The sequence below is a fragment of the Xiphias gladius genome, chromosome 8 (assembly GCF_016859285.1).
Source record: "Xiphias gladius isolate SHS-SW01 ecotype Sanya breed wild chromosome 8, ASM1685928v1, whole genome shotgun sequence".
NCBI classification, from domain to species: Eukaryota; Metazoa; Chordata; class Actinopteri; order Istiophoriformes; family Xiphiidae; genus Xiphias; species Xiphias gladius.
Window position 1 is genome coordinate 1,503,388 of NC_053407.1, and position 113,411 is coordinate 1,616,798.

General features: G+C 39.2%; 1 protein-coding gene across 3 annotated transcripts; it reads right to left on the reverse strand.

The window, feature by feature from the left end:
- Positions 1 to 1,543: 1,543 nt before the first annotated feature.
- Positions 1,544 to 64,349, reverse strand: ripor1 (RHO family interacting cell polarization regulator 1). Of its 3 annotated transcripts, XM_040133979.1 has the most exons (24): positions 40,398 to 40,706; positions 26,923 to 27,046; positions 25,187 to 25,339; positions 24,087 to 24,165; positions 23,659 to 23,682; positions 23,076 to 23,129; positions 20,179 to 20,328; positions 19,858 to 19,921; positions 19,157 to 19,200; positions 17,026 to 17,151; positions 16,442 to 16,590; positions 16,135 to 16,267; positions 12,565 to 12,690; positions 10,147 to 10,319; positions 9,227 to 9,929; positions 8,471 to 8,607; positions 7,068 to 7,188; positions 6,034 to 6,169; positions 3,944 to 4,105; positions 3,716 to 3,871; positions 3,423 to 3,619; positions 2,774 to 2,857; positions 2,470 to 2,560; positions 1,544 to 1,671 (listed from the first exon to the last, which is right to left on the reverse strand). In XM_040133979.1, the coding sequence occupies exons 1-24, from the start codon at positions 40,414 to 40,416 to the stop codon at positions 1,574 to 1,576; spliced, it is 3,303 nt and encodes a 1,100-aa protein (XP_039989913.1). In that variant the 5' UTR covers positions 40,417 to 40,706; the 3' UTR covers positions 1,544 to 1,573. The 3 variants fall into 3 exon arrangements, with proteins under 3 accessions (XP_039989913.1, XP_039989914.1, XP_039989911.1); XM_040133980.1 differs by lacking the exons at positions 1,544 to 1,671; positions 40,398 to 40,706 and adding an exon at positions 64,152 to 64,349 and having other exon boundaries at positions 1,910 to 2,560; XM_040133977.1 differs by lacking the exon at positions 1,544 to 1,671 and having other exon boundaries at positions 1,910 to 2,560.
- Between the last annotated feature and the right edge of the window lie 49,062 nt (positions 64,350 to 113,411).

Sequence of the window (113,411 nt, forward strand, 5' to 3'; positions counted from 1 at the left end):
GACCGCAACATACATCCCTACTTCCTGCAAAACAGTATTGCCCTAATAATGCATCAGAGGGTGTAGTAACAGTTTGTTCCAACACCGTCTTTGTACAGACAGAGGGTCTGTAAGTCATCAACTAAAGTTGGGCACCTGTAGGAATTGTTTGCATTAACTTTCAAGGTTTCATTTACTTCCATTGCCGCAGGAAAAAGCTGTAAGGGAAGCAGTTTCTTCATCCCTGAAAAAGGCCTGTTTTCTATGAAATTTACTGGATTTTTCACCTTTTGGTGACCTAGACTTTTTATTTCCTTTGACAGTTTACCACTTACCTTTACCATTTGAAGTTATGTACTGGACGTGTACCACTTAAATTCCTGGAAAATGGGGGTCTTCTAAAACTTTTGATCGGTAGTGTGTGCATAGACAGACATCATACTTTCATAGTTGACTTATAACATTGTGCAAGAATATTTTGCTTTGAATACTATTTGATTTTTTTCTTGGTCTCGGTCTTAATTGGATTTCATTTGGTCTCGTTCACTTGACTCGGTCTCAAAACCAGTCAGATGTGGACTTGTCCAAAGTGTTCTTGACTACAGCCTTGGTGCAACTACTGCAGACAGGTAACCACAGCCTGGCAAAAATGAAATCAACAAGCATAATTAGAGCCAGTGGCTAGAGTGAAGGCAGAACTGTACAAGAAAAGCCATTTAGTGTCATTAATGTTGAGTTTACAGGCATGTCACTGAACACACTGTCCATCTGGAGCAGGATTGTTCACACAGCCTTTAGGCTTTAACTAGAGAAGGCAGTCTCCATTAAGAAAAGTAGTTTTATGTAGAGCTGGGGTAGTATTATTCTGTAGAATGGAATATTTACTCTGTGTATGCCTACTGGTTCACCATGTCACCAGTCAAAACACAGTTTTGTAGAAACTAGACATTTTGCACATTTTTTGGAATTTAGTAGGCGGTGAAAACGGGAATCATCTGACAGTGTAACTTTTAATAGCTTTCTAGACTTTTTCTAACATATTTCTAAATAATATATTTGTGTATGGGCCATAAAAGGACATGACTGTGACGGCAAGGAGTTTCATCCCTCCACTCCTCCCTTTATCATCCTTCCATTCAAGTTTGTTCACATTATACAATCTTCCCAGCATCTTTACAGTCCAACTGATTTTTCAGAGTCGTTATCACAGGTTGATAAAAATAAACTGCTGTATTTGTAGCTTACTGATTTTAAATGCTTGCCCAGTGTTAAGCAGAGGTGCTGTCCTTTTATTGCCTCCTCTCTAACAGTGTACATACTGTATATCATATATTATATTGGTCTTTGTATGTTTCAATATTAATAATGGGGCAGAAGAACAGCATACTGTATATTCTCATGACACTGTGTCAAAGCAATGCGAAAACACAATATTCATATTGTGTTGCTGACCCTCTGGTTTTGTTCTGACTCAATGTGTGTATGTGTGCGTGTGTGCGTGCATGCGTGCGTGTGTGTGTGTGTGTGTGTGTGTGTGTGTGTGTGTGTGTGTGTGTGTGTGTGTGTGTGTGCGTGTGCGTGAGTGTGTGTGGCGTTAGAAAGCTGTGCTGGCCATGCTTCCTGGAGCGAAGAGTCTTGGTATACTGTCCTGAGACGTCTCCACATGCCTGTGGGCCATCTTCCCCTCCTCCCCTGCTCCACACAATGAATGGAAGGACAACAAAAAATAAAAAAGTGAATAAAAGAATGGACAAATGGATGAATGAATGAATGCACAAATGTTTACATTAATCCCCTCCAGAGTCAGAAAGGCAGAAAACAAGAAAGATGTATATTTCTTATTTCTGCCTTAAATATTGTCTTATGTCACAAACATATGAATGAATGGAATAAAAAAAATGAATGGATGAAAAAATACCAAAAAGCACGTTTTAGTCACCATAGTTACAGGATATATAAACGTAAGAAGCAGCAGGTGCATTATGTTTGGGAACATTATTAGATAACAAGTTATTTAATGATAATTATTTCTCAACATGGGTCTTATTGCATAGTTGTGGTCATCATTACTACCAGTTATGAGAACATTATACTCACTGACATTAATACTGATATTTGGGTCAGACAGCTTTATAAATCAAGCATACCTAGTTACTTCAGTCTTTATTTAGAATCCAGCTTGTTTACAGCCTTTATTATTTAAAATTAAGCTTCATTACATTGGCTCCCAGTTTGTTTTAGAACTGACTTGAAAATTCTTTCCATTACCTAACAGGTATGAAACGGCAAAGCCCCAAAGTTTACTGATGAACTTTTGAAACCATAACGTTCACACTACAATTCAGAAAGTCTGCAGTCATCAAAACAGCAGCTTCTATTCATCCAACTAACATTCGCATTTGTTGTTTATTATTACAGTGCCTACATTCCTTTTACTCTGTTTGTTAAGCACTTTGTAAAGCCCGATGGTCTTATGATGGTCATTATTACCGAGCACTAGCAGCGCTTGTTTGGCAGCATCTCGGACTTCCTCCCTGTCTGTCCGACAAAGATACACTAACTGGTCGATACTTTCTTTAGCCTGGAATGACAAAAGATAGAACAAAGTGGTCAGTATTATAAAGACATAATGTATTATACAGTACATACAAGCTGCAGACAGACAAGATTTTATGACAGTTAGTTACATTTTACCACTTTTGTGACAAAAACTAGATCATCATTGCCCTAAAATAGTATTGTGACAGAGTGGAACAGGTTTGGATAAGAGCACAGACTCTGCATGTCTTTCTACCTTGAGACAAGCTAAGGCCTTGCATCCACAGACTCTGGTGTCCACATTCCCATCTTCCAGCAGCTCCAGACAGCTGACCAAAGCCTGAGGAGGAGAATGTACGCAGTGTTTACAGTCTCTGATACATCAGGTATTGCTGCTGCTGCAGAACACTTGTTACATTGCTGCTCACATAATGTGTTTGCTCGATTGAAGCCTTATGATTAGAACCCAATCAATATTATCAGCCTATTTTTAAAAAAAAATCTTATTACAGAATAAAAGTATTGCTGTATATGTAGGATGTTAATAAGTAATGCTAGTGTGTCTTCACAGTAAAATATTCAAATACAGTATCATACATGACACTGAAGGGAGATTCATCATTTTATAACAGATTAAAGGATCAGCATTAAAAGCAAAGTTATATGAATGACGTAGATAAATCCAGAGTTTTAACATTTAACAGTAAACTGTAGAGACATTCACAGTATCCAGAATAGACTGAGGTCAGACAGAATGTAAAAAAAAGACAATTTAGTAATTAAAAATATATTTAAAAAATTGTAAAAATATGGTATATTCATAACAAGGTCTTGGTGAAAGTGTCTGAAACTTGCTGTGCACAGATACATTCAGTACATGCAAAATCTGTGCAGTGTCCTCTCACTTGCTCTCTCTGTCTGGGCTGGGCAGCAAGGCTTCTCAGTACAGAGCTGGCAGAGGCTGACACTTTGCCTCGTGGGTCTTTCAGTAATTTTGCCACAGCGTGAAGTCCTTCTCTCTTCAGGCTGCACTCTGCAGGACGCCGCAGAGTGTGGACGATCACATCCTGGTCACATGACGCCAGCCTTTGTACCAACAACACTGGTGGAGGGAGGTTATCACTGATTATTGCCACCGATCAGAAGTGTGTTTTGCAATCATTTAGCTTTGTGTGTGTGTGTTGTGTGTCTGTGATACCCTCTTCTGCCAGCTCAGTGATGTGTATTTCCATGTCAGTGATGCCATTGGCCTCTAAGTAACTCCACAGCTGGAACAGTGTCACCATCACTCTGTCTTTGCTGCCCCGCCGCGGTAACCTCTGATCCAGCACTCGCTCAACCAGACACAGGAATACTACACAAACACACACGTGTTAACAGGGCACCCTCTCAAACATGTGCTGCACACACACAGATGTTGTTGTACCTGTGTCGGCCATGCCGCTGGCCCTCTCGGGCAGTATGCTGGAGTAGGCTGTGGACAGCGTAAGCAAGAAGCTCTCCGCAGAGACGCTGTATACGCTGCCCTTCCCCACACACTGTTGCCATAGTGACACAGCACCCAGGCACAGGCCCAGTTGAGGTATCACTGTGATGGAGAGAAGGTAGGATAGAGTCAAGAGAGAGGAACAGAAGAAAGAGTATTATTTTTTATTATGCTTCCTGACGTTTAAGTCATTTCTTCAGTGTTGAGCATAGTTCATTCCTGAACTTGTGGTCCGCTTACTAGCTTTTTCTGACCTAATGATGCATTTGGAAGTTTAGAAAAAGCTACTTTCTTATTAGTTATTAATCATACTTATTGGTGCTTTTTCCACATAGGCACATAAGCAATCTTTTGCAGTCTGAAACTGAGATGGCAACAGAAACACTGTCATCTAGGCTACAGTACACTTACACACCAGGAACCAACACCTTCGCACCATATTTAAACTTTCTAGCAAACTTTGTCTCTTAAAATGAGACAGAACCTTTGGAATATTTGTGAAGATTTAGTTAATCACTTTCAACATGGCTAAGCAGGGTTGGCTCACAAGCACCAAAGGAAACGATACAGTCTAAACTTTTGAATGTCTCTCGTTTGTAGCCTCATTTAATTTAAAACTGTGTGGATGACACTGGCTGGAAAACAACAGTGTTTACAGCTGTCCCCAACAGCCACACTGGAAGATGCGGTCGAAAGGCGGCCATCATAGAGAGGTGGGAGAAGTATCATTATGACATTTTCAGACTCTCATGGAAGACTCTCATGTTACACTGGGTTGTTAGAGTGGGGAGAGAAGTTTTCAGAAGCCATTTGACCACCTGACATGGGCTTCAGTTGAAACACGCTGAAACCTTTCGGCATAGAAGCATTTACTGTATGTATCCACATAGTCCACACCCATTTCTCCCATTTGAATATCGTGTAATACCATTTTCCCCCTTCTACATACGCAATCCAATCTTATCCAGATTTGGTAATAATGCATTTTCATTAACCCTAATCTTTTTTTAAATATTCCATATTGTTAAAGTTGTCGGTTATTCCATACCGTTCCTATGACTCTTGTAGACAGTGTATTGATATTTCTGTATAAATTGCCATGGTGCTTGAACACATCACGCAGTTGTGACCAAATTTAGATGACATACACACACATCAACTCTTGAGTGATCCTGTATGTGGTGATACAGCAACCTGATGCATTTAAATAGCTGCAGCCCAGTGGTGATGAGTCTGGGTCACTTAAAATTATGCAGAATTCATCACTTCACAAAGCCCGCCTATTCCCAGGATATAGGCATTCTTGAAAATCAGCATGATTGTCAATCACTATGTGTATTTTAAAGACAATCCAGATGAAGCTGCACAGTAAACCAATAAAAACATTTTCCGTTACTGGGTAACAAATTTAGAAGATTATGCAGGTTTGGTGGAGGTATGTTCTGAGTTTTCTCTGGGTTTCTTTTTTGTCTTCTAGCAGCTGTGTGCAATGCATTGTAGTTTAACGTGTTTGGATCAGTCTGAAGCCTACAGTGCTGGATCTTACAGCCTCTGCGGTTTTGACAAAAGGGCTAATATTATAGATAACAGTGCAGTCAATTTAATGGTAAAGTATTTTACATGTATCAGTAGCTGAGTTTCTACTAGGTTCACCTTATTAAATAGCAAGCAACATACACTGTGTACTTTAGGCAGTGATTCACTCTGCCTTTTTGATCAAGCAACTTGTTGCACATACTGATTTGAATTTGATCTCTAGGTGGTTCATCTCAGCTCATTGAACACAGGGCAACACGTCATCAATTTTATCAATTTCTGGTCAACACTCCTTGAGCACACATCAAGTCATCAGTGGCAAAGAGGTACTGATGTTTCAGTTTGTCACATGCTCTCAGTGGAAAGTGTCCATATGTGGTACCATTGTGACTGATGATCTACCGGCTCTTCTGCATATGAAAGTAATGGTTGCATGTAACGTTCAGACAAACGCACAGTAGAGCTAAGACAGAAGTATAAATTCAAGAACTTACCTTCAGCAGGCTGTGTGTGGCGTCTTGGATTGTCCTTTGTGATGCGTCGTATGATTTCGAAGACCCGGGCTTCTCTCAGCAGTCTGTCTAAGGCATACATCTCTCCACACCGCAGCGGTCCAAACATACCCAGATGCTACAGACACAATGGCATATATCATTTTACACAAAACAGGTATAATCATCTTTAGCCATATTCAGAACAACATCATTAGAACAACAGTAAATCTTTCTAACCAAAACGCTAATTTGGTCCTCTGTGGTCCACCTCTAATAACATGGATATTGTACAATTTTATTGATTATACAGCCTGTTAATAATCTGATGTTGGTTTTCCACAGAAAATCTACCTTTACTACCACAACATGTAGTGTTCAAACTATGAGGACAATTATGACTGTTAAGACCTGTATTGTTGTTGTTTCTTGTATTTTAATAGACACTACTTTTCAGTGACTGCAGTAGTGAAACTAGCACTAATATAACCATCACAAACACTTCAACTCCTAGAACTGCTAACGCTGCTTTCTAAAGAATTTATTACATTGATTTATTGATTTTTACAGGTTACAAAATAAACTGACCAAATAACAAACTTTTGAAGACATTTCAATTTTCTTCTGGAAAAAAAGTAACACCAACCATTATTAATACTAGAAATGATCATGCCAGATAATCAGAGTTACTATGTAGTGCTACAATTGAAAAGAATACTTTTACTTCAGTACTTGAACTTTTGTAAACACAGTTGTAACAAGTGCTAAATCAACTACGATAGCTCCTTCAACCTGCTACTTCAGAACAGAACTTCAGAACTTGAATTGTGTTCGATGATAAATATAATAGCTTTTGTCCCCAGTCCATCTTTATGGTGCTGCTTCTGTCCAAGATAAATTAGCACAGCAAGCATCACTGCTAAGCTGGAGCCTTGACAGAGTGAATTCAAGGTAACAATGTCACATAAGCATGTGCAGCTACAGACCTCTATCCGAGTGTGGGAAATGACTTGAAGACAGTGTTGTGGGTCTCTTACCAACAACAGCGCACTGCAGTTCTTCAGGTGGACCACCAGGGAGCAGTCTAGAGTGGTGCAGCCTGTGGTGAGGGGGGAGGTGGGAGAGGAGGGGCTGTCCCAGCCTCTGTCCTGCAGAGGCCTACACACATACGAGAGGGATTTTCAGCGTGTAATGTGTGTAATGGGAAGCTTCTATTGACACTTTTACTGTCAAAGGTCAGCGGGATTGGCTCCTGAATATAAGTAATTTCAGTTCAGTTCATCAGTTCCTACCTCAATGGGACATTATGCTCTCAGCATAGCAAATACAGACACACAGGCTAACAGACAACACACCATCAATAAAAAAAAATAAAAGCCATTAAACAGGAGATGTACCACATTGTTATAGTTGTAGTACAAATTATTTGATAAAATACATAAAAAGTGAATATTATTGTACAAACTAAGAAGGAATATTTGTATGTATTCCAACTGGACCCGAGCAGTAGCTCCAACTCTGTCTGAGAGCTGGTAAATATCACTGGCAATTATCCTTTGCTCAGGACTTTTCTTAACTAACACTCTTTTCAAATATGTTTGAAATTGTGAAGTGCTATGTGCCAGTATCGGTCTGTCTGTTGGTCGGCTGGTCAGTTGGTCAGTTGGTCAGCCCACCATTTGATTTTTTCAAGAAATATGTAACATTCCCATCAGCCTCTGCTCTAGTTCATGTTTGGTACCAATCAGCAAAGGTTAGCCCATTAAACTAGGATGTGTTAGCTTTTAGCACCCCCCCCAACATTGTGCATGAGTACAGCCGCAACAGAGCGGCTAGCATGGCTGTAGATTCTTTGTCTTCTTTAGTTTTCATTACGTGTATTGAATATTGATAATATTCATTCTAAGAAGGTGTTTCCATTGCAACACTGTTTTTAATTGCTGCAACTAGTTTGCTTTAATGTTTGAAACAGGTTAACAAACCATTAAAATAGTCAAATTAAATAATATCAATGCAAGGGGAACAAGTGATGACAGAGAGTTTGTGATATTGAGCAGAAAATCAATCCTTGTCAAGTCATATTTCGAAGTGGTTGTGTTACTTTGAGGAAGTTATGAAAGCATATGAGGTTTTCCCATCTTGCTCAAATGCTCCCACAGCTGCAAAAACCAGTCTATCAACAGAAGTGCTTGTTTGCACTACAGGGATGGTACAACACAGCTCCACTAGATGGCAGCAAGATCCTGCAATAACTGAAATTCTTCAACATGTCTGCTGACAATGAACAAAGAAGGTTGTGCACTAATAGGAAGGTTATTTGCTTGATGTTTGTCTTAAGCTTATCTTATGTATTTAATATATGTTTTTGTCAAAATTTGTTCACTTGAGAATTGGCTTGGGTTCCAGTGTTTTCACTAACAGTTCATTTATCAGTACTGACCTGCCATTTCTATTCCTCCTGTCGCCCTTTTCCTCCTCATCCTCCTCCCAGTCAGACGTGTTGAGGAAATCAAAGCTGCCAAGAGCTGTTTCCACAGTGAGGCTGACCACGCTGGGCGAACGGCTGTGCCTACCGCCCTGCACACACACACACGCACAGATCCAGAGTCAGACCGTAGGTCAACAGTCAGGTATGTCTTTAGATTCACACAGTACAGAGTATGGATACATGTGCATATCTTTGTACAAATAATGTGCATGCACAGACTCACAAACCAGGAAAACATGCAGTCAGAGTCAGTCTACACAAACCTTTTTCCACCTTAATATCAAACACTGATAACACAGTGTGACTGTGTGTGTGTTTGTGTGTATATATACATATATATACACATATATATATACATATATATATACACACACTCATACATATACTGTATGTATGGGAATTTTGTGAGATACAGACTGGGAGTATTATCCAGGTCTACAAGTAGCAGATTATGTAGCAAATGATGTCTGAAAAATTAAAAGAAAAAAAAAAACTTAAAATAAAAGAAGACAGTAGTGTGTTTGTTTTTTTGTTTTTCTTTTACTTATTAAATTAATCACCAACCAAATCTTTCTGATGACAAATTTTCCGTCTACTTGAGTACCTGTTTTTACAAAGTAACAGTACTTTTACTTGAGTGTAGTTTTTGGCTACTCTATCCACCTCTGAAGTAACTTTTCTTGTTTCTCACACATGCTCCATCCTCACCTTCAGTGTAACCTGTAGCAGCTTCAGCTCTTGTTCCAGTAGTTGTAACTCCGGAAACTGTCCTCTGTAATCATCAAGAGAGGAAACTACAACTCCCAGGGCATCCTCCAGCCCGCAGTCCACTGGACCATCACCCTCTCTGGAAAGAAAATTTGCACCCGCACCTGGCATCTCCTCCTCCACCGGCACCCGCCGGGCTACATATGTCACATCCCCGCTCTCAGGTAGTGTGTTCATTTGTGATGGAGTGTTAGAGTTCATCCCCTCAGTCCTAGGCCAGGAGGACGTGAGGACAGAGCTGGATGCATCCTGTTGCATCCTGATTAGATGTTGATCTGTGACATCATCAGCTGTTGTGTTTTCTTCGCCGACACCGAGCCTCCTTGGTGACACGTCACTGTCTGTGGCAGCAGATTTGTGGGAACGCTCAGGCGTTCTGCCGGGCATGTCCATTTCAATGTCATTCATTGAGATCCCGGAGGCCAAAGACATCACCTCCCCTGATTCGCCGGCTGACTTGTCCGTCAACACAATACCATCAGCGCTGCTTTCACTAATGTGGCTGAGAGAGCGCGAGTAGCTGCGTGAGGTGTTGCTGTCAGCTACCGCCGCATCCACCGTTGCTATGGGAGACTGTTTCCCTTTGTCCTCCACCACAGTGTCAGGTTTTGTCATCGCAGTGACTGTCCCCTTCTCCTCTTTCCTGTAAATGAGTTCAGTTAATCTAATTATTGATTGAGCATGTTATATAACAAGCATATAAACTCATCCCTGTGCTTAGGGGCAAATGTAACGAGTAATCAGTCAACCAATATGATTTGGAAACATGTGAAACTATGAGAATGTAGTACAAAATTAAAATGAAATCTCGCTCCGAAAAAGCCCAAAAACATTAAATGTTTATTTAAATTAAACACTACCTGTTGCTCTCTACTTGATGTTTGGGTATGCTGGTAACCTCAGTGACGGAGCTGGCTTTGTGGGTGGAGTTTGGAGTTGGGGAGGAGGAATCACTGAGGCAAAATGAGATGTCAGGCTGCGGGGAGGAACTTCCTGTTACAGCTTGCTGAATCTCCGGTGTCACCACCACTGCCTAGGAAGCAAAATAAACATTGTACCCAACACACTTACAATGCAGTAAATAAAAAACACTATTTTCTACAATCAAAAAATTCAGCTGGTCAAAGTTAGTTAAAGTGATCATTAGTGTGACACCGGGTACTATTATCTGTAGAGTGTAGGTAATTTACTCCAAGGGTAATATTTATAACTGCCCCTAAACATCAATCATTCAAATCACCATTAGAAGATCTTTTGATCTCATGTTATCACTACACAGTGCTACTTTTAAAAACTTACTTTTATAGATGTGCATTAATGTGAAAGCACACAAGGTTTTAATCTTCCCTATTGATCTTTATTTTCCTTTACCTTGTTCCTGTGAGCATCAGTGTGTTTTGTTCTAATGCTTTAATTTAAATATAAAAATGGATTGATTATTTATATGTGCTTTTGTTTTATTTGCTTTTTACTCTTGTTTTTTACAATGTTTTAAAAAAGTGCTATGCAAAGTATTGATGATGATGATTATGATTATGATTATGATTACATTTATTACTGCCATACAATATCTATAGTGTCCTCTAATGCAAGCTTTAGAATAATCTGAAATCTGAAGAGTGATCATGCACATAATAAGGTACGGACAAAATGCTGAATTTGTAAGTGATGGAAAACCTGACATTGTTGTGGTGAATATCTATTCTTCCATCCCAAAAAAGCCCTCAGTACTTCTCCATGTGTTTGTAACGTGATTCACCCACATACACATGTACACATACTGTACTTGTACTGTCCAGTAGCATGACCCTATGTTTGAGCCTCCGAGACCACCTTGTCGCTTCAGTCTCTGCAGTTGATCTATTTTCATTCTTACATCTGCCCTGCTGGATAAAAATGAATTTTTAGAATTAATAGAAGTGAATTTGGCTACATCTGTTTTAGGGACGGCAAATTAGGAAGTATCTTGAATATGCTGATTCCTCCTGACCGGGGAACAGACAGTCCCCCACCAGTTACAATCAACGTAAGGTTGATTTTTGACAGTTTTTACATAAAAGGGCAGATTCTTATCCCCTTGTAGGTTATTTCCTTTGGGGACCAGTGAGAGGAAAAACCTCTAGGTGGAGCGGATGTGACTGATAAATATAAAAGGCATTAATTTTTGACATAAAAATTGCTGCTGCTTAAATTTCGCTTACTCACATAATATACATTCACAACATGTATAACAAAATGGCATAATAACCAAACAAAGGTTTATGTTTCTTAAAACCTACAGTGGCCAGCTGTTTTAGGAAATTACTGAGCCTTCTCTAAATATCTTTAAAACTACATATTTGTGAGCCATTTTTAAAGATGTAAGTCTTCAGTAGGAACCAATGGGCTTGGGGCTGGGTGCTACACACAGAGTAGAGAAGTCACAAGGTAATGACAGATGGACTGACGTTGTTGGTTTTGGTCTTTTCAAGGAATTCAAAAGCCTATCAGAGGGCAGGCACCAGAGGGAGGCTATAGTAGAGAAAGAGACGCCTGAGAATGGCATGCTGCACATGAATGCACAGAGCAACTTTTTGCTGAACTTGAGATGGACAGTGTATGATAACCCTCGTGCCTGAAGGATTTTAGTTTAGTTTCTGTCTCTGTCTGTTTGTTGACCTAACTAAACTGAAGCCAATGTTGAGCTCTGTGCATGGCTGTTGACATGAGAAAAAGGCTGGAGGGGCCCTGAATGAGCTAGCCCAGCCATGCAGCCGATGGGCAACACTACGGGGAACAGGTGGAGCAAAGGCTTAGTGATAATTAAATCCCCAAGACCTAACAATAAATCATTCTACCAGTACTAACTGTGCCGTGACAATGAAGTGCAGTCCCTGTGGAACATGTCAACAACCTCCATCATTTCAATAACTTATCTGGTTTAGGACAGACATGGGTAAGGTTAGGTAAGGTGTCACAATCTACAAACAGCAACAAAGGATGCAGGACTTGTATGCCGCCTAAGAGGAAGCACTCTGGAGAGGCCTACCACACACCCTGATTGTGTCAACAACCTCCATCATTTCACTTATTAACATGTAGTGGTCAAAGTTTGATGAAATCTCATTTCTTTTAGAAAAATTAAAGAACAATACTACAGACACACAAATTACACGGTATAGTTTATTCAGGCGAGCAATCACGGATGACTGCATGGATCACCATGATTCAGCAGCATTCAGCGGAGATATTCAAAGGCCTCCACAGGTTTACGCAGAAAAGTATCTGTTCCGTGTTACCTTATGATGTGTAGAGTTGCGTAGCCCTCCTACAGATAGCTGAGGACTAGAGGAGTCATCAGAAGATTCAGATGAATTAGACCAAGCTGTTCCATTCTCTAGCTCTTCATGACGACGGAGCATGTTCTAAAAGAGAAGAGCACTGTTTAGAAAGTTGAACTGATGAGAAAGGAGTTGGATATGGACAAATACATAGAAGTTTGATTGAGTAGAGGTGGACACATTCTGATGCTTCATGCACCTATCGCAAAAGTGTCTTCCAGACTGGAAACAGAAGCTTGTTTGAGATGTTTGAGGAGGTAAGTGACTGGAGAGGGATTTATATGCTGCAACTATTTCTGTTTTTCCATCTGCTCAGTAATTCTATCCAGCGTCTCAACCTGGGTTACCACATGTGGTCGGTTAGCACAGGTTTTGGGCCCTGTACAGGCATGATAACACCCAACCTGGTAACTTCCCTGTAAGACTTTGGGAAGCAGTGCACAGTCGATGCACCTGGTTGTTCACCAAGAAATAGGTCTTGCACAGAACTGCCCCTAAAACTGCAAATTCTGTTTGTGTAGGAATTAAACATATGAGATACAATCTGTTTTATGTGTTAAACTTTAGAGGTGTAAATAAGCTTATTTCCCAAAGTTTTGAACTATTCCGTTTATATATTTATCCATTTTTCCTATAGGTCACAATTTTTCAACTCTGTCTTCGAACAACAGTCAGGTTCCCATATGAACATTGCAACAGATTTTGGTGGTTGGGAGAAATGGTTTAACCTGTAATTCCTTTATGTTTTCCATTATTAAAAATCTTAGAGACTACCTGACAAAAAGAGAAAACTGACAGCGTCACCTCCATTCTCCATCCAGGCCATGAGCTTCAACAGACTTACAGCTAGCAGGCCAATACCAACACCACACTGCAGATTCAGTGACATGGTTCACACACTTTGTCCCTCTTGATTATTTTCACTGTATACAACACTGTTGATGGATTCTTCCACTTTTCTGATCAGTTACACATCACTAGCTGTAAATACCAATCATTTATGGAAATCTGTTGATTAGGTTCAAATGGAGGACAGTAAAGGCTTTTGAAGATTTGGGATACTTCTGATTAAAGAATGTGGCAAACTCAGACACACACTCCTTAATTATCTTAATTATTTTCAGTTAACAGAACAAGCAGTGTTCAACTCTGCTCTCTTCTATTCTGCTTCAGTTACCAAATCTGTAGAATACTGAGCACACTGCACAAGAACAACTGACTGGAAATTGATACATCAACAGTGATCACTGAGGCAAAGAAGGTTCAGTGGGAATAATCTGAAATGTACAGTATATTGCTGTAAAATTCAGAGAATGTCCCAAACTGTTCATGAACCTGATACCCAGACAAACAACTGAAAATAAGCTCTAAGTTGATCAATATGCCAAAATTACTGGAAGGCGATATACTTTATATATATTTAGTGTAAAATAATATGTAGCAGTCTACATTGTTTTAAACGATGACAAAGTTACATCAAAATGCTAAGGAAATTAGGAAACAGTGATTCAGGCTTCAACAAAGTGCCACTAAATCTCGAAGGTTTGGAAGAGCTCGTGTGACCTGAACCACTCCAGAAATCATTACACTATTAGCATAGTTTTGCACTAATCATTTTTCATCGGACTTATCATTAATATTATTACATAAGAAGAGTGCTTCAAAAAAGTGCTTGTCAGATTGTCTAACAGCATCTGACAATTGCTTTACAATTCAAGAATCGAAAGGGACTGTTTCCAAAATAGATAATCTGACAATCACGTTCACTTAGAGCAGTGCTTGGCCAGGTGGACATATAACTACTTCCATTTCTTTTCTTGTTTGTGGTGAGTGCAACAACATAAATGCCTTCAAGAGAGATGCAAAGAAACTGAATTCTTGGACAGAGCTTTGGAAAGCAGTCGGATCCAGCCAAGGGGGCCTACAAAAGCAGGTTTTCTGATTTCCCGACGTGGCCTTAACCTTGACAACTATTCTTTACCTTAACAACTAATGTTGTCAAGCTAAAGAATGAGCATTGGGCTCAATGGCGATAAAGATTTTAGGGACTGAAAAATTCTAAAATCAATATATACACACCCACATATACATACATATATACATGTACATATATACATATGTTGATAAAACTGTATGTATATATATATATATATACATATGCATATATATGTATATATATATATGTGTCCTGTGGGACTTCCAGATCCAGACTAACAAACTGGTGATGGCTAAACAACCGGACATCATTTTGTTCGACAAACAACAGAAGAAGACAGTAGTGATAGACGTAGCGATCCCAAGCGACAGCCACATCAAGAAGAAGGAACACGAGAAGATCGAAAAATACCAAGGGCTGAAAGAGGAGCTAGAAAAGGTGTGGGGCGTAAAGGCAACAGTGGTGCCAGTGGTAATTGAAGCACTGGGGGCTGTGACCCACAAACTGGGAGAATGGCTCCGGCATAGAGAGAGAGAGAGAGAGAGAGAGAGAGAGAGAGCACGCTTTACTAGACTAACCATGAGATGACACCCTTTCTAAAGTACCCCAAGCCTCTTTCTGTATTATGGTAAGTAAAGAAAAATTTTCATATTGGACGACATATACGCTGATATTGATATATCTGTAATAGGCCGATATTGCCCAATAAAATCGGCCAGCCAATATGTCAGTCGCGCTCTAGCTAAAAGTACTGTCTAGGTTCCTTCAAGAAGTTCTAACTGCCCTATAGGCCAGTGCAAAGTCATATATGTGCACATCTTCAGTTTGACCAAACACTACAGCATCAGATTTCTGGTTCCTGCTCTCAAATGGGAGCCAACAATCAGTGAAATCAGCTGGATAGCTGTTTGGAAACCTTGCATACATACCTCATGGCTCCATGAAGGTATGAGCAAACAAATGGAGACTACTGTTCTAGGTTTCTAATGTTCTACACCATCATTACTGCCACTAGTCAATATACCAGTGGGCACTGCATTTCTACGATCTCCGGGGGTTCAACTCCATCTTGACTTACTGCAGTGGGCTGTCTTGTTGGTGAGTTGTCACTACAGGAACAGCTTTGGCTAAGCGTTTCTCGGAAGATGTCCAGCAGTGGCCAGTGCTGCCGCCTGGTAAGACTCCGAGGCAGAGACTGCATGTCAGAGTAGCAGCAGGTGGAACAAAGGGCAATGGAGTGGTTAGGGACCAGTGTTTGTTGACTAAACCCCCTCCGCAGTGGCTCTAAACCATGAGATCTCAACTCTGTCCAGTTGTCCATGAGTATACAACAGCCAGTTGCAGATATGTGATGGATCTGACAAATTCTTTAATTACAAACATAATTTTTTGCCTTGTCTGCACCTCTTTCATTTGGATGTTTTTATACATTATAATAGTCAAATATAAGGGCAGTAGTGAATATCAGTACAAAATACCAGCAGTCAGCAACTTTAAGCCAAATATTGCAGTATCACTCCTTTGAAAAGTCATACATTTCTATGGAGAGAACAGGGTTAAAAGAGAAAGAACTAGAATATGTAAGAACTCACATAGAAGGCTTGTTCACGTAAAGACGGCGTGTCAGGTGGACTCTGGTTGAAGATTGTTGAGAATCTCTTACTGACAGTTGGGGCTTTGTTGACAGTGCTTGCCACTGACCCCTGGTCATCTTTATCAAATGGACTGAGGGAGGAAAAAGGAATGGAAGAAGGGAAAGACAGAGACAAATAAACACTCCATATAATATTGAAGGGATGTTCTGTTACACTTTACTGATTAAATTAGCAAACAGTACAGTGCTCATGAAGGTCAGTAAAACCTTACAATACACTGACAGCATGGTTGGCAAAAACTTACTTCCAGGTGACTTCGAGGCTTAGCTTAATAGTCCCAAGGTCATTAATATCCACTGCAACCGTCTGGGGCAGTGCAGCAAACAGGTCCTTAGTCTCACAGGAAACACTTCCTACAATTACGTGATTGGCTAAGCTCTTCAGCTCTGTCACCTAGGAGACCACAGAAATATAGTTTGATGATACTACCACTGTCTTCTGTCTTCTCCTTCTGCCAGTGTATGGATCTTATTCAGGTTGAGACCTATACACTGTCAAACTAAAAAGGAAGAAGTAATAACATTATTGTCCCCACTGGAAAATTTGCATTTAAGTGTACCTTATTTAATGATTTAATTTCAGATAAATAAAAAGAACACAAAAAGTGAAAGATAAGACCAAGTAGCAAGGACAGAATCTTGAACCATGGGCATATACATCAGTTCAAGACACAAAAGGACAACACGAAGTATGCACGGGCTACTTAATTTCATTAGGAGCATAATTTCAGATCAGAATGCTTTCACAGACCAATCAGAACAAAGCATAAATGATAATAAATCCAAAATAATTCAAAAAGGCTGGCAAAAGACATTGGGAGGGACTGACCTTCACAGAGAGGAACTCGTTTATGAGTGGAAGAAACACCATCTCTTCACTGTCCCACACCTGTTTGGCATTGATCTCTATTCTGCCTCGGAGCTTCCACCGCTGCCGACCGTACTTCATGAAGATCTAAACACATGTACACGCTGTGTCATTCTCTGTGTCTATACACTTAGGACCATACGAACATACATGCGAACACTCAGGATCAAAAAGGCACATTGCACACTAAAACAAATGACAATGGCGTCCATAAACACAAGCAGATTCTCAAAAAATCTCAACAAAACTAACGCTGATGATTCAGCTATACAAAATGGAGACATTTGGATCAGTCACTCCAAAACACTATATGAAAACATCCCCATCAATCTAGATTCTGTACAAATGCATACAACTGAACATTTAAATAAATCAACTGGCCATCAAAGAATCCTAGAACCCTTTGGACCTTCCTATTACTGAGCAAAATCTTGAAAGAAAATTTGCAACCTAAAGCCAAAAAAAGTGTGTGGGCTTGACAGCATCCTAAATGAGATGCTTAAAACATACCAGTAAAAAAATTCAGATGAACTCATTTAAAATTAGGTATGAAAAATTTACAAGTGGTCTAGATTTGCCTTTTCTACTCTTTTTTATTAAAACCCAACAGCCTTCGAGGCCAATTTCCTGTCTGTCTAGTGAAAGAAAAGGTCACATGATAAAAAACTTTTTTTTTTTTTTTAGATAATTCCCAACCGTGAGATTGAGCTCAGAATTCTTGTGCACCTTTATGTGTCAGTAACACTGTGTGGGCCCACTGTTCTACCCACTGACATTTTACTGCTGAATTTGCTGCTAAAAAACAAGAAATGTGACTTTCACTTAATTCTAAGTCTCCATTAAGCCTATGGAGCGACTACTGTAATGTTTTGTTTTCTGGCCTGCTTGGGGCTCGTACTAAAAGTCTTTAAATGGCTTCCTGTCCATGTCAGAACAGACTTAAAGGTGCTTTTGATGACTTACAAAATCATAAATGGGCAAGTCCCTTCATAGCTGTGTGATCTCCTTGCACCTTACATTCCATCCGGTGCTCTCCTCTCTCAGAATACAGGGCTCCTGTCTGTCCCTAGAGTTAAAAAGAAGTCAGCAGGCTGCAGGACCTTTTCCTATCGTGCTCCCTTTCCTCTGGAACAACCTCCCTCCTGACATGAGACTTTCTGACCCCCTTGAGGCCTTTAAATCCAAACTTAAAACTAACTTTCAGTTAATGGCTCATTGCTTCATTATTTCAGGCCTGGTACCTGTTATCACTCTCGTGCCAGCAGGTCGGTCTCAGTCTCAATTAATCTATCAAACCTAATTCATACAGTAGAGTCCATGTTGTCCTGCCAACAAGATTACTGAAAACTTTCTGAAAACCACTGCATCTCTCTAACTCTCTGTTTGTTTATTATCTCAAGCTACGCTCCTTTCTCTTTCTCTTTCTCTCCCTCTCCTTTGCTCAAGCTCTCTGTGTTGGACCATCGGCCATCCTGGGACCTCTCTCCCTTCCCTGGCTGTCAGTGCCTCATTCCAGATTTTTTGGATCTTGATCTTCATTGTCCAGGAGTCCCAACCTGCTCCTGGTCTCTCTCTTCCTCTGTGTGTTTGTTTCCTTCCCCTAGATGTGTGAATGATCTGCTTGGTTTGTATCTTCTACATTTGTATGGTCTGTCCTCATTTCAGGTCATCATGGTGATCATGTGGTTCAGGTCCTATCTGTGCACACAGCATGCACACTAGCACAGCACCCAAAACACTAGCGAGAGTTAGTTGTTTAGACAGTAGAGAGGACCGTAGGTTTGTAGCTAAGCTAACAAGGAAGGTAACGTTAGTTGGAACAGCATTTTGAATTATGCATCCAACCAAATAAATCCACTGTGCTAGCAAACTTCTGTTTGCACACACACAAAACTAAATTCTGTTTTGGATTTTTTTTTCTGTCCATTGCAAAAATTTGCTAATATTTTAAATTTAACTAAAATGAAAAAAAAGTAAAATCTGCCGTTGCAGTTAAGTTTTAAAAGCACTATGCAATAAATTGTTCATTGTTTCTTTGTCCTGTAACAATGATCTGATTGTTCTCTGAGAGAGAGAGAACTAATGGACTAACCTCATACTGGTCACCAGCACACAATCTAGCAAATCCAGCCAGACCTGAAAGACAAATAGAAACGCATGTAACCTATCAGCTTCTCATAGACTCCAACATACTGCATTGTTATAGTATCGTATTAGAACCAAACAATGATTAACTGTGATATTACAATAGATAATAAAATGAAAACATAACTTGACTTGCAAACATGTAGACCGACACAGGGTGATCTGCACCAATTATTTTATGAAAATACTGGAGGATATAAAGGACGTGCATACCTAATTTTGTGAGACTACTAACAAAACCTGTTAATATGCACCTATTATGAGACTTGCACCAAATTTGTCTGCCGTATAGCAGGCATGTTTGTTCAGTGATCGAAGAATAACTGTTAAAGACAGCATCCATTAAAAATGTATCAAACAAATACTGACTTTTTTGGCATATTTCAGCTTTAGCCTCAACTAGATGCCATTTTTTTACTATTCATCCAGAGCAGACGTAATAAACCGTTGATGAACTAGGAAAGTTTAATAATATTTTGAATTGATGTGTTTTCATGTTATTGTCAGTTTTATCCAGTAGCTGCCAAATACCAAAACTACCTTGCCAATACCAGCCATGAGATTTTGAGTAGCATTAATCTTCCAAGAACAAATGGAGGATAAAAGGAAGGAAGAAAGAGTGAAGACACGTGGGTGTTACATTCTTACCTTTCATCTTAATGTGAAACTCCCCCAGCTGGTTCTCCAACTCACTCTCCAACATACACATGTTCTACAGAGATAATCAGGGGAGACTTTCATTTATTCATTTCTACCTAACACATCTGATGTACAGTGCTGCCATTTATACTGTATATGAGCCTCATTACCTGTGCCATGTTATATCCTATTACTCTTTAATATATTCCCCTACAACTTGCTTATACAATAGCCCTATTCTCTGACAAGGAATACTTTGCATTTACCATTTCTCTCCATCCTAGCCAATTTTCACTCTATCCGTCCAATCCTCTGTTCTCTTCATCTTACCTCTGTGTACTCTTTGTATCCTTTATTGGCTTCTGTTAAACTCTCCCTAGCTTCCTTACTGCCTGGAGAGGCAGTGTACGCCTTCACCATCTTGTTGGCTCCATCCCTGAGTCTCCTTTGCAGGCAGTAGGCTTCATATAGCTCCTCAATCTGGGAAAAGGCAAAACATTACACAATTCATCTTTCTCTAATAGGCAAAGAGGAAAGCAGCCTCATAGCAATTGGAGAGTTGAAAATGGAGGTCAGGACGTATGACACTGTCTGCTTTATAGATCTAGGCTACTTGTGTCGTAACCAGAGCACATTCTTAAACACGTGGTTGTGGACACGTTTTTATGTGAAGGTGATAATAGAGGTTGCTTAAATTGCAGCCTCTGGCAACAACTATCACCCTGCAGATAAATGTACTCTGCTCTACATCCAACTTTTTAAATAGCATATTTAAAACTATGTATGAGGTACACTATTAGAACCATTTCCTCATCACTTGGTCTTGTCTCTGTAATGTTGCCTGTCTCCATTTCTCTACTTTTTGTCAACATACTACCACTTTATAAAGTCCCCATTTACATATCCAGTGGACACAGAGCAACAGTAGCTTTCATCTGGAGCGGTGTTTCTGTTACTGAATGCAAGCCCAACACTCACTCTCCTTTTAGCTCTACCAACTCATGAGAAAAATACCTGGCCCTTTAGCTGCTAAATGCTCCTCTATGCTCACCAGCTAGTTGCTAACTTTGTCTGCTGTTTGCTGCTGGACAGAAAGTGCACAATGGGTTTATCAGAGCTTTTTCACTGAAAACAGCTGCTGCTGCTGCTGCTGCTGCTGCTGGAAATGAGATTCATGAGACCAGGGCTTGCAGGCCACAGAACCAAAACAATGAGCTGAAAGAGTCTGAAAAGCTCTGTAAAGCTTTGGGGCACTGCGGAGTTGGTCACAGTTCTTTACATCGAATGGTGCTTCTAAATCAAATGTAATTATATACAATATAATATACAATATAAGGGAAACCTTCAGTTGTCTCCACCCCATTTAGGTAATTCTGTTAAAAAATGTCTATACAGAGAGAGATCATAATGTTGTGATCATGTGCAGCATAATCATGTATCATCATATACAGACCTGTAAAGAGTGGCCACTGCCTCATCTCCTTTATCCACTAAGATAGTGTTTGTATGTTAGCTAGTCAAATCTTACCTCAGAACAACACTGAAAGCTGGCTGATACAGAGGCCACCATGAACAAGCATGACTGCCACCTGAAAGCCTTCTACATACACACTCACTGACACACCTACAGTACAGAGATAGTTTCTTGTTGGATCTCTTCATACAGTCCTTGTTTGTGTCACTGGCCTGACTTTACCAATCAGGCTGTGACCTTTGTCAAGTCACAGCTATTGAGTCGTTGCTATATCGGCAGGTGAGTACGCCGATGTGGCTGGTAACTTATTGTTGCAAGAAAATTATAATATTACACATATAGAGTGTATGGGTGTACACAATCACATAATCTGAGGCTGTTCAGTCAAATAGATATGTATTAGGCAGCACAGAAAATGGAAGCTTATCAACCTTGCAGCTCAGTACAGCCAGTCTTTTCCTGACTGGAATAGGTAATTGTCTTGTTAACAGATATTTTGACAGGAGGGCAATTTTTTTGCAAAAGCAAGAAACTGCCACCATGGTTAGACGTTTGCATACTGTGGTCATAATAACATAGTGGTCAGGGGCCGTGATCTATCTGAAGTCATTTCGACATATAAAACGAAAAAGGAGATTCTGTTTCCACCATGTGGAATTTTACTGCCGTGAAACTAGATTGCTGCATTTAAGAATCACTCAGTAGTTTAATAAAGCTCAACAACACATTTTGACAGCTGACAAGCCCAGAGCACAATGGGTTACAATAAACAAAGTATCAGTCCTGTCCTGAGATGTCACGCTTCACGAAACATAGGACCGACGGATGGACAAACCGATGCCTCTGGCCACGGCTGTCGCCAGCGCGGAGGCTCAAAAACACCCAAAGAGTGGATTCAAGATTCACTGAGCAACAGAAAGTGAAATTCTTTGTTCCCCGGTGATAGACACATTGGCCTGACCAATTTCCAAATAAACAAGTCAGACAGGTTAGCTGCTGTTTCCAAGGCTTTACAAATTTTATCTAATCTTCAACAACTATTTATGGTGCATAAAATATGGTTTTCAGTTTTTCCTATAACTGTTTGCCGAAATCTTCTCTGTGTTTTATTTGACTTAAACCACCATTACACACGCCGTAATGGTGGTTTAAGTCATCTGAATTCTTCAGGACCTGTTCTGATAGAATCATCAGTATGGACTTCTTTGGATTTAAAGTAAGATATTCAGTTTTGACATCTGTAAGATGCATTACGTAGACTTGAAAAGTAACTGATAAAAATGGAAATTGTCAGATCTCTACTATAGCTGAAACATACAGTATCGTTATCGTGCTTGGTTTCAGATGCATAATGAAAATTTAATTCAAGTAGACCTTCACCAACACTGGCTATTGAAAAATAACCACCAAGTTGCATCAACAGTTAGGCAAGTCATCTAGTAGCTACAGCAAAATGGTCTCATTCCACAACTAATGTGTTGTACTATAACGTTTTTCTGTTTGGTCCACCCTGTATGAAAAGCAATCCAAAGGCAGATATACAAAAAGTAATCCCACAAAACGAAATATCAAGGGGCACTGAAAGGATATGTGATTAAAAAAAAATTGATTTAAACGTAAAGCAACCAGTCCAGTAGAGTTAAATCATCAACACATTTCTGTGATATTTCAAAATGTTTCAGACATGTTTTATTTTCTGTAACATTCACTGATGTCAAAAGGTGTTGTCTGACAGGGATCCTGCTGGTCTTACCTTGCTGAGGTGAAACTCCAGTCGTCTTATATACCTCTCAGTCACCTTCACTTGCTGTTAGAGTGAAGCACAGAGTCACATTTATTCCTACTATAAAACACCAACTGAGCTATTTTAACAATATATCAACCCTCAAACCAAGTCCAGCTTAAGGCTCAGGCCAGTACAACAGATAAAGGCTGGTGCCTAATAAAAACACAGAGGTGGGTCAAATTACCTCTATTTTAATAACTCTTATAAATTCAGGATATACACACACACACACACACACACACACACACACACACACACACACACACACACACACACACACACACACACACACACACATTTATAGCTCATATAAATAATTAGTGTTAGAGAAGAGAAAGTGAGAGGAGCACAGTGGTGACTATGACATGACTATGTTTTGTTGTAGTAATGCAATTATTGCTATGGAATTTTAACATTATAATGAATTTATTAAGACTGTGGTTGCATACTTAAAAAACAGGCAGGATTAGAGGTAAAGGCCTATCTCTACTATAAAGCTATCTCCAATCCTCTCTGCAGTTGACGTAACTATTGAAGAAGTTAAGCTCACCTTGTCTAGTTCATACAGGAAACCCTGAGGAGAAAGAAAGCATCAAGTCATCAGTATTCCTGAAATTTAATTAAGCGGCAGTATAATGTGTTTATCTTTATGTTAAGTGATATTTTGCTTTGTCCGGACATTTTCACATTTCAAACAGTTATCAAGATGTCATGAATGCTCGCTGCCACAGACTGAAACGGTTCGACAAAACAGGACACATTACTGGTCAGCCAATCCCTTGGCTGGTTGGTAAGACCTTTTGGAAAACTCTGGGACACACTGACACGTAAGAAAAATAATAAAGTCAAGAAATAAAAGTGCTCGTTTCCACATTCGTCATAAGAAAACTGTAATTGGGTTAGGGTTTAAAGGTTGAAGGAACAGTTTTTGCTAGTCACTCGGAATAGCGTGCCAAATAGTAACATGTCAGGGCGTACCAGTCTGGAGTTCCTCTTTGATTCTTTCATCTGTCTGCTGAGGCTGTCCAAGTCCATCTGATGAACCTGCAGGTAAGACCTGAGAGAAGATATACAGTGACAGAAGTGGTTAAAGGGTAAGTTGTTAAATGTGACACTTACAGAATCTAAGGGACATTTTTTGTTTTATGTGCAGAAGCCTTGAGAAAATGATTTTAACTTTGGTCTCTGCACTACCTGACGGTTTCTCACTGCTGATTAACCCATTGTGCTGGACTCACCACTTCCAACAGAAAATGAATTGGAGCTCAGTTGGTGGCACTGCAAAGCTCATTGTGTGTTTCTATTATTGATAGTTGATTTTTAAAGTAATAGCCAGACATTTTGGAAAATAAATTAAACAAATGAGATCTGTTCGAATTACTGAGTTTTAGACAGGGGCTAGTCTTTCTAAGCTTAGCAGTCTAGCTAGTCTGCTAAGCTAAGATAACTGACAATTGGCTATTGCGTCATATTTAATGGACAAATAGAAGACCGATATCGATCTTCTCATCTAAATCTTGGCAAGAATGTGAATATGACTTTTTTCCGAAATGTTGAACTACTCCTTTAAGTGTAGACCAATGGCTCTTTGGTTATGGAGAAACAGACTGCTTGGTAATTATATGGTGGACAGAAAGGCTGAAGCATTCGTGATGACTTTATTGATTCTACTCAACTGCCCATTTCATGGGATCTTCAAGCCTCAAGTTGACATTAATGCAACAACTGTTACCCACTTGTTAAATTTGTATTTGATTTCTGAGTGTGGGCGTGGATGAGTTTATTTGTTTCTTTGAAAATTTAAGCAAATGATATAAAAATGCCTTTTAAAGCTTTTTTACGTAGACAGGGACGATGTTATAAGTATTATTTTCACTAAATCAAATCAGGTAGATTTATTGTCAGCCCATGACATTTCCTTTCTCCTGAACCACACTGCAATAGTCATACGATGTAGTACTTGGGATTTAGTGAGTAGAAGTCCCTAGTGCAGCATCAAGCAAATGATCCCTAAAACTTAAAGCTGAGAGTTGCTATCTGGATGCACGAATGCCTGTGTGTGTTATAAGCTGACTCACTGAAGGCCTTTCTTCAAGGCCTCATAGACCTGATCCAGTCGCTCTGGTTGAGGAACTTTAGGTGGCGGGTTGGACTTAGTAGACATAGTGAACATCCTGCTGGCTCTGCTGGGCTTCCTGCTGAGACCTGGAGTGCTGAACACCGAGAGGTTCCTGCAACATCAGCAAAATCAGGTCAACAACATCCTCTAATAGCTTCACCTGACATCCTCAGATCAGCTTCATCACTCTTGCTGGTCAAAATTAAAATCAATCACATTTTCACACTATAACTGGATCTTATTTACATTCCAACAAGATATTTTTCATGTTATAAAGGGTATATTTTTCTCTGAATCAGGTTTAATTCAAAAATGAGTTACATAAATAGTTACACACATCTTGCACAATCGAATGATTTCATTGAGTCTGTAGCCAACCAACAGCGTAGCGGAGACTGTGAAAACCTTGATTATGTAACTTATTTTAGTTGGATGTTGTTATAAAGAGAAGAGTTCCATGTTTTATGAGAGAAGAGGCAAGGCGTAATGAGGAGAACGTTTCATTATATAATAACGTAAAGTAATACATTGTAATGTGAAGCATTTCATATTACAACTGAATAATTTTGGTATGTAATCGTAACAAAAAAAAAGTCATTATAATATGAAAAATATCTTGTTAACGCGAAAAGGATCCCAGCAAAAAATTTTTGACAGCAATGCGCTGCTGTAGTTTATGACCAGAAACACTTTCAGAATCATCTTAATTCTTTAAAGGGCTTACAAAGAAAATGAGTACATGTGGTAGCAGTGCAGAAAGTCAGTTGGAGGTTAAATATATCCATCCATCTATCAAACCGCTTATCATGTCCAAGCCTCTCTTGGACCGAAGACTATTTCAGCACACACTGGACGAGCGCAGAGCAGTGTAAATTCATTAGAAATTCATGTTTGGTAGTCTAGCCAGGCAATAATTTTAGTAAAATTAGTAAAAGTGACAAATTTGTGCTAGAGCAGTATACAGAGAAATCATATAATAACAGCAGATATAAGTGAAGGGCTAAGGGGTTGCTAAATGTTACAGAATGCCCACGCCTGTCAGACTTCAATCAAATTTCACAGTTAGCTGGGAATGTTTGTGAGGTCATAGTCATGACTGAAACAACAAACATCAAGAAATCCTCACGCTTATCAGGCCTGAGTGTCAGCGGTTTCACAGCCAGTAAAAACTTGGCTTAGCGTGCAAGTTAACAATGAAGAGCTAAATAATGAAAACAAGTACCACCGCTCCCTTCAGTTGTGATCATCTGAATTAAAGCTGCTCTGTAGCATTCAATCCATCCAGCCAAAAATCTCATAAACCCAAAGTCCCAATATCCAAAAATTCGTTTTTTTTAACATAAACATATAAGTGAACAATTCATCTGTAAAAGTAAAATCTACAGGATTTGTAGGAGAAAAGGGGTTAGAATTTACTGTATTTTAGCAGCTGTATTGATTATCTGAATGTTAAACTACAATAATCCATATCTGACCTAAAAATCCCATATCCGTCCATTTCCACCCTGTATAAACACACACACACACACACACACACACACACACACACACACACACACACACACACACACACACACACACACACACACACACACACAGTCAGACTGTCTGTCTTTTGAGCTCCACCTGACGGGATGTCTTGTCAAGTGTGTACTTCCCCAAAGCATGCGTGTTTGTGTATGTGTGAGTGTGTACCTGTAGGGCTTATCGTAGGTGTTGACTCCGGTAAAACTCTGGCTCCTAGTGATGGATCTGGAGGTGAGGCGTCTGACTGGGCGAACGGACAGCGACATGGTGGAGAGAGTTCGGGTCGGACTCCCTGCACAGAGCAGAGGAAAAGTTCCATCAACAGACTGCTGGCACCAGTAAGAGTTTACAACAAATTAATATATTAATAGTGATGAAATAATAGGAAATTGACTGGAATGGAAACAAACAAAAACAAAGAAGCAGTAAAACTTTTGGTGCTGGTAGCAGAGTACATCAGAGACACCATGGGCGTACCATACTGACAAGTACAGACAGTGAAGATGCATGGAAAGTGGGAAAAAAAAGACATACTGCTGTATCACCCAATCAAATGTAAATAGTCAGTTAAAATTAGCAAATTCTACATTATTGCTTCAGCTAACATTTTTTTTCTTCATCATGACTAATGATATTTTGTACAATCATTCCAAAACATGTGTGTGTGTGTGTGTGTCAGAAGGTGTGTCTGTCTCTGTACTGCAGCCTTCTAAGTTTTACTCTCAACTTAAGAGACTCCTGGAGCATTTTAAGTGGTGAGAAATTTGATAAAAAGCTTTTATTCTTAGGTTTGTGAGTAGGAGTATAATTGATAAATATGGACTAGGACCTCAGCAATGCAATCTGTACAGTGTGATAACATTCATATGAAAAAAAATTGCCAATAACACCATTGTTAGCCTAAATTTGATTTTTCCATCTGTGTTTCAAGGTCTCCTTATTTAGCAGATAAATTGATATGACTTAAAACTCTTCGAATGCAAAACAAAAACTGAATAATTATATATTAAACCAGAAATGACCAACAGAAACCTGGGACTGCGTTGTGTTCTGACAGTCAGCATCTAGCTCCCTGACTAACTCATTTTCTGCTAGAAAAACTTATTAATACCATCATGTGTCATGTAAGTGATCTGACATAATGGTATGATGTCACAATAAACACCACAGAAAATTATCCTCCCTATTTCACTAGACTGCCAGCTATTAGGCTCCACACACATATCACACGTATAGAGGGCAATTGAACCAGGGTTAAAGATTCTGAGACCTTGTGCCTCTTGTGCTCTCTCTCAGATGACAGTTTGGTCAGAATGACTAAACCACTTTATTTGGAGGAAAAACTGAAAGAAACACACAACTGTGGTAATTACAGTAGGTCAAAGTTTAACCGGGAAGTGGGTCTGTAAATATTAAAATACATTTACCCTAATTTTATATCATTACTCTTACTATGATCAGTTTTGAATCCAAGGATTTTTACATTTTATACTATATTATAGAGCCTAGAAAAGCATTTTTTATGTGCGTGATGTCATCCCAATACAAAATGTACGGGCTTAGTAGGCAAAGCCAAGGAGAGTAACACTAATGAGCATGTGCAGTCTGCCCCACAATGTGCAAGCAAATCGAGAAAACTTTTGGCTTTTGAGTTGGGCAATATAAAAAAAAAAAAAAGGACATCATCTTGGAATCCAGTATCTTGGTCTTATATCAGAGTAAATTGTGATGGTTGCTTATAAATGACAGTTTGGGTAATAATTTCACTTAATACCTTTGTTTTCTTTTCCTAGTTTGTTTACAGTTTCTGCATCATTGGACTTACTTCTAGCGAGGTTGCCACGTTCAGAGATCTCAGCAATTACTTATGTGAGTACAGTTTAACTGATATTTATATCAACGAGGGTAGACTAAATCTCAGAAACACCTCTCTGTATAATGCAGTACAGTTCAACAGCACCACAAACCACATCCCCTGAAATGATCCCACAGTTGAATCTACACCTCTCTAAACCAATTTCAATAAAAACTTAAAACTGACACCTTCATGAAGGAAGATTTATTGCCAGACTGTTGTATTAGACTGCACTAGTTTTAGCTAGGTGTGCCTAATACACCTCCAGCTGTGTGTATGGTCATAGTATGTGACAAATTGCCTTCAGAACAAGTTTAAACTCAAACATGCAGTCCCGCAGTTTGCTGGGGTGTCAGAGTATAATGTCAGTGTATCTATCCAAAACCATTATGTACAGGATGTCCGGTTTGGTACATAACATTCTTAATACACTTTAATGCTGTCTACAACTTAGAACAGAACATAGATTCTAAAAGTTTCACCTAAAAAGCTTTGGTAGTTTTGATGGGACAGTTGTTGTGTGTTAGATTCCACGCTAGTTGTGTAAGCCCATGAATGTTGAGCTGATATAGCGAGTGTCATCGGTAAGCCTCTGATGTCACTTTGTTATTCAGACACGTTTTTGCATCCCGTTCTATCTGTTATAATGGCTACCACCGAAAACCACAATGACTAATATCTGGATGCATTATGTCAGACGTTTTTATGTCGCCTAAGGCAAACATTTTGCTTCAGTTAAATCAATTCAGTACTTCAACCTAAACTGTGTCTGTGGCCTTTAGCCAACATCTGAAGTCTATGGTCTATGGTCTTTTTTCTATTGTGGCTGAAGTCAGTGCTTAATTTCTATCAGCTAAAGCAGTGTTTTCCTACTGTGGCCTATCCAGTGTCCTGTATCCTGTTTCTTCAAACAGCTGAAAAGCCTTTGCAAGAAGACTGCCAAACACCCCCCTCCCACAGCACAGGAAATGTCACAATCCTACAGGAAGTCAGATGCAACTGCCTCTCCTGACAGGAAATTTAACAAAGGGAGATAGTCCTGAGGGCTGCAGTCATCTGGCTGGAGAGAAAAGGTCAGTTCTGGTGGAGTTTAACTAAATCATGAGCAATGGAAAGAGTACTTATCAATATTTATTCTAGTGGAAGTAAATTGATTGTACAACTTTCACATCATCTTTTTTAAATAAAACAAGTTGCTTATGAAGAATGCACTCTGAATAAAAAGACAATTTAATTTTACTTTTATCTGAAAACAAAAACAAAAACAGTAGCAGGAGCTAAAGCAATTAGTTCTCTCATCCACCCTTGAAAATTGTTACGAATGTGGGTGTGTGCGCGTGTGGGTGTGCGTGCGTGTGTGCCCGTGTGTGTGTGTGTGTGCGTGTGTGTGTGTGTGTGTGTGTGTGTGTGTGTGTGCGCGTGTACACTGTGGGACTCTGTGGTCAACCATTTGTTGACTTAACCTAGTTTAAGAACTCACACAGACAGAGGAGCTGAAGGGGAGCGAGAAATTAAGGAAGAAAATACTTTTCAGAGAGAGAAACTGAGCCTGCCAGACGTGTCGAGTGGACAAACAGAGCAAGTGGAAAAGGTGGGTCATACTGGGTCCATCACATTCAGGCACTTTCCTCTTTCATTTCCTGATGAATCATCATGGGTTGGTGTCACAGCAGTTCAACGTCTCTATGAGAAAGTCCAAATCATAAGCGATAACTCAGATGTCTGATTACAGACTCTATGTCCCTATGAAACATTTTTTTCTTATAAAAATGAGCTATACAATTAGAGCCAGTGGCCGATAAGGGAAAAATATCTTGAGACAATTTCATAACAATGGTATCAAATCTTCTGAGGTATCTGAGTCATACAAAGAAGCACTAAATTCTCAAACCACAGCAGGTCTGGGATGCTGATGTATTTGCTAATCCTGTTCTTACATTTTAAGTTTTGTTTTGGCAGTGCTATTGTGCACATGGACCAGAGGCACATGCAAATTAAATCAGGGAAACAATGAAAAACAACAATTATCAACCCTTTGAACCTGATTGACTCAATTTGTATCAAATTCTTCTCCCATTCTTCTCCCCTTCTTCTCAGAGTCAAAACTCTAGATGTCATACATATACTGATAGAATCACAGCAAGGGACCCTCTGCAGAAGGGTAGCAGAATCTATGGTGTCCAGAGCAGATAAACCTCCATCAAATCAGCGCTAAACTAAATTCGGTTTTGAATTGAAGACTGAAATGTCAAAGTGTATCTAACACTAATATGGGCCTGCTGTATTGTTGTCGCACAAAAAGCATCTGCACACGGCTCTTTGATGACTGGCTCGTTTGTCTGTGGTACCCCCAACCCAATCACTTCCTTTTACTCCTCCATCAAAAACAAATCAATGATCAGATAACTAGCAGATTCATAAGGACCAGAAGAACAAAAAAAGCAAATAGAAAACAGTACATGTGCTGTACAATGGCAGCAGTAAAGGCTTTAACAAAGAACCATCACATTCAGCTTTTACTGCTTTCTTCTTCTACAGCAGCCTTCTTGTGTGCTTGCTGTGCATATGTCCACAGCACCCACTACAGTAACAATGTATTGGGTGCTGAAGGAGTTACAACTTCTTAATGGACGAGGAATCAGCTTGCACGACTATGTGCAATTGTTATGGACAGTGCGAGCATACCCCCAGAAAAGAAGATGCTACCTGGGTCTCAACACAGAGTATGCTGAGTGTTATCTACCATATGCCATTTTTTGAGCAACATAATACATAATTTTACAACAAGAACTACGGCCAATGAGCCACTATTTAATGTTTTTCAAAATAAATGACAAAAATGTCATCTTCTGTGTCTCTCATTTCTCTGCTATATCAAAAATGTACTGAACCATAAACCCAAAATTAAGGTATGTACCTTACTGTGGGTTTTTAGTATCTTTACACCCCTACAACCTAATAACACCAAACACCAACCTTGACAGGGCTCCATTTCTTTGTCAGAGTCCCAGTTCAGACAGGGCAGTGGTAGTCGGCACATTTCTCCCTGTCACATCCCACTGTCCTTTCTCCTGTGTTATCTCCAGCCTTACTAATAGACTTTAATTAGTTAATCAGTCAACATCCTGTTGAGTTTAATGATCCATCACCTCCATTCAAAGTTCAACTTCTGTTCATCCAGGAGTCGATCAGTTAAACTCAGCAAACTGAAATGGACCTGTCAGACTGTGCTGTGTTTTGTGTTCCCTACCTGAGCCAAACAGTGGTGCAGTCCTGCCCAGTGATAACAACAGATTCCAGTCACACCATCTCCACTGCTATTGATGTTCTCATATAAACACTGGGAGTGTGGCTCTGTGCCACACACTCAACCTTCCATACGCCTGTGGTAAGCGAGTGTGTGACACCACACCTATTGTTTGATGCTCTCTGGCCTCTCTTTCCCAGACCATTCTGGAAAAATGCTGCTTGCACTCAAACATACACCGACACACACACACACACACACACACACACACACACACACACACACACACACACACACACACACACACACACACACACACACACACACACACACAGCACTACACTTAGTCCATGTCTACCTTACATTTTTTTTGCCCCACTAGCACGATGACCTAGGGATGGTGATGTTGGTTGGGTAGAGAAAGATGTCTCAACAAATAGTAGCCAGTTGGTTATGGAAATTAATGTGTATTTTCATGGTCCCCAGAGGATTATTCAGAATGTTTTAAAACTATACTTGTATACTAAGGCTGCATGATAGAAATGATAAAAACACTTAATAAGATGGAAACATTTCCTGAATAAGAAAATCAGAAATACTGATATACTGTTAACACATTATATTTTTGACAATGTACTAATAGCCAAACACATCAATGAAAGGAGGCTATATCTATATCATTCGTAGGGCAAGCTTTTATGAATGAACAGCCCATGTCTTAAAATAGGCACAGCAGGGCCAGTCAAGTCAGTTGAACAAATGCTATTGTTTTAGTAGCAAAAGTTGGATAGAAAGGGCGGACAGGAGCTCCCTCTGAGGAAACTTTGAGTGTCAGCTCAAAATGACAACATTCACAAAAAACTTCCACATAAAAAGCAATTTGTCTACTTAAACTGTAGCTGGATTTGGATATGCAGTAGCTGAAAGAGTTGCAAAAAGGAGTAGGCTGCTTAAAGAAACATACTGAAGATGTATATCATTGAGTTTGCTGAACAACTGTGCCAACTGTGCCGCAGCATTACTGTCCGCATTATTCAACAGTGTAACCTTCATCAAAAAAGTGCTGCTGGCATTTTTGAGATTTGAAATTTTGAGATTTGAATTGGGAATTAAACCATAATGACTGACTTTTTGTTTGTTTCTGTGTAATTTATTTATTTAAATAGATTTTCTGTTGGCAGCTCAGGCAATTCTTGGTCATTTTTCAATTTTGATTCTACTACTCAAGATTTTTAAGCTTAAGTGATTCTTAAGCTTAACAGAAATATTGACTTAACATATATTGTTGCATATACCAATACTGACTGACAGAAAAAAAGCACCATGATAAAATTCTTCATCTCTATTGTACACAAAACACTCAGTCCATCAGCTTTCTTCTAGTGGCATCCTCTGGCCAAAAATCATCTCATTTCCTCACACAAAATATCCAATTATCTATAGGGCAGATTGCCAGGAAATATGCAGGGCATATTCATCTCCTTTTGAATTTTGTGGGCCTTGACCATTTTTTCCAGCACCACCCACTGGACAACATTTCATGACTCACTACTGTTACGGATCTAAGAATGGTAATTCCACCAGAAGTCGTCTCTTCATCAGTCGCATTTTATGGGTGTGCATGTATATATTCGCCCTGGGAAAATTGGGTGTGTGTATACTGTCATGTAAGGAATGTCAAATCCAGACAGGCTGGCAGTTCCAAGAACACACACACACACAGTGAGGAAGAGGGAAAACACACTTGTGTCTAGAATAATCATGAAACTGCTGAGCCCAATGGCGCACCTGTGCTACCTCCCCCTGGCTCAGCAGTCCTGTGTTTTCAAGCTGAACACACTGCTGAGGGGAAGCGCTGCAAGGAATGGTTTAGCCAAAAACTTTCACTTTATTAATTAGTCAAACAAGAATGAAGAAATCCTTATTTTAAATCCTTAATTTAAATCTAAATTCTTCATAAGCAACCTGCAAATGTTGTGAAAGGCCATGCATTACTGTGACAAAGCAGTACTTCAGGTGGGTTTGAACATTTTCATTTCACAGCAGTTTTAATGGTGTTTTCACAGATCTAAGACCTTGTCTTGTTACAAAATATTAATCCCATCCATATTTCATATCTGTTACAGACCACAACCACTACTGGAATTTTAACACTAATACCAATAGAAATATTTCAGTATTAAAAACAACAACCCGATAATGATAAAGTGACTAACTGATTTGAGTTTTTTAGATATACACAACTGCTTTTTTATAGCTATATGCTTAGGCAGGATATTGTTCACTTCAACAGTAAACTTTGTGAGCAAAATGTCAGTACAAGTAAATTTCAGAGTAACCTTTACAGGAAAATAAATTATCATAAATAATCGCTACAAATAAATAACAAAAATATCTGTAGAGTGGAATCAAGAAAAAGAAGGGAAAATACATTTACTACTGCAGCCTGTAGAATATTCATATTCTGCAATTTGTTTGCATATCTGCCATCACACACGTCAGTACAATACAGTATATCTGTGACAAATAAGGATCTGCCAATGACACTGCCTGGTTGATATTATTGGTCAGGTTTTAAGTTTTTGTTACAACAACAAAATCCTACATGCAACACTCAAATTTTCACGGTGAATGAAGCATGTCCAGTGAGACTAAAAAACACATAAACTCAGGAAACACTGGTTAATGTTGTTGACAACAGTGCGGTCGACTAATGGGGCAAGGCCTAGCAGTATATAATAATTAAGCACAGTCTGTTTTACAGTTGAACTACTCCTGCCTGGTCTATGAGATGCACTGTTTTGGACAGATTGTTACAGATTATTTGGGCAGAATGATATGAAAACATAATTTTTCGACGCAGTCAAAGAAATAAAAAGTGTGTGTCCTGGTCATAGTTCAGTAATAAAATCCTAGCACACCCTGGATCATCTTTGCTGTTGGGTTTCTGAAAATTCTGTCAGCCAAGGAGTCAATCGCACTGGACGGCAGTAGACAAGTTTGTACCAGCATCTGGTTCTAAAGTATTTGAACTGCTTTTGCCAACATTCAGCATCGGAGCTGAGACTGTCTCAGCAGCGAAAAGAAACAAGTCGGGCTGCCCTCCCTTTCTGCTGCTGTTATCCTCTGTTACTCTGCATACAAAATGCAGTACAAAAAAAACAAAAAAATAAAATGAGAGTCGAGTCGGGGGCTTCTCGATTGAAGATTTGACTCATGGATGTTTTGGGGGCAGCCCTAGAATTTTTCCTTAGAGTCAACTCTGAAAGATTTTCCACTGCTTGAAATTACATGTATGGGGTGAAACACAAGGATCTACTACCTGTTTGGTATTGTGCAGATATCTTGTACCAAATTTCAGACTTGGTGCAAAAATACATTAAGCCCTGAGATGCTTAAGGTATAAAAATGAGGATAGGTTCAGGGCTTGTATGTTTAAGTTTAGGATAAAAATCTGTAAATAAAAATTTGTAAAAAATCTCCTAAATATGTTCGGTGACACACTACGTGACATGAACTGAATGTATTAGCCTCCTGTGCGTAAAAGTTCTGAATGTACCAATAACATGACAAAAATGGCTTCAAAGATGAAACATGGCCACTGAAAATACAGCATATTAAGCTTGGTGAAAGATGGGGCATTCCTTAGTATTCCTCTTGGGATCATAAATGCCTAATTTGATATTAATAGTTTCCTCCCCTCACAACACCACCATTTCATATACTGTTCTCTAACACCCCCACATACTGTACATACAGTTTAGTATCATAACCCCAGGCCACCCCCTCCCACATACTACTGTCTTTAGGAGAAGGAAACCCTGGAGGGAGTGACATCCTGCAAGGAGGGCAGGGTCAGGAAAACACCAGCATAGTTTATGGCGATACTGAGTCATAGGAATAACACAACAGCTTTACTGTACAGCCATGCTTGCTCATTTCCAGAATAAGGATGTTAGTGTCTGAAAAATTATTATAAGGCTGAAAAGGCCATAGCAGTGAGCATAAAGCCTAGTTTTGTAGTTAAAGATATGTTATTGTTGTGTGGTAACACAGTATAGACTTAAACTACTTCATCTGCAGTTTACAACGGCATTACCATGGAAAAATAATGTTACTTTGACATCATTAAGAGCAGTTATTGTGTCTACTTTGATGGACTACCTGTCTCTAGCAAGTATGTGTAAGTTTAATTTAATAGAATACTGAATTGATGTCAAGCCGATGGCAGCCTGGACAGTAGGAAAATATTCCAAAATCCTAACAGAATAGTGTGAAAGGTGAGCTGTGCAGATTTTACAAAAGTATGTTTACAGGTGTTGGGGAGTACTACTACATATATGAAAAATTATGTATTTTTGACTCTAGAAGGGGCTGCAGACTGATAATTTGCCTCAAGTGACCTTTAGTTGGGGCTAAAGACTATTAGTTAAAAAGTGAAAAAATCCGGTATGTAGAGTAGCACCTCAAGGCTATATTAGCTGCTATTAGCATAACACACCAGAAGCTCTGACCCAACAGCTGGCATGCTGTGTTCCAGTCAGAGTCGAATTTGAAAGTTCCAAGCTGAAATTTCCGATTTCCGACCTCTAAGTGTTGCACGTACACAACGCCAAATGTAAACAAAGAAAAAGGCTAAATGTGACAATTATATGTTGTGTATTTTTTTATATTATATACAAATTTGTAAAATTAATACAAACATACAACTTGTATATTGTCTATAGTACTTGTTTACTGTAACCAGCTACCTAATAACACTGACATCATATTTTGACATCAATTTACATGCAGAACGTGTTTTTTACTTTATTTTAGTATGCATTATTTTTATCAAATACAGACAAATTTACTTTATGTCACCACCTAGTTGATGGTTTACCATTTAAAGTGTACGCCTCCATGGGGGCCATCATTGTTGTTTGACATCAGAAAACTGCTAGATGGATTTGCCAAGACTTTGAGTTGCATTCCATTGTACTTTTTCCTAGTAGGAGGTCGGAAAATCCCGACTTCCAAGTTGTCTGGAATGCAGTCTAGTTTTATTGCGGTTAATGTAGGTGTCAGGTTTTGACAAGGGAAAAGAATATGTAGATAAAAAATGATATGGTATCTCTGATGGTACAGATCTGGAGTAACGATGTAGCCTAGCTTAGCATAAAGGCTAGGAGCTGGGGAATCCAGCTAGCCTAGCTCTGTCCAAAGTTAAAAACTGCATCTAACGAGAGCTCTAAAGCTCACTAACCAAATCTCTGTATCTTGTTTATTTTATCTTTACAGAAACAGAAATGTAAAAACAAGAGTTTTTGGTTTCAGGCAGAGTTATGTGTTAGAATTATTATTTGATGAAGAGCTAAAACATGCAAAACCTCGTGAATCCTGCTGTAAGATTTGCCAAACAACATACAGCTAGATAAAACCATATATCAGGGAAATAGCTTTTTTGTATATCAAATTGTTGAATATGAGTGTTTCAATATAAAATGTATGTGGCTCTTCTCTGTAAATACATATACAGTATTTACTTGCTGCTATGAAACTGAAAAATCACAGGGAGTAGGACTGAATATTTAGTCCAAAGTCTTAAAACCACCGTGTGACAAAGGTATTACACTGTATGTTGAGAAGTAAAGCTGCTAAATCTGTGCTCAGACAAACACAAGAGGATACAGCCAATATGGAAAGTTGATTGAAAAGCTGATGTTGATGTTAATATTTTTGTACTGAAACTGCCAACAGGTCACGGTGTGCACTGATTCTACTGACCTATTGTACTGATACTAAAAGCTAGCATTTTCATGCCAAATATACAACTATAAGTCAGTAATTCCCCCAAATTTGTTTATCTATGTTTGTCTTGTTAAGGTGGAGATGGAATATGTAAATCTTTTTCATTTTGAGAGCTCTTTAAAGAACCATGCCAGTGATCTTGCGTGTTATTACTATTTATAACAAATGACAAATAAATTATATTACTGCTAACCATTTTGGAAGGCATGATGTACTGTTTTAGATATTTCCCTCCTGCAAGTAAACAATAGTTTCCATTAATTTTACTTTAGAGTTTTTTAATTTTAAGATTTAAGTATAAAAGTGTAAGTATAGAAGAACAATCATCAAAAATTAGAGGGAATATTTATTCTATTTTTTTTTTTAATATTTATTTAGTTTTATTTTTATTTAAATATTAGTTTTACTGTTAATACTTTTATCACTGATTACATAACTCAAGCAAGGATCAAGTCTTTATAATGTAATTAAATTTTCATACCATAGTAAAATAAATGGGAAATAACAAATCCCAGAAGGTGTGAAAATATATATGGATACATCATAAAAGTAGATTTTGCATAGAGATTGGTTGTTATTAAATATTTACAGAGTGCATAAGAGGAAATATGGAATATGGTTGACAAGTCTTACTTGACACTTGATGGAAATGCTGTTTAATCATGATGTAAGCTTTTATATCACAAGAGTTTCAGTAGAACATGCAGGCTCCACTCCCTCTATTTCAACTTCAACAATAACCTTAATTAACCATCATCATTGCAGATTTTATCCAGATACTGCATGCCTAGAATGTTAAAGAAACTGGGAAGTTTTTGTTAAATGCAATTAAATTTCACAAAACAACACAACATACGTTACAATTACAAAATCACAAATCCTTATTCCAATAACATTAGACTAAATCAAAAATAACCAATAGGTTTCATGATCAGATATAGTCAAGGTAAAGCACACGAATACTCTGAAACACAAATATTTCTGCATGTATGCAGCTATAAATAAAACAAAGTCATATCTGCAATTACAAAAGATTGGCAGCCAAGTTTAATATATCACTTGACCACTTAAAACTGTTATTTTTAAGTGGTCAAGTTCAGCTTGCGATGCTGCAGTGACTTCCTGTTTACATACACATACAGATGTCTCCTCACAAATGATATACAAATGACTAAGTTCTTAATTTTAAACTAGCTGATGGTTACTGAAAGTAGGAAGGACTTCACACACCAACTTAGTGATGCACTTACAAACGGCCGGGGCAACATAATCCAAATCTTAAGAGCCAAGCTATTGGTAGGCACAGGCCTTTATTAGTAATTTCCTCTTTTTCAAGTCTCTTAGAGCATACCAGTTTATTTGGTATTGGTGCTGTTTTGGACACTCAACACCTCCTCCATGAGTACTTGTTATCATGGTAACTTAACAATGTACAGTATTTCCACAGCATTAATTCCATTAGGATAACAATCATGCCCCACACACACACACACACACACACACACACACACACACACACACACACACACACACACACACACACACACACACACACACACACACACACACAAACACACACAAAATAACACACACAGACACACACCTTTTTTTTCCTGGCCTTCACTATTAGCTGCCCTGTCTTTTTCTGTCTTGACCATGGGGTTTGGGTTCTAAATTAGACTTAATTTAGTTATCGAAAACTGTGAAAACTGTGTGACAAAACATACTCGTCATCAACCTTTTTTTCCACGACAAAGACCAGATGTTTATGAGAGAAAACATTAAACAAAAACTGTGACTAAATTGCTATATAAAATTGTTGACTAAGAAAGAGTTGACTAAAATGGGCTTTGAAACTAAAACCTCTAATTTATACAGTTTCAACTTATATAACTTCTTTTCATTTGTCAACAAAAATATATTGAAATTTTTTTAAAGAATAGGTTTAGATGGAGTTCACATTATTTGAAGTCTGTCTTAAAACAATAGTTACATACAATGAAAGTTTTTTCACCGCTGTAATTGTTCCTCCTGTCCATACTGCCTGTTAAGTAATCTGTTCTTAAAGTGATTCCAATGTAAGTGTTGGGGACAAAATCCACAGTCCTCATTATAGGCCCAAAAAAACAAAAAAAAACTTCTCATTTTAGTTTCAACTGAACTTCACAATGGATTTTAACACAGAACGAGGACAAACAATCACAGCGACCAAAAAACCGTTTCAGTATACTGTAAAAATAGGTATGTGAGTGTTGTTGCGAGACAGACATGAAAAAAACATGAACCTAAACTCAGTTCAACAACTCTGGATATTCTACGACCAGATCCCAAATTAAAGTAGATATCGAAAAAAACAACCCTGGTTATACTTGCACAACTATGTAGTGGCCGTGGCATGGTCCTTTAAGGTGGAGTGACCCTGCTAATCTCTTCATTAGCAGAACAAGCACTTATTTTGACATCCCTGACCAGTTTAATTAAGTAATGAAAAGTGCTAGGAAAATACATTTGATACAGTTTTTTTGTTGTTGCGTTCAGGGAGAAACATCCACTTATTCATATGAACTTGTCAAACAAATGTTGCTCCTACCACACTGTGGGTTTTGTTGGTTTGTTGGTATTTGGAGTGATCTCTCTCATAATAAATTACAAACCTGTTAACCAGCAACACTAAGTTCATACTGAGCAACACACAGAATTAATGATTAGAGATGAGCTAGTCTCACTGAGCTGCATTACAGTGGTTCATACCTCCATATCCACTGTACATGGTAGCTGTGGTGGTTGATGTCGAGTCTTCCAAGTAATGGGTCCACTCAATTCCAGAAACAAGCGCTCAGTCCTCACTCCGAGAGGACTGACTCTTAGTTGGTATACTTTCTGATCTTTTGCTTTCCTTTCTTTTACTCTCTCACTCTTAGTGGCATCTATTTCTATTAATTTGTTAGACAGTGGGAATAACTATATCTGTCTTTTCTTTTAGTTTACTTCTCTTCTCTCTATCCCGGTCTGTTTCCCTCTTTCTCTTACCCCATTTCCACTGTCACAGTTGTTAAAGCTTTGTCCACTCTCCTACTGATCCCCTCTCGCTCTCTCTACCAAACTGATAAGCGGGGGGGGGGGCAAGGCGGTCCTCCCTTCTCTTCTTCCCTGCTGACATCACCAGTTTTTCCTGCCCCTCCTTCTCCCCATTGAACATATTGTTTCTGACCACACACATACACTACATAATTCTTTACCCAACATCCTGCCACCACAGTATCAATATGCATTTTTTCAAAAATAACTCATCGTAAAGCGTCATTGCAGGTTTTTTAGCATCATTTGAGTGCCAAAAGATGGTAAATTGTCAGCTAAATCCATATATACAGTACTTAAATGTGCACACAATGCTCTAAATTGTTCTGAGGATTTAAAGATTTAATGACAACCCATACTTTACAAACAAGTAGTTCAAACTCCCTCCACCTTGAGCAGCTACAACAGTAAAATGCTGCTTATATACTGATGCATCTAATAATGTTGTATATACTATAATAATACATAAGTCACAACAGACATTTTACTGCCCCTCCTCTTCTTTTACTTTCAAGACTTCAAGTACATTTGGCTGGTAATGCTTCTTTACTGGTAAGATTTTGAATACAGGACTTTTACTCGTAATAGCAGTTTGTTTTGGGTATAGTTTTACATTGTTATGTTGGCACATTTACTTAAGTAAAGAATCCAAGTTCTTCTTCCATCACTGTTGTTTTGAGCCACCAACCTTGTGTCGGTCGACACAGCACTGGTCCCAGCAGTACCCCCAATTCTCCGTCGCCATAAAAACTTTAATCTCATGTTCTCATGAATGTGAAAATAAAAAATTCAAAAATTCTACAAAAATATCATCTCCACTTCACACACAGTTGATGTCCCACAACTGCTTCCTTCAGTCACCTAGCAAATAAAAATGGCATGGTCCGTCGCACTTTTGCCTGTTTAATTACGTGTATAAGAATTGTTTGTAAAATATCCTAGAAACACAAGGAAGAACCTACTACTTGAGCCTCACAAAGTTCCTAAAAGTTCAAGCTATGGGAAGCCACAGGTTACAGCTGTTAGTTAGTTAGTTACTGCAGTGGAAAAGGGCTGCCTATATCATGAATAGGATGATTCTACTTCTTGCCCTCTAATGAAAGCCATGCTATCCATCACCACTGGTTCTCATGAGTCCATGATCAGTGCAAATGGCATTGTTGTTTCTGATCAATGAAATGGAGGATTAAATAACTACCACATTGATAACTTTCCAGAGCTGTAAAATCCTGTCGCACAGTATTATAAACCACTGTGCCGTGTTTTGGCATCTGATAAGCCTCATAGATCTATCACTCAAGCTTAATATCCAGGAAAGAGGATGCCCACACCAACACAGACCATCTTGACACCTGCTAACAGTCTCCAGCCTGACTATGGTAAATGGACTGCACTTATATAGCACTTTTCTAGTCTTATCGACCATTCAAATCACTTTACACTACTGCCACATTCCCCCATTCACACACACACACACACACACACACACACACAATTTGGGGTTCAGTATCTTGGCCAAGGACACTTCGACATGCGGCATCGAACCACTGACCTTCCAGTTAGTGGACGACCCGCTGTACCTCCTCTTCATGGTGATGAAGTTCAAACAAAGGGTTATTAGCCTGCACATTACAGTACTGCACTAAATTAGACTGAACACAAATGACTCATTACATCTCCTTGGCAGTGGTCTGAGCTCTTCTGAGCGCATTTCCTAGTTTTCTATATAGTCAAATTAGATTTAAAAATATACAATGAGAACAAGCTCGTGGTATCATTTCAGTATTGGTATCGAGATATTTAGGCAAGTATCGTATCAAAGTCTTCATTTTGGAATTGTGACGACACTATTTTCTAGTAAGTTTTCCTATTCTGAAATTTTTGCTATTTGTAGGATTTTCTTCTACAATACTTGAACCTTTGTCTTATTCCAGGGGTCCAGCATTACCCTTTTTCCATGGACAAAAAGACATCAGTGTTTATCTGTGAAGAGAAGGAGACCAACCAGTATTTAACTTAGACTCAAACAATAGAACCATCTGACACCCACACAAATAACATGTTCAAGGGTTATCTCTCCATCTCACACTAAGAAACACACACTCACACACAAGGATATAATGAGGATATATTTTTTTGATACTGATAAAGAATACACACTCAGAGATTATGGCATTGAGAAGAGAGATACTGTGTATACAGCAGCTGTTGCCTGGTATATTCAACATTCATGACTTTAAGGCTGCTGAAAACTGAAGCTTTTGGGAAAATAATGTTAAATTATGTTGATTCAAACATCACATGATCAGAAAACACACAATTCCCACCATGAGGCCTGGTATCATGCTTTGAGGATGGTGCTCTCTAGCAGGCCCTTGTAATGCTGGCAGAGGACAAAGCTTCATGTGCACCACCAAATGAAGGGCCAAATGACTTCCTACAATGCACAAGTAAAAAGAGCCACGTATTTTTCTGTTTTAATACAGACTAATAAACCCAGTCCAAATGCTCTTTTTAATACTATTGATCATCTTGTATAACCTGTCAGTTTTTATCAGTGTATCCTCCCTTTACAAATGTTTGAACTTTTAACCTTTTTTAATAGGTCAAGGTCAGTGGGATAAGATCAAAGATCATGGTTCCCACTTCTTTTAGTGATTTACCTCTTACCTCCTATCTTATTTTACACCAATCTCCCCTAACAAACTTATAGACATTGTATCTCACCTCAAACTTTCTCCTTTGTAGCAAAACTCCTTGAAAAGACAGTGTCTCTTAAGGACTGTTGATCAGGTGAATGCTCAGTTCTCATATTGCTAGACCTGTCCATAGTCTTTATACACTTGATTACAATACTCTTATTATTACACTCCAGCACTGGGTGGGTTCATCTGGGATCGCCGTGAAGTGGTTTACCTCCTACTTGTCAAACAATAATGTAACCATGTTTCACTCCCCTCCTTACAACACTTTGCAGTGCCACAGGGCATGGCGTCGCCCTCCAGCTTTATGCTGATGATACCCAGCTATATAAATCCTTGGAAAACCTGAAAAATTTCTTCACGTTTAGATTACTGCAATGGTCTCCTAACGGACATTAATCAGAAAACATTACCTAGACTTGTACAGAATGTAGCAGACAAGACTACTAATAAAAATCACACCATCATGTTACCCCCCCTCCTACTACCTTTACACTGGCTACCAGTTTATTACATAATCAGTTTTGAGATTTTACTCATTACCTTTAATGAGCCCCTGACTATATCTCTGAATTACTGGGTCTGTATCATCCTGTACACAATGTGAGGTCTTCAGGCAGGAACCTGTTGGTGGTTTCCATGTCAAGGTGTAAGACTAAAGGGGATCTCAGCTCTAGAATGACCTGCCTAACAAACTAAGACTTGCAAAACCAGTATCTTTCTTTTTAATTCACACCTAAAAACGAGCAATCAAAAAGATTTTTGATTAACCTCTTTTAAACTGCTTTTTCTATATGATATTGCTTCTGAGAGTGTGTTTTTATTGTAAGTCTTTTTATAACCTCCATGTGTATATTTATGTGTGCATATAGGTTGGTTTACGTGTGAAACCCATATGCAACCCATATGTTTTATGTTTTTCTGTTTGTTTGTTTTTTGTCTTTCTCTGCATTTGGTCCTTGTGAAGGACAAAATGTAGTTTGTAGTTTTTATAAGTGCTATAAAACCCTAGAGGAGAACTGCAGTCTGTAAGAGAATTTCCATTCTGAGATGATGTACTATCCAGGTAGTCACTGAGCACAAACATAAAGCCAAAGTTGCAAAGGAAGGACTTAAAAACAATGTATAGGAATGGCCAAGTCAGAGTCAAGTAATCAATCCAATCTAGAATTTGTAATAGATCTTGAAAAATCTCTTCACTCACAGTTCCCAAGAAACTTCACAGTGCTACTTTCTGGAAACGCTTCACCTTCAGTGGTGACCTCATTCTGCATAGTGGGTGTAACTAAGAAGTCGAACCAAGGATCACCAAACTGTTGATTGCAATCAATCTGTCGATCTTTGTGGGGTTCCAAGTCACACACAGAGCATTTAAGTTGTAATGTTATTTGTTACTTACTTTCAACCAATCTGAACTGAATGTCCTCCTACAGCTGCATCAGGGCTGCCAAGTTACAGCTGAGTCAAAGAGAACATTTCCTGCTACTATTGTTTAACCTGAAAGGTTTTTCATTAGTGAATGACATGTAGGCTGTTATTGTAAAGCACATACAATAGCAATAACAATAATGAATGTAGTGCTTTTTCTTGGCTTATATTTGTACATGAGAAGTGATTTTGATTGGAAAAGGTTGATGCAAAAAAGCACAAATGTTTGAACATGCCTTTCTGCCGATCAAGCTGCCCATCTCTCCATAAATGATTTACACTTACGATTGACCCCTGACTATCTAAAATTCCACTCCAACATTCTTTTCAAAAGGGAAATACATCAAATTAAAGAACAATTAAACCATTACATGGGACCTTCAATGACTGGAGTTACTTAAATGTTTTAGTGGGCATTGTGCATGGCTATTGGCTATTGGGAGTCTACTGATTTCAAATGCAACAGTGAATTTGTTGTTCTTTGGGTTCAGAGCATGGGTGGCCCATCGCATAATACATAAACACACCCACACATACACACACCTAATGCTTTAAATGACTAAATTACTCCAATCACTCAAACAACTTAATTTTTCTGCTTAGTCATCTGAACAAACACACACACACACACACACCCACACACACACACACACACACACACACACACACACACACACACACACACACACACTGGGCTGAAATGAAGCTACATTCTTTCCATTCCCATCATATTTCTAATATCCTGACTGACCAGGTACGCTTGTCAACTTTTTCTACATCTTCCTCTACCATTTTATCATTGTTTTTCTGTTTTGTGGATCTTAAAGCTTTGCTGTATTTTGTTGATGTGTAAAATTCTTCAAACTTTAATGGTGCCCTGTGGAGTTTTCTTGTAAACAAGCAAAAGTTGTATTTACATTCAATTTTCTTTCTAAAACTCATTGTGTTTATTCTTGAGGTCTAACAAAAGCTTTGAATTAATTTTCTTTCGCATAAAACACTTGCAAAACTGAGTTTTTTAGCACTTTACATCCTGCTTTTTTTACATCCATGTTTACTAGATTGCAGAGCCAAAGACAATCTTCCAATCTGATGGGCAATAAAGTTGTATTCTATTCAATTCTATAGCTGCCTTTCTTGGCGCATTACAACCACCTGTTAATCATTGGAATAGTGTATCCAACAGCACAGTCCAACCAGACTGCGTATTGGGTAACTCACTTGCACAAGCATGTAAATGCCTCTTCATGCACAAGACAAACAGTCGCAAGTTCACAGACTTGGGAGACAAGCAAGAGATTCCGTCCTCCAAATCACATCCATAGCACCTTCTGCTCCTTCATTCCTGAATTCCAGTGAAGGTTAATTACTAATCACTACATCTTTACTGTCAAAGGTCTATATCATGGTGTGGTTTGCTTTTTCTCAGCAATACTGCCTGTCTTCCTTCCATCCTCCTCTTTCCTCCTCTGATGAGGCACATACTGTATGTGCATACATTTAAACTGTATAGCAGGGCAGGGACTATAGCAGTGGTTTTATGTTTTCCCTATTTCACCACAACTTTTTCACGCTTTACATAATTGCTGACCAATTTTCAAAGCATACGTCTTAAGATTAATTTTCTTACCTTTGTAACAGCCACTAGTTTTAGTTTATTTCTGTACAGTATGAAAATCAACTTGCAGAGCCTTGAAACTTCCTACAGATAGTAAGTCCATCGCACTGACATGTTATTTGCAATTACAATACATTCTTGTCCAAGTAGACAGTGTCATCCTGTGGTAACACAGTGGTGAGCAGGGACTGTTTTGAGACCTCCCTCTGCCGGTGCATTCAAGGTCAATCCAACTCCTAAGAACTACAGAAGTACTATGAAACCAAGAAACAACCAACTTCACATTATCTTCTTTCCAACTGCCATATCTTCTTGGTGTTTATTACTGGGCCTGGGTTTGATATTCTGACAACATACTGTAGTCGCTCTATGCTTTTCTACCGTTTTTAACTTTTAAAATCTCCATCATTAAATGCACCACTGGGGGGTGGATTTCCTAACCATAATTAAGTAAATAAAAAAGTTTATTCAATGATTATAATGATGAATTATCTTTGTTAAGAACCTTTCAAGTTTCTGAAAGGTAATAATTATACTGACCTAAACACAATGAGATTTTGAGTCTAAAATAAATGTCGGTTAAGTCACTCATCTCTCACCGAATGAGGTAACACAATGGTGATTGAGCCTATGGCCACTGATGAAAGTCTTATAATATTTTTATCTTTGCAGTTTGACGAACTGGGTGTCTGTGGCGACATCCCTGGAAAAATTTTGTATTAAGTTACTCCTAATGCAAACCGAACAATTCTTACTGCTGCAGCTTCACAATAAAAGCATTTCACTGGCAAAACATGAGTTGATTTTTATTATAAAGTAGTCACAGAAAATGCATGTGTTTGTCAGTGAGCTTAGCACTCACCGCTATCGTTCATCAATAATGCGTCTACAAAACATGACAACGCTCATTTTGGGCCTAATTGGAGAGTGAATCAGTTTGAAATGTTGCAGGGGACAGGTTGCACACCACCAACATTTCAGGCGACAGGTTGCACACCTCCAACGTCTCAGCCAGGTAACCAGCTCCTGTCACTTTGTCCTGCTGCTCGCAGGTTCATGCCTTGTGTAGCATAAAATCAGATCATGGTTGTTCACAGAATGATGGACAAAGGCCAATTATTGCCTGATTTCTTTATTAAAACCACAACAGTTTCTTTTGATGCCCCCAGAATTATGTGACCTCTAGTATTAAACCCCATTTGCTACAGGAGTCGCCAAATAAACCAGGACTGAAATCTTCCAGATTGCAACTTTAAGATTCTGGTCTGGTTTAATACAGTTCACAATTACTTCAGACACAACCTTTGTATTTACATCTAACCAATACCAGCATCTTTCCTACTATGTAACCTTAACCAAAATGCTTTTGTTGCTTAAACCTAACCACTGACGGCCCTCCAGATGTGTAGCCTTGTCTCTAGTGTGATAGTCACTTTGTACCCCCGCCATCCACCCTAAGCAACTCCTGGTGACTCTGCTGCTGTTAATTAATGTAGCGCTTCATTCATTCAAAAAAAACATTTCCTACAAAAAATATTTGCTGTTGCAAATTTCATAAGACAAAAGCAGCATTTTATTTACCTTGCCTTTGACAGTTCTTAATTGTTATCAGATGTCAAAATAGACTTTCTTTTTATTTGACTATTTGAGACTAAAGAAGTTTGATACCGGTATCTACATTATATGCTGGCAACAGTCAGAAATAAAGCGAGGCAGAGAGAGAGGAAGAGACACAGAGAGACCAAAAGGTGGTAGGGGAGGGTTTCATAAACAGAAGAATCCAGAAAATGTCATAGTGGAGAGTCATGGAGGCTGGCACAGCATGAGACTGAGATAAAACAGACACACTGTCCATACAAAGGCAACACACACACTGCTATAGTCCTCCTGATGTAAAAATATACTGTATATAGTAACCAGAACATATTCTCTGAGTTGTCTACCACACCACTTTTACAGTATTACAAGTCACAATGGTCAATACATTTTCCTTTCATCCGTCCACTGTAACTTGTTTATTCCTATTTAGATTCACGTGTAAAACCTGCCCTCTCATCTACAACCTCTTCGAAAAATAGTCTATTTAGAGAGACAAATTAATATTGGTTGATGCAGCAGAGGCTAAGATATCCTGACTTCTTGTCCACAGTATAGGTCAAGCTCCATAAAAAACAGCAACAATAGCATCTCTTCTGTTAACCAATTCTGATACCTCAAGTAAGGGTATCTGCTGATACAGAGGACCTATCTGATACCATTTTTCTCTTTCTCCCAAATTTAAAATCCCTACACCTCACTGTGAGAACTAATTGGGATCACTCTTGTGTAAGGTAACTTGAGGCCAGGGATTGCTGCGGGACAAAAAAATTGAGTATACGTTTCGCAGTGATTGACTCAGTGAACTGTACTTAATGTGGATCGGTTGCTTATCCACTTAATGACGTCAGTATTGCCGCCAATTTCAATCTGACGTATAAGATACGTGCATCCCTACTGAGTACTTTTCACCATGACAAGTAAACTTGTTCATGTGTAAAATCAGTGGAGTGCCATTTTCAAGTAGTTCAACTTTTTGAGAAATACATTTATTAACTTTCTTACTGAAAGTTACCACTTTCACATCTGCAAGATAAGTCTCAAGTAAGAGTGAGCAGCTGGTTATCTTAGCTTAGCATAAACAGGGTGAACAGCTAGCCTGGCTTTGTTTGAATGTAACCTAAACCATCTACCAGCACTTCAAAAGCTCACTAATTTACATTGTGAACTGTTTATCTAACCGGTGCAAAACCAAAATGTAAAAAGGACAATTCTTTTTCCAGGAGGTTCTGTGCCAAACTATTTTTTGGCTGGGACCAGCAGAGACTCCAGTAAGTTACAAGAAAAAAAAAAGGCCCCAGCTCCTGATTTTAGTAAAAAAGGTCAAAATAAATCGCCAACAGTGCCAAAGCCTTTCTATCTGGGTGTCTGTGGGACCTTTTTCCCATTATAAGATTAAAAATAACCCCTATCCAGGGAATGTTAACAGAGCTCCACAATGCCCTGTTTCATATTTTTAGAATTTCACTGGTGCCCAGTACAAACACAGTCATCCAATGGAGGAGAGAGAGAGAGCCTCCATATCAGAGCAATTAAGGTGCTTTCTGATCGCGAGCGGCTACCGCTGGCACTGCTGCCTCCATTGTTTTCAGTATAAACATGACGGCAGCAAAGAGAGGGAGGGCCGCTGCCTCTCTTGTGAACACACAAAGCAATTCGCCGCTGTATTCTGTGTTTATGAGTTTTTCAACTTGCTGAGAACAGACTGATCGATCAACAGAAACGTAATCGGAGCAACGTCTGCTTCAAAGTTTGACTGTCCTGTCTGGGACAATAAACAACGTTTATGACAGTAGATAGCAAACACAGCTAGCTATAGCCCAACGATTGTGTCATTATGCTGACCATTTCCTCTAGTTAACTTTGATACATAAGAAGACTTAAAAAGGGTGACGATTCTTAGGCAAATATTACAATTATATGGAGCATCTTTTTTTGTTGTTCGCGATGGAGATAACTGAAAGTATCTGGAAATGTATGTATATCATGTCGTAGTGTTAAGATTTCCTTTTTATGACTCCAAGCAGGAGTATGAATTTGGACGCAAATTGCAGCAATCTGGCACTAGTACTTTAACTGCCTCTATGAGCTGTGTGTCTCACTCTCTGCTGCATCTCAGACAAGCTGGTCATACTTGTAAGCGAGAAAATCAATGGGTCAAATACAATAACTTCCAGTTGTTCTTAGAACACCAGCATGCACCTGTTACTTTCACCCCACGCAATGTCTTTGCCTCGTGTCTCTCCCTCCACAGCTGAAAGTTTGAAAACTGTGTGGAAAAAAATCTGTGTAGCTGATCTCTTGCAGCCGTGCTAAACTACAAATTAGCATACTAATGCAGAAAGTCTGACACAATCAAACATGACCAGGAGTCATCAAATATACCCCTAGCATTTTATTCACTATGAACTGACCGTTTGCAAAACCCCTCCTCTGAACAGCAATTGTCCAATCCTAGCTCAGCAACCGCAACAAGGAGGGCTTTCTTTGGATTTCTCCAAATACTGTAACCTTGCATAGGGTTCTACTAAGAGTAATACTCAGTATACAAAGATAGCCTTTCCATACCCACAAATACAAGCTCAAGTATAAGGAATGCATTAAACCATGTATTTACCTTCTCTAACAGAAACTGTTAACATGCCAGGTTAACTGCCTAACCTACTATTACTTGCAGGCCAAGCACCTGCTGTGTTGGAGCCAGTGCAGGGTGGTATATCAGAGTTAAGGCCAACGTTAGGGGCCCTGTCTGGCTCTTTATTGGATTTGGAGAAGTTTACATTCCACCAAACTCATTACCTGAGATAGCAACACATTTCCCAAGTCTTTTCTCTTGTTTAGGTGAAGTGCAAAGTGAAAAGCAAACTGTCCAAACAAATAAAATCAATAAAGCTAAAATCCCAATTCTCTGCTGCTTGTCCAAGTGTAATGTTCCATAGCAACGTGCCACACTGGCTTTTTATACCTCCAATAGATAGGGATAGTGGAGTCAGATAATAAGAAATGACAGAGAGAGATGGGCAACGAAGGTCCCACGGCCAGAACCTCAAGTTCAATTTAGTATAAACATCTTCTTTGTCCAGCTGGCTACTTATTTCATATATTTCAAAAATTCAAACAAAGTTACCTAACCACTTAGTTAAGTTCGCCCAAGTAGCTGTATTTTTTTTCACAACAAAAAAGCTGTATCAAAGTTTTGTTTGCTGGAAGGCTTTTATTGTGAAGCAGCAACAGGAAGTTTTGATTTTGAATTAACAGGCATACTAAAAATTGTGAAAGGCCAGTTCCTTTTTGCTCATGTTGTCCAGTAACACTCTGTCCCCATCTTGTACAACCTGACTTCTTAGGGGGCTAGAGTGGCCCACCTGAAATTTAGTCAAGCAGGGACAAAATCTGTACTGTACTGTTCTAGTTGATGATACAAATCATTTTAATCATCTTTCATTCTGGTGAAGTAGAATGAGGTTGGTAATGAGCTGACAGACTGTTCCTACTTCACTAAGCACCGCATGACTGCCTCTTTAAGTGTGTGTGTGTGTGTGTGTGTGTGTGTGTGTGTGTGTGTGTGTGTGTGTGTGTGTGTGTGTGTGTGTGTGTGTGTGTGTGGACCCCTGTGATGTGGGGACTTTCTGGTTAATCTCCAGCTGGCCAATAAGCAGCTTAACTGTCACTTGAGTGCAGCAGGCTAATTACTAGTTTGTAGCCAGTCTAATATGGTTCAGAGCTACACATAACCATACTGAAAAAAAACATCTACATTAATACTAATGCTAAAATAGATTGTAGGATTGAAGTTATGTCTTCTAGTTAGGTCCCCCTGTTTTATTTCATATCCAATATTAAACATGGTATTGACTTGAGCGCTTCAAAAAGTGCAAGTTTCAAGATTGTATTCAACGTTATTTTGCGTACCTAAATTTAACTATGGAAGTAAAAATGTTATGTTGACATTAAAGAATCGCGGCTATTGGAGAGTGCTGAATGTATCTGGGTGTGTGACTCTACACTGCTGGGCTAGTGAGCAGGCTGTGCACTCAGGGAAACTGTGTCATTAGGTTAACCCTTCATGGAAAACCTTGAAGGTTAAGCTGTTGGATGGGCAGGTAAAGAGACACACAGGGCAAATGCTGAACTGATGGTTTAATCTGTGACCACAACCTGCTGATAATGTTACACGCGCCTCAGAGCAAGACTGAGATAACCACTGAGAACTGATTTCAAATTGTCAACAAGACTAATAGTCTACCTGCTCTGTTAGGCTGTACTCAGGCGCATTGGTGATTTGAGCTACATGCAAAAGGGTCGATGACAAATAAAGCTTCGAAAAAGGTATTTTTAGAAAGTCTTATCAAAATGGATGTTATGCATATTTTTGAGTCTGGAACAAGTGTTTCTACAGTGTCTAACACATTATTATTTTGTGGTCATGTTCTGTATTTACAATAATTTAAGATTATTGCATTCTAGTGGATGGGTATTTAGTATCTTTAGCATTCGATTTTACATTTAAAGACAAAAGTAATTATACAAATATACAAATGAATGCATTCAATACAATAGCTATTCACATCATAGTTATCGACCATTTGTTCACTTTAACCTATTATTTATTGGGTTTAACGAACATTTTACCTGGTTGCACCACCTGACAATTACAAGTTGTGCCACCTGACAACATTAGTAATGACAGGAAATATGCTGAATAATCATATTTTTATTTCAAATTAAAAAAAAAGCGTTTCAGTCAACAGTCTCTATTGAAGTAAAAGTAGTAAATTGGATAACAAACAGGATAAACAGGATACATCACATGAGATCACATTCGGTAGATAATAACTGGAATAGTCTAGAGTGTAATAGATTGATTAGATACCATGTAATGGATTGTGATTGAACAACATGTTTAGTTTGATACACTTAAAAAGAAACATCAAAATTGAATTTCAAATATCCAAATGCATTAATCAAAAGTACTCCAGGATTTTAAAACTTTAAATGCATAGCAACAGGAACGAAAAACTATATAAATACGTACTAAATTAAAATGGATTGTGATTTAACAAGAATTCATGTTTGACAAAATATTTCAAAACATTTTGAAATGTTAGTTGAACACTGGTAGAGGGTTAATATCACATTCATAAAGATAATCTTGGAGCTTTAATAATATTATTTATTTCATATAGTGACAATCATTGCAGTTGCATAACCTAATTTTTTGCAACTAATTTCAAATTAAACAGGCTTCTACTTGGACCCCTATATGAGCTTTTGCCCTCGCTATCAGGTTCATACATGTCATTTTTAAATAGAATAAAGAGGTTTTTTTTGATAAAATAACATTTCCCTAGTTTTACATTGGTTGTACCACCTGACATGGAAGGTTTACCAGCCTACCTATGAGTTGAAAGTAGCTATTTTTATCAATATTATTTACCGTTATTGCATCTTCACTTCATAATTAAAATTTGCATGTTTATGGTTGCACCACCCTGACATTTGAGAAAATACAGTACAAATTGTTGGTACTGTATTTTTCAACTATCTCAACAGCTTTAAAACTATTGGTATTTGTAAAATTTGGTTTATTTGAAAGGTTTCAAACATAAAATCATGCCACAATATTTGATTTTGAATCAATTATCATTAAAATATCATTTTTAAAAGTTTCCTTAGTGTGTTCATTTGCGTGGACTGTTGTGCCACCTGACATTTTAGGGGTTTGAGATGCCAAAACATAAAAGAATATATATTACTTGAATGTACTGAAAATGTATTCAAATAACATATGTTTTATAGAATAAGGTGATGCATTTCATGAATTGATTAAGTTATTTTAAAAAGAAATAATGCACTCAGGCACAAAAATATGCATGTCAAGTCTATGGATGGGTATTTAAAGCAAAAAGACTATTCGATATTCACTGGGAACCATTCGACCATTCTCCCCTCCCACCTCCACAATATGCTAGTTTTTACCTGGCCCCTCATTTTTGATTTGGTTTTTTTTTTTTTTTTTTTTTTTGAAGGAATTCCACACATGACTCCCATTTGTGCAGTAATAATCTCACAGCGCCATGCACGTTTTACCGGTGCCTGGTGGTAACTTCAACTTCTTCTTCGTTGTTAAATGGCAGTTGGCAGACAGCTTTTAGGTACATTACTGCCACATTGTGGTGGTAGTAACATTTTACTTACTACCAGGCATCATTAAAAACAAGGGAAAATATATTTTTTAAGATAAGATGATAGTTGCAAGACTATTTGATTTTTTTGTACAATTTAATGACAATTACAAACATGTGAAAATCACGACCCATTCCTTGTCATGCCATTAAGCCAAAATCATTAGGATTCCCATTGTATTTTCCCCCTGTAAACAGGCAAAGAAAGTTTTTGTCGAGAACCTATTCTTTTGTTAACCTCTTTGATTAAGGTTGTTCACATATCTTTATCTTGGGATTCAGTTGACTGCTACCCTTGAATCCAGAGTTTCAAAGCAGTGTTTGCAACTGTTAGATAGGGATTCACCAAAATTAGACTTGGAAACTCATTGCAAGTGATTCATCACCAGGGTACACGCTTAACTGACCAACTGTGATCTTCTGTGATTGGTTAGAAAAGCTTGCTTAGAAACTTTAGAAGGGAATATCTCTGCACTGCTGCCAGGCTGCTCAATGAGTCAGAGTCACAGAAGCCTTTGACAGCACCTCTCCACAATACCAAATGTTTTGAAGCCTATTCATCTCAAAAAATTTAGAAAAAAACTGCATACTTAGCTATAAATTCAGACAGCTGTAATGGATTACTTAAGCATGTAGAGCAAGTAAAGAATGTAATGGGTCACACTCTGATAAATGTGCACAAAAGTAATGATTTTAATCCAATTGTGCAAGTATCTTTAACATGTTTATAATCTGAGCAACAGTGATGCCTCTCAAATACATCAGTGGAGTGCTGCCTTCTGTTCACTTTCACTGCGCTCTACCACTTCAGTCACAGCGATGATTGTGACTGCACTTTTTCCCCCAAAGAAAACACCATATTCACCCGTTTGATGATCAGCTCCAGACTTCCAGACACCTCGAGTATTTATGATCCTTTAAGACACATGTGCACAGAGGCAAAAAACACAGGCATCCTCATTAATTTCTATCAGATGTCTGTGTTGGTGCAGCAGAGGTACCGCCTCGCAGAACCATAGCAAAAAAACAGTAAAAAAATTATGGAGTGTCCTGACACAAAACTAGGTTATGGCTATGCTTCAGCATGACCAGTGTCAAACATGCAAGAACATACATCAGGCAGAATACATTGTAGCGTTTACTGTGTAGTTCACCGTTCAAGCATCGACAAAAGGAGAAAATTATTGCTGCTGTGGTAACATTCCACAGTTGTATAGTCCACCATCAGAGAGTACAAACAACCATTTGATATCTTAATAAGCCTTTTAACTTCCAAAAACCTTTTAACTCCATAAACCATTATACACAAACACACACACACATACAAGCAAACACTCACATTGGTTGAAAAAAGTTCCTCATCCTCTTACGTATTTGTTGCATAAGGATGCATGGATGCATATACATACCATACACTCACTATCTCTCTCTCCCTATCCGTTTCCATGGCTTTGGTCTTACGGGCAAAAGGCCTAGTGGGTAATCCTCTTATAATCTCTCTTACCTGAACCATCTGCATGTGCAGACACCACCAGAGGTGGAGAGGAGGACAAAGAGAGAGAGCGAGAGAGACAATCACTGTGGCATACACTCAGTTGTCAGTTTATTAGGTACATCTATCTAAAACTAATGCAGTCTAATAGAACAGACCCGCAATAAATCCTCCTTCATGAAGGTTATAATGTTCAGATTGGGTTGAAACTGTTTGAAGGAGATGCTGATTCAACTTAACGATCATTTTGGAAGCTGCAGTTTGTGTTGCTGTTGAAACACCTCTCTGCATAGTGCAATACAGTTCAACAGCACCACAAATTATATCCTCAAAAGTGGTCATACAAATGAATCAAAAATGCTCATTATGACCTTCACAAAGGCTGGATTAATTGGAGGATTGCTTTATTAGACTGTATTAGTTTTAGCAAGGTATACCTAATAAACTGACAACTGAGTGTGTTACCAGCTCAAACAAGTTTCTAAACCATTACTGGGCAATGGGAATGAGGAGGCTTGAGGTCGTTGTGGGGCGTTGAGAGGAAGAGAATGGGCAGGGCAAATGAGATGAACGGGAAAAGATGATCAGAGGAGATGAGCGGGGAATTTCCTAATTATTTTGCCTTAGATCTAAGGTGACTTGCTGTGAATAAAGAAATCACTGATAACACTATTAAAAAGCTTCACAAAAGAATGAGATTGAGCTTGGGAGAGATAAGGAGCAGAGCTTGTAAGATGTAAATTTACCGTCAATGCAAACTCCACATTTCCTGTAAATACTTTTCAAAGCAAAAGCCTATGAGACTATCCTCCAGTAAAAGCCTATGAGACTATCCTCCAGTAAAAAACGGCCAACATAGGTCAACTGTGCAAGCAGCTTATTAAAACCCATAGTTATGTTTTACTGTTAGGCGATCTCTAGTAGCCATAGTATTTATGACAGGAGCAAAGGAGGAAGTCAGGTGACATAGTATAAAGAGCAACAAAGTCTGCGTCAGGAGGAGGTTGGGGTGGATAGATGGGTCCGGGAAAACACAGAACTTTCAAACAGGAGACTGCTTTTTGTTTCCTGTGTGAAACCAGTGTTCAATGTTGTCTTTTATCCATGACCGTTCGACAACCTTAACCGCGTGTTTATTAGTTGGAGGACTTGTTGTTATGTTCATCTCCAGCTAAGATAAGTCTAGAGGTTCCTCCATCATTTTACCTCAGAGCTTAAGCTGCCAGTATTTACATCAGAACTGCTTCTCAGATGGTAGAACAGCTTTAGAAACCCCCTTTCCCCACACCTTTCTGACGTCGGAACTGGGGGGGCACAGCGTCAAAAAATTTCACACCCACTTCACGCAGTGAGTGTTCAGCTTTTCTCCATAGCTCTCTTTTTTTGTTCTTTATACAACTATTTCTGTCACTTTTCACGTGAAGAACCAAGAGCAACACTAGGCATGTCTTCCAGGAGAGAATGCCTGACAATGTGCGTTATCCCCTTATTAAAACGATATCACGTCTTTCCCCTCTCTATGATGGCCGGCTCTTTACCCTGCATTTGACTGTGACTGTTCAGAACAACTATAGAATATACACTTTCCATTGAGGTTGGACCACCTGTTGTTCAAACTAGTTCTTTTCTAGCATAAACCAGCCCTTAGAAGCCACCTTACTATTTTGGAGAAATGTTTTCAGTGTGGCATGACACTGGCCAAGAGTTAATCCAGAATTAAAACATTAACTACGGAGGCTAAAAATGTTCCAGACCACAAAATACAACTTTTATTTCTGAAAAACCAAACCTTCAGTACAAACCATGGGAGAATATTCTTGCTTCATAACACCGTCTATCTGAAGAGTCAAAGTCATTAACTCTCATTATATCTTTAATGGTGCAGAGCATGTTTGTGTGTATGTGTCTATATAAGTGTGTATATGTCCATGTTTGAGAGTTTGTGTGTCTTAATTGGCTGTTTGTCCAGTTTTTCAAGGAAATTTACTCCACCAGAGGAAGTCATTAACTTCAAAGGACCATGTGTGTGTGTGTGTGTGTGTGTGTGTGAGAGAGAGAGAGAGAGAGAGAGAGAGGGAGAGAGAGATGGACAGAGGCTTTCCAAAAAACAGAATGCACACTGGGTAAACAATGTAAGGTTGCTTTTTTGGGCTAAAACATAAAAAGATTTAAAAAAACAGACATAAAAAAGCCCCACTGGAAGGCAAAGGGTAAAGCTTACTGTCATAGAGAGGAGCAAGACATGAGAATTGGTCAAATGGCAAACAGCACACACAAAGGTACTCTTAGGTAGGTACGCTTGGTGTACCTTCAAAGTTATTCTTAGTGTTGAAATCAGTTGTACACACACATGAGAAGTGACCACAACGAACCGCACTAGAATTTGGTTGGAACTAGACCTTCTAAAATGGTCTCAAGGCATTTGTTTGGTCAACCCCACAGTTTTCAAATCAGCCTCAACGAACCAAACAAACTGGGCAAACTCACCAACGTGGCCGAAATTAACCTAGTCGGCCCCATGGCAAAAATTTGTTATCGGGCTCCTATTAACCTACATTTTTCATGGCAGTTTCATTATTTCCCCAAGCACCCGGGAACTTAGAGCTGAAATGAGTAGTTTATTAATTGATTAGTCGATTGACAGAAAAATAATTGGCAATAATTTGATAATTAGTTGATTTTTTTGTATTTTGAAGTAATTTATTTAGCAAAAATACCAAAAATCACTGGTAGAACTGGTAGATTTTAGAAAAATGTGAATATTTGTTTTTCTCCATTTTCCATGACATCTTTGGGTTGTTGACTGTTTCTCAGACAACAACAGCAATTTGACTGTGTTTACTTCAGGGAATAATGATGGCATTTTTTACTATTTTTTGAAATTGTCAACACTAAACAATAAATTGATTATTAAAGAAAATAACTGTCAGACTTATCGATGATGAAAATAATTTTTGTTTGCAGCCTTACAGAACTCCTTTAATAAATACTACCTTTGCCTGAGGTCTTCTGTGTCTATCAAACTAAGGTTAACATTTAGTAACGTTAAGGTTAACATTTGTATACAAGGCTGAGGGCCACAAAATGGAGGATAGAGGACACGTTATAGTTGATATTGTGCTTCAGTGGTGCATATTTCTAATAAATTTGTGATAAATCAAATTATGTAGGACCAGCTGATATGGAGCAAAGCTGGGGCTTTTAGGGCCTTTGGGTGTTTTGGGCCTCTGGGCAGTTGTAATCCTGCGTTGCTCACCAGAGTTTGTTTGAATCGTACCCGACAGCTCCAAAGCAGCCTTGATCACCTACTGATAGCCTGCTATGTATGGGGTGGCACTAATGCAATGGACTAATGCACACTTTTAGGGTGGTGACTATCCAAATTGACTTAAGGCAACAATTTACCAAATCAGACACATCCAAGTACCATGACAATGCAATGCAAATGTGCCAGCATAAAGCCAAGTGTAGTTACACTCATCAGAAATCCGTCTCACTTGAGTGGCTACCTGGAATATGTCATGAGACATGGGATGACAGCACCTTACTGCAGCTATAATGTGGATTTTCACATTATAATTCCCTTCCTTGTCACCACATACAGATTAGTGACAAACTCAAGTAAAATCACAACATAATGTCAGTAAGGTGTTGTTCCACCACAAACCTCCAGAACATCTTCAGTGCTCCTTGACATAGATCCCCCCAGGGCGAGGAACTCTACTGAACAGCATTCTTTTAAAAGATATTCCCTCCTTTGGTGTTTAGATGATAGTAGTGAGGAGCGCTGTCTAACATGTCACTCCAAAATCTCCCATAGGTGTTCAATTGAGTTGAGATCTGGAGATTGTGAAGGCCATAGCAAGTGATTCAAATCATTTTCAACAAACCATTTAGTGAGCCCCATGACTCGCAAAGAGGCATCTGTATTCACTATATTTCTAGACTCTACACATTTACATCATCTACAGATTTCATTTGTCATCCAAACCGTGTGCGTCTATCTTGGTTAGTTATTGTATATTTTATTACTTATTACTTTATTACTACAATTTAATGAATGCAGTACATTACCTAACTATTATTTTTTTCACTCCCCTCTAAGTCACTTTCCTTTGTTCAGTGGCTCTGAATGTGTTCCACATGCACAGTATGTATCTGTATTAGTACCTCTGTTATCACACTACAGCAACTGAACACAACATTAACTAGCCTTAATTGAGTCATTAGACCAATTGTGATACTGACTTTTCATTTTCACTTTCAATCATTCTTCCAAATAATGAAACTGTGAGTTTGAAAAGTGAATCTGTTACAAAATGAAGTAAGAAAAACTGCACTCTGAGCTACTGCTTTTCCTTTGACTGCACTTTGGGGTTGAGTCAGTATGAAAGAAATGTGCCTTTAAGCAGAATACAAAGATGACAAGCATGCCTGATTATGTCCTTGTTGACCTTGCAAGTTGTTTTCCAGATTTTTTTTACAACATTATAGCCGAAATCATCTGAAAGTGTCATATGTACAAGTACATAAGATTGAAATGAGTTGTTCCATCTTGCTTTATGAATGAATCCAATAAATGTTGAATGAAATGAGAATCAGATGACTGAGTACAGTGTCTGCCCTCTGCTCTGTATCTGTTTCATGCAGCTTGTTAGCTCAGGCCTGATCATTAGCTGAATTAGGTCTTCTAACAGTGAGCCCTGCAATGGCACAATGGACTTACTGTTCACTTGGCTCTGAGAGAGCAACACAAAGAGAGTTTGCTTGTGGTTTCATAGGAGCATTCCCACAGTCAGCCTGACCCAGTCTGTTTTTGTCACCTATTACGGCAACATTTGGATTCCCTGACCCTACCCCATGGAGCACAATCAAACGGTACTGTGTGTTTGTTTCTGCAGGCAGAGTACTACTATACAGTAGGTGCTGTATTTTGATCTATGCCAAGATTGCTGTTACTCCATCTGGAGACAGAAAGCTTGTCAGATGTGATAACATTGGGGGTGGGAGGATTCAGAAGGGCTGCAAATGATTTATTTTCATTATCAGTTAATCAATAAATGATTCATTTACTCTACAAATGTCAACATTTATAACAAAGCACATCACAAGATACCACAGCCCAAAGTGATGTATTCTAAATGCTTATTTTATCCGACCAACAGTCCAAAACCCAAAGATATTCAATTTAAAGTTATATAAAATGAAAAGAGCAGCAAATTCTCATATTTGAGAAGTTGGAACCAGATGATGTTTGACAGTTTTTACTGATAGTTCAATTAAATGTTTAAAAATAGTCACCTAGTGTAATTCACCATCAGTGTTTGCCATGGCGATATGCTGAGTAAGAGTTAGTCTTCTTAATGAAATTGTGCTCTTCTTAAAAGGTGCTATTTGTAAGTTTTCGCTTACCAGGAGCTTCAGCCAGTGTTGCGTTTACAAGTCAAGAGGTTATAATATGTCCTCTGAGCAGCGCTACCTCTTCAGCTCAGTCTGGACGCTACACTGACTAACTATTGGAAAGTGAGTATTGAGATGGGCTGGGCAGGCTGGGGCTAGCTGGTTAGCATGCTCAATTCAGTAGGAGAAAAGAAGTGATAGTTTTAGAAGCAAAACAAGAGTTGACATCGGCGTTGCTTTCCGCTGTTGGAGACAGCTCTTGGCGAGTAATGGAATGAAGGTTGATGCTGAACCTGCAATGTTTCTTCTAGACTGATAAGCAAACAGCTGTTGATGCTAACGCTGGCTGTGTAGCAATAGCAAAACTTACAAATAGCTCTTTTAGGATACTACTTCATTGGCCTTCTGTATGTAAAGTGCAAATACACGGTACACACTTAAATTGTAAGGCAAATCTAAGCGGCAAGGGAAAACTAGCCCCAACCAGTCTGGCAAGGTCAGACCAGTCACATTTCAGATTCTACAGAAGCAACAGGACGTTGAAAAAACTATAACAATGCTGGTGTTCATTTGATGTTTTGTAATTATAAAGGTCTAAAAATATTTATTTTTTTCATGTAGTATGTATTTTTTTAATTTTAATGTGTATCTTAATGTGTATGTATTTTGGACTACGTTAAGTCGGTGGTAGAGGACAAACATTAAAAAATAGTTATTAGAGTCTGCCTGATATTTAGGGTTGCCCCAAACCAAAAATCTTCCTAGTTGATTAGTAGTCGTTAGTTCGAGACATTAGTCCACTAATTGCACGTTTATGATACCGGCAACCGCAAATATGTAATAATATGTAATAATATAATAATATACGTAATATGTATGAATATGTAACTTTTCCGCACCAAAATGTCTAAAAACAACTAAACCTATGTTATATAGTTTGTTGATAATGGATAATTCAGCTCCTGGTAAAAACTTCCTGAACAATTAACTCTGGAGGAATCCTAACCCAGGAGAAGCTGACTGCAATGACAGCAATTTTTGGTGAGGACAACAACTCCCATGATCCCCCACTACTTCACGACATCACCAAACTCCATACTTTGTTATTGTTTTGATTGGGAGACCCCCAGCAGCAGAAAATTGCATATTGTGCATATAACTCCTAAACATAAAACATGTTTTATATTAATAGGGGCAGCCCCGATGGGTCTGCAAGCAGTTCGGTAGGTTTAAGACTGGATCTGTAAACCCATCACATTAGCAGATAATCTGGGCTGAACATCAGTTCTGACCAAGGTCCCAGACCAGATTTCTCCTCCGATTGTTGGGAGGAGTGAATTGGGGTTAAATCGGCCCAAAACTCCTGTAGTCTGAGCCCGATTTAACTTGAACATGCAGGTAATTTAGCCTCCCCTGTCCCCATGTACACCTGGATCAGCCTAATAGGGCATATTTATCAAGGCTATCTAATATTACGCCTGTGGCATTTGCATTTCACTTTCTTTACCCTCTCGAAAGGATCCCACACTTTGGATTTCCTGCCCGACATATGTAATTACTATCTAATAACCACAGGGTTGAGTGAATGACTGAATGTCACCAATTCCCGTGGAGTTTTTTTTTTTTTTCCTGCAACCAACCAACCAATCAAAACTTGGGTCGACTAAGACTCTTCACATCCACTAATGTTTGGTCGACCATTGGTGGTCAGCCCTTCCAGTGCTAGTTTGTTGAAGACAGTTGCACGCTGATGAGAAGTTAAATGTTGTTATGTCAAATATGGTTTTTTTAGACAAATATGACCCAACTGAATTTATTTTCATTTTGACCTGGTAAGAAAATGTCTGGTTGATTGTTGTTAATACTAAGAATAGGCAGTAAAATGCAGGGTTTTTGTCAGTGAAGTCTTATTAAGCTATGCCTTAATCAGGTAGACAAGTTCTAAATATGCAGCAAATCTACTATTTTATATTTTAATGGAAGGAAATAGAATCGATATACGGTAACATACAATTTACATGGTTAAAAGTTTAAATGTATTAAATCAGTAATAAAACTGTTTACCCCAACTCTACTAAATGGTACACACACAGACACACACACACACACACACACACACACACACACAAAGCAAAGCAAAGCAATGGTAATATTCTTATCATGTCTCAGTCTGTCATTTCAATATTCAGTCTCAACTATGCGGCTCCTTTTTAATAGTCGGTCACACAAGCACACAGTTTGTAACGCAAAGCCTCGCTCATGAAAACATGGAGTCTGTCCTCTACCTTCACGCACTGCCTCATGCACGCGCGCGTCAACAAAAAGGGCACAAACACTCTTTCCATTACCGGTCCGGTGACAAACGTTCACCCCAATCCAAGTGACTTTGACATACTGTGGCAACGCTGACACTGGTGAACGACGTGACACGTTTCAGTCAAACCCTTCCAAAACTTGGCAATGACGGTACGCACTTGGTAGAGCATGACAAGGACTCAGACTGGGTTTTTGGTACCATCAATATACCAAACAGCACTTATTTGATTGGAAATTCATCTCTTACGGATGTTTCACATTGCTCGCTACCACTCAGTGTTAGCCAATTGTTTTCTTGTAAGAACACTGCGGAATGTTCTGCAACAAGCAAACCAAAGAGGTGGTATTTTACTGAAACCGCTTTGGCTGAAGCTGGAGCTCAAGCAAGAAGTCCCGCAGAATTAAAAGATTTGTAAACAGGGTTTGGCAGGCTGGTTTCTCCACGCAGGAGAGAACTGGACGTTACATTTAGGGGTGACAAGGCAAGATTGCAGCAGGAAGAGGCACTTAGAGAAAAGGGTCTAAATAAGACAGAGAAGATGTCCAGGGCTAATGTAAGAGCTAAACCCCCAACCAGAAACAGGTTAACTGTGTCTAACCTAGAGAAGATAGTGAGATGAACAATACGGTGAAATAGGTAGTCAGATATAAGGATAGGTAAAAGAACAAAAAACATTTGAATCAACGTACATTTTTGCTGCGGTGTTCAGGCTCCTCTCCTCACCCAACGGACTCAAATATTTTCTTCACACAAATAAGAGAACCGGAGGCTCCTGAGTGGAACAAGCACAGGTTTCTCTCAGCCCATCAGCGTTGTTGTTAACAGCGTCCTGTCTAGCAAAAAAATAAAACAAAACAAAAAAAAGTCCCACTACGCTGCTTCAGAGGACAGCTTTCGTCCATGCAGTCAGCAGTGCAGCGCTCGCTGAAAAAGCGTCAAGCCCGCCGTGATCAATGTCCAAACTTCCGGTCGGCACTTTCAAATTCCGAGCAACAGGCTAAGCCGCGATCCCGTAGTAGTCACCTTACATCCGGACATCGCTGGCTGCTCGTAGCCAGGCTGGATTACCAGCCAGCGATGGCTGGAGCTTGACTATTTAGCAAGTGGTTGGTGGTAATGTGATTTATGAAGCCTAACATCCACTGATATGATAAGGGCCTCAAGGTGCCTCCTACTATATTATCTGATATATTCAGATTCCTAAATTTCTGTGTTTCACATTTCCACACCAATTTACCACACAACACAAAAAAAATTATCGCATAACAAACCAAAGGCTGTGTAATATTTAGAAATACTCTACAAAATGTACAGAATGGTGGAGGAACTGTGGGTTAATAGGAACCTAGCAGCTAATTTTTACCCTGAGACCTCTTAGCAGGTAAACATACATTTAAATATAACACTAAAAAATGTAAAACAGTACAAATGCACAACACATTTCTTCATAGTTTTGTTAAATGAAGTAGTTATGAGAATAGACTTGTAATTTTAAAACTAGTTTGTTTATGCTTGGTCTGCCTATGGGGCCATTAAGCAGTAAGTGCAATTTTTTGGCTCTCCTATTCGGATCAGTTTTTCAGTTCAGTTCGCGCATGCTGCTTTTTTGTTGCATGTACTTCTTTGAGGAAAGTAGAAAGTATTTTACAGAGGAAATCTGTCTAAAATATCAGAAATCAATCACATATTTCTTCACTGCAAGAGTACTGTGCACTGTGAAGAGCTGTCAGTTTTCAGTTTTATCGCCAGCCATGGCTGGATTACCCTGTTAGCTGGCTCTGGGGAAAAAATGCTATTGGGCCCCAGTTTACATTCCGCCTTCAAGTTCCCATTTAGTGCAATGCACACAGCAGATTATACATGCCAGCTTCAAAAATAGACATAAAGGCTCAAAATCCAACCAGTACTGTTATAGGGAGTTCACACTCAAAACAGCATTAAATTAAAAACATGCCGAGGTGTGTGTGTGGGGGAGGGGGCATGCTACGCTATGAGTGTTCAGGGGTGCCACCATACATATATACATGCACCACCACACGGGCTTCACTGCTTCACAGCAAACTGGCAAACTGGTGTATCAGTCATGTGTCGCAGTGCTATTTAAAAAACCATGCATACCTTGTCCAGGTTGACCAGCCATGACAGGCTAGCCAGCTCTCAGCTCCACTAGCAAAGAACACGCGAAAACAAGCGTGCCAACAATATGGTACCATACACTGAGTTACAAAACCCTGGGGATTTATTTTATTTTCTTGGAGGTCACCAGGACATTTTAAAGGCGTGAACCACCTGGTTATGTAGTAAATATTTTTTCTGTATTGCATTCAATCTTTGTGGTTTGATATTTATCCATGTCTGATCCCAATGTGATTCATGTGGTAAAAAATAAGGGCTGTAGTTGGCTAAGTATGATGTATGGGACTTTTAAGCTCACAGTAACAGTACAGCTGTATAATAACCTGACTAGGCCTCTCTGCACCCTAGTCAGAGTCATATGTCCAAATTTATTAGTTACTGTAGACATATCCAAATTTTACATAGTTGTATACCCTCACCTCCCATGCGAAAGGAATTAAAAAAGTGGTAAGAGGTATGCCATGATACTCCTGAAAAAAAAAATTGAATCGAGTTGGTGGACTTATTAGAATTTGACCTAATGGTCTATGAGTAAGGTGATTGTGATTATGAAAGCTAATGTAGTTGCTAATATATCGTGATAACCTGAATTATCAACCTTCACTAGCTGAATGCGAAATATTCTAGGCAAATAACTTAACCATTGTATTTATACATACACATATGTTGACATACATTTTTTCATGTAAATATTTGATCACACGTTTAAAGTTATTTGACAGTTTCTCCCTTTATTTCATAAATAATCAAACAACAATATGAGGTTGTCTGGGTAACTGAAATAGCCTCCTCATTTCAATGGGCTGTAGACAAGCCTGGATTAACAACTGTGCAAATCAGGCAACTGTCAAGGAACTACAGGAGCCCCAGAGACACCAGACCTTCTGTGTGCCTACAGGTTTGTACTTATTTAAATAAAGATTTGTTTGGGTGTATGTAGCACTAAAGAGCAATATCAACTAATTGATAAAGGCCTTTAAGTGAGTCCTGTTTTATTACCTGATCTTAAAGGCCCTGTGTCAAAATCTACTTTTAACACCTCAGTTTTGTACCTATATAAAGCCAGACAGCAACCCTAGGAGGATATGTCTATTGGGGCCCAGGAGTTAATTTTTGTTCCAGGGCCTGTACCAGGCTTATCTGACCATGTGTCTCTCAATAGACCTGGCCTCACTTCTGGCCTTTTTGCAAAGCAATCAATTTGATCATGTAATACATTATAGTACTATCTGATAGCAGAAAGGTATAATACACTGAAAGGTGTGTGTACATATAAACACACACACACACACATATATATGTATGTATATATAGGGCGGTTTTGAATACTTTGGAAGGTGTTTATTTGTCTGTTGGTCTGTCTGTCTGTCTGTCTGTCTGAGGACAGATGTTATCCCCATGATAGCGTCAGGCCGAGTTCAAAGGTTTGTGTGTGGTCTGAGCAATAGCACCAGAAATATGGGGGTTGGAAGTAGGACAGGAAGTAAGTATGCCCTTGGCCCACATTCGTTTCAAGTCACGGATTGCTGTATCCCAGTTTCAATCATTCCTGTCCAATCTACGACGTTAGGTAAAACTACAGACCATCTTGTGATGGGATCACACAAGCCCCGATGTGTGTCAATAATGTAGTAATGTCCACTGAATGCTCAGGTAATAATGTAGTATAGGCCACTGAGTACTCCGGTAATAATGTAGTAAAGACCACTGAGTACTCAGGTAATAATGTAGTAATGAGTACTGAATACTCAGGTAATAATGTAGTAATGAGTACTGAATACTCAAGTAATATTGTTGTAACGAGTACTGAATACTCATGTAATAATGTAGTAAAGACCACTGAATACTCATGTAATAATGTAGTAACGACCACTGAGTACTCCGGTAATAATGTAGTAATGACCACTGAGTACTCAGGTAATAATGTAGTAACGGCCACTGAGTACTCATGTAATAATGTACTAATGAGTACTGAATACTCAGGTAGTGATGAAGTAACGACCACTGAATACTCAGGTAATAATGTAGTAACGACCACTGAATACTCATGTAATAATGTAGTAACGACCACTGAGTACTCAGGTAATAATGTAGTAACGACCACTGAATATTCAGGTACTAATGTAGTAAAGACCACTGAGTACTCATGTACTAATGTAGTAACGAAAACTGAGTACTCATGTAATAATGAAGTAACGACCAATGAATACTCATGTAATAATGTAGTAACGACCACTGAGTACTCATGTAATAATGTAGTAAAGACCACTGAGTACTCAGATAATAATGTAGTAATGAGTACTGAGTACTCAGGTAATAATGTAGTAATGACCACTGAGTACTCAGGTAATAATGTAGTAAAGACCACTGAGTACTCATGTAATAGTGTAGTAATGAGTACTGAATACTCAGAGAATAATGTAGTGACGTACACTGAATACTCATGTAATAATGTAGTAAAGTCCACTGAGTACTCATGTAATAATGTAGTAACGAGTACTGAATACTCAGGTAATAATGTAGTAAAGACCACTGAATACTCATGTAATAATGTAGTAACGACCACTGAATACTCATGTAATAATGTAGTAATGAGTACTGAGTACTCAGGTAATAATGTAGTAAAGACCACTGAGTACTCAGGTAATAATATACTAATGAGTACCGAATACTCAGGTAATAATGAAGTAACGACCACTGAATACTCAGGTAATAATGTAGTAACGACCACTGAATACTCATGTAATAAAGTAGTAACGACCACTGAGTACTCATGTAATAATGTAGGAAAGACCACTGAGTACTCAGGTAATAAAGTAGTAACGACCGCTCAATATTCAGGTAATAATGTAGTAACGAGTACTGAATACTCAGGTAATAATGTAGTAACGACCACTGAATTCTCATGTAATAATGTAGTAATGACCACTGAGTACTCAGGTAATAATCAAGTAACGACCAATGCATACTCATGTAATAATGTAGTAACGACCACTGAGTACTCAGGTAATAATGTAGGAAAGACCACTGAGTACTCATGTAATAATGTAGTAACGACCACTGAATACTCATGTAATAATGAAGTAACGACCACTGAGTACTCAGGTAATAATGTAGGAAAGACCACTGAGTACTCATGTAATAATGTAGTAACGACCACTGAATACTCATGTAATAATGAAGTAACGACCACTGAGTACTCAGGTAATAATGTAGTAACGACCACTGAGTACTCAGGTAATAATGTAGTAAAGACCACTGAGTACTCATGTAATAATGTAGTAAGGAGTACTGAATACTCAGGTAATAATGTAGTAAAGACCACTGAATACTCGGTAATAATGTAGTAATGACCACTGAGTACTCCGGTAATAATGTAGTAATGACGACTGAGTACTCAGGTAATATTGTTGTAACGAGTACTGAATACTCATGTAATAATGTAGTAAAGACCACTGAACACTCATGTAATAATGAAGTAACGACCAATGAATACTCGTAATTATGTAGTAACGACCACTGAACACTCATGTAATAATGTAGTAACGACCACTGAGTACTCATGTAATAATGTATAAACGACCACTGAGTACTCAGGTAATAAGGAAGTAACGACCAATGAGTATTCATGTAATAATGTAGTAACGACCACTGAGTACTCAGGTAACAATGTAATAGAGACCACTGAGTACTCAGGTAATAATGTAGTAATGAGTACCGAATACTCAGGTAATAATGTAGTAATGACCACTGAATACTCAGGTAATAATGTAGTAATGCCCACTGAATACTCAGGTAATAATGTAGTAACGACCACTGAGTACTCAGGTAATAATGTAGTGACATACACTGAATACACAGGTAATAATGTAGCAAAGACCACTTCCGGTATAATGTAGTAAATGACCTGAGAGTACAGTAATAATATTGTTGTAGTACTAACGACCAATGAATACTGTGTAATTATGTAGTATGCACTACTCAGGTAATAATGTAGTAACGACCACTGAGTACTCAGGTAATAATGTAGTGACATACACTGAATACACAGGTAATAATGTAGCAAAGACCACTGAATACTCAGGTAATAATGTAGTAACGGCCACTGAGTACTCATGTAATAATGTAGTAATGACCACTGAATACTCATGTAATAATGTAGTAAAGACCACGGAATACTCGGTAATAATGTAGTGACGTACACTGAATACTCAGGTAACAATGTAGTAAAGACAACTGAGTACTCATGTATTAATGTAGTAAAGACCACTGAGTACTCAGGTAATAATGTAGTAACGGCCAATGAGTAATCATGTAATAATGTAGTAAAGACCACTGAGTACTCATGTAATAATGTAGTAAAGACCACGGAATACTCGGTAATAATGTAGTGACGTGCACTGAATACTCAGGTAACAATGTAGTAAAGACCACTGAGTACTCATGTATTAATGTAGTAAAGACCACTGAGTACTCAGTTAATAATGTAGTAACGGCCAATGAGTACTCATGTAATAATGTAGTAACGACCACTGAATACTCAGGTAATAATGTAGTGACATACACTGAATACACAGGTAATAATGTATTAACGGCCACTGACTACTCATGTAATAATGTAGTAATGACGACTGAATACTCAGGTAATAATGAAGTAATGACCACTGAATACTCATGTAATAATGTAGTAAAGACCACTGAGTATACATGTAATAATGTAGTAATGAGTACTGAATAGTCAGGTAATAAAGTAGTCACGACCACTGAGTACTATGGGTTGGGACGTCATGTTGACGGGCATTGCAGCTGGTGTGATTCCATCGCAAGATGGTCTCCAGTAACATATGTGCTTAGTTTGACTGTATATCACAGCAGCAGAGCTTTATATCCCAATGCAGACTATTCTTTAAGCCTCCCCATCAGCCAACCATTTCCAGAGTACCTAAAGAAAACAGAGTCAAGTGTGGTTCCTGGGTATTCTTCCATTATACCTGCCTGATTTTGTTTTTTGGCTGTGTGACTAATTAAAGTTTAACTTTCGAGCCTTCCATAGACTATTGTCTTCATATGTAACGTTTTAGTTGCATTTCAGTGGTTATTTTTTTAATGGTATCGGCAAGTGTTTTATATCCTCAAAATAAGCACAACCTCTAGTGGTTTCACGTAATAAGTTGAAATATACTGTTAAATGTACGAGGAATTTGAATATGAAGAAAATTTTCACATTGAGGCTCAGAATAATGAATGATCATTAATTAAGAATAAAAAAGCATCTCCCAGAAAGCGTTTCTACATTGGAACAGTAAGAATGAATTTTTAGTCAGAATTTGAAATTACAATTATTTCCAGAAGCCCACATACTAAAGTTATGCATAATTGTGGTGGAGCTGGGATGCCAGAGGTAAAAGATTTATTTGACAGAATGCAGTAATCATCATCAAGAGAAAGTAATTATGAGAGGTGATAGTTGTGTCTCTGTGTAATGTCTGATTACATTTAATGTCACACTAGCAGTCGCATTTCTAGCACATGAAACCACTTTCACAGAAGTGACCATGTTGACTCCTTTTAATCTTTTTAAGGATTAAAGTGGCTCTCTTTCTTTTCTAAAAACCTAAATCCAGTCAATTAGGAAAGTATTCCTACCACCTCAACTGCTTCTTAATAAGAATAACACTGAAAAATATATAAAAAATATATATTGATTTATGTAGTTTATTTTCCTACAAATTTACCAAATTCTATTCTAACACTTATAACAACATATGAAAACATTTAAAACAAGAACCAAATAAAAAATATCATGGTGACAAAAGAAATTCTATAAATAACTAAATTAAGACTAAGAAAATCTGCTGGGTGACCCTGATATACAATATATATATATATATATATATATATATATATATATATATATGTTATTTTTTTTTTTTTTTGTTTGAGTCTCCATTTCCCCACATCTCTATAGCTGAGTTGGGGAGTACAAAGTTAGAATGACCCAGAAAGCCACAGAGAAACAATGGCATGCTTTATGGAAAGCATGTCAGGCAGAAATATGCCAGAATTTTCCTTTAACCTTCATACATTCTGCTTTACTACCAGCAAACTGTACATATGCTTGTCTACTATTTAAAAAACTCATGACTTGTTCTAAACCTGTACGGATTCTCACTCAATAAAACAGCAAAGGACGTATAAAGATTAGACTTAAATCTAAAAGAAGGTGTAAGGATTGTTTTCATTCTTCCATAAACCTTTGCATATGTGATAATAGTTTTGTATCCCTCTGTAATTCAGTTTGGAACAGTTCTTCGCTTTGTCACAACATTGTCAAGACAGTCGTCAGTATATTTACCACTTGACCTTATGTAGAGCTGCCAGAAGATGGCGGCCAAGGGTCACAATGATCAGAACTCCCCCTGTGCGCTGTTTCCCGTCTACACGGTTGACTGGAGAAGGTTTTGCAGGGAAAAAGGAAACAGCTTTATTATCTATCCACTGGCACAAGAAATGTATCCTTTATTGCACTTGTTGACTTATTGCACTTTAATCATCAATGACTAGAAAATTCTATTTGCACTTTAACTATCTTTGTACTTATTTTGTTTGTTTTTATTGTATCTGTTATATTGTGTAATTCATTACACTGAATGAATGCAATTTTGTTCCCATATATATTGAGTACTGCATATGGAGAGAATGAAGATAAATCCTACAGTCAACCTTGAACTTTGAAACACTCCCCCACCACTCTGCTGCTGAGTGCATGGAATGGGGCCTGACAACTAACTGAAGGAGGATTTTATAATCATAATAATAATTATTATTATTATGTGTGCATGCATGCATATATGCATATATATGTATATTTACATATCTTCCTATTTTTTTCTTTCCCATCGCCATACTCACACCCATGTAAACAGCACAGAGTTAAACATGCACACATAATCATTCCAAATGCCACAAGTATTTCAACATTTAGCATGTGTAACTCTACATCTCTACTGATTCAGTAGGTCTGTTTTGTACCACTGTGTTTCCTTTATCTTGTCGTCGTCTTGCTCCTCACAGGGAATTTGCTGCTTCTCACTGAAAATTATCGGGATATCATAGCTCTACCCAGCTCGCTGCTGAGGGTAGAAACACAGAGAAAGTAGCCAGGCTGCAAGACACCACCAGCATCTCCCCAACTTGGCCATCACTAGGCAGATCCAACAAGCTGTCTATCCAAATGCACTTTACTTTATTGCCATTTCATAACAATACATATGAGTGCAAGAGCTGTGTCTGATCGATTGTTCCAAAGTAATAATGCTGTTTATTTACACTGAATATCTGAGGATCTCAGGTGTGATTGGTTACTTCACCGAGTTTTCCCGCCCCTGTACCGTGGGGCTTTTACCGTGAAGTGAGATATGTGGGTTATCCAGCTGTCTGTGGGTTTAACTCAGGTTTTCCAGCTGGCTCACTTTTAACTGGGGTAGATCACCATGGTTATGAATGGCTAACCTGCTCTCTAACAGGTTAACTTCATTAATTGTAAATCATGATTGTAACATTTCGTTCAAATAGACCTCATTAGGCACTAACTACTTTTCTCTTCTCTGCTTTGACAGTAGAACCAGTCTGACATTACTTTTAACATTTTATGTGCATTACATATTAATAATTGTTCCCTCATCATCAGACAAAAAAGCAAAAAGGCTCACTCTATACTAAAGACATACATTGTAATTCCTGCTAAATTATCACCTTAGCCTTACTCTTAATATTTGGAAATTATTTCTAGTGTTTCTACAGCTTGGAATCTATTCTAGTTATGTAATTAGATTGTATATATATTTCAACTCACTGAATATCATTGTTTACTGTTGCTATAATTGAATTTCCCCGCAGGTGTATCGCTGTTTCATCTCACGTCATATTAAGTACTTAATTCCTGGTTCTGATGATGTTGCTTTTAATGAACAGCTCCTCCTCTTTCACATGAACATGGTCGTAGCTGGATGGAAAATTAACTTAACCAGCTCTATGATTCCGGTTACCAGGGATCACCAGTGTTAGGCTCAGTGAAGCCAGGTAACCCAAACAGAGCCTGACTAAGTTGAAGCTGCTTCGTGGCACAGGCCCCTGGTCACAGTTCATTTACTTGAATATTACCCTCCCCACTAACTGTCTCTCGGTTCTGGCTTTCCCATCGTGCTCCGTAAGCGGGATTTGTCTTCTCATTGAAAATCAATCGGAGCTTGCAGCTCTATCAAGCTTACTAATTTCTGTATGTTTCTACCCTCAGACCTGCTGTGAGGGGCAGCCCCAGCCTCCCTCCCCAATGGTGGCAGCAGACCCTGACCATTGCTGTTGAGGGGTCAGCTGCAGAGTTACAATGGGGCTAAGTTTGAAAATACGACCTATAAAAGTACTAGTATTATAGTACAGTATTGTATACTACAGTATTATAAGGAAATATGTATGTGCATTAGATTAGACTGTTAGTTCTTGTTGATGGAGTCATTTTAAAGGACACAATTTGAGTGTGAAATTTAAATGAGTGATGTCAAATCCCAGCAAGAAAACAGTATGATTTTATTGGACTGAATTTGGCAGCGACTGAGACCTTCAGAAATAAAGTCCTCTTAAAGTCCACTTAAAGTGACAGAAGGAGTGTTTTTGCTCATAGAAAAACTAATTCAATAGTAAAGAAAAGGAGCTACATTTTGGGAGTATGGCCTTTCTACAGTGTATTGAATAACCAACATTTTAAAAGTCAGATTTTAATTATATAGCCCAATATCACAAATCACAAATTTGCCTTGTCACAGAAGTTGTTACAAAACACTCAGTACTCCTGAAATAACACACAAAACACTGATGGGTTGAAGAATAAAATATATTGCAATGTAGGAAACAATATCTTACAGGAGTCAGGAGTCAGAGAAGATATGCCTCCCCAAAAGTCAACAGATTTCATTATGTATAGTATTCCAACAAAGACAAAATTACACGTGACTGGCCCTCTGTGGCTTAGTCACCCAATGGCAAACTGCTAGACCTTAGAAAGTCTAGAAGTCTGCATCAACGTTGCCCTTTATGGCAACCTCTCCATACGAACAGACTACAGGCATCAGGGCACTAGGACAAGCTAGGACCCTTTTAAAAATTATTTTTCACAAAGTTGTTGAGACTAACTATACAGTGTCCTCTAGCTGGAGTTAGCTGAATAAAATCCATCATGAGAGGCTGAAATGGACATTTAGGAATAGGAAAAGCTGATTGTGTCATGTTGTGTGACTTACTTATGTCGTGTTGAGCACATACCAAACCTCTTTTTTTAAAACTCCCACAGCCTCAAGGAGCGTAACAAGAAACTTCAGGAAGAGTGAAATAGGAGGGATCCCTCTCCCAAGATGGACAGACATGCAATAGATGTGTGTACAGAACAGACCAACATAGCAGATTCACAGAATGGATAATCAGAATGACAACATTATAGACTGTAAACATTAATGAAGAATATGACCTGGGAGGACATCGAGCAACTTCCAGGTGCTGCCAAAAGATGAAACCTGAGCCACAAGATCACCATGACGACCTAGGACAAGGACAGACTACACAAACATACAAGAGGCAAAACTAAGCAGATCATTCTAGGAGAAGGAAACAAACACTCAGAGGGAGAGAGAGACAAGGAGACTGGGACTCCTGGTGGATGAAGATGTGAGCTTTACAATGGATATATGCCAAGTTATGTGTGTGTCTGCACTTGAGTGCATTGACAGGCTTATTCTGTCCACTGTCTGTGAGATGATGTCATAATGATGGCACGTTATTGACAACGATAGAAGAGGATACGAAAGGAGGAGAGAGAAGAACGTAGGACAGGAGGACAGGAGACATCGTCTTCTCGGGTTGTCAGTAATAACTAAGGTACAGTGCACTAACACCGTGCACTGTACCTGTGTGTGTGTGTGTGAGTGAGATAGAGAAAGTGTGCTGAGGTGTCAGAAAGTCCTTCCCAGTATATTATTATATGTGTGTGTGTGGAATTACTAATTACTGTATACTTGGACACATGCACCACAAGCCTTCTATACAGAACACTTGGAACATTGGGCAGAGGATGGTGGGGTGTCCAGTGTACACTCAGTCGTCAGTTTATTAGGCACACCTAGCTCATAAAGGTTATAATGTTCAGATAGAGGTGTTCAGTTCTGTAAATGTTCAGTTAATGTTCAGAGGGGCTTTTGTTGTTCAGCCTACCCTCACTAATTAAAAATGGGGTCGACAAAGTAATAGAAACACCTGTCAGTATTCAACAGCACCACAAACTGTAGCCTTCAAAATGACCATTAAGCTGAATCAACATCTCTTTAGAACAGTTTCAAGAGAAAGATTATAGCCTTCATGAAGAGAGGATTTATTGCAGAACTGTTGTATTAGACTGCATCCCTCTCAGCTAGGTGTTCCTAATAAACTGTCAACTGAGTATATAAGTATTTGTGTGTGTGTGTGTGTGTGTGTGTGTGTGTGTGTGTGTGTGTGTGTGTGTGTGTGTGTGTGTGTGTGTGTGTGTGTGTGTGTGTGTGTCCGTGTGTGTGCGTGTGTCTGTGTGTGTGTGTGTGTGTGTGTGTGTGAGATAGAGAAAGTGTGCTGAGGTGTCAGAAAGTCCTTCCCAGTATATTATTATATGTGTGTGTGTGGAATTACTAATTACTGTATACTTGGACACATGCACCACAAGCCTTCTATACAGAACACTTGGAACATTGGGCAGAGGATGGTGGGGTGTCCAGTGTACACTCAGTCGTCAGTTTATTAGGCACACCTAGCTCATAAAGGTTATAATGTTCAGATAGAGGTGTTCAGTTCTGTAAATGTTCAGTTAATGTTCAGAGGGGCTTTTGTTGTTCAGCCTACCCTCACTAATTAAAAATGGGGTCGACAAAGTAATAGAAACACCTGTCAGTATTCAACAGCACCACAAACTGTAGCCTTCAAAATGACCATTAAGCTGAATCAACATCTCTTTAGAACAGTTTCAAGAGAAAGATTATAGCCTTCATGAAGAGAGGATTTATTGCAGAACTGTTGTATTAGACTGCATCCCTCTCAGCTAGGTGTTCCTAATAAACTGTCAACTGAGTATATAAGTATTTGTGTGTGTGTGTGTGTGTGTGTGTGTGTGTGTGTGTGTGTGTGTGTGTGTGTGTGTGTGTGTGTGTGTGTGTGTGTGTGTCCGTGTGTGTGCGCGTGAGTCTGTGTGCGTGTGTTGACAGAGAGAGAGAGAAACTGTCTTGTCAAGATATCACCACAGTATCAGTGTATGCCAGTGTAGAAGTTCTCATCTGTAATTATACTGTATATCAGAATGAGAGACACCCACGCACACTCAGGGACGCACTCGCACTTAATTTCTTACTCTGTATGTAATTATCACAGACGTTCTATCACCTGGGGATATTGCTTTTTTTGAAGTCAAAGACAATTCTATATTTAAACAAATTCAAACATATATAGAGTGGTACTGGCTGCTGGCATAACAGTATATCAGTGACCAGGGTTTCAGGGTTCCAGAGTACCAGTGTATCAAGGACTCGGGGTACCAAGGATTCAGGTATCAGGGTACCTGGACATAGGGCAGAGGTAGGCCCTCCAACTAAAATATTTAATTGAAAAAAAAACAAACACACGATTTTAACATAAACTTATTGTAGAAAACAATATAAATACAATTCTCGTGTCAATCCCAATAAATATGACCTCGCAACAGCTAATACTGCCCGAACGGGAAAAGTTCATGGTGCTGAAATGAAGTCTAATAAACGTATGACATGAATAAAACAGGTAAGTAATATAATATGGCCTGTTTGGCCGGAACAGATTCATTTCAACATCAATACTTTCATAGTTTTTTTTCACACTAACTGAGATAGACCGTCGTCTGTGTGGATAACCAATCAATTTCACCTGCAGCCTTGTAGTGAAACACATTATGCTCGTGTTTACGAGTCATTTGTTTGCCAAACAAGTATTAACATAAGCTCCTGTAACTCAGGGAAAATTATGACATCTGCCCTCATAGAAACAATCCTAAAACAGTTTTATAAATCAGTGTTATTCTTAATGAATTAAAAAAATAAGCAAAACATACAGGAATGTGTTTCCACCACAATTGTAAACACTTAGAATCCTCAATTTTCATGAAATCAAACGATCTGTTTTTGATACTATCTATGGTTGACATTTTTTCGGCAGTGGCCGGTCAATATATTTACATTCTGTAATTGTCTCTGTATATAAAAGTCCACCGTTCCTGCGTTGGACTCTAGTTGCCTTCCCACACCCAAGGCATTCACAGGATACAGTGCAGCATGTAATCCAGTGCCACTGTTTGTAATCTTATCTCATTCATATCAGCCTCACTGTTTAATGTTCACTCTCTTACAATTGTATCAGTGCTGTATCAGGTTACTGCTAACTGCCGCCTCACATTAAAACTGATTAAACAAAGAGTGACTTTTACTGTAAAGCAGTTACAGGAACACAGATAATTTGTCCATAATTTGACTACAAGAGAAGACAATGGACAATTTTGTCTTTTTTAAATTTTTTTATGAGCGGATCATTTTACATTTTTGCAAGGGAGTGATGGAAGAAGAAGAGGCACCCACAGTGAGCTGCTGGATAAAAAAGGGGTCACAACTCCGACTTATCGAGGCAGCCAGCTCTTTCTTCCATGCTCTGCTGTTGTGTGGGAAGCTGCTCATGCTTTTGCAGCATGAAATCAGACAGTTGCAGCTCTTATTGACTGACTTCATTGAAACAACAGGAGTTTGTTTGACTGCACCAGAAACAGATACACCAGCTGCAAGGTTGGAAAGACTGCTGGAGCCATGCAGGTTAGGTGATTTCTTTTGTAACCACTGATATATTTTTTAATGCTGAACACTTTCCCACTCAATTAGTATTGACTCAATCCATCTCTCATGTCTTTTCATCACATGAAGAGGCCCCTATCATTTTGGAATGAGAACCCTCCAGAGCATGTGTGGTTAATAAAGTTGCTGAATGGACCACTTTGACATCTTGAAAAAAAGAAACCTTCCCCACACTCAAGATTGCTGCTGAGCCCTTCAAATAAAATAATTTCTCTTTAAATCTATCTCAAACTGGAAGATGGCCTCCGTCATATAATGAAAAGCCCAGACATCTTCAGAGGCAATTACAGTCTAACATCATATAAGCTATCTAATACAACACCACATCTTGACTGTAGAGTGATGAGCCTCTTAAAAGCCTGACTTGGGGGTGAGACTCCAGTGCCCCAACGGTAACCTAACTAGTGTTGGGGCCTTATGGAGCAGTATGGCAGTATTAGAGTACTACATTGTGCTGCACACAAATTGGAGTTTTGAATTTTAAAATGCAACATATGTATCATTAAATAGATGTTTGTCAAATGGATTGTCCCAGTAGAAGAAGCTGCGGTTTGTCGCAATGTCCCCATATCTCAGTAGTAAAATGTACGACTGAATGATATGAGGAAAATCTCTAATCTCACGCTCATGCTATCATGCTATAGACTAAACTCCAGGACTGTTTGGTGATCTACATTTTATTAAACATCATATGTTTGTACCAATCAAGAAAACTTGTTTGTAAATGAAAGGTATCATATAAAATGATGAACAATTTAGTTCACATTTAGTAAGACATCAAATACTACAGTAGAAAATATTCAGTATGAAAAAATAATCAGGACATTCAGAAGTGGTGTTATATTTACGGATAACGGCTACATAGCTGTCCACTAATGGCAGGAAAAAAAACTGTTAGTATTGCCTGACATTGTAAAAGTTGTGACTAATGATCCCTGATGATACTGCTGAGTTATTAGGCTCCATACTGGGGAACCATCTTCCAGTTTGGGTCCAGGAGGGAGACACCCTCTCCACGTTTAAGAGGAGGCTTAAAACCTTCCTTTTTGATAAAGTGTACAGTCAGGGCTGGCTCAGCTGAGCCCTGAGTCGTCGGCCGAGGCTGCTGGGAGAACTCCCACGATGCACTGAGCACTTCTTCTTTCCCTCCCTCTTTCTGTCTCCCCATGCACACTATATCACACTCCTGCATGTCATTAACTTTGTGTCTTCTCACTCCCTGTCCTCGTCCTGCAGTTATCTCTGACTCCGGAGCTGAAGGATTCAGATGTACCACTAATGAACACTCATCATCATCATTATTCATTTTATTATTAATATTATTATTATTATTTATTATTAATATTAGTATATGCTGTTATTTTTAATAACATTATTACATCTATAAGTATCACTATTACTATTATCATAATAACAACAATCTGACAGTGCTGGATACAACAGTATATACAGCTGTTCCAAGGCTAGCTGTCAGCAAGATTGTTTATGTAGAGAAAGACTGACTGCAACAAAACACTTAATCTTTCCAAACATTAAAATGATTCAGAGTGGTCTTTCTCTCTGGAATAAAACATCTTTGGCAGACTGCAAGTAGCATCCTTAGAGCATATTAACCACACAGGAGCTAAGAGTTTGATTTGTAGTTTGGTCAACTCTCAGCATCGATGTAATTAGGACAGCTATTCTTTCAGCTCAAGAGGTCAATAACATAATGTGTGTTGAGGCTTTTGGGATTCAAATGTTGCTTTCTTTCAAATTTGGATTTCCCAACAAAAAAGTGTATTTACTCAAGGCTAGAAAATAGTGTAAGAATTGCTTTGAATATTTGCCAAAACTAGGAAAACATCACCTTGGTTGTTAAAAAAAACATAAAACACCTAAACACCTCTCCCGTTGAATTATTCAACAAGCCAATCTTTGCATGTCATCATCCTGAACAAAACTGGGGTAAAGGCCAACAATGAGAAGTCAAGCTAATGATTAAAGTCTTGACTTTCCACCTCACTCAAGACAAGGTTTTTTTTTTTAGCTTTTCTTCTTCTCTGTGGCCTGCACTGAAAAAGATCGAGAGGACTGACGGAGCCTCCTACTCACCGACTTGCACTCATAATGTTGTCACGGTGGCTGTAGAGCTCAAAGAATGTCCACTGAGATAGTGAGTGAAGTCTTTTTAGGTTTGGCAGATGGCCGCCATCTCTCTGCTTCTCTCACCCTCTCTGCCGTCAGTATTGATTGTGTTTTGAGGGTTTTTACCCTGTGATTTCTGCTCATTATTTTGACCACACATTGTTCTCCAGACAGCGATCTGATTATAGCGTTTGTCTGCGCTCCGCCTCGCAACACAGTGCTTCAAAACACCTTTTCAACTCCAAGAAAAGCTCCAATCTGCCCCCGGCAAATAAAAACATTTATTGACAGAGTAATTTCTCAGTACTCTCACTCTGCCATGTGCACAAAGACTCACAAACACCACAAACAAGCACACACACACACACACACACACACACACACACACACACACACACACACACACACACACACACACACACACACACACACACACACACACACACTTCCCCTGAGCATGGAGAGGGGTCAGGGGTCAGGAAGGAGTCATAAGGTCTATGATTGGATGTTTACAGAGAAGTGGGCGTCACCATTTGTCACCCCGCTAAGTATCGACCCGAGACACCGAGTGAGACACCTTCACTAATGGAGAGATAGAGACAGACAGACAGCAGAAAGATGGAGACGGACAGACAGCAGAGGTGAATGAAATTAGGTCTGTCAACATCATATCATTTGTGATGACATGATGGTTCATACACACACATCATGTATATAATTTATACATACTACATTCATATTGCTTTATAGCTATTGTTGTATCTATGCTGACATTGCTGACGTGTGTATGTGGGATCACTGGTGGGAAGCTTGGTGGTGAGCCGATGGTGCTGTTTGATTAAGAAGCGTTCAGTACATGTACAAACAAACTGTGACGCTGAGTCTTCAAACTGACCTGAAAAACTGAACTGAATCAACATTTTCACTGAATGACCCAGTAGTTTTGAGTTTTACAGTGACTATAATTGATATGTTTGCTATACCAGCGTATCAAAGGACAATGTGAAAACAGTGGGAAAGGGGTCCCTGGTTATTATCTGAATCTGCAGCCCCCCCTGGCTTTATGGAGCTTTAGAGTGAGTTTCAGCTCATTGTTTAGCTCTTGAGGCTGCAACTTTACCGTTGTGGTTCACTCTCACTGCTCTCACAGCATCATTTTTGACCGCAGCTCTAAAAAGCCACTGAATGGGAGACAAAGTTAGAGACCAGCTGGTGAACATAGTGGAGCAGATCCCAGATTCCCTCAGGAGCTGGTATAGAAAATTGGACTTAATTTCATCAGGTGGACACAAACAACGCAACAGTTATTGCAGGTTTAAGGCTGCAAAAGCCAGAGAAAAAAGTCATGACGCGATCAATCTGTCACATACAGGTCAACCTTATAAACAGCGCTTGTACAGGCCCAGTTTAGTACTGAACTGAATCGAACAGCTTGAATCAGCAACTGATTGAGCAAACTACTGAGCTGAAGAAAGTCAGAATGAGTGCTGAACTTCATGGTGGTGTGAAAGGTGATGCAGTCACTTTTCAGTTTTGAAAAAAGTGAATGTGGTAGGGAACACGGGGAAACACTTCCCCCTCACTGCTCTTGAATGTAACCCTTCCTGGTTCACTAGCTCTCCCTGTCCTGTGAATCAGGGCCAGGGATACTCGGACACCTGTTAGCTTTGTGGCTTCCTCTTGCTCCTGCCATATGCCATGTTTGTAGGTCCCCTCATTTGTCCTGCATAGGTATGTAGTCTGACACTTTGTTTGCTTTAGGAAGAAGCTGCAGTCTGATGGAACTGCTACAGTAACTGTGGGCACTGTTTTAGCCTCTTGGCCAGGGTGAGGCTTCCTGGTTGTAACCCTCTCCATACCATGTTGGGGAGTTGGGTGTGGACAACTGTTAACTTGTCTCGCTGTGAGTATACAGATTGATGGTAGATTATAGCTTTATCTCTCATCCCCTCTGTTTATATCCCACCACTTTTTTTAAGCAATCTTCCAGTCTTTCATTTGGTTAATTCAATAAATACTTTGATTTGCAGTCACGTCTCTGCTCCCTCAGTGAACGCGTCTGTGCGTCTTGTTTAACTGTTGATTTAAGGTCATTGGTATTTGACAGTACCTGTTTCCTAGTTCTACTGTAACAAAGATTCTCTCCTACCTCACTCCCTCTGCCAATGAAACGATCAGTAAAGTGATTGGTAATTTATACCTCAGGTTTGGTTGCTATATGCCATTTATCAGGTGCACTGGTTAAAAAAACTATTCCCAATAAAGGTGTCTATGCACTTGAGTTGATGGTCCCAAAAAGATTTGAGTACATCTACAACATTTGCACACCACTTTTCAGGTATGTCTCTATATAATTTATTTTCTCCTTTTTATTTTGATATAATCTCCATAATTGTTTGGAACAAGGGGTCTTAGCAGCATTAACATGGCCATGCCAACAGAGCATGCAGAATGTCATGATGCTTGAAAAGTCTCATAACAGAATCTCAAAGTATACTGTAACACACTGCTGATGATAAAATTTGTGTGATAGATCCATTCCATTCTGTCGATGTAACACCCGAGATCTGTATTCCTCAGCAACCTAAACTGAACGTTTATGACTGTAGGTTGTGCTGCTGAGCAGTTTTGTTGTGAAATCAAGATGCATTTCTTTTTCATTAGTGTTAAGGATTAGATGAGTCTTTCCTCCCTGTTCAAACTCTTCCAGAACAGGACCATGTTCTGCTTGTATATGTATATGAGAACGACCGCAACTTTGAGGACAGCCCATACTAGGGATGTCACTGCATATCCAGATGGCATGAGTATAGTGTTATCATAACTGATAGAACCAATGGTCAGAGCTACATAGACACAACCCAAGATGTAATAAATCGTAGTTTCTCCTTTAAGGCTTGATATCAAGCTCCACATGTGGAGCATGCCTAGATACTGTACTCTGTTGAGATTAAGACTTAAACTTCGATCTTCTCAACTCTCTCTAAAAAAGGATTCAACTAAGAATAGTTCCTAAAATGCTGAACTGTTCCTTTAATGTTATCAATATTCCTACTTGGTAATTGGTGGAGCATCACGCTGCTGCCAGTGGGCCCTTTTCCAAAAAAATTAAAAGCATTGGTTTTGGGTAGGTTGTTTGACCTGAAGATCTATAGTGTCTGGCAAAGGGTAATAAATCATATCAAGCTTTGGACACACCTGCAATACTTGTTAGTGGAATCAATTCATTGGTGGTTTGGGTCCACACGTGGGATTTGTTGTTAAGAAGAAAATTATAGATTATCACCAGACTTATCCTTTAAATGAAATTCATGAGACTCATTCATAGTTCCACATTTAGTAATATTTTTATTTTGTTCAGTGTGTCTATATAAAGCTATACAAATTTAGCTATGCAAGAGCACAAGAAACTAATGTTGCATTGCCTTTTGTGTTGTTGCATGTGTTCCTTGGGGTGAAGAATATAATAGTGTAATGGACTTTATGTGTCTCAGGTCACAAGACATGTAGATAATGATCAGTGTATACAGAGCTTTGTCGTGCTAATAGTTGGCCCTGATAGTAAAAGTTATAAAACAAATTCTTAGAACTGTTATATTTTCCTAATATTTTCCCTCAAGATGAAATCCTTACGAAAGTAATAGCTGCTGGACGAAGGCCGATCACAGCTGAAAGTGTGTGCATGTGATAGGATGATGATGGAGACAGGGAATTAGTTTTCGATTAGCCACAGTGTCAGGTCATGGTGTCACGTCCCACCTCTCTGTCTGTGTGACTGATCAATACCGACATCACACACACTATTAGCAACTCCACCTCTTCTTTCTTTCTGCCTCTGTCAGAAACGCAACTCCACCTCCTCCATCACTCTATCTACCACTCTTTCCTATCTGTCTTGATTCTTCACTTTTTCATCACTATTTTCCCTCACTTTAGATCACATTACTTGCCCCCAATTTTTGCCTTTTCCTCACAACTCTCCCTCTGTATGTGTACTCACAATGTGCTCTCTCTCTATCTCCATCTTTGATTATCTACCAGTAACAAGCAGTGAGGACTATAGGCACTGGCTGTAATGAAAGCCAGATGTACTTATAATAAACGTTTATAACACAATCGTTTTGGAGTAGAATTTGACCGCACCGTATATACATGAAATTCAGTCTCAACAGTATCCGCTTTATGCAAGGCAAGTAATATCCGGAGAGAATGGGCTACAGTCAGTAGTGTTGGGTAGGGTCATAGTTTCTATTTTAATATCCACACTTATGTAAGTACATGTTCACACTGAACCAATGCCTGAAAAAAGCCAACACAGTAAACTTATCTTAATACCCCTTCAGAGTGATCTTCAAAGCTAAGTGTATCCCACAGTTCACCATGGTCTATAACACAGTCCAGCTGTTGGAGGCAATGTGTCTGTAAGATAAGAGTGAAAATCTATACAATTCTCAATATCAATATTGACTTCCATATTCATTTATCAATGATTATGAGAAATACAGTACATTCCATACTTAAACATGTTAATCAGAAAGAAACTATTCAAAATAATATACCTTTTATTCACACTATACATGCTTCTAGATAATGCAGTTTGATTGCATACAGCTCTTGAATGTGTGTGTTTTGTCACCTTGATCTGGTATAAACGCAAATACCGCGTGATTGATCCTACTTATTAGTTGTTTAAGAGCAAAGAAAAATGACAACAACAGAACATCTGGGCACAATTGAGTCATGTAGTTACATGAGGGGTGGAATCGGCTTCATTACCCAGGTGTCACCCCGTATGCTCTGATAAAGCTCCACACGCCGGCGGCTTAACAGACATAGCTACAGGAAACGAATCACACAAGCAGGCACTTGACTACTCACAAACACCACAAATTTTAGTATTATCACCGTGTCTTGCTTAAATGAAGCAGGACACCGTACTTGGTCCAGAGACATACAGAGCATTAGAGAACCATGGATGGAAATCTATAGTATTGCAGACTCTAATTACTAAACACCAGTTGAAACTACTTTGACACTATAAAAGAAAATATAATGCAAAATATCTGGCTTTCCCTTACAATAACCTAATCAACCTAATCACTTCAATTTGTAAACTGGGTCAAGGAACAGCAATGGCAGTGCCACTTAGTTGGCTGGTCCATCTGCCTGCCCGTATATCAAACTGTCCCTCACTTTGGTCCATTATGCGATATCTGCAGCCTTTTAAACTAGGTGAACCAAGGTCTCATACAGTTGGGGGTTTTAGTGTAGTAAACTGATGATGCGAAGTCAGAGACGTACAAAAGACTCTTTTGTTACACTTGTGGGGTCAGTTGTGTCCCCGCGGCCGCTACGTCACAAGGGCACCAACTGCGCATTCTCCACACATAGTGGACTCCAAGCAGACTAGAAGGTAGTATAATAAGAACAACGATGCGTCCTCGTTGTCCGCAGCTGTCCACAGCTGTCTGGGTGTGCGTCCGCAATGGAGTATAATTGAGGCTTAAGTAACAGTTTCTTTACATCTGGAAATTTTAAGTTACATCTTACATCTTGCAGTCGTCATGTAGAAGTGACCACTACACTTTAGGGTGTGTCAGAACACTGTGACTTCACTGTTGGGTGTGGTTAGAGTTGCAACACTGTGCACTAATGACCACATCTGAGCGCACCAGTGAAGCTGGGTGAGGTCTCAGGGGCAGCACATACACTTGCAACCAGTGGACAGTGAAATACTGATTTGTTGCTGCTGCTAATGTTGAAAGAGCTTTCAAAGGGTCAGTTCACCTAAATTACAAATTCATTAGATGCTGCTGCGACAGTCTGTAGGACACCTACTTGCTAGACTTCCATATTTAGCTTTTTTAGATATCCAAGGTCCTGAAATGACTTAGATTACGCTGTTATTTTCTCTAGTGCAATCAGACCAAAAATTATCTCATATTAATAACAGAACACTTTATATGGCAAAGTATCTAATAAAGTAGGTGCAAGAGTACCATAAAGTTTGCTACGATCCTTAATCTTTTGGTGTACTTTCTTCATACACCATGGTTGGGCCAGAATGTCCTCACGAACTATCAAAATTCAATGATCTGATCGCTGTTAAATTTACCCGGTACATTCTTTCTTACATTGCCACCCATAGCACAACATATCAACTTTTCATACAAGGTATCTTGAAAGATAAATAGGAACATCACTGTAAAAAGAAATTGTGCACATTAATGCTTTCAAGGGTAAAATGCCTGTTGATTTTAATGCCCCCATAACTTTTCGTGCAGTGTCACCCTCAGGCTCTAAGAAAAGTAAAATTCTCAGTATGTTTGTTCCATCACTACTGTTGTATTGTTGATTGTAATGACACTGGAGCCTCGGGGAGCTGTTAGTGTGTCTTTAGACTCTTAGTCTTATTTCAGTTTCACAAAGCCTGGCTGCCTACCCTTGCTTTTACACTTTCACAGTTGCTAAAACTTTCTCATCTCTCAAGCCCATTTTGCCTAACTCAGCAGAGATGGATTCACAGGTCATCTACCATCAGATATTTATGATGTGTATTGTCACACAGATGACCAGTCATTACACAGGAGGTCATATACACAGCTTATATTCCATACAGTGTCTGCATTCAGTGTGTGCTCATTAAACTAATCAAAGCTTCAGAACACTATTGGCTTTTTCACAAGAGAAGCCGCACAGCTCTGCTGGAGGCAGGTCCACCTAAAGAATGGGAGTAATGTGACCTGTCCTGTCATGAAACCTGTCCTTTTCAGTTCAGTGACTCTGGGTTGATATGTATATTAGTAGTTAACAAGTTTGTGACTATGCTAACATAAGCTCCATTCATAGCATGAAAAATGAATGCTGCATGTTTGTATTATCGTATTATTTTTGGAGTTTTCTTCTAAAGGAACAATTATGTTTCAGTGTTTTTGTCACCAGAAATCATTGTGTGTATGCTTGAGATCTAAGAAACATGTTGAATGCATTTGTCTTCTTCATAGAGCATTTGCAGGGCTGATTTTTTTGTGTGGAATATTTCTAAATCTGCATTAGTTCCCTGCCTTTTGCTGGCAGATCTGTGGTTGGCAACAAAAGTTGAAAAAACAGTGGGCTCAGCAAACATGCTCATGTCCCCACAAACCTCCACATTTACATAAGTGCAGCTGGGCTGTGGACGCAGTGTGTGCCTTCGAGACATCCAGGTCTGCGGCCGTGCTAACCGCACATGGCTCCTTTCTGATCATTGGCACATTGGTCTGTGGGAACCCTCCTTCCGAAACCAATAATAAGATAACCACATTTATTTATAAAGACCAGAAGGACAACACACGTGCTGTAGGATGCCCACATACAGCCACTGTAAAGGTTTTAACAAAGAACCATCACATTCAGCTATTCCTGCTTTTTTCTTCCACAGCAGCGTTCATGTGTATTTGATGTAGATATGTCATCAGCGCCCCCCCAAATTTCAAAAAAATTAAAACAAAAAGAAAATAACAGAGTGACAGAAGTAAAATCTGAGACAGAGAGGGGAGAAATATCTGTAGAGGCAGAGAGTGCAAGAGTACATGAAGAATGAAAAAAGCTTATTAGCCAAAAGGCTTTTCTCTCACCTCCTGCTGTGACATGTGGATGTGTGTGTTTGTGTCTCCATATGTGTGTGTGTCCACAGGCTTTCATTCAAAAATAGAAAGAGCCTTGTCAAGTCAACATTCAGCCAGTCAAGCAAACAGTACGGGACAAACACACACACACACACACACACACACACACACACACACACACACACACACACACACACATGCACACAGACAGACACAGACAGTCAGCCTGCACTATATGTTTGGACATGTGTATTGTTTGAGGGCGCTGATGCTGTTTCCAAGTCATTTAACTTTAGATGGTATTAGCCCATCCAATGATTATCATTCTGTCTGAAATACAACAAACACAGACAGATAGATAGACAGATAGACAGACAGATAGATGGATAGATAGATTTTAGACTTCTTGACAAATGCATCATGTCAGCATTAACATTTCTCACATCACAGTGGACACAAGCCCATGGGCCCCAAGGTTCAGGAGTCCCCTGAGTCAGAGCATCTTTAGGAAGGGTCTGCCCTGAGTATTCCTTGTTAGAAAGTCAACTAGCTCAGTCAGTTGTGAGGAGGAATGCCAGTGTGGATCCGTAGACGTCAACTTCTTCAGCCTTCGAGAGCAGTACAAAGCAGTGTTAGTATCGTCAACTGAAACTATGATGAAAAATATCGATGAGGATGATGATTACACACACAAGACTTAAACTAAATAAAAACTAACATCTGAAAAGGAGAACTATGATGAAATGTCTTACACTTTGTTAAGGAATTAAAAACTAAACAAAAATGTGAAAGATGGACAAATACAGTAATTACTTTTAAATAACCACTTTCCTCTGCTTCTCAAAATCTCTTGTTCAGAGGTTGATTTAACTGTTTGACCTGTTGCACTGCCATTAATAATAAAAATAAAATCACTAATATACATTTTGGTTAAAAGACTAAGAATCAGACTAAATCAAAATAAGGTGACAGAATTTACACTGGTGCAGAAGCGCTTCTCTAAACCTTTCTACAGGAAGCACCCTGGACTGTCTCCCACAGAGACAGGGCTATTAGGGTGGCAGCTTGGTGAGAGTGATTGGAGGACGTTCTGACTCCTGACATAAACTGTTCTGTTAAACTGAAGTTTCTGTAGACTTCAGAGGTAAATTCTCCTCTGAAGTCATTTCTGTGTTAAATGTGGCTCACATAGCCTGTGTGTTTCAACAGCTTTTTCCCACACCACAGTGCAGCCCTCCTTTCGATAAAGGTGGACATCATCAGTGTATCTTTTGCAGCTGTGAAATAAAGGAGGAAATTCCGTTCGCCTCCATTGTACTAGGGAGCAGGCACAACTCTTAGAGACTGATATCTCAGAACTTAGCCTGCTGTTCCTTGTATGACCAGGAGGTGATAGTATGAGTCCAGTAATCATCTCTCTTTCCTGTCCTTTTCTCTTTATGTCTAGAGCTTTGATCTAAAATAAGATGAACTGCTAATCTATTCTTTCTTTCTTTCTTTCTTCTTTCTGTCCTGACAATGGCTCATCTCTTACCTGCTCTGTCTGTTTTCTGGGAGCTGTCAGGGTGAATATTCAACTTGGTTACTGAAGCGGACAAATGACACCTTTCAAAGCTGCGAGGTGTGTGAGTCTGTGTGTCATGTGTGTGTGGCAATGGTTTCATAAAGTGCAAATTCCATTTTTGTAGCAATGGTCTGGAGAGAATATTGTTTACACTTCATTAGCTCTGTATGTGTGTGTGTGTGTGGAGAGAGTGAAAGAAGAGAGAACGTGTCTATCAATCTGTGTGTGTATCAGAGTGATTAGAGCTGTAAGAACGTTTGTGTGTGTGATTGAAAACACTGATACTCGGGTTTGGTAAGAAATGGTCACATGTTTTCTTTGCTAACATACCTGCAAATACTAAAAAACAAAAAACTGTACAAACGGTGTGCTGAATGTATCACACAGTATGATGGCACCATGGCTCTGAATGACCTCCTCACCTTTCCTTAAATACATAAACTCACCTGAATTAAGGGACTGAAAAATTACCAGAATCAAGCAACATTTTTCAAATAACATCAAATAACACTGTCTTTTGGTGACAAATGTTTTCATGTTGTGACATATTTTTCTTGTTATTACTACCAGTTATTCAGTTTTGACAAGAAACAGATCACATTATCATAAAGACCATGGTTACACAATACTAAGGTGGGGCGCTAAAACAAGAAACTTTTTTCATTATAACATGATAAATTGCTTTGTTGCTATAAATCAAACTTCCATATTTTACTAAAATGAAAAAACATATCCAGTCAATGCTGGTTAACGAGGCTTGATTAGCTTTTATGTCATGTTTTGGCCGCTAAGGACAAAGCACATATAAGCGTGAAAGCACAAACATTAAGGGAAATGCAACAAATACCACAACACATGCACAAAGAAAGACCAGAAAACCCCCCAAAAATGCAAAAAATAATAGCTACGCCGGTGGTGCTCTGGGACAGTGAGTTTGACAGTGAGTTTGGTAAAAGATAAATTATACCATCTGTAATACATGTTAGAAAAACAAGCGAAATTTAATATAAACCACACTGCCTCTGTTGAGTTTTTTTAATTAACATGTTGTGATGTATCTTTATATGTTAGAACAGAGCTCAGTGGGATGACATGTTGGCAGAAAATACACAGTTCTCCCATTTAAGGATGGATTTGTGGGCTTTCCATTGCTGCACCAGTAGAGGAAGCATTTTGCATGTTTAGAGTATCGTGTGTTTGTCAAAATCTGTCTCAGTGTAAATGTGGCCCCAGTGTAATGTAGGTGCAGCTTTACTGTACATTTTTTATATATACTGAATATCTGTTTATGAATCTTTGCTTGTGCCTAGCATTTATTTGAATAACATTTTTTTTGTTTTTCAAAATAGTCAATATTGTTTTGTTCTTAAATAACAGGCCTAAATTGACACAACAGTGTGAAATATTTTTTCCTCTTCTGCCTCTATTGCCTTGTGTTATGTGCAGTCAAACTGGTTTATTTTCATTTTTAAATCTTCGAAAAGGGCCTCACTAGTCACTTTTACCGATGAAGACAAGCTGGCTTTGCAACCACCATCCTGGTGTGTTGGTGGCATTATTTATTGGCCACCAGCCAGAACACAGTCAAAGCCAAGGTGGACCTTAAAAATCAGCTCCTACCTGGCAACTGAACATAGCTGCAACATCCTGTATCTGTGTGGGAAGTATGGGGTGAGTAATTGTTTTGACTACTTGGCTCTTATGACAAACATGACGCTAACTTATGGGCTTAAGGTCAGACTAAAAGCAAGATCAATGGTAAATTTTGATGAGACTGTCTGTGTTATCCTTGAAGTGTACACTGTGTTTACACAAGTTCTGAAATTATGTTTTTCTTGTAGACACAAGCAGAAACCACTGCCTGTTTGCAGAGGGCAACAGAGTTGGAGACTGATGAAGAGACATCAGTTGTAGGACACCTATAACACAAATACCATGCAATTATTTATCCAGTAATTGTGATTTGTGATATATATTGTTTTAATGACTAGACCAAACCAGAGGTTCAGGTCTGGAGATCACCCTGAATCTTCTGAGGAGGATGAATTTTTCAAGCCCCCAGTGCCACCCGCACTGGAAACGTTTGCATTAGTTTCCCTAAATCAAATAATCAGTCACGCTTAATATTCATTTTTATGTGACAGAAATGTCAACAAGTGGAAAAAAGGCACAAGGTCTGCCAGCTGATTTGAAAAGCAACAGGAGCCACGAAGAAGAGTTAGAAGAGTTAGCGTCAAGCAGCTAACTTTGTAAGGAGAGCAACGGAACCACCAGTGATCTCTTCAGAGAAAACCAGACCGGCCTATACGCCACCGGGAAGCCACACAAGCCTGCAGCTCACTGGATTTCAGCATAGCAGCACACCAAAAAGGATATCTCTCCCTCCATGGACCTGGTAGCGTTAACTGGGCCTAGTACAGCATAGCAGAGCACGGCTAAGCACAGGACTGTTTAGCCTTTGCAAAAGTATATGTATTGATTTGGTTGAATGAGCTACCCAAGCTTTATTATTATGTCTGTTTTTTGTTAGGCTATTGGATAGCTACACCATTTACTTTATGTTAGTATGTTTCACACACATAGGACAGGAGGTACAGCCAGTAACTACTATGTCTTGCCTGTAACTAACTAACCTCTCTTTTAACATGGCACCTTTATCCTACATGAATTGGCCTTAATCAAAGAAACACACTTTCTCCCCCTTGCAGTCCCAGTGGCCATCTTTGTTTCCTGTGTTCACGCCACGTGGCAACACAACGAACGCTATTTTTTAGATTAGATACTGTGTGTTTTCACTTTTGATATCTTTAAAAGAAAATGCTTTGGAATATACCTGCTGGTCTGTTTTATGTTGCAAGAGAGTGAATGTTGCCAACCTCTGCTCTGCAGAACTCCAACCCCATCAACTTTTATTAACTATTGATAGGGTAAATTTGGTTGTAGTTGTTAAATTAATTATCAATCAGATTTCCAAATTGATACTTAGTATATTTTGAGTGAATTGGCCATCCTTTCCCTCTTTGAGGCTTGGTGCCCCGAGATGGATTTAATGTTAATTAAATCCTATTACTTACTGTAATCATTTTTTTTTTTTTTTGCACCTACAAAATCCCCTACAACAATTATTCTCCAAAAGAACAAGTTTGATGCGTGCATTGGCACAGAGGTTTCTGTTATTTTGCATTAGTCTGGTGAACAAATTTATCTAGTGGATCTGCTGTGTGTAATTGTGGCTTGACAGTGCACACAATCCCTCCGGTTAGAGACTGCAGATGGAACAGATACCTGCTGCATTCAGATGGCAGTAAAGAGGCTGGTAAGAATCACTCATTGTTTTTATTCTGTCTGCCTGGCATTAACATCATGACTGGAATAAAACTTTTTGATGTGTGCGTGTTTGTGCGTATACACATTACAACTGGTTTAGGATTTTAAAATTAAAGTGGAAAGATGAACAAAACATGAGTAAAGGTTTTGATGTGATTTCAGAGAGGTTAATGTGCATGTGCCTTCAGCAAATAGAGTGACAGATATATTACGGAACACAAGTGAACTGAGCAGTCAGTAGATTTTGCGCCCAAACCTGTTGTTCTTGGGTCCAAGATTGCAGTCTGCCGCTGGATTGGCATCGCCATCCTCTCTACCACGGTTCTCCACCCACTGGGGCGCAGAGTGAGGCACCAAGATACCAAACTAGCGAAGGTGAAAGAATGACCTCAGGGCACTAGAGGAACTCTATGCAGAACATTTGCACTGATTAACCTAACGTCCTAGAGCGGATCCACGGATTACAGCAATTTATTGGAATGAACTGATTTCGCCACATCGCCACATCGTTTTCCGTCCTGGTGTGTCCAGGCCCTTATCAAGAAAACTAAATGAAAACGCTTGTGTGCGTGGAGGAAGGGTCGTCTGTGGACAGCTTCTGGTTCTGAAACCAAGTTTTCCTTATACATATTGCATTTACACAGTTTTATTATAGAAGTGATATTGTTTTAGCGACTGAATTTGCTTTAATGGCAGAACTAATTAATCAATTACAGAGACAATATATCGTAGTAGCCTACATGTCAGTTCTGAGCTAGCTGACCTTACATAGACCCTGACTGCATTTACAAATGCATAGTTTTATAAATTAGGAGTTACTCCTTAATAGTAAAGGCTTTAACGTAAGCAGTCAATAATAAGGGTGTTATTTAATGTTAAGGGATCTTAAGATAGAACTAATGAACTGGACACTGGATGATTTCTGATTCACTTCACAGCACAAACTGATTAAACGTCAAATCAACATCTTCCACGGCAGGTCATTCACTCACTGTAACAATATTGAAGTCAGATAAATAATTAAAAAGTTGGACACAAAGTTTTATTTACTGCAGCTCCTATCAGAGACAGATTAGTAATTAGAGAAAGACACTTTGAAGCCACCTCAGTGAGCACAGTGAGAAGACAACCAAGCAGAAAATTGCCAGTCACGGGAGCAAGATGCAATAATCTGCTGGTTGACTGGTGGATTTCAGCACTTGTTGAACTGGGCCTTGAAAATCTCAATCAGAGTGTGTGATACTTTGTAGTTTGATTTGGGTGTTAATGTAGTGGTGAGTCTTGTGAGGTTGAGAGACAAAAAAATTACACCAACGGTACAATTTGATCAGTTATCTACTACAGCAGGCCTCGACTTAATTTAATGACATTTAAAGTTGCATTAGTATTTTTATATTAAAGTGAACTGAAATACAATGTCAAAAGGGCTGCTCTAAGTGATGAACCCAAAGGGAATTTTGGATGTTCTGTATAGGGCAACTCACAGAGCTGGAGGAGAGAGTCTGCCCCCCCCAGGATCCAGGAGGGAGACTTTGGAGCTGATTCTGGCAGTAGCTCAGCCTATGAGGCCTGGCCTGGGCATTCCCCATGGTAATCATCTGCAGAGCTGATGCTTCTATAGGCTCAGTGGATGACAATTTTAGTGGCCGTCAACAAGTTTTCGCTGATGAAGTGGTCCACATGCACATACAGTAGCTGTTCAATTTCAACTTAATCCAGGAAATGTGAACCAATTTTATCGTCGCTTCACTGGCTTCCTGTCCATGTCAGAACAGACTTAAAGGTGCTTTTGATGACTTACAAAATCATAAATGGGCAAGTCCCTTCATAGCTGTGTGATCTCCTTGCACCTTACATTCCATCCGGTGCTCTCCTTTCTCAGAATACAGGGCTCCTGTCTGTCCCCAGAGTTAAAAAGAAGTCAGCAGGCTGCAGGACCTTTTCGTATCGTGCCCCCTTCCCTCCGGCACAACCTCCCTCCTGACATGAGACTGTCTAACTCCCTTGCAGCCTTTAAATCCAAACTTAAAACTCTTCTTATGCTTGAATTACTTCAGGCTTGGTACCTGTTACTATTCTCCCACCAGCAGGTTTCTGCCTCTCTCTCTCTCTCTCTCCTTCTGTGTGTTTATTTCCTTCTCCTAGACGTGTGAATGATGTGTTTGGTTTTGCCTCTTGGGTGTTTGTGTAGTCTGTCCTCATTTCAGGTCTTCATGGTAGAGGGGAGGTCGTGTGGCTCAGGTTTTATCTGTTGGAGGCACCTAGAAGTTGCTCGATATCCAACGTCCTAATGGTTACAGTCTATAATATTGCCATTCTGATTGTTCATACTGTAAATCTGCTATGTTTGTCTATTCTGTACAATCTATTGCATGTCTGTCCATCCTGGAAGAGGGATCCGTCTTCTTTTACTCTTCCTGAGGTTTCTTCCTTTTTTGTCCGATTTTCCATGTCCAATTCAAGGGTTTTAAGGACAGAGGGTGCCATAATGCCGTACACATTGTTAAGCCCCTTGAGGCAAATTTGTGAAATTGGGCTATATAAATAAAATCTCTCAAAACAGCCTCAGTTCTGGTGGCCTGGATTTCACAATACTTTCCTGAGATTCTGGTCCATGTTAACATGGCGCGCCTCAGCAGAAATCTAGATTCATCCAACCAGGCTACTTGTTTCCCGTCTTCAGCTGTCCAGTTTTGGTGTGCTTGTGCCCAGTGCAGCATTGGATTTTGGCTGACTGGAGTGGAACTCAACGTGGTCTTCTGCTGTTGTAGCTTATCTGCCTCAAGGTCTGACATATTATTCATCCTGAGATGCTTTTCTTCTTACCACAGTTGTTAAGAGTGGTTATCTGAGTAACTGTAGCCTTTCTGTCAGCTCCAACCAGTCTGGCCATTCTCCTCTGACCTCTCTCATCAACGAGGCGTCTCCATCAACACAACTGCTGCACACTGGATGTTTTTCGTTTTTCATTCTGAATAAACTCTGTTGTGTGTGAAAATCCCAGGAGATCAGCAGTTGCAGAAACACTCAAACCAGCCTGTCTGGCACCAACAATCATGCCATGCTCGGATCTGCAGGATATTATGCACCGCACTGCTGCCACGTGATTGGGTAATTGGATAATTGCATGAATTGAATTAATCTATTAGGAACACCTAATTGCATTAAGTGTTCCTAATAGAGTGCTCGTTAAGTGTATGTTTCAAAAGCCTCTTGTATCATAGATAGAGACGATGCTGATAATATAATGAGTGTGCAAAAGGAAACAATGATTGTAAATGACTGATCATCCTGACCCCGCATGAATGTCTTAAAAACAAAGAGCAAATCTAACCGTGCCAGACATTTTCGACTAGAATAACTCCAAATCCTCTGTCATAAATGTGAATATATGAACACACACGCGCGCGCACAAACACACAGACACACACACACACACACACACACACACACACACACACACACACACACACACACACACACACACACACACACACACACACAAACACACACACACACACACACACACACACACACACACACATATAAAAACATGCAGACACAGACACACACGCACACACACACACACACACACACACACACACACACACACACACACACACACACACACACACACACACACACACACACACACACACACAAGTGCTGAAATCTTCAGGCCTAGTCAAGTGGGGCGGTGCTGCAAGGGAAAATGGGGGAGATAGACAGATGAGGGCTTTGCTATATAAACTTAATCCAGAGCCTGATGGAAGACATTTTCAGTCAGTAAGGATTCTGGATGTTCCTGTGATCTCTTCTCTGGTCCTGTGGGTTACCTGGAAGACAGTATTTTGTTCATTTACAACTCTGGTCCAGGTTTCCATGTTGTTTTTCTGTAAATCAAACCATCAACGCAGAGATGTAAAATAGTCGCAGAGGAAGAGTTATATTTTGCAGGTGAGAGGGAGGACAGCAGCAGTATCAGCAGTCCAACCACCCAGTGTGGGAGGAAGAAACAACAGCACCCTAACAGGTGAGACTGACACATACAGAGAACTTGTTTACGAGACTACTAACAGTAACACTTCACGGTGTTTATCAGCTATCTAACAATGCAGAGCCACACTTTGCTCTTAGGACAGTTTTAGTCATATCAATCCTGCCTTTCATTTAAACTCCCATATGTATGTGTGGGAGACTGGAGCTTTGTGTCCTCATCTATTTTTGAAATCCACATTTATATTTTCTAGAAACATGAGGTATTGTTTGACTGAAGTCTGATACTATAATGGCTACTCTGTGGGCTTGCTTTAAGTTTTGTGGGGGAGTGTGATGTCAAAATTTTACCACTTTGTATTTGATGTTGACAGGACAGTTGTGAAACATAACTGTCTTCTGGTGCATGTGATCCTTCATATTATTTGAAAGCAAGAAAAAAGCAAAAACAACGTTTTTTTTAAACAAAATAATCTAAACCCAAAGACCCACGCACTTGCTTATTGGAGGTTTAAACCACATGTCACTGTCTTCTTCAGTAAATGGAACTCGCTCAAATGTCATAATGTGACATTAGTATTATAGGTGTAAACAAACATGAAGACGTCATTTAGATATAGATAATACTTTCTGAACAATTCTGAGCAGCGTTCACATTTTTGCAGTAACATTCCTCTTTAGTTTCAGTAAGATGTACGTTTTTCTTTTTTTGGAGGTAGGGCTCAAATACAAATCAAGCTTTATTTTCTCATTAATATTGGTACATGGTTAACATAAAATGTTATAAATCTTATTTTATATATTTTGAGGGCATTTATGAATATATATATATATATATATATATATATATATATATAAGGCCACAAAAGTGTGGGGCACACTAACATGATATGCTGTGGTCAGTTGGAGCAACACAACTTCATTATCCTGACAAAATATGAAGCTGTATGCTACATAAACCTGATAAATTAAGAAATCAAGACAGGTTTTTACTTGACTTACTGTTGCAATTTTTTTAATACTTCATGTGTACTTTTGCAGTAAACAGGCAAAACTCTAACAAGTCATATGTATGTTGTATCATGACTGTAGCCGAAATAAAAAATAACCTGTCGACAACTTACGTATTTAAATCAAAATGCAGAACAATTATTAACATTAACAGGTACCACAGTTTTTGGTAATTTAACCAAACTGCAGCAGCAAGTCTCTCCAAATTCCACAGGCAGCAGGAATAAGGAGTAAATTCCACAGACCAACAAGCACTGAGTCTGTTGGGCCTCTTTGGCGTTCTTCGACGGGCTGCTGTTTGGCAAATACTGGAAATGTCAAGGGCAGCAAGTCTGTAAGAGAGCTGGTATCAGCAGCAGCTGAGTTTGGATGGGTATACGGGTCACTATGGGTTTGTAGTACTGGACCGTCTCAGTAGTGAGCTACAACGAACCCAAAGGAGAAAACCTGGCCCTACCTAGTATTAATTGGGTGTTCCTAATAAAATGCTCGGAAAGTGTATGTCTCATCACTAACACAGGGCCTCATCAACCAGCCGATTTTCATATCATCATATTGGACAATTCTGTAGTAATAACCACTGTACAATGACAGCGTTCTGTCATGCCTTACTACGATCCAGATTTTTTCTAATCTTTTCTAATCTCTAAGGCCATGAGGTAAGGAAACAGATAATGAATTATTTGAATGAAAGAAAAGATTAAAAATAATGCTGTAAAAAGCTATATATATTATCATACATCATTAGGTATGATACCGTGGACCATATAGGTAAATGACTTACAAATGAAGTACAAATATTATTGTGAACATACAGTGAATATACAAATATAGAGTCCAGTGGTGCCATACTGAGTGAATATACATAAAGAAGTATTGAATTATTCAAAACAGTGTTACATCGAATGTGTATTATACTGTATATAATACAAACACAATATAATAAAATAATAATACTAGAATATATTTTAATATTAAATAAATCATAATAACATAATTCCGTGCAGTTGTTTTGTTGTAAAGGGCTTGTCTCAAAGTACAGCAGTAAGTCATATTCTGGATAGTCCAAGGGTTCTGTAGAGTCAGAGCTCTGGAGATTGAGAGGGTGAGAATGGAATGGTGGGTGTGACAGCAACAGGCCAATGAAATGGGACTGTTGAGTGTTTGTATGTGACACCCTCCATCTCTTCTCCAAAAACATGGAAAACACACTTTTCTCATGTGATGATTATGATGCAGCAATTGGTCAGAGCTGACAGATTGTGTGCTTGGATCCCATCACATATTGACATAATGACACACAAGCCCACTGCAATATAACGGGACCCCCTCCCCAACCAAATTAGAACCAAAATCATTTGAGCGTGGGTCAAAAGAACAAGGCTGTCACAAGGCTCTGTGCACCGGGAAGATGATGGCATATGATTAATCATTCAGGCAACAAGATAAACACTAACAGTTTGAAACCCCACTAGTGTTCCTCAGATGCTGCATTGTTAATTACACCACACCATTCAAAAGTGTCGGACTATATAAACGACATACTGAAGATTCTGCTATTCACAGTGTCTTACCATCACTTGGCCTAAACATGCAAAGTTTGTTCTGATGGTGGTGCTGGCAAAAAGGTCATGTTGTGATTCAAATTTAAAAGATCCATCCTCTGGATGGAATGGACACTCTCAGAAACGTCCATGGCAATCAGCATATCACAATTTAATATTGTGTGCATTGTCACCAAGTGGTTACCAAAATCATTAGGAGTCATCCTCTGAAGACCATGAATGTCCAGAGTAAATTTTATGGTCGTGTGTCCAGTAGATTTCGAGGTGTCTTGCTCTGGACCAAAAAGAAAGTTTATCTGACATCACCAGGCCTTTCAGTAGACCCTGAGGAGAGGAAATGTCAAATTAATAAATATGGAAATACTAATGTTTTAGATTTAATCTAATGACTGCTTTGGAAATCTACACCCAGCCATATACACCTTTTTAGATTTCCATTTAAAATGTAAATATTGATATGAATTTTCATGCCGTAGTTAGACTTGAGGAGTTGAGCCTTTCAGTTGTTCCTTCTTGTTTGAGTTTGTATGAACTTCAGCTCCACTTGAATTCACACACACTTACGATTAATACAGTGTATGCTTCAACACACACACACTTAGAATTAATTCACCGCATGCCTGAATACGTACACATGCCCAACACTTATGCTTGAGCACACACACTGACACATTCATGACACCCAGTCTGCTGGTAGAGAACACACTCATGCCAGCACATACAAAAGAACAAAAACATACATAGACACTATACACACACTTTAGTACATAGTGACATTACAAAAATATACTCAGTGACATTACAGGGGAAGAAATACAGCAAGGCTTCATTTTTAGAGGAAAAGAAAGATCAAGTCATAATGTTTGGTGTTGTTTCAGAAATCTATTTTTCAATACAATTAAGCTCCATATTACCAACCCATCTACCCTTGGTCAAAAGGAGATGTTGTTACCTCTAAAAGAAAATCCTATGTTTTGAGTGTCGCTCACTGCACTTTGCCTTAAAATAGGCTCTGGAATGTTTGTAATTTGATGAAGGTGAAGCTCTGCCCTCCATGATTTGCAGTATTATCTATCCATAATACCTCTTCTATTCCTATTACTGTATTATTTTGTTTTAATTCTCTTGTTTGGGAGTCAGATAAGAAGACTGATATCAACCTACACATCTGCACATCAGAGTTCAGTACAGAGACAGGCCCAGGATGTGTAGCCTAGCTTTACACAAAGACTAGAAGTGAGCAAAAGCCTCGCCTATCAAAAGACAGAAAGAAAATCCTTGTAAGATTCCAAGTTAGTTAGCAATTCATTGAATTATCTGGTCAGAGTTCAAACCTGGCATGCCAGACAACTTCACTCAGCTGTGGTCGGTCAAACAATAGCTCCAGTGCACAACTTAACTGCTCTTCAGGACACAGTGGTTCATTATCCACGTCTCTCCATATCAAATGCACAAGGTAAAATGTGGAAATAAAACAGCTTTGGAGATACTTGGAATTGAAAGAATGAGACTAGCAGTTTGCAGTCATCAGTTCTGAGATTAAATGTCTGAATCACAACTAAACCTGTGTAAAATTGTAAAAAGTAAATAAATCACAGTAAAAACGCAATATTTTCCCTGCCTTTGCCTCCTGTTTGCCCTAGCCTGCTTCTGCCTGTTGATTCTTAATAAAGATGAACTGTTTTGAACCTTTACCAGTGCCTTGAGTCGTACTATTGAGTACTCTTTTACCTCAGTCATGACAGTAAAATCTCACCAGTACAGACTCAGATGACTCAGTTGCCATTCACAAAGAGCTTGCAGATCAGGCTGACTAGCTGGAGGACTGCAGGAGGTTTCTATCCACCACAAATGCATTATGGGGTCCATTAAGAAGTGGCTCCAGCAACTCACGGTCCACACCCAGTCTCTGCCTTCAGCATCTCCAGTTCCTGTTCCTGCTTCAGTGGTTCCCATGTCTGGAACCTGCCTATTGCTGCGTGAATGCTACTCCTGAGACCCGGGAGGCTGCAGACCATTCCTAACCCAGTGCTCTCTGGTCTTCAAACTCCAGCCTTCCTCTTTCCCTACTGAAAGAGCCCGAGTTGTCAACATCATCTCACTCACCAGCTGAGTGAGACTCTGGTGAATCGCTGAGTGGAAGAGGCAGCCTCTGATGTGTCCATCTGTCAAGTTGCTCACTTCTGAGCCAAGGAGTTGTGATGTTCGACCACACTGCTCCCAAGAAGGAGGCGGTGAGGGGCCTGCTGAATTTGAAACAGAGAGGCAGATGTGCAGCGGACTATTCTAAGATAAAATAAAATAATCGTTTATTAATCTCACAGCAGGAAGTTTGCAGTGTTGCAGCAGCAAAAGAGATAGCAAGAAGTATCTGTAAAAAAAAAAAAAAAAAGCAATATATAATAATAAGTAGAATAAATAATTAAAAAGACTAAATGGTTGAATTCACATTATTTCACATAGTAAATATTCATATTACACAGTTTAGTATACATTGATATTGCGCATGAGTGGGTTTGTCAGTTTTTCCACTGCTTCCAGTGGTCTACTGGAAGCAGTGTTGACATCTGACAACAGCAGGAAGGAAGGACCTGTGGCATTGCTCCTTCACACCGCAGATGAAGCAGCCTGTCACTGAAGGAGCTTCTAAGTGCTGTCAGAGTATCTTACATGGGGTGGGATATGTACTTCATCAGGAATGGTAGTTTAGCTATCATTCGCCTTTCTCCCACCCCCTCCGCTGGGTCGAGGGAGCATCCCAGAACAGAACTGGCCTTCTTAAGCTGTCTATTGGTTTTGGGACTAGGGAATCAGAGAGTAATTGGAAGCAATGCTTTGTATGATGCCTATTATCATGGGTTGGCTGATTATGTAAAGGACAGCATATAGAGAAAAGGCGGGCCAGCAGCCCGCACCCTCATCTACCTGTTTCTCCAGCTACTTCTTCCACTTTTACAGTGCCTTCACTGCTTGCCCTGCCAACTCTGAACCCATGCAGCTGGGCAGCACCAGTCACACCAGACACTTCCTCGGGTCCTGTCCAGTAAAAGCCAGGGCTCACCAGCAACTGAGATGGTGTTGGTGAACCGAACAATCCAAACCCTCACACTGTCTCGTCCTCTTCAACATGCCCAGCTCATCTCTCCTGACCAAGTGTATGTGACAGCAATGTTCCTTAACCCTAGGGCAGATGCCAGTTTCATGAACAAAAGACTGGCAGTTCATTTGGGGCTGGAAGTGGAGCTGCTGCCGTATCCTTTTGAAGCGAGCTACCAATGGTCTTCTCTTATGCCATGTCAGCCATCGCATAGCCCCTCTGCACATGAGCATGCCAGGTAACCGCCATTTAGCCATAAACTTTCACGCCATTAACTCTCCTCAGTTATCGCTCATTCAGGGATAACCCTGGCTATGGCTATGTTGACTGGACTGGGGGCCATTCTGGGGTGGAGACCTTAATGCCATGCTGTCTGTGTAAAGTCAGCTACATCTTCTGCAAGCTCCAATCCTTCAGAGTTTCCTTATCTCTCTTATTGTCCCCCCAAATATCTGGACGTTAAGGAGGTTTTCAACAAGGCCACCTCTCTGCCTCTTCATCATCCCTATGACTATGCCATCAACCCCCTGCCTGGCACCTTTGACCCACGGGGCGCCTCTACTCTCTGTCCGGCCCAAGACCAAAGACAGGTTCCCTCTCCTGCTCATTGCCTTATGATAAGTTTTAAGTGTAATTGTCAATAAGTTTTTCTTTTTGTTCATTTGGACGATATTCTCATATTTTCCAAGACCAGGCAGGGGCACTCCCAGGATGTCCGGATTGTTCTCTAGAGCCTGCTGGAGAATGGAGTCTTTGTTAAAGCAAAAGTGTTTGGGGTCTGTAGTCTCTGAAGGCAACATTCAAATAGACCCCTCCAAGGTGAAAGTGGTGGTGGACTGGCTTGTCCCAGATTCCGGAAAACGACTGCAGTGATTCCTGGGCGTTCCTAATTTCTACATTTGGGGCTACAGTATTGTAGCTGCCCCCCTGAACTCTCTCACCTCCTCCAACATTTATTTTGACTGGACTAAGCAGGCAGACCATGCTTTTCAGGAGCTGAAAAGTCACTTCACCTCAGCTCCCATCATCACCATTCCAGACCCCAGTCCTCAGTTTGTAGTCGAGGTGGATGACTCCGATGTGGAGGTAGGGGCTGTCCTCTCCAAACACTCTGCTCAGGATCAAAAACTTCACCTCTGTGTCTTCTTTTCCCACAAGCTCTCCCCGCCTGAGAGAAACTATGACAATGAAAATCAGGAGCTGTTAGCTGCCACATTAGCCTTGGAGGGGTGGAGACTCTGGCTGTAAGGGGCAGAGCAGCCGTTCATCGTCTGGATGGACCAGAACCTGGAGTACATCTGCACAGCTAAGTGTCTCATTCTGCCAGGCTTGATGGGCTCTATTCCATGGTTTCAACTTGGTTCAATTTTGTCCTTTCATCATAATGTTTAAAAAAATGTTTAAAACATGTTTTCCACCTGTTCGGCCTCCTAAGAGACTTGGTCTTGGCAAGGGGGCTCCAGTTGACATCTTCTCTCTGGAAGGAATTTCTTCATTCTCTGCCTACCTTCACAAAATCAGTAACTCTCCTGTCATTTCATACCTTGCCATCCCCTCCTGCCTTTCAGTAACCTTGGTTTTCCCCCCTTACAACCAGCTGACTCTTCCCCACCCACCTACTAACCTGTTCCCAATCAGTCCCTAGCATATATACCGGACCTTTTCCACTTATTCCCAGTCAGATTGTCTATTGTGCTTTCATGCTGTGGTTTTCCAGCCTTCATACCTGTTTCTGCCTGCTTGTTTTTGACCACCTGCCTGTTTTGCCTTTTGCCTGATCCCCTATTTCTATTGATGGATATTAACTGAAGCAGTAGGTTCCATGTGTTAGGAGTGTCCACATTACCATCCAGGATTGGAATAATAAAGTGAATCCTCTTTGTTCCATGATATAATAATTGCTTAAATGTGGTCTAGTTTCAGTTATGGTAGTAGTAGCCCAGTAGTCTAGTTTCAGTTATGGAGCTTTCAGCTCATGGTTGGTTGCTAGTTAATAAGATTGAGTGCTTCCAGCTTTGAAAAGCCCTACCATAACAGCTGACAAGCTCAAACAAGCTGATTGAATCTACCTGCCCATCACGAAATGGTAAAGAGCCTAAGTAAAGGACTGAAGTACTGAGCCCACCAAAGCTGGATGGTTTCCTCAGGGCTTGGTGCACCAAGCTTAAACTATGAAACACCTAACCTTCATGTTTTTTTCATTGTAAATGTATCACTAATAGATCACTAGCTTTCCAAGGTTTCTTGCATTTTTGCAGCACTACAAATTGAAATGTGTACAATGAGCTGAATAAGTGTAAAAACCTGCTAAAATAGTTGGCAGGCTTGCTGGGTTTTTGAAGCGTACTGAAGCTTTATTTAGGAAGCAGCTGCCTGGGAACTTCTGTTGACCAGCTGTGTTTCTCTGGCTCAGATTCACTGCGACACACACACACACACACGCAGACAGTCTCTTGCTGGTTCAGCAGTTTAAATCAGTGAAGTGTTTCAGAGCACAGCAAGATGTGACCCTTCATCAATCACACACGTACTGACACACACGCACACACACACATCCTTGTCTTACATTAGTTGTGAGGACACTCGTTGACATAATGCATAATGCAATTCCTAGCCCCTATCCTTTACAGTTACAAATAAACTCCTAACCCTTACCCTAACAGAATTTAAAGACGTGTACACACACACAAACACACACACACACACACACACACACACACACACACACACACACACACACACAGAGGGAAGCAGGTGGTGGGCAGACAGTCTGTGTGTGTGTGTGTGTGTGTTTCTGTGTCTCGGTGTGTGTGTGTGACACTGAGATGAGGTGAGGATGAGATGTGGTCTTTTTCCGCTCCAGTGTGTTACCACGCACTATTAGTTTGCAGTCACCTGCATTCACAGTTTGTGTGTGGTTAAGTTTGACGCAGGGTGGAGTCCGCAGTGTAGGGCAAGGTTAGGCAGCACACACAGCGTCACTGAAGAACTATAGGTTTGACTCTCCACTACCTCTTGCAGCCTATGTGAGCTTGTAGATGAGGTATAACAGTGTCATAACATTAATAAACAGCAAATAAGATGAGAAAACCCATGTCACCAACTGGAAGAACTGGGACTCCAAGAAAAGACGGCCATCTTTAGAGTCAAGTGAAATCAAGTACCGGCCGTAGTTATATTTACAGTATATAGCCCGAATAGCCTACATCATCATAAGCACATGATAGCATGTGGATATGAGCAGTTTTAAGCACTCTGGACTCTGAATTCAGTGATCCAAGTTCATGTCATGGTAAAACCTTTTGTGTAAAATGAACTTACATTTCTTGCCATTAGTGTTTTACACTTTGATCATCTGCACCATCTCACCTCAGCCATATGACACCGATCAACCACAACATTAAAACCGATAACTGGTTTTAATGTGTGTGTGTGTGTGTGTATATATATATATATTCTATTCTATAAACATTCTGATTATCCAAAATTGGTGAACTTGCATTTATTTCTTAAGATATTCTAAATTCTCTACTTAAAATTCAGGGGGGTCAATAATTTCAACCAGGACTATATATAACAAAGTTCTAACCAAATATAACAACAACAACAACAGCAACAGCAACAACAACAACAACAGCAACAGCAACAACAACAACAACAACAACAACAACAACAACAACAATAATAATAATAATAATAATAATAATAATAATAATAATAATAATAATAATAATTATTATTATTATTACTATTATCATATAATCAGCCACAACATTAAAACTGATAACTGGTTTTAATGTTGTGGCTGATTGGTGCATTCAACTACCTCTCACATGTGAACAAAACAGAGAGACATTTTTCACCAATGATCTCAACTTTCGTGTCCAAAATTAGGAGTAGCCATGAGTAGAGAATTTGGTTAAAATAGAGGTTTGCGAGACACATGTGCCCCAAACAGACATTTTTAGGTTCAAGTGACAAAGCACTCTAGTGACCACAATATTTATCACAAGAGTTAAATGGGAAGTCAGGTGACATTGTTATTGAGTGCCAAAGTCTGTGTTGGGAGGAGGTGTAGATGGATGGATCAACAAAACATCTTTTCTTAACACAGGCGACAATTGTTTGTTTCTCATCTTCAGCTGTGAGACAGTTTATTTAAAAGCATGACCTGACCAAGTGTTTATTATAGTAACCAACATCATGATGCTCCCCCAACCTTAATGAACTAGTCATTTTAACCCAAACCATGATGTTTCCCAAAACCTAATCACGTAATTTTTGTGCCTAAACCCAAGCAAACCTTAACCACAGCATTGTAACGTCATAAAACAGATTTTATTTTCAAAAGTTATTTGTAACAGTGTTGGAAGGCATGATGTCATCCTGCTGATCGGGGCGCCGTATCAAAAAAGGCTTCTGTGTGTTGTTCTGGAGGACATGGACAAACAAATTTACCTTATTGTTTCATTTGGAAGACTTGTTGAGATTTGCGCAGTTTTTGCATTGTTCCCAGACAGTTATATTGTCCTTAGCACCTACTTAGCAGTTGCCAATTCAACAGTCTTAAACCACTGCTAGGACTAGCCAAACTCCAAGCGGAGTCTAGCAGGTACTGGAGACCCCTCCTTCAAGTGCCTGTGTTTGCTTTCACCCAACAGCTTCACCCAACAAAGGTCAGTCACCATGCCTGGACAAAGTAAGCTCCAGGGACTGGATATTGCCTATACAAATGCTACAACATTTTCTGTGACTTTCTGATAATTATCACAAAGATTAATCCAAAGAGCAAAGGAAATACTTGCAGATGTAAGCTCGTTTTGAAGTAATCAATTTTAAATGGCGATTTTTTTAAAGTTGTCTAAAATTAATGTTATCCTTCACGAGAAAATCTCCATTCATGGAAGTGGTGGATTGATCGACTGAGATTTCCATTCCTAGAGCCATGCTGCTGGCGTGGCTAAAAAGCCGTAATTTTTTCTCATGGTTAATGGTCTTAAATAACTGAGACTCCAAATATGTTCACATTTGTGTGGTTAGTGTGTGGTTTGTCTATTAGAGAAAATAACAGCAGCAGTGGATTCAGTTAATAAGAGAGTTCTTTATTTTTTTGTAGTTTTATTTAAAATTTTGATGATTATTATTTTAGTTAACACCTTTCTAATGAGCAGCTGTTCTCCATTTGCGGTGTGCATATGCGTGTGTGTGTGTGTGTGTGTGTGTATCCTTCAGTCTGTCTGTATGGAGTCAGATGGGCTGCAGAGAAAGAACCTGATGTGTGGGTCAGTGATTCTGTCTGACTGACATGTTGTAGCTGCTTGTATTATTCTGCTTGTTTATCATGTTTTTATTGTCTTTTGTAATTAACAACAGCTTTACGTTCACAAACAGGTAGGTAGGCCTGTGTGTTGTGTGTGTACGTGCGTGTGTGTTGTCTCTGCCTGGTTGTTCTTTTCTATCTTTAATGAGCCAGAGATTGCTGTTATTATTGTCTGTGTTGTTTCTTCAGCTCACACATTTCTAATGAACAGCTGCTCTGCATCTGAGAGTGCTAGCCAGCACACACACACACACACACACACACACACACACACACACACACACACACACACACACACACACAGTTTGACAAGGCTTTGTGTACCCTAGGGCAGTGGTGGGAGGCTTCTGGACTTAAAGGACCATTACAGTTATTTATATACTTTATTTATTTCAAAAGCACATTCAGTACATATACAAACCAAACTGTATTGTTATAGATTTTTGAATGTTCTACCTCCATTTATCATTTCATTTAAAAATACCATAACTATCTGGTCTGAATTAACAACTTAACACATGCATCTGTATTGTTATCTGTCTCACCACCCTCGGAGCAAACTTTACTTCTTTCCCTCTCTTCACTTTCTCCCTCTTTGCCAATGCGGCAAATTATACATTTTGTTAATTTTTTGGTGTGAAAAGAAGTAATGAGACCCCTGCAGAAAACGGACATTAAAATTTTGCCCTTCTTCAAATGTTAATTCACTGTTACTTTTAATTTCATAAACTTAAAAAATACAAAAAAATCAAACAGTAATTGTGGCATGTGTAAAAGTTTGGGCCCCCGAAGTCCCTAGTGCCACTGGCTGCCACACAACCCCAAACAATAATATTTCCCACCCGATGCTTAACAGTTGGCAACGTTGCTCCTTTTTCCTCCAAACACACCTTTCGTGATTGTGGCCAAAGAGCTCAATTTTAACTTCATCTGTCCACAGCAGATGTTTCCAGAACAGCTCTGGCTGATCCAGATGTTCCTTTGCATACTACACCACTGCTCCTGTGTCAGCTAAACCCTCCTGCAGCTCCTCTGCAGTCTTGTGGGGTTTTGCCTCGTCTTTGTGCCCAGCAGACCTGCAGTATTATCTGAAAGTTAAAGATCTTGTCTTGACTTCCACAGTTCCCCTTAACTGTCATTTCTTATAGACATTTCTGACAGTGGAAATTTCCAGCTGGAATCACTCTGATAACCTTTTTAAAGCCTCTCCTGCTTTGTATGCATCAATTAGAATCATTTTTCCATCCTCAGTCAGTTGATCAGAGTAGCCCATGGTTGTTGAGTGTCACCATAAAGGTTTGGAGGGTCAGAGAATCTATCAGCTCTGCAATTGTCATAAGCTGATAATTCCTGATAACAATTTCTGACCTACTTTACGAATCGTAATGAGACAATTAAGGCGTAAGGAATGAATTCAGTTTTACAAGTACATTTCCACTTGCCACAATTACGATTATTTTTTCTATTTTTTAAGTTCAATAAAGAAAAAGTGACAGTGCATTAGCATTTGAAGAAAGGCTCATTTTTTATTGTTTGTTTGCCCGAAGAGTCGTATTTACTTCTTTTTGCTTCAAAAATCAACAAATTAAGTTGTTTGCTCAACGTTGGCCAAACGTTTGCACACAACTATAGGCTGTATTCCAAACACCTTAATATTTGTATAATGCTTGTAATATACAACAAAACAGATTACTTGAGGTTGGTGTTACCAGCAATTGCTTGAAATTACTTTTAGTCGTCACTCTCTGAGCTCACTTTGTCTTGTCCTCAGTAAAAAGGGCAGCAGGAGGCAGATCAGCTGCTGATTTATCTCTGTAGCGACTCACGATAGTGAAGCCAATTCTTCTTCATTTGTCAGCAAGGTAACTATTAGAACGTTAATTAGCTAGGTCCCATCTACTTACCAATTTTCACCCTGCTAGCAAGGTGTTTTCCCCCAGATTACTTTCTTTCTCATCCCTGTCTTTCTTCATTCTTTTGTTAGCCTAACTTCAGTGTATGTGGAAAAACACGATTGCCTGAAAGTCCTGTTGGAGTCCTAAGCATAAGATCTTTCAAAGTGTTGCCAAGTGGTAAGAACTGCTGATTCAGGAAGGAAGAGGTTGGAGTGGATGGATGGGTCAGCTAAATGTTGAACTTTAACACAGGAGATGCTGCTTGTTTCCCTTTGGTTTCTTAAAACCATGACCCAGTTTTGCGGCTAAACCTAACCAAACCTTTATGATAGTGTCGAAATGAATTGATTTTTCAACAGTGATTACAGTGTGTGTGTGTTTTGGATGGCACAGACCAATGATGTCGTCCTCAGATCAGAAAAGGCTTGTATTTGTCATTCTAGAGCGCATGGACCAAGGACATGCTGTTGCTATAAATAAGATCTCCTCCATGTTCCTCAATATAGAAACACAGGAGTCTCTCAGAATTGATCAAGCTCTGGCATTGTCATTTTTTGTGCTGCTATGCTGACTGTGCAGCCAGTTGAAGTTGCTCCTGCTTGTTGCCCTATTTCTCTTATTTTTCTATTTTTAAGTTCAATAAAGAAAAGTGACAGTGCATTAGCATTTGAAGAAAGGCTCATTTTTTATTGTTTGTTTGCCCGAAGAGTCGTATTTACTTCTTTTTGCTTCAAAAATCAACAAATTAAGTTGTTTGCTCAACGTTACAAACGTTTGCACACAACTATAGGCTGTATTCCAAACACCTTAATATTTGTATAATGCTTGTAATATACAACAAAACAGATTACTTGAGGTTGGTGTTACCAGCAATTGCTTGAAATTACTTTTAGTCGTCACTCTCTGAGCTCACTTTGTCTTGTCCTCAGTAAAAAGGGCAGCAGGAGGCAGATCAGCTGCTGATTTATCTCTGTAGCGACTCACGATAGTGAAGCCAATTCTTCTTCATTTGTCAGCAAGGTAACTATTAGAACGTTAATTAGCTAGGTCCCATCTACTTACCAATTTTCACCCTGCTAGCAAGGTGTTTTCCCCCAGATTACTTTCTTTCTCATCCCTGTCTTTCTTCATTCTTTTGTTAGCCTAACTTCAGTGTATGTGGAAAAACACGATTGCCTGAAAGTCCTGTTGGAGTCCTAAGCATAAGATCTTTCAAAGTGTTGCCAAGTGGTAAGAACTGCTGATTCAGGAAGGGAAGAGGTTGGAGTGGATGGATGGGTCAGCTAAATGTTGAACTTTAACACAGGAGATGCTGCTTGTTTCCCTTTGGTTTCTTAAAACCATGACCCAGTTTTGCGGCTAAACCTAACCAAACCTTTATGATAGTGTCGAAATGAATTGATTTTTCAACAGTGATTACAGTGTGTGTGTGTTTTGGATGGCACAGACCAATGATGTCGTCCTCAGATCAGAAAAGGCTTGTATTTGTCATTCTAGAGCGCATGGACCAAGGACATGCTGTTGCTATAAATAAGATCTCCTCCATGTTCCTCAATATAGAAACACAGGAGTCTCTCAGAATTGATCAAGCTCTGGCATTGTCATTTTTTGTGCTGCTATGCTGACTGTGCAGCCAGTTGAAGTTGCTCCTGCTTGTTGCCCTATTTCTCTTATTTTTCTATTTTTTTTAGCTTTCTTCTTTTGTCATCCTTGGTAACTTATTTAAGTTGCGCTTTCTCTGAACATGCTAGTAGAGAGAGATTTCCGATCTGTATTTCCACCGTGCATTCAGCTACGCTACCATTGCATTGTTAACACCTTAGACAAGGTGGCAGCCGGCATGACGAGGCCGAGGGCACACGGAGAATGCAGAGGAGGAACGAAGCGTTGAGGGTAGAGAGTTTCATCCAAAACTGACCCAGAATCTGAAAGTGAACTGACACACACTGTGCCATCGGTTTTCTAAAATGGTGTCATATACAGCTTTTGCACACTGTCAGCAGCACACATAAGAGAATTTGAAGCCAAGTGATTGAATGTTTCTATCTAAAATGCACCTTGAGAGTTGTAGTTGACTTTTTTCCTTCAGTTTTTATCTAGATAGACTTGTACCTTCATTTTTTTTTTTAAATCAAAGAAGTAGGTACTGTATTTTCTAAAAAAAAAGCTGTTCATCCTTTTTTCTGATGATTCAAACTTAGATGGATTTCTTTTTTTATCTTTCCAATCGCTCCAACTGTCAGTCACCCGACACTGTCTATGAGAGAAGGAATGGGACATTTACTTCTGGTGGTCAAATTATAATTGTGTGTTAATGCAGTTGTGGTGGGGTGGATTACTTTGCAAAGTCTGGACTACTTTACCCTTCTACATCAGACTGTACAAACCTGTGTATTTAATAAAGTGGTAAGTAGAGCCACCCACTTTGACAGTGAATATTTTGTCACCTGACTAATTGAGCCTTAATTCGCCCAAAATGAAGAAATAATTAACTGCACAACAATGTCAGTCAACCCCGTCTCCATTCCCCGCCACCCTCCCTCTGTGGTCTTGTTAAAGAGCCATAAGTGAGTGACAGACAGGAAGTCAGATCATAAAGGTGTCATTGTATCACCTCATCTCTTCTGTTCCCATCTCAATTAACAGATCGCTCCTGATCTGTACTGTCAGGACAGATTTCCCAGCATGTGGTCCTGTGCTGCTCTTTCCTGGCAGCTATTTCTGAGGTTTGGTGGTGGAATTCAACACTATAATCATGGCTTTTATACTGATAAGAGTCAGTATTAAAGCCAAGATGATAGTTAGAATATTTTCAGATTGCACATTATCCATCTATTGTTATACATTCTGGACTATATTTCCCAAACAACAATGGTAGTCACTGCCTAACCACTGTGTCATGAATGGATCATTGGTCTAACTGCCGTGCACCTACCAAGTCAGGTTACTACATCCCCGTTCGGTTTTGGACCATTTTGACACGAAAAACTAAAGGATATGCATCATTAGGAATGCATGACAAGTGTCACATGGTCCTGATGTTAATTTACTTCCGGAGATGCATAAACTTGATAATGTTTGGTGAACCAGTTAACTGACACAGAGGAGAATAGATTATGATTTTTTTCTTACTACAATCCTATGATCGGTGATGTAGCCTAAAAAACAAAGTGCTGATAGGGAAATGAACATGAACATAGAGATAGTAGTAGTAATAACAGCAATTGATAGTCTACAGAGAGCCCATCTATTGCAAAGAAAGGCCCCCAACATCCATATGTCAAAATATCCTTATGTCAGTTTAATTGATTTTCATCATTGATGATATTTCTGCCACCGGTCTACATACGATACCCCTTAGTGCAT

Coding starts and splice junctions, on each gene's coding strand:
- ripor1 (XM_040133977.1), bottom strand. Junction 23,130..23,658: donor TCCTGTATGAACTAGACAAG/GTGAGCTTAACT, acceptor TCACTCTAACAG/CAAGTGAAGGTGACTGAGAG. Junction 20,329..23,075: donor TGGAGTTTCACCTCAGCAAG/GTAAGACCAGCA, acceptor GCCTTTTCCCAG/ATTGAGGAGCTATATGAAGC.